Raw genomic sequence first — 144,179 nt, forward strand, 5'->3', positions numbered from 1 at the left:
CCCATTTCCACTCCTTTCTTTGGTTATAGAATATCTGCTACCCAGAAAACAATCAATTTACTGCAATATTTTTCATTGTACATCAAATGTTCTTCTCTGTATTTCATAGCGTGCCTGCACCATTATCTAGTGTAGCATAAAATATTAACACAAGCAGACACCTCCCAAGTGCCCTCTTTTGGCCAGCAGTCACTCTGCAGCATCCTGCCTCTGTTTTCCCCCTCATCAGGACCCTTTAATAACTCATTCTAGGCCCCCAAGCCCAGGTCAGTATCTCTCTCCCAATAGTCCAAAATAACACAAGGTCTTCCAAAAATAGAACACAAACTCACAGTCATCATCCCAGTTTCCACTGGGCACAGCCCCACCTCCCTGAGGGACCTTTTCCTTCCCAGCATCTTCTGCCTGGAGTTTGTTCTTCTCCACAGGTCTGTCCAGCAGGGCCTTCGCAGTCTCTCCCAGATCTCCCTGCCTGAAAATCTTTTCTCAGTCTCTCCTGCTTCTTGAGTCTTTCCCCTGATGACTTAGGGTCTTGCAGGAGCCTCCTTGCTCCTTTCAGCATCTACAGACATAGCTGCACTTTCCTGGGCTTCCCCCTTCACTGCAACATTTTGTTCCTTTTGTACTGGAGTCACCTGATTCCTCTCAGGTGGGACACATCCTGTAATCAGGGTTATCTTACCCCTGGTTCAGGGGCAAGCCACTCTGTTCCAAATGCATTATTACATATAGTAGTACAATATTCATATTTATGTACCATTATACCAGTTTGTTTGTTATTAAATATAAATCTAATATTCCAAGTAATGAAATTCTATCACTGGTTTGAAATCCAAATGCCCTACTTAAAATTATTCCAAGTCAATGGTACGTCTACTTAAACTAGCACAATGCAGTCATATTACTTATAACCTGTTTAATTGCTCAGAGACCCAAACAAAAAACAAACATTAGTTTCTCCACCAGGGAGAGGCATAACAGTGGACTCTGAGTTTGCTTCCAACAAACACTTTTAAAAATGGGCAGGGAACTATATGAATGGCTCCCGTGAGGTAAAGCTGAGACAAGGTTAGGATGGAATATTCAGATTTGGATGAATGTTGATGATTTGGATAAGCATCTTTGAATTTGAAAAAAATAAAATAAAACTCAGAATTTTCTCCCACAGGTGTATAACTTGGACTTGTGTCTATTAAAGACATACAGTTCGGAGATTCTCCCAAATTGGAGCAGGTGAAGTTCAGACAAGAGAAAAAATAGGCAAACTGTGGGTAGGTTTCTTTGTTTTCGTTATGTGATTTTCTTTTGTTTTTATTTTCTTTCAAACTCCATTTCTACCTTGCTCACTTCTAAGGTGACTGGCATTATGAGAAACTATGCATATTCCATACACTGAAATCTGTCCTGAATGATTAATTTCATTTTCCTGTTGGTACAGGTCAGAATCTGTATTAACCCTAAAATGGGAATTGTAGCTTGAGCTGGAGAAAAGAAGGTCAACAGATGATCCCTGCAGGAAGAGAGAACACCTGTGACCAGGGACAGGTAATTAAGGCTCAAAGTTATCAGGAGATTTCTCCATTAATCTTGGAAAATTCTATAGCATTCCTTTTCTAACTCTGGATCACTGTGTGCTATGGATCAATGCTGTCACACGTCTTTCCTTTTTCATGCTGTTTCAAAGCACATCATTCTGTATTAGAGTAGCATTCATTCAGTCATCCACAAGAGGCTGAAGCTAGAGAGTGGTCAAGTATGAATACTCCTTAGATTGAACATATAATAGTACTGGGTTGTTTTGTTTTTTAAATATATGTTGCTTCACATAACAGCCTCTTGAAATTAAGGAAGGTTCTGACATTTGCTACAAAAATTATGGCCTGATTCTCCTTGAGTTTCAGCCCTCTTTACACCACTCTGGATGAGAAAGAGAATGTAAAGTGTGTGTAAAGTCAGACACCGTTTATGCTGCCAGCATGGTGTAAAGAGGCTTTAAAAATCAGGCCCTTAAACAATATTTTTTAAACAAATATTTGTGATCAACAAAGATGGCAGCTATGGATTCTCTTCACTCTTACAGACAGTCCTTTATTGAAGAGAACACTCATACTCTATCTCCAGAATCCCCTTGAGACTCTGATGCAATTTTATATCTCGCACTAGAAAGAAAGCAGAGCATGAGCTACTCAGACATTTTATCTAAAAGGACAATCAGGAGTACACCTTAGTCTCTAAGGTGCCACAAGTCCTCCTGTTCTTCTTTTTGCGGATACAGACTAACACGGCTGCTACTCTGAAACAGGAGTACATAGAAATTCCAAACATGTATACCATCTAAATCAGACATGTATGTTCACAAAAGCAAAACAAAACCAAGAATCCCCATGGCACCAAATTCTACATCCTTTCATTTTAGGATTTAAGGGGAAAACAAAACAAAACAAACAAACAAACAAACAAACGAGTCCCTGAGAAGCAAATCTGAAAAAAGCCTTGAACTACCTTACTGTGTTCTTTTCTTTTCTTTTCTTTTTTTTTTTTGCGCACGGGACTTCTCTGACGACTCAGCCAGGCAGTGATATAATTGTTCATGCAACATAAGTCTAGCTAGTAGTTAGAAAAGGGGACAGGGAATATGACTGATGAGTTCTATGCGGGATATTGCCACCATTTCACTGTGTAGCCTGGGTCAAGTCACTTAACTCCTCTGTGCTTTAATTCCCTCTTTTATAAAATGGGCATAATACTACGTATTATAACTGCTTCCCACAGACATGTGAGGCTTAACTAATGTTCATATTAAGATCTCAAAGCTTTAGATCATTAGTATGACATGGGGTTTGAAATTACATTCCATGTTAGGACAATATTTATAGCATCAATATAGCTACACGAAAAATGGGGAAATTGCAAATATTATGTACAGCTTCTGCAGGGCTTTTTGTATGTTATAATCTATTACTTTAAAGAAGACAAGACAAATACGTATCAAAAACTGACTTCTCTCCAAGTGTTTTTAGAATTTAATTCTTTGTTATTAAAGATTAGGAACAAAAAAGTTGTATCAGAGTCAGAAGTGATATATTAACACAAATATATGATGCTTCATGTCTAACATTCAATTAGATCAGGGGTTCTCAAACTTGGTTCCTGGCTTGTTTAGAGTAAGCCCCTGGCAGGCCGGCCCGCAAGACGCTTTGTTTACCTGAGCATCCACAGGTACGGCCGCTCACAACTCCCAGTGACCGCAGTTCGCCGTTCCTGGCCAATGGGAGTTGCGGGAAGCGGTGGCCCAGCCCACGCTGCTTCCCGCAACTCCCATTGGCCGGGAATGGAGAACCGTGGCCACTGGGAGCTGCGAGCGGATGTACCTGAGGACGCTCAGGTAAACAAAGTGTCTCGCGGCCTGCCAGGGGTTTAACCTGAACAAGCCACAAACCAAGTTTGGGAACCTCTGAATTAGATGAATGCATGGTTATACACTATAGCATAATTGCAGATTATTATACTTTAAACATTTCTGCATAATTATAGAAATAATAGTTGGCAGTTAAACTGTGCACATGTCAAATAGGGAACAGTAGTCAAAGAGCCTTCTGCTTCTGCAGTTTGAGTTAAAGGAAGATATCTATTAGACTCAGTAATACTATGGCATGATGATGCCAACTGAGGATTAGCATTTGAGCAGGTCTGACATTTTATCCAGTATAAGGTAGCATTAGTCAGTCCATTACAGAGGCCCTCCTTATCCTGTGGTAGCATGGTGCAGAGAATGTGAAAATGAGGATCAAGCTCCAGACTTCATCACACTTCACATAAGTTTCTGAGCCAAATGCTACACAGGACAAAACCCTCATTGTCTTTAATGGGAGCCTTACCTGAGTAAGGGACTAAGAGCTGCAAGATTTGGCATTTTGCTAGCACGTAAAGTCTGATTAACATGGAACAGTATGTGATATATACTCAGTGCAGATATACACAACAGATTCTGTTGCCATTGGTCTTAATGAGGCTTTTGCCACCGACAGCAGTGGGCACAGAATCAGGCTTCTAATGCTTGAACAGCAAAAAGAGTGATGAGATTATATGTTCCCTGTCCTACAGCGTCACCTTACTCCCTATACCTCTTGATCTTAATTGGTGCCTGCAAAAAAGGTGTGGCTCTGACATAACGATATATACTAATTAAATTAAGGCTTGATCTTGCATCATTTCAGTCAACTCCAATGGGAAGTTGATCATGGCCTTAGAGCACAGTGTTCACTGTGAGAGAGCTATTTATCCACAGGAAGGATATAGGGAAGTCCTGGCCTCACATTGCCTGTTTCTATATATAATGTTGTATTGCACATGAAATTCACACTGTGTTTGTGAGGTCATGCAACATATGGTGGTATCAGAAGCTTCAGTGGTGAAGCATCTTTCTATTCTGTGCTTTTCCACATTAGTTTTCACTTTGCACCTTTTTATGGTGAATTCTGTGAAATGTCCTTTCTGACTAATTCACAAACAAACAACTCTCTTTCCCCCACAATCTTCTGCAAGGAAACAAAAAGACCCTTCCTTTGGTACCTGTTCAGCCTTAATAATGTATTTTTAAAGTGTTCCTCTCCCCACCCCCTGTTTACCAACTTTTTAAAATTTTGCTAGTAGGACTAACCTTATGAGAAAGACATCTCACTTTCATGAGGATCCTATATGATACCTTTTGATTAAAAAAAAAAACCTTAGTTATGAAAAATGTATTAAAACTGTTTAAGCATAGAGTGAGCATAGCGGGGAGAGATCACTTTTTAAGTGTCTTGGAATGCCCTTGAAAACTTGATTTATCAAATCTGTCATGCAGTTCTTTTTCATACTACCACACTCGAGTAGAGTTCTCTTAGTGATCTGATAATTCTGGTATGCTTTGCAAGAATGTTACGGTTCACTCAAGCAAGTCTGATTCAGTCCTGTATTTTGTTCTATTCCTTTTAGATGAAAGATAGCTTTGTTCAAACAAATATTTTCAGAAATATTTTTAGGAAGGAGAATAATTCACTAGTGGATTTTTAAGGAAGAGATTGCTAGGAAAGATTTAGAGAATTCATTTACTTGGAGTAGTTCTGCGAAGGAGAGAACAAAAAACACCACAACAAACAAGTTTCCCCTCCACAGATATAACCAAGAAGAATCAGAGGATGAACTTGTGTTGGATCTTCACATCAAATCAAAGGATGAAGGATAACTACAAAGTAATATTGTCTGGTTTTGTTAGCTATGAAAGACAAGGGTCAAAACACAGGAATACTTTACTGTAGTGAGAACACAAATCCTACAGCATTGGAAAGTCAATAGGAATTTTGCCATTCATGTAAATGGAAGTAGAATAATGCATTTTGTCCTTTCTCAAACAAAAATACCATCAACATTAAAAGCTTTGAAAAAAATTACTTGAATTTTGCTAGAGTATGGATTACAATCTTCCCCCATGTTACAGTGGTTTAGTCCAACATTAGGGGCAGTTTAATGATTGTGTAAAAGGGATACATTAGGAAACTCTAAAATGTTGCCCTATATTACATATACAAAGTATGTAATGCATATCCTGCTATGTTTTTGTTCTAATATTCATTTAGTAATGTTTACTTTTTATTGACTTAATATTTGTGAAATGGGCCTGAATTGAAAACTCAGTAAGCAATATCACTGTATTTTGGGAAAATTTGGATCTAGCTATGTACTTTTTGGTTAACCTCTAATCTCTACAATGGCTTGAGCCAAAACCCCAGAAGCAAAACAGCCCTGGACTTTAGGGAAATTTGGCCTGAAATATTGCAGGTTGGGTCCATTGCTTCTTAATACTTACTTTTTAATTTTATACCATAAACAAAGTTGGTTGTTTTAACAATGGGAAGAGAAATGGGGCCAAACTTTATATTAATTAACATTCTATGCAACCCTACCTAAGTGTATGGGTTGCAAGGAGAATATGTCAGTGCAGATCTTGTTCCATGATATTTCAGTTCCTTAGGAATGACAGAAAAAGTGAAATATTGAACAAAAGAGTAATGCTAAAATAATGTGTGTCTGTTTTACCACATTGTTTGTTTTGGGAAAAAATAAACTCTGGAGAAAAACAAAAACATATATTTTGTCTAGACAGTTTGAAATGAAACGGTTCGCTTTACTGATTCAAAATATCATTTACATTTTTTAAAACACTAATAATGCTCAAAATCAAAATGTTTCATTTTGGTGACCTGAAACATTTATTTTATTTTATTTTAAATTTCCAGCAAACTGAAAAATGTGTTATTCTCCCAGTTCTAATCAGATCACATTTTAGCCATACTCCCTAATTTCTGGCTTCATTCATTTTTGTTTTCCAGAGATTTCATAAAATAAATTCTGCATACACCAATAAAAAGAGTCATAGAAGTTATCAAATTTAGTTTTAGTTACTACAAATAACCCATCTATATTGGAAATTTGGATAATGACATGTTAATTCCAAATAAAGCTTCTACATTATGGCACAGAAACAGTCCATTTAATTGGAGTAATTGCTGTGTATGTGACAGTGGGGTAATATTACCTTTTGGGGGCTCGTAGAAGGCTATATGGCTGAAAATACACTCCAGATATGACTAGACCCCAGTTCCAGTCCCAAACAGTAAGTCACCAAACCTCCTTCCCAATGAGACCTCTTTTATTGGTTGGATAAAAAAATCATTCTGATTCAGGGCCTTCCCATTTGTCTCTGGGCTGATATTCAAATAAACTAGAGTACACAGAAAAAACATACAAAGCATCTGGGCTTGCCTACCCGAAACTATCTGATCAAATTCTACAAACCAACTCCTGGAGAAAAAAAGACAGCAGTACCCCTTGCAACTTCTTTCTTTCATAAGCATCTCTAGCTAAGGGTCTTAAATCTTTAGTTAATCTGTCTCCATAGAGATCCAATACATCTTCTCCTAGGGCCTGATCCAAACTCTGTTAAAGTGGAAAGATGCCCAGTCACTTCAGTGGACTTCGGAAAGGATCCCTGGGCAATAGCTTCTCCTGCAGCCCTCCGGACCCATTGTCTAAGCCGATACCACTTTCTTTTACTGGGAAACTGAGGAAAAGAGTATATCATGACAAAGATGATGGACTCCACCAAGATACAGTAAAACAGCTACATATTCTGCTTTCACAACACTTAAATACTAGACAGTAAGGTGTTATTTTGAGATTGTATTCCAATATTTTAATTTTCAGAAAACCTGAACAAACTCATGAAACTGTACATCAGATAGAAGGGGGAAAAATGATGCTATTACTCTGCCTACTACGATACATCGGAGGATAAAAAAGAAATAGACTCCAACAAGATAGGACTAGTAAAAACAAATTTAAGCATCATAATATCTTCAGATAGCATTCAATATTATCTTCAGAAAGAGTATAGTACGTTACATGTCTACACCATTGTGAAAAAAAATGCTGTAGGTAAGATAGCAGCAGATGTACTGGAAGTCTTTTACTTAAAGGAAATGGGAGGACTGTTCTAATCAGTTTTAGCAAAATGTTTTCTTAACTTGTCTATCCATCAGCTGTTTACTACAAGTGCACAGTGCATCATGACTACAAAATGTCTTCCTTTAGTACAGCTCTGGGCACGGAACTCAATAGAGCGTATCAGAACTTGTTTAAGGTTTTCGGGCTTCTAGCAACATGAGCTGTTAGTTTCTCACCAATCTGTGTCATTCTTCCACTATCCTGCAGCACAAGATTAGTTGTACTTAGAAAACTGTGCGCTTTCTTATTTGGTTATATTTTTGATGCAGTATTAGAAGGTATTTTGATTATACAATACCATATGTAATAATGATGTATAAACCTCAAAGTACTAGAAATATAGACCTTGCATACACACAAACATTTTGCCACTTTACCTATGTGGACATATTTAATGGAGCAACCACCATATCAGAAATACCTCTTTCACTAAATTCTGATATGGAGTAGTCCTTTATACAGGAAAAGAAAACAAATGGATTTCCCAAGCTCTTGTCATTCATTTGAATGAACAGTAGTCAGAACCATCAAATATTGGGGTACTTGCTCTAACAAGATGTTTCCTAGTTATGTGGTCTATACATAGTAGCAGTACATTTATATTCCACTAGTAAGTTCCCTTTCTGAGAAAGATGTTGAACTTTCCAAATGCATTTATTAATTTACAGACATGTCTGGTGAATTCCTCACAATAGGTGAAATATATGATAAGTCTGAGTTGACCATTTATATTTCACATATACTATCCAGAATGGCTCATCCCTATATTTAACAAGCAACCTAATGAAGCATCAGCTGAAATACACTTATCTTTTAGAGTTAATAATATTTTATAGTACAGTAACCCACTGGGTGTTTAGAGAACATGGCCCTTTTAAAACCTTGACCTCGGGCAGAGGAAGTGCTGATGGTTCCAGGAGGAGGAAGCACTGGTTGTTCTAGGAGAGTGGGGAGAGGGAGAGCAACAGGATGTGTGTGTGTCTGGGGTGCCAGACTAGAGGCCTACAGCAAGCAGGCCCTCACATATTGAAGCAGCAGAGAACCTGCCCGAAAACTGGGAGGAACAGAGCAGCCTAACGGGGAAGCCCCAGGACAGGAGCCAGGAGGAGCACTGTGCCAGGGAGGAATCACCTGAGAAGGATAAACCAGAGCTGCACACAGTATCGCTAATGCCCAGAGCTGTATGGGACTGTGTCAAAGTTAGAATCAGGACTCACAATTTTGTCAAGACCACTCTGTTTATTAGCACAGCGCTCTGCTAATACAATCAGATAGTGTGAGCCACCATGCAAGATTCAAACAGTCTTATTTATACAGATAAAAAGGTGCAAACTAAACAAAAGGACAGAGAGAGCAAAACTGTAAAATATGCATGGAGCACAATATGCATATCCTGCTTCCTTGTTAACTCTTATCAATCTAAGACTAATGCTTCACCAATTGCCCTTAAGTGGCAAGTTAAGCAGTTAATGTCTGCTTTCCTGCACACCTGGCTTGCAGCATTTCTAATTTCTACTTAAAGGTACATACAGCATTCTTTAATTCCTTCTATTTCTTTAGTATAATTCATTTCACTTTCACAATCCCTCCTTTTGGTCAAGCTTACGCAAAGACCAACAATTACTGGGTTCCACATATTAATAGTTCTTTATCTCTACGTTCATCAGTGATATTTAACATCATCATATTAGCACTCTGTTTTGGGGTAGTCACCTGAGTGGCATACCTTACACAATTCTGGATACAACAGGAGATTAACTGAAAACATACAAAAATCATTAGGATTCCACACAGGATAGTCAGGGCTCCCTGAAACAACCAGTTTCCTATGCCAGAGAAATTGAATAGGTTACTTAGCCACTTCCATAAAGAACTTGGCTCTTCATGGGGAAGAGATGCAATTTGTTCTAAGTGACTAGCGCGATCTATTACCTCATTGGTGTCGTCAGGTATAAACACACAACATTCTTTTCCAATGAGAGCACAGGTCCCTCCTTTGGCCGCCAGCACTATATCCAGTGCCTGACGGTTTTGGAGGGCCATCTGTCGGATCGCCCCTGTTTCTTTGGCCAGGGTTTTTAAACTCTCTCCGGTTTCATTTGCCATTATTTCAACTACTGCTTGTAACCTTAGGAGCCTTTTTGCATGGTGTATTACTCCCCCAAGTGGGATAAGGGAACTGCCAATGGCCTCTTCCCAGGTCAAGGGGCTTATGTTATTTACATACCATTGGGCATCTGATAAGTCCCTTCTTCTTCGCCTGAAATTACGCAGGCGTTCTCGTGGGAAGGACCCCAGCACTCGGAATTGTGGGAAGAGTCGAGCGGGATAACAGATACCTGACCAGTTAGCTGGTAACACAGTATAAGCTTTGGTCCCACAAACCCAATGATGGCCTATTAAGGCTGGGAAGGGTCGGTTGCACCCATTTGTCACATAGGTGCCTACAAAGGAGGAGTAATATCCTCCGAAGGGCACAGGGTAATTCTCCTTACGAGGAGTGGTGTTATTTGCATGGCATTGGAAGATTGTATTGTTTCCACTAAGATTACTGTAGGGGGAACATGAAATTGATTTTTCTGTTTGATCCCAGGTTGAGAAAAAATTCATATCCCCATACCCAGCCCGCCACTCTTTAGTTTTGTTCGAATAATCCCATACACCATTTGCCACAATATGCTGAAGGCAACGACTTTTTCCCAGATCCAGCCCTGTCCCATTACACACCCAACACCAATGACCTTTTCCCTCCACCACACTTATCCATTTAGATACGTTTATTCCCACTGCTTCCCAAGTGTCATTGCTGTTCCATATTTTGTTAAACGGACGAAGTCCCCCAGTGAGCTCTGGGGAATTGAGTGGGATTGCCAGGACAGGAACACCAGCTTGAGAGTGAGCTGGGATGTGGCTGCAGACCCAGCAATTAGAAATATTAAGAGTCTGAGCTATCCACACTTGCTGCTGGATAAAAGAATTGTCATTGTGGGCTCCCCAAGCCTTAAGACACCAGCAGCCAAGGAACAGGCGCCACCAGAGGTGCATTGTTGGAGGCAAGGCCCTTCTGGTTCTGACAACCTCAACTGAGGGAACCGTAGTTATGGTTTTACGTCCACCAGGCAGCAGGCGCTAGGCTCACTACTGCTCCTTCTCGGGCCTTGCTTTAGGTCGTCGTCTGCTTCTGGCAACCCTTACGAGAGCGTAGATTGTAAGGTATTGCAGGCTGTTCCTCTACGTCTTCTTCCGGAGTCAAAATTGACTCTGCGCAGTCCTGAGGTGATGATTGGTTCACCGGGGAGGGTGTCTTCTTACACTGCGAAGCATGTATCCACGCTGCAATGCCAGATAGTTTAACAGCTGTCTGGGTAGTAAGCAGTACCTGATGAGGACCCTTCCACCGGGGTTCCAAGGCGTGTTTTCGATGATGGTGCCGTACGTAGACCCAGTCACCTGGCTCGAGGTTGTGGCAAGTGTCAGAGGTGGGTTCTGTTGGCCAGGCGGCTCGAACCTGTGAATGGAAGTGACTTACAGCTTGCATTAATCCCTTGCAATATTGAAGGAGCGTACTGTGAGTCAAGTTCAAGTCTGGGACTGGAGTAATGGTAGCCATAGCTCGCATGGGCCGTCCCATAACAATTTCAAAGGGACTCAATTTATGCCTTTGGGATGGAGTGGATCGCATTTCCATAAGGGCTAGTGGTAAAGCTGCTGTCCAGCCTAACCCTGTGGAGTCACAAATCTTAGCAAGCTTATTCTTAAGTACACCATTTCGCCTTTCCACAGCACCTGCACTTTGTGGATGGTAGGGACAGTGCAGCAGGTGTGTGATATGTAATATACGATCCAGGTGTTGAACAATTTGTCCGGTAAAATGTGTTCCCCGGTCACTGGACAGAGTGGCAGGAATTCCCTTGGCAGGCATAATATGATTTAACAAACATTTAGCAACAGACAGTGAATCAGCCTTGCGACAAGGAAAGGCTTCAATCCAACCAGAAAATAAACATACCATAACCAAAATAAATTCATATCGTTGACACTTAGGCATTTGTACAAAATCAAGTTGCCAATGCAAGAATGGTGCCTGGGGCAGGCCCCGGAACCCCTGAGCCACTTTTACAGGTTTACCAATATTGTGGCTTTGGCAAGTGGTACAGGCAGCACAGTGGCGGGCTGCAAAGGAGCTGAAATGCGGGGCCCACCATCCTGCCTTAGTTACAGCAGAGACCATCCCCTCCTTTCCGACATGCGAAACACCGTGTAGCAGGTCGGCCAGCGACGGATAGAGTGAAAAGGGGGCCACAAAGGCACCAGTAGGCGAACGCCAAAGGGAATCAGGATATAGAGAGCAACCCTGGGCAATCCAGGAGTCTTTTTCAACTTCTGGGGCAGAGTCTTGGAGCAGGGTGAGGTTAGTGAGGGACGGCGGTGGTATAGAAACAGAAAGGGAACCTAGAAATGCATCTGGGGAAGGTTCTATGGCAGCAGCATGTTTAGCAGAGGCGTCAGCAAATGCGTTACCCTTAGCAACATCAGTATCTGCCATCGAGTGGCCAGGGCACTTAACAATAGCTAGGGCAGACGGAAGTAAAACTGCATACAAGAGGGCAGCGATGTAGGGGCCATTCTTAATAGGGGTACCGGCAGAAGTAAGGAAACCCCGAGCTTGCCAGAGGGTGCCAAAGTCATGTACAACCCCAAAAGCATAGCGGGAGTCAGTGTAAATAGTGGCGGAGCGTCCCTCTGCCAAAAAGCAGGCACGGGTGAGGGCAACCAATTCGGCAACTTGTGCTGAGGTTACAGAAGGTAAAGGCGCAGCTTCTAGGGTCTCAGCGAGTGACACTACAGCGTACCCTGCAAGGAGACGACCTTGGTTGTCTCGAAAACAGGAACCATCAGTAAACAAAACAAGGTCAGAGTTAGGGAGAGGGGCATCAGAGAGATCAGGGCGCGGGACGGTGACAGCAGAAACAGTTGCAAGGCAGTCGTGGGGATCACCGTCATCAGACAAAGGAAGGAGAGTGGCAGGGTTTAACTGAGAACAACGCTTCACAGTAATATACGAAGCTGACAGCAGTAAAAGTTCATACCTAGTAAGGCGAGCGGAGGAGAGGTGGCCTGTGTTACTTTGTAACAGCAGGGTTTCCACAGAGTGAGGGACCATGAGGGTAAGGGGAGAGCGAAGGACAAGGGATTCGGACATTTCAACTAGGCGCGCTGCAGCAGCCACAGCACGCAGACAGGGGGGTAAGCCTTGGGCCACAGGGTCCAAAGTGGCAGAGAAGTAAGCCACTGGGCGGTTCTTGCCTCCGTGCACCTGAGTGAGAACTCCAAGTGCACACCCAGATTGTTCATGGCAGAAAAGGGTAAAGGGCTTAGAGTAGTCAGGCAGCCCTAAAGCAGGGGCAGAAGCCAAACCCTGTTTGAGGGAAACAAAGGCAGAGTCTGCTTCAGGGGGCCATGGCATGGGGTCAGGCACAGAGAGTCGAGTGAGTTCCTGGAGAGGTTTTGCAAGGGAGGCATACTGGGGAATCCATTGCCTGCAAAATCCAGCCATGCCCAAAAACTTTCGGACCTGGCGTGGGGAGCGGGGTCGGGGAAAGCTAAGGATAGCCTGGACGCGGGCGGGAGAAAGTGTACGGGAACCCTGGGAGAGGAGAAAACCAAGGTATGTGACAGAGGCTTGACAGAGCTGTAGTTTTGAGCGAGAAGCCTTGTGACCTTTTTTTGCTAGGGCAGTAAGGAGCACTAAAGAATCAGTTTTTGAGGCAGATAATGAGGGGGAACAGAGGAGTAGATCATCTACATATTGGACTAGAGTGGACCCGGATGGGAAAACAAGGTCAGCTAGGTCTCGGGCTAGTGCCTGGGAAAAGTAAGATGGGCTTTCAGTATACCCCTGGGGAAGCGTAGTCCATGTATATTGCTGTCCCTTGTAAGAAAAGGCAAAGAGGTACTGGGAGTCAGGGTGAACCGGAACAGAAAAGAAAGCAGAACACAAATCAACAACAGTAAAATGAGTTGCCTCTGGTGGGATAGAAGCCAGAATCGTTGCTGGGTTAGGGACAACAGGAAAGGCAGGTATGACAATACGATTAATGGCTCGAAGGTCCTGAACAAATCGCCATGATTTGCCATCAGCTTTTCGAACCGGGAGGATAGGGGTGTTACAGGGACTGGAGCAGGGAACAATAATGCCTTGCTCCCGCAGGGCGGTCATGACCGGAGCAATGCCAGCCTCGGCTTCGGGGTTTAAAGGATATTGAGACAGGCGAGGCAGAGGTTTGGAGGAGTCAACAGTAATGCAGACGGGGTCAGTATTTAGGTGGCCCACCTCAGAGGGATGGGTTGGCCACAGAGAGGATGGGACCTGCGAAATTAGGTGTTCAAGGGACGGGACCAGTGTGCAACAAGGGACTGGGGTGGAAAGGGGGGTCTCAGACAGCAGGGTGGCCACAGAATCACTCAGAGAGGACTGGGGAATTTGCAAATAGACACCATCCGGGGAACAGTATATGGTGCAGCCAAGTTTACATAACAGATCCCGACCCAAAAGGTTTACTGGAGTGGAGTCAGAGAGAAGAAAGGCATGATCTGCAGATAGGGGACCAACCTGGACCGGTAGAGGTTTTGAAAGGGGATAAGGGGTTGGGATTCCCGAAATGCCCACAGCAGACACAGTTTTTCCGGAGCAGGGAACCGCAGGCAGGTCAGTAGTACGAACTGCAGAGAGCGAAGCTCCCGTATCAACAAGGAAAGGGAGAGACAAATCATTGATAGTTAACACACACTCACCCGTGGGAGTGAGAGGTAGTAAAGGAGCTAAAATTTCCTGAGGTTCCCTGGCATCCCGTCATTGCTGTGGGACAAAGTAAGGCTGGGGACTGACTGGCTGTGCCGGCAGGGGGTCTAGCTGGTTATTTACAGAGTTATTAGGCCTGCTCGGACATTCGTTCTTCCAATGTCCGGGCTGCTTACAGTAATTACAAACATCCCCATAACCCGAAAATCCAGTTCCTCGGCCCCTCCCTCGACCACGTCCCCGTCCCTGGTATTTTCCCCGTCCCCGGTACTGTTTGCCCTGTCCTGAATAATGCTGTATTTGCAGGGCCATTAACTGTTGAGCTGATTGTTCCTCCTTTCCTTTTAAAGTACGTTGGCAGTGCTCTGCCACTGTTTGCAATTTGTCCATGGTTTCGGTCTCCCACCCAACACTTATTCGTTTTAGCATATTACCAACAGCAGGTAGGAGGCCATTAACAAATGCATTAGCCAGGGCGCCCTGTCCATTTTTATCCGGTTGCTGTATACCAGAATGTTGCAGAAAAATGTCAGTTAACCGGGAGCGATAGTCACCCGGGTTTTCTCCCTGTCGTTGCTTACAGCCGTTTATGGCCGTCCAGTTAGTTTTAGGAGTCCATACCCGAGGGATGGCTTCAAATAGATTTTTAGCTCGCTCTTTACACCTTTTCCGGTATTCAGCATTAGGACCAGTGTCTGGTAAAGTAGAGTGGCGGTCAGCTGCGAGCCAATTTGCTGCTGTGAGCCATTTTTCATGCTCACTAGGGGTAAGTAGCTTGCACAGCTGCAGGAGGTCTGCCTCAGAGGGTTCATAGGTGTCACATACTAACAAAAATTCCTCTGCGAATTTGGTAGGATTTTCCCGGGGCTTTGGAAAGCCTTTTACAACTGAAAGGAGTTCTGTACGAGTCCAGGGTTTATAGCTCCAAGTGGGACCCCCGTCTTGGCCCCCAGTATGCAGGATTCGGAGGGGAGCCTGGATATTTTTAAGGCCCAAGCGTAAGCTTTTACGGGGCAGAGCGGGATCAGAGGAATGGGCCTGGGTGGTATCGGACGATCCAGATGGGTCTGAACTGGAGATCTCTGGAAATTGTTCCTGAGCTGGGGAATCTGGTGACAGTTGTTCCTGAGCTGGGGAATCTGGTGACAGTCTATTGATCCGACGCAAGGCTGCCAAGCCAATTAATGCGTCTTCCTCATCATCATCCCCAGAATCTAACAAGGAGTTTTCTTCATCTTTTTTCACAGAGAGACAGGAGTATGAAGGGGGATCTGCTCGGAGAACGGGAAAAAGGGGAGCGCTCGGTCTGGTGGTGGGAGAGGAGGTTTTCAATAAAGCTTTTAACTTATCATTTGAATCTTTGAGAGAGGCGAGTTTCGATTCTGTCCACCTACGATTTGCCTCTTCCCACCACTGCATGAAACAATCAACCTCTCCTCTGGCCAATTTAGTTTTAGATTGGCCGAGTTTGTCTTTTAAGACGTCTACTCGGTCCTTGTCCCAAGATCCTAACAGTGGCCACTGAGTTTTGGGATCTCCCTGAGTTAGCCTAGACCATTTTTCCAGAAATTTACAGGAGTCCGGACCCTTCCTAAAATACATAAAATGAGCCGGCGTTCCTTTAGGGAACTGTCCCGACTTAGACGTCTGGTTACCCATACAGGAGGACTTTACACACACACCAATCACACAAGAAGGAAATTCGGGTTCGTCAGAGCGATGCCCGGTGCAACACACAAAAGGAGCCCACAGGCTACTGCCTCAATCGCCCTTGCTTTCACACCAAGGGTTTTACCCAAGGTGCGGTGCGGCTGCGATTGTGCAGATTTCACTCACTCAGACCGTGGGGACAGGAACCCCTTGGTCGGCCGATCCCCGGATGGAGATGGCACCCAGACTCAAACACTCCACAGGAGGACAGATAGACACAGAGACAGGACAGTCCTCAGTCCGGACAAAACACAGAAATAATTACCTGACCAGATTCCTGATGCCAGATCCTGGGATCCCTACCAGAACAGAGTGGGAACCAACAGGTTCAATGGCGTAGACCTCACTGTGGTTGTGTGCCCTTCCGTTCAGGAGGAGGACCGCTCGGGCCAAATGCCCAGGTGCCGGCTACCACGGTCGTCCTACAAAAACGGTCAGAAATCACACAGCCCCAGTGAAGACGGTTGCCATCTCGGTGGAACCTCCAAATTGTCAAAGTTAGAATCAGGACTCACAATTTTGTCAAGACCACTCTGTTTATTAGCACAGCGCTCTGCTAATACAATCAGATAGTGTGAGCCACCATGCAAGATTCAAACAGTCTTATTTATACAGATAAAAAGGTGCAAACTAAACAAAAGGACAGAGAGAGCAAAACTGTAAAATATGCATGGAGCACAATATGCATATCCTGCTTCCTTGTTAACTCTTATCAATCTAAGACTAATGCTTCACCAATTGCCCTTAAGTGGCAAGTTAAGCAGTTAATGTCTGCTTTCCTGCACACCTGGCTTGCAGCATTTCTAATTTCTACTTAAAGGTACATACAGCATTCTTTAATTCCTTCTATTTCTTTAGTATAATTCATTTCACTTTCACAACTGAGAGTACTGGGGTCTTGTGACCTTGCATTGGGAATAAGGAGGGAGGCTGTAGCTAGCTAAGTGGGGAGGTTGTCACTCTGTGTGGGTTTGCAGAGAATGGCAGAAGAGGGCACCACAGAGGTTTGTTGGGGAAATTTCACTGGTGCAGAAGATGACCAGGAGCAGCGAAAACTCACTGGACAGGAAGTCTGCCCAGGATTCCTGAACTCCGATTATAGACGAATCGCTTGGTGTCTGCCCTTTCATATTGTGGTACCACTGGGCCTGTTGAACATCATGTTGACTGTAACTCTGTTTTACTGTCCCCCCTCTTGCCCCTTGACCAATATCAAGCAAAGACAATACATTAGGCCAAATATCAAGTGTGAAGACAAGGACTGAGGTAATATAAAAACTGAATCACCTCTCATTCCTAAAGCATGTCTGTATGTGTATTTGATAAAGAAATGAACGATCTTGCTCAGATGAAAATTGCCCTTCTTGTTAAATTTGTATACCGTAATTCACTGTTTAGATCTCTCTATCAACTCCAAATCTGAGAATCTTGTGAAAAAAATTCAAAAGAAGTTGGAATAAAAATGATATCAAGTCCATTTATTTTTCTTTCACAGCTTTTTCCTCTGAAGATATATTCATCATAAGTGTCTGCTACGGAGTTCAATGTTTGTTATCTAAAAATAAATCTATGTTAATATTTATTTCCCCATTACATAGCTTTGTATTAGTAACATTTTTATGCACTAATAAAACAAACAATTATTGTGTGAAGTGCAGTGTGTGGGTGTAATGGAGAGAGATTTCACAAGTGTTATCATTTTGGTCCAATTCCATTGGCTTGGTATTTCCTGTTTTTTGCAGGTAATATGGATCACTCTATTATAAAATCCTTAAATATATTTCTATTTATAATGAGGAACTGAGGAACAGGATTTATTCAATGAATTGCCTAAGGTTACACAGGAAGTCTGTAGCGTAACCATGTTCACTAGACCATCTCTTCTGCAGGCCCACTCATGAGCCCATTGAAGTAGATGTCAGAACGCCCATTGACTTCAGTAAGCCAAATTCTGTCCTCACTTACACTCATGGAAGTCTACAGGCTAAGCCAGAACAAGATTTGGCTCAATGGAACTAGCATAGGGCAAAAGTATAGCTGGTTTATTAAGACGGTTCAGTGTCTGAACAAGACACCATACATACAATGTAATGTTTGTGTGCCTATGACAAATACACACAGATATGTATTTGAGGTACAAATTGCTGTGCAATATAGTCTTAATTTTTACTTGAATGTGAAAATATCTAATCTATAAAACATTCAAAATCTTGATCAAATTACAGCTATGGAAACCAGTTATTTTCTTGTGCTCAAATATCTACATCATTTGGACTCTTGCAAGATATACACATTACTACAGTTTTATCTTTCATCTGTTGGATGAATAGACTGGCCAAACTGATAATATGTTCTCTACTTGGCAAAGGTAGTCACACTGGCGATTACTTAGCCCTGGTCTACACTACAAGTTTAGGTAAAATTTAGATCAATTTAACCCTGCACCCGTCCACACGACAAAGCCATTTTTTGTCGACTTAAAGGGCTCTTAAAATCAATTTCTGTACTCCTCCCCGAGAGGGGATTAGTGCTGAAATCGACCTGCTGGGTCGATTCGACAGTATTGGCCTCTGGGAGCTATCCCAGAGTGCTCCATTGTGACCGTTCTGGACAGCACTCTCAACTCAGATGCACTGGCCAGGTAGACAGGAAAAGCCCTGCGAACTTTTGAATTTCATTTCCTGTTTGGCCAGTGTAGTGAGCTGATCAGCACAGGTGACCATGCAGAGCTCATCAGCACAGGTGACCATGGAGTCCCAGAATCGCAAAAGAGCTCCAGCATGGACCGAACAGAGGTACTGCATCTGATCGCTGTATGGGGAGATGAATCCGTGCTATCCAAACTCTGTTCCAAAAGACGAAATGCCGGAATATTTGAAAAAATCTCCAAGGCATGAAGGACAGAGGTTATAACAGGGACCCACTGCAGTGCTGTGTGAAGCCTACCAAAGAACCAGAGAGGCAAACGGCCGCTCCGGGTCAGAGCCCCAGACATGCCGCTTCTATGATGAGCTGCATGTCATTCTAGGGGGTGCCAGGGCTGGATTAACTTTTTGTGGGCCCGGTGCCAAATATATTGGTGGGCTCCCATGTGGTTGTGATGAACCCCTTCCAGATATGGTCCTAGCGTGACAGCACCATTGATGCCATGGTAAATGTGTATTGCTGGGATGGGGATGCAAATATTTATTCAAAAACAAAATAAGATATTTGAAGCCAAACTGCGACCTCCACTCAGCCCACATAGAACAAACTGAGCTAACATCAATGTACTCAGAACACTGAATTTGGTTTGTATGGGAGGAGGGTTGTTAGTTTTGTCTTTTTTCTTTAAGCACTCAGGGCCTGCTTAGGGCCCTGAACACAAGTGCTTAATTAGCACACTTATGAGCCATATTAAGCCCAGCTGCAGCAGTCAGTGGTGTCGCACCTGCATCTCCCCACCACCACCTCTTCCACCCAAAGTTATGTTTCCTAAATACATTTTTTGAAAGCTGCATTTTCTACTTTGGTACAATAATGTTTACAAAACTTTGGGGCGCGGTGTGGGGAGGAAAATTGCTGGTGCCCATCTTTTGCAGGGAGAAAGGGCCACTGAAACATATACACTTTACCACAAAGGCTACCACAATCCAGCCTCAGGTTCCTACCCCAATCTTCACACCTGGGCTCTTCTCCCATCCCTCCTACTGTCCCCATCCCACACAACTAACCCCCTAACAAAGGCTCTCCTGCTACTGCCTACTCCCTACACACTTTCACCCCAGGGCTGTCACCTCCCTCTCTTCTACTACCCCCCTTCTACACACACACACACTGAGCCAACCCCACCTTAAACCCAGACTCTCCCCTCTCTCCCTCTGCCCCTGCCACACCAACCCCCACCTTAACACTCTGCTTCTCCTACACCCCCCACATGGAGTCACCGCCAGCTCCCCCATCGCACCCGGACTTGCCCCACAACTGCCCCTTTCCCCCAAAACTGGGCTGCACCCCCTCCCCGGAGTGCAGGGAGGTAGTTTCTGGACATTCCCACTGGCAGGGGCGTGGCAGCCAGTACTGACAAGTGCCACTGTCACTGCTCCCCCTGCTCCCAGGCACTACAGACAATCCGTGTGTGGGAGTGCTGAGGAGGTGTGAGGGGAGTGCAGGGTCAGGGCAGGGGCTCAGGGGGCTGGGGGGGGGGTGCAGGGGTTAGGGTGGGCAGGGGGCTGGGCTGGGGTTGGGGGGGTGCTCATGCAGGGGGCTGGAGGGGGTATGCCCCAATTCCAGCCCCATCCCCTAGGCCTCACCCTGGCTTGTCTTCTCCTCCTTCCCGGAGTGGCGTGCTGCGGCTCGTTCCTCCTTCCCCCCTCCTGCCTGCAAGCCTGATCCAACTGACCAGTGTGTGGGGGGAGGAACATGGCATGCTGAGGAAAGAAGCAGGGGAGAGGCCTCATCCCCGCCTCTTCTTCTCCTCCTCCTCCTCCCCGACTCAGAGCAGCGTGCTGCGGCTCCCTCCTCCCTCCGGCAAGACGTACGTAGCACACTGGGGAAAGTGGCGGGGCAGGAGCCAGGCTGCTGGCAGAGGCCGCCACGGAGCCGCAGCAGCCAGCAGCATCAAGCTCTGACCCCACAGGGCGGGGGGGGGGGGGGGAGGGGCGGAGGAGAGCACGCCGGGGCCCCTTTTGACTGTGGGCCCAGTGCCATGGAGCCACTGGTGCCATTATAAATCCACTATTAGGGGGTGCCCCTACAACTACTCCACCCCTGTGCTTCCCTCCTCCCCAACCCTCCTCACACCTACAGAATGGGAAGAGACTGTCTAGGAAGGAGTACGGCAGAAAGGGATCTAGGGGTTATAGTGGACCACAAGCTAAATATGAGTCAACAGTGTGATGCTGTTGCAAAAAAAGCAAACGTGATTCTGGGATGTATTAACAGGTGTGTTGTGAGCAAGACACGAGAAGTCACTTTTCCGCTCTACTCTGCTCTGGTTAGGCCTCAGCTGGAGTATTGTGTCCAGTTCTGGGCACCGCATTTAAAGAAAGATGTGGAGAAATTGGAGAGGATCCGGAGAAGAGCAACGAGAATGATTAAAGGTCTTGAGAACATGACCTATGAAGGAAGGCTGAAAGAATTGGGTTTGTTTAGTTTGGAAAAGAGAAGACTGAGAGGGGACATGATAGCAGTTTTCAGGTATCTAAAAGGGTAAAAGGAGGAGGGAGAAAACTTGTTCTATCCTTAGAGGCTAAGGTGAACAAGAAGCAATGGTCTTAACCTGCAGCAAGGGAGGTCTAGGTTGGACATTAGGAAAAAGTTCCTAACTGCCAGGGTGGTTAAACACTGGAATAAATTGCCTAGGGAGGTTGTGGAATCTCCATCTCTGGAGATATTTAAGAGTAGGTTAGATAAATGTCTATCAGGGATGGTCTAGACCAGGGGTGTCAAACTCAATTGCACAGGGGGCCAAAACTCAAAACTCGCGGGCCGAACAGTATAACCATTTATTTAACAGACTAAATATTTATGTTTTTTAACCATTAATATGAACCAAAATACAGGATATCATTCCAAAATAAATACATTTCAACTTAAAATATTTTGCTCTTCATAAAAAAATATCCTGTCAATACAATACATTCAAAATCTGTACATGCTGGAATATTAAAAAATCTGAAAATATAAATAAAAAATTGAATTTAAAGCAAAAGTATAATCATAACAAATCATAACATTCCATTTTCTTGTCCTATTTAGTCAGAGCCTGATACTTGGAGTCTTTTCTTTGCAACAAGTTCGTTTATGTTTGGGGTTAGGTTCTGTGTTGTGAAGATTCTCAGGATCGATTGCAGGTGTTCATCAGTGAGGCGACTCCTGTGTGACGTTTTGTTAATTTTCATCACAGAGAACAGCTGCTCGCACAGATATGTGCTGCCAAACATGGACAGGATTCGAGCCGCATGTTGGCGGAGCTGCGGCATCGCTTCAGGAATGAAGCGAGTGAACTGTGCTGGCCCCGCAGTGTCGTACTTCACCTTCAGTGTCCCGTTACATTGCAGTTCTATCAGCTCCATCTGCATTTCTACAGGTGCGGTTTCCACATCGACTGCAAATGGGTTGCGAAGCAGCTCGAAGTTACTTTTCTGTGCCTCAAAGTCACTGAAGCGCCGTGCGAACTCAGTGCGCAGCGCGCTGAGTTTTTCAGCAAAGGTGGCATTTGGGAAAACTGTGGCACTTTCTTGGTTCCGTATTACTTGGCAACAGGGAAAGTGAGACAAGTTGCATTGGTGCATTTGTGTCTCCCATAAGCGCAGCTTCACTTGAAATGCCTTCACTGCATCATGCATATCGGTTATTATGTGCTCCCGTCCCTGGAGTTGAAGGTTTAAAGCGCTAAGATGCGACGTTATGTCAGCCAGGAACGCCAACTCACATTTCCACTTTTCATCCCGCAGAACTGTGCAGTCTTTCCCCTTACTGTCCATGAACTGGCAGATTTCCTCTCGCAGCTCAAAGTGTCTTTTGAGAACTTTTCCCCGACTTAGCCACCGGACCTCCGTATGATATGGCATATCGCCAAACTCGCTATCTATTTCCCGCAGAAAAGACTGGAATTGGCGGTGATTTAAACCGTGGGCTCTGATAAAGTTGACGGTTTGTGTTACAGTGTTCATCACATGATCCATTTTTAGGACTTTAGCACTCAGCGATTCCTGGTGTATGATGCAGTGATACACTGTCAACTCACCGGCACAGTTCTCCTCCCGCATCTTTGAGCGCATCCTTCCCACCAGTCCATTTTTTTCACCACACATAGCAGGTGCGCCATCTGTTGTAAGTCCAACGAGTTTTTCCCACGGCAGTTTCATGTCGGTTACACTTTGAAATACATTTCCAAAGATGTCTTCTCCTTTCGTTGTCCCGTGCATCGATTTAATGTCCAGTATTTCCTCTGTTACGCACAAATTGGAATCCACACCACGGATAAATATCGCCAGCTGTGCAGTGTCAGTCGCGTCAGTAGTTTCATCCACGGCAAGGGAGTATGCAACAAAATCTTTTGCTCTTTCAATCAACTGTGTTTTCAAATCAGTCGCCATCTCACAAACCCGATTAGCAAGTGTTTCTGCTGAGGCTTACATTTGCAAACGCTCGCGTTTTATCTGGACAAAGGACGTCGCACACTTTCATCATACAATTCTTTACGAATTCCCCCTCGGTAAACGGCCGTCCTGATTTGGCGATCTCTTCGGCCACAATGAAACTTGCTTTCACAGCAGCTTCACTTTGTGATTTTGCTTTGGTGAAAAACGTCTGCTGGGATGTCAAATTCTTCTTCAACTCCTCTACCTTTTGTAGCTTCTGTCCTGCGCTCAGGTTTTTGAATTTGTTCTCATGTTTCGTCTCGTAGTGCCTGTGACAGTGTACCCCATAAGGCTTTATGGGGAGGGGGTGCTTATAAATGTATGTATGACATAACTGGAATATGTTTTGTGCTGCCTGTGCCATGTAACATATCTCCGTAAGGGTTGTGATCTACTATATCTACTCATCCTATTTGTACATATATATCATTTTCTACTCGAGCTTAAGAATATGGGCTGTATGCTTGCCTGATTTCTAAGTAAGCTTTGTGAGGCATTTGGTCAGCTTCTTTAGGAAGGAATTTGCCAGGTTAAGTACCTGATCAGGAGACACTTAGGGAACAATGCATCTTGGAATGCTCCAATCCACATAAGAAGTCTTCCTGGAGACATGCAAGATGCCATGTGGACAATGCAAAGACTGAGTCATGCAGGGGCATGTGACTTGCCCAGGTGACTTCAAAACTCCATCTTGGAGCTGGGCTTTGCAGAGGAGGGAGGTCTCCACCCACAAGAGAGAGTCTACTTAAACCTGTGGGAGACCCCTCCATTTTGTCTTCAGCTGGCTAAAGAAGGAGCCTCTCCACCCCCCCCAGGATACTTGAAGGAGACTGAAACAAAGGACAGTAACTGCAGGGGGTGTGAGTGATAGCTGGACCCAGGCTAAAAGGAGATTAGCCTGTAAAAGGGAGCACTCTGGAACTGGTGAGGAAATTATCTGTATTCAGTTTGATTAGGCATAGATCTGCGCATTTTATTTTATTTTGCTTGGTGACTTACTTTGTTCTGTCTGTTACTACTTTGAACCACTTAAATCCTACTGTCTGTATTTAATAAAATCACTTTCTATTTAGTAATTTACTCAGAGTATGTATTAATACCTGGGGGAGCAAACAACTGTGCATATCTCTCTATCAGTGTTATAGAGGGCGAACACTTTATGAGTTTGCCCTGCATAAGCTTTATGCAGAGCAAAACGGATTTATTTGGGTTTGGACCCCATTGGGAGTTGGGCATCTGAGTGCTAAAGACAAGCGCACTTCTGTACGCTGTTTTCAGGTAACTTGCAGCTTTGGGACAGGAGATTCAGACCCTGGATCTGTGTGTGGAGCCAAACAGGAGTGTCTGGCTCAGCAAGACAGGGTGCTGGGGTCCTGAGCTGGCAGGGAAAACAGGAGCAGGGGTAGTCTTTGCACATCGGGTGGCAGCTCCCAAAGGGGTTTCTGTGATCCAACCCGTCACAGTGCCGTCTTAGGTTATACTCCTTCATTACAGCGATATTACTCCCGCAAAGGAGACACACTGGTTTACCTGCAATTTCAGTAAACATATACTCATTCTCCCACCGGCTTTGAAAGCCTCGGTTTTCAGAATCAATTTTTCTCTTGGCCATTGTTGGGGTCTAGCTTTGATTTGAGATTAGCGTTGTATACATCAACAGACCGCGAACTTGAACCGCGGCTTGCCGTTGGCGGCAATTGCACTGCATCATGGGATTTGTAGTGTGTGTTATTGGGGCGTCATATCACAGGGCCATTAAAAACAGATATATAAAACGATTTCGCGGGCCGGATATAATTGTATGGCGGGCCGGATGTGGCCCGCGGGCCTTGAGTTTGACACATGTGGTCTAGACAGTATTTGGTCCTGCCATGCGGGCAGGGGACTGGACTCAATGACCTCTCGAGGTCCCTTCCAGTCCTAGAATCTATGAAAACCCCTTCCAGGCTACCTTGGCAGTTATCCCCCCATTTGTGTGATGAATTAATAAAGAATGCATGAATCGGAAACAACAATGACTTTATTGCCTCTGCAAGTGGAGATCAAACAGGGGAGGAGAGGGCAGCTGGCTTACAGGGAAGTAGAGTGAACCAAGGGGGCAGGTTTTCATCATGGAGAAACAAACAGAACTTTCACACTGTAGCCTGGTCAGTCATGAAACTGGTTTTCAAAGCTTCTCTGATGCACAGCGTACCCTGCTGTGCTCTTCTAACCGCCCTGGTGTCTGGCTGCCCATGATCAGTGGCCAGGCAATTTGCCTCAATCTCCCACCCCACCATGAACATCTCCCCCTTACTCTCACAGATATTGTGGAGCACACAGCAAGCAGTAATAATGATGGGAATATTGGTTTCACTGAGGTCTAACTAAGTCAGTAAACTGTGCCAGCGAGCTTTTAAACTTCCAAAGGCACATTCCGCCACCATTATGCACTTGCTCAGCCTATAGTTGAACTGCTCCTTACTACTGTCCAGGCTTCATGAGCCATAGGAGCCAGTCAGGGGTAGGCTGAGGTAGGTGCGACCGCGCAGTGCTGCCAAAGCAGAGCAGCACCATGGGAGAGCAGCCTGAGGCAGAAGCCTCCAGCTGGCATGATATTCCAGGCAGGACTGAATCTCCATTAGACAAAACTTAAAGAAGAGAATGACCTGGAGTCATTCCCATTTTTGTCCAGGTGCCCCCGACCAACCTCACCGAGGCTGGTCAGGAGCACCCATGTCTGCCCAGGCACCCCCGACCAACCTAACCACGGTCGGCCAGGAGCACCCACGGGACGACGACTAGCAGTCATATTGTACTGTCTGGCTTCCGCAAGTCAAGTCAAGGGGATGCTGCTGTGTGGCACTGCAGTACCATGTCTGCCAGCAGCACCCAGAAGACATACGGTGACAGTGAGCTGAGCAGGCTCCATGCTTGCTGTGGTATGTTGTCTGCACGGATAACCCAGGAAAAAAGGCGAGAAACGATTTTTTGCTGTTGCTTTCACGGAGGGAGGGAAGAAGGGAGAGGGACCTGACAACATGTACCCAGAACCACCCGCGATGATTTTTGCCCCATCAGGCATTGGGAGCTCAACCCAGAATTCCAATGGGTGGCGGAGACTGTGGGAACTGTGGGATAGCTACCACAGTGCAACGCTCCAAAAGTCGATGCTAGCTTCGGTACTGTGGACTCACACCGCCGACTTAATGTGCTTAGTGGGGGGACACACAATCTACTGTATCAAATCGATTTCTAAAAAGTCGACTTCTATTAAATTGACCTAATTTCATAGTGTAGACATACCCTAGAGAAAAGGAAGAACTGGGAGTTAATACTGAAGGTCTGAAATTGCAAGAGGGCAGAAGACCAGCCAGGAAGGCTAAAGGACTCCTGGAGATGCCTGGAGAAATAGTAGGAAACTATTTTGTTATATTTAACTCTTCATTAAACCAGGCAGGTTATCTGACCCCAGACACAGAGACCTCACTGAAACAGCCCTTTAAGTTGAAAAGATATGGCTAAAAACACTTTGAAGAACATCTCATTAAAAAGTAAAAAGAAACAATGGGCCAGATCTTCAGTGGATGTATGTACTTGTGTAGCTCCATTGATGCCGATGGATTTGTATTTACTTTGTCTACATTTGAATATTCCTGTTATAACATCTTATAGGTGTTAGTATTTTTGTCTTTAAAGCTCTCTCTATTTGTCTCTCTTTTTCCTTTCGCTTCATTCTACTACAAAATTTAAAAGTAACACCAGAAAAGATACCCTGCTGGGATTCAATCTGCTCATTTATTATCTGAGATCTCTTTGAGTTGAGATATCTTAGACACTGAGCTTAAACTCTGACTTCAGATTGTTGAAAGTTAATATCATGGGTTTTGAGTGATGAGTTCAGCTGATGACAGTGATATCTGTCTGTACGTTATGGATTTATTGCACACCGCTTTTTTATATTCAAATACTGTGGCACCCAAAAGCAGCCTTCAAAGAGGCTGTTACACTCTCCGTGTAACTTGCCAGGCTCATCTAATAGAAACAAACTTTTCCTATCATTTTAGTATTTAAAAATGACTTACATTGGAAATCAATATCACTTTGAGTATTGAATTTTCTTTTGCCTGGCATAACGTTGGCGACTGCATGTCAAATATTTCATTGCCAAGTTTGTCAGTCCTTGCCATATTATTTGGTTCTTCTGTTAATAAAGCAGAGAATCAGCTGTGGATATTTAAATTCAGGTATCAAGTATCAGGGGGTAGCCGTGTTAGTCTGTATCTACAAAAACAACAAGGAGTCTGGTGGCACCTTATCTGTTAGTCTTTAAGGTGCCACCAGACTCCTTGTTGTTTAAATTCAGGTAGGCACATTACGTCACATCCTCCGATGCTGTGAATTGGCTTCATAGAGTTTATGTTGATTTATTCCAGCTACAAAACTGATCCACTCTTCCTTAAGTGGAAAGAAAATATCTGATGAAGAAGAACCATCAAAACTATTTGTATTTTCCATACCATCACCACTACTCATTCCCCAAACAGTGAAATAATCCATCTGTAGATCCAGTTCTGTTTCTCTATTAGGATTAGTCCCAAATTGTCATTTAATCTAATGTGACTTGTTTTTAGAAAGAATAGAGTAGCAAGTCTAATGTTTTTTTCTGAAAAAAATTGTCAAAATGTCGACAAAATAATACGAGCACTACATCTAAACACTATTCTCAACTGGATAGCTTTTTGGTTTGTTTGTTAAATCTACAGAATGAGACTACTGGTATGAACAGATCAGATTTTCAGATTAAAAGGACCTAAATCCAAACCAGGCTCATCTGTTTTGCTGCACTACTTCGGAGCTGTGACAGGAAACACATTTTTCACTGTTAGCAAGTGTTTCACTGATTTTAATGTACAGGAGAGGTCAAATGAAATATGAAGAGGAATGGTAATGGGGTAAATAACTTGTTTTGTGTGTAGAAAACATTTTAATACAATGAGGCTTGTCTATAAGGAAACAGCCAGGAAAGTAATTATGAATTAAGGAAAGGTGTGAGGTCAAAATGGATTAGTTAACCTACATTAAATCCCCATGTGGACACTTATTCAGCATTTAAGTGGCCTTAATTAATTTTATTTTAATCCACTTTAACAGAATATCTTTAGGTAATACAGATTAACTTTCCTGAGTATCCTCATGTAGTGTGACAAAGTTCCTCCTCTATCTTGGTGGGTCCTGCGCTTACTGGCAGATGTTCTTGCCTCAGAGATTCACCATGTGGGTTGGGGAACAGCCCAGAGACCTTCCCCTCTGGAAGAACCCACAGTCCAGGTCAATTGGGAGGTTTGGGGGGAACCCAGGCCCACCCTCTTCTCCGGGTTCCAGCCCAGGGCCCTGTGGACTGCAGCTGTCTATAGTGCCTCCTGTATCAGCTACATGACAGCTACAACTCCCTGGGCTACTTCCCCATGGCCTCCTCCAAACACCTTCCTTATTCTCACCACAGGACCTTCCTCCTGGTGTCTGATAACGCTTGTGCTCCTCAGTCCTCCAGCAGCATACCCTCTCAGCTCCTTGCGCCTCTTGCTCCCAGCTCCTCACACTCGCACCACAAACTGAAGTGAGCTCCTTTTAAAACCCAGGTGCCTTGATTAGCCTGCCTTAATTGATTCTAGCAGCTTCTTCTTAATTGGCTCCAGGTGTCCTAATTAGCCTGACTGCCTTAACTGGTTCTAGCAGGTTCCTGATTACTCTAGTGCTGTCCCTGCTCTGGTCACTCGGGGACCAGAAAACTACTCATCCAGTGACCAGTATATTTGCCTTCTACCAGACTCCTGTACTCCACTGGTCTGGATCTGTCACAGTAGACAAGCCATTAGAATTATCCAGTATCAATGTGTACAAAGAATGATTGTTAAAATTTAATATCCTCATGTAAAATGTGTCAGTTTCATTTTAAGAAAGACAGAGTAATAGAAATACTTTATGCCATCAAAAACATTTAAAGTAAATGCATTTAATATGGATTATGGAAATAAAATATATAATCTTAATACCTGATCATAGTACCTGATCACCCAACATTAAATGTTTACATATTGTTTTCTTTTATTACTATTTCTTTGTTATGCCTTCTATTATTTATTATTTTTTCAGATTAAATCAACATCTTTCACCCTGCACCCTGTAGAAGAAATAAAGAACATTCAGTAATTAGATGAATGTCATCAAAGAAGCCACACCACCACGTCATCCTAAAAAGGCCAGATCGTCAGCTAGGTGAACCACCGTAGCACCATTGACTTCACAGAGTTAGGTCAATATATATCAATCAAAAACCATTATTAACCCCGACCCTTCAGTTCCTACACAGGCAAATCTCGCATTGAGGACAATAGAAATTAGAGGCTTAAGTATCCAGCTTTTAGATGCTAAAAATATAAACAATAATAAAGTCTAAGGGTTAGAGACAGACAGCCTAGCTCAGTCTTCTTTTTCTTACTCCTGTCCATGTAGGGCAGTGGGTCTCAGACTTTTTTTTACCAGCGACCCCTTTCACATTTCAAGCCTCTGAGTGCAACCCCCCTAATAAATTAAACACACTTTTAAATATATTTAACACCATTATAAATGCTGGAGGCAAGTGGGGTTTGGGGTGGAGGTTGACAGCTCGCGACCCACCATGTAATGACCTCATGACTTCCTGAGGGGTCCCAACCCCCAGTTTGAGAACCCCTGATGTAGGGTGACCAAATAGCAAGTTTGAAAAATTGGGACAGAGAGTGGGGAGATAATAGGCGCCTATATAAGACAAAGTCACGAATATCGGGACCATCCCTATAAAATTGGGACATCTGATCACCCTATGTCCATGCTCCCCCAGCATAGGAGGTGTGGCCAAAGTCTATTTTGCTCCACTCATCTTAGGCTACTAGAATGGCCTCCAGGAGGCTATTTAAGATACAAAAGTCTTGAAGATGCTCTGATTTACACCAGGAAGATCACTGATACCTGGATCAGGGCAATTTTGATTCATCCCTGGTTCAACCCAATGATCTAATCCATGGACATGATCGATTTTTTCTGAAAAATGAATTTGCCACTAGTCCAGATATGTTGGTGCCTCAGTGCTGTATTTTAAAGTCATTTATTACTCATGCACTCCTATTTCTTTTATTAATTTTAAACCTACACAATAATTTGTTGTTATTTATTTATCCCAGGAAGCTTGGCTGAAGAGAATTGTCTAGTTTGCAGTTAGGACCAGTTGAAGGGACTCACTTGCTCAAATTACAGCAGTAATAATGTTAATGGACACACTCATTGTGAGAGACTGAATTACACAGCAACCACTTGAAGATAAATGCCTGACAGCTGCACCTTACTGCTTATGACTGATAAATGCCTCAGTAACTATTGTTCAGCATTCACACATTATCCCCACATAACATATAATTCCAAACATTACTGTTCAATTATTTCCTATTTGGAAGGGATGCACATTTTAAATTGTAGCAAACTGTGTTCTCTCTAGTGGTGCACTGGGGATGGGAAAGCAGACACAAAGCAAAACTCAAGGTCAAAATGTCTGACAATTGACTAAATAGCATTACCACAAGAGATGAGAACTGCTTCTTTTTCTTTTCGCTTGCTGAAAGTTATCAGCAACGAGACACACATTGCCAGAATGACTTGCCTTCTAGAGACTTTCTCTATGCTGAATTTACTGATTGACAAGCTGTGACTGTGTCGCTTTGGGGCATGAGACAAAGCACTGCATGGACTCCAGTAGAGGGCACACAAACAGAGGTTTATTGAGGAAGGTCATCCCCTTTGACAGATGAGGAGGATGTCAATTGCAGTAGCCCCATTCATACCATAAGTAGGTCCAGAGCAGAATAATAAACACAATACCCTAGGTTGAAAAAGGAACATCATAGCCCCAGACAACAAAGTAAATAATATTCTTTTGCCAAGCCTATCTTCCCTCAGGGTGGGTCCAGCATCTAGTAGTCTCTAATTGTGTTTTAGCCCCTGTCCATGCATTACTTCAGAGAGCTAACACAAGAGGTCTGTTCTCCCTCCCAGCCTTCCCTCAGTTGAGCTGACTTTCTCCTTTTAACCACACCCTCCAAGCCTGACAGCTTTTGCAGGTGAGGCAGGATGGGACTGACTGAGCCCACAGCATTTCATTAACCCTTCTGTGGCCATTGTGCAACCCATCACACAAGCAAATTGGCCTTAAATATCATTCCCAACTGTCTTCTTGCATCTCTGTGTGTGATGCAAGTTATCTGTTTATTCTACGATAGCCATGCAAAATGTGAGGTTATTTTAATTTGTTTGTTTATTTTTTGGTCCCATCAAGTGACATATTATGCTTCCTATGAGGCTTACAGAGTACCTCATATGCTATATCCAAAGAGGAAATTTTATAGTTTTGTACTAGAAAACATGGTTTTCAGCTTGTAAGTGCTCTAGGGCTTTGACTGTTTGAAGAATGAAAAATAAATTGTGTGATCTGTACTGAAGGTGAAAGAAGCAGATTAGTACTTTGGTGCCCCTCCAGGGAATAAAGCACTTGAAAGGTAAGTACATGCTCACAAAAAAGCCCAGAGTAAGCTCAAGCTGTTTGTGATTTTCATGGCAAACAATAGCCAGTGACACATGCTGTTTTTATGATGCTTTTGTTCTATACTACTTGGACATTAAGTGGGATGTGTACATTCTGAAGATAGCTGGCAGATACATGGTCTCTTTGTGCATCTATAGGGGAGTGGTGCCCAACAATAAAGCTGCTCTTGAATTGTGCCCAGTAATACATGTAGTATAGAGATCTCTACTTCTGGCATCAAATTCTTTGTGCTGTGAAAGAGATATATGCTGTGCTACCACATGGACTCATTCAGATACAGTATCTGTGGGGAAATGAACAAAACAATCCAGTGTTGTATTAGACTGACATTTATCTTTCCTATTACTGCTGTAGATGCTAGGTCGCCTATTACACTGGCAGAGGCTGAATTAATGCAGTGGGGGGAAAGTTATTCATGTTAAGCATGAATTACCAATGTCATGACTTGCCCTCCCCCCCCCAAAAAAAACCAAAACCAAAACAAAACAAAACAAATCATGCTTTGTTGTGGATTGGCTGGCTGTTTTGTTGTGGAAAGCTTGGGGACAATCAATGGAATTTGATTTAAAGGAAAGGAAAAGTTCATTGATAAAAAGTATATTAACACTATTTTGATTAGCACCATAGTGCTGCTGGGCCTAAGATGTTCTTCTGAAGCCTATTTAAACAAACAAGTGCATCTTGGTGATCTACAACCTTTTTCAATTTTTTTAAATTTAAAATAAAATGATGGAGACTCATCAGTGTGACTTTGTAGACAAGGCCGGCTCCAGGCACCAGCTAAGTAAGCTGGTGCTTGGGGCAGCAGATTGTTCGAGGCGGCATTCTGCCCAATCCTAGGGCGGCACGGCCGCCTTTTTAAATTTTTGTTTGTTCTGCTCTGGCCCCCCTGTAGGGGGCGGCGGCGCGGAGAACCAGAGTGCCCTGCAGGGCAGTCCTCTTCCTTCCCTCCCTGCCGACCGGAGTGGAGCCCTCGCCGCAGAAGGCGGCGCAGCGGGAGGGGCCGCGTGGCAGCGCCCCTGCTGTAGCCCTGGCCGCCCCTTTCTCTCTCTCTCCCGCCCGCTCCTTTCCCCTCCCCTCCCCCCAGTCGGTCCCCCTGCACCCGCGCTCCGTCCGCGCCGCAGGTTTTGTTTTGTTTTTTGCTTTGCCATTCTGGCCGCCCTGTTTTTTTTTTTTTTTGCTTGGGGCGGCCAAAAAGCCAGAGCCGGCCCTGTTTGTAGATTTAGGCTTTCACCAAAGGCTTCAAGTCTGATTTTAATGAAATCTACATGAACAAGTCCTGCTTCCTCCTTTGCTTTTCATCTGAGGATAAATTGACCCCAATTTTGGAAAGCATTTGTTTAAGTCTCTTCAGTGGGAATTAAGCATGTGCTTAAGTGCTTTCCTCAGTAGGATTTCCTCCCACCCCTTCATCAAGCACTCAATGACCTGAACAAACATTAATTAAGTCTCTCAAAGTCCTTGTGGAGTTAAGTTTAGTACCTGTGGGCAACTGAAGTCAAAAAGGTTAAATAACTTATCTAAAAGTCAGGTCAGCAACTGAGCTGGGAATAGGATTTAGGAGTTAATCTTGCCTCTGTTTCTTATATTAGTTATACCTCACTCTGGCCTCACTCCAGCAGAGTACCTATGTATATATTTAAGTTAAAGCATGTGAATAGCCCCTCTGACTTCAATGAACTACTCACCACTGAAAATGTAAGCATACGATTAAGTATTTGCAGGATCAGAGCCATTTTAGTAGATTTTAAATAAGAAGTTTGGTTTTGATTAGCTGGTCCTGCTGCAGAGGTTGTTTAATGCTTGAAAAGCTATGCCATGCTTTGATGGATGGGACTGCACTTTGATAGCATTGCACTGAACACTTGTTCAACGTAATTGACGTTTCACTTAAATAAACTAGCTAATTGGGTTGTACTAAATAAGTAGACTCAAGGTGGCTACAGCGTAATGTGATTTATTGAAGAGATAACACCACAATTCCCCCAAAAATGCAATTCAGCAGTAACTATAATAAAGTGTTGTTTCTCTCTCCTTTCTAATACACACAATTTTTCAACTTTACCCTAACCAACCACACATCAATTCTATATATATATATATATAAGTGAACATAAAGTTAAGATTCTAACTTAAAGCCACAGAAAGGAGGCTGCATGTATGCGTGCACACTTTCCTTTTTTTTTTTTTTAATTAATTCACCTCAGCTATGCTCATGCCTCTTGTTTTTGCTTTAATGTTCATGGAAAGCTGTGCTAAGTTTTACTGACACGTACATTTGTGGAAATTAAATATCAAATTAGCACAAGTAAACATTTGAGGGAAACAAATACTAAGTTCTCACACACAAGTATTCATATCTAAAGATCTTGTGCATAACATCAAGAATATGAGCAGTCCCACTGAAGCTAACTGAACATATTGGGCCAGATAGCAACACTTATACTCACATAAAATTGTATCTTGCACTGTAAGTGCTATCACTGAAATGAATTCAGTGGGCTCTGGATTGGACCCTCTTGGCCTATGGAGCGCTATGAACTAAAGGACAATCTCCATTAGCTGTCACCACATTAAGGTTTAATTCCATCTCATAGGCCTGTCACTGGGGATCAATATATTCACCAGTCCTTGAGACAAGTCTCACTATCCCACCATACATAGTCAAGTGTACACATACACACTAGCATGTGCACTTTATAGGACTTAGGGTGTGCCTACACTACAGCTGCTACAGTGGCACAGCTCCAGTGCTACAGCTGTGCTGCTTTAGTTTAGATACTCCCTGCATTGACAGAAGGGTTTTTAACATTGATATAAGTAATCTACATCTAACAGAGGCAGTAGCAAGATCGATGGAAGAGTTCTAGAGCATGGAAGAGTTCCATTGACCTAGCCACATATACACTGGGGATTAAGTCAACCTAACTACGGCAGCTAGGGGGGTGAATTTTTTCACAGCCCTGAGTGACCAGGCCTCAAAAGAAACAGAGGCCAAGTTTAAAATTGGATAAAGGGATAAAATTTTCAAAATCACCCCACTGACTTAGAAGCCTAAGGGCCTCTTCAAAAATAGATTTAGACTGTAATGTGACCTGAAAGTCAATGGCACTTAAGCACCTCAGTCACTTGGGCACTTGAAAATTGTACCTAAGGTTTTTGTAAAAATAACATTTTATGCAGTGTTGGCAGAGTACATGTAACTTTGTACAGAATACAAAATGATGCTCCAGTGACAGCAGCCTTGTGCTAATCATGAGTGAACCTAGAGTAAAACATGAGGGTATATGCATGATGTAAGAAAAATAACAGACCAACAGAAGGATTTCAATTTTAAGTTCCCACCTGCCTGCTTCCTAACCATTTCTCTACAATTCCTAACAAATAAAAATTGCATTGTTTCCTTTTCACCTTATCTTTGTGGTGGTCAATCTCCTTTTTTAGGCATCTTTCTGTTATGTCAGAGACTTGAGCAATGGAATTCTTGCTACATGTAATACATTCTCCTAGAGCAGTGGTTCTCAACCAACGGTTTGTGGGCTGCTTGCAGCCCAATCAGCACACAGCTATGGCCCATGTGACATTCTCAGGGCCATACAGGTAGTATATATATTGTGTAGATGCAGCCCACATAACGCACAGAGAACTGCATATGCGGCCCACAATGGTAAATAGGTTGAGAACCACTGCACTAGAGCAGGGGTAGGCAACCTATGGTACGCGTGCCGAAGGCAGCACACGAGCTGATTTTCAGTGGCACTCACACTGCCCGGTCCTGGCCACTGGTCCGGGGGGGCTCTGCATTTTAATTTAATTTTAAATGAAGCTTCTTAAACATTTTAAAAAGCTTATTTACTTTATATACAACAATAGTGTAGTTATATATTATAGACTTATAGAAAGAGACCTTCTAAAAACGTTAAAATGTATTACTGGCACGCAAAACCTTAAATCAGAGTGAATAAAGGAAGACTCAGCACATCACTTCTGAAAGGTTGCTGACCCCTGCACTAGAGAGTCATATAAAGTTAATTTCTGTCCTCACTTGAGAGCCATGGACTTCTGTTTACCTAGTTTCCAGAGCTAGAAGTTAGTGGAAGTATCAGACCCACACAGTTTCAGCTGTGAGTACACTCATTTTTCTGAATTTTTACTTGGTAAGCTCTCCTGTGCAACCATTTGGCATCTCTGATGGCTCAGAAGACTTAAATTGAGTATATATTAAAATTAGAATTGACAGGAACAAATATTAGAGCTGTTAAAATGCATTCTTGAGACAGAATCTCCCATAAACAAACCTAATGAGAATGAAACCATATTTTGAAGTAGGGAATATCACATTAATAATAAAAAATAGCCTATAGCAAGGGCAGGATGTCTGAAACAAATCAATAACAAAATTCATGCGATGTTTAATGGACCCTGTGTTATTGTGATATAAAGGAAAAAATACACAGATGTGCTAAATGGAGCTTTGCCACTGGGCTGCAGTTTTCTCCAAGCCTCATTTGTTGATTTTCTTTAAGAAAAAAGTTTCAATATTGAATGCAAGAGTTAAACCAAAACCAACTGCTAAACTTCTGTCATCTTGGTCTGCTAGTAAGTGATAATTGAAATGTTTGTTTCCTTTGCTCACAAAAATGAAGCATTTTGAAAACTAAATGAATCAGTCAGTTTCTGAAAAATACTAAGGGGAATATGTTCATACACATACATCCCTATCAAGTGTCACTCATCTGGAGTGACAGTCACACATTTATTCCTGCTGTCACAAGCCTGAGAGCTGGAATGTCAATTTCTGAACAGTGCTGTAGCTCGTGAACTAGATCCCCCTGAAGCTCCTCATCCTGGCTGTTAGAGGCTACTACTTCCTCCTCCTGCTCCCCATCTCACTGCTTTTCCTGCTGGCTCCCTCGTGCTCACTGTGTCCCTACGTGCAGCACAGGGGCCAGGAGTGTTGCTTCCTAGCCCTGAACAGCAGCACATTCCCTCCCCTAGGAGGTGGCAAAGGTGTGAAAGATAAAGAACCAGAGGTGTGACTAAGAGAAAAAAAAATCAAGGAGCAAAGTGGGAAGTGGAAGATTATGGGTTGATGGCTAATAATATTATATTCAGCCCATTTTTTCTTAGCCTAATTTCATCCCAATATTCCTGCTGCACCACCCTGAATAATTCAGCTTGCATTTACACCTTTCAATAATTTGGAGATGGTTATTATATCACCACACAGTCATCATTATTAATGCATTACACCCACTGTTCATTAATATTTTACTATGTAATTTCTGTGGCTAGTAAGCACTGGAAAGAAGAAAATCCAAAGGAAACCATACAGAGACAATACAAGATGCAGCATGTACATTTCCCCAAACTAGTCATGGTATTTAAATAAATTAATTGAGATGTCCTATCTCCTAGATCTGGAAGGGACCTTGAAAGGTCATTGAGTCTAGCCCCCTGCCTTCACTAGCAGGACCATTTATAGATTTTGCCCCAGATGGCCCCCTCAGGGATTGAACTCACAACCCCAGGTTTAGCAGGCTAATGCTCAAACCACTGAGCTATGCCTCCTCCCCATCCAACTATATCATGGTAGCACAGCCTGGGGTTTCAAGAAGTGTGTGTTCCTTGTACATGACTATTCTATCTTCAGCCTTTCTGCCCAGACTACTAACAAAAATATCATTTGAGCAACTGTTTACCACAGATGAAGATCTGCTATTTCCTAAATTCATTACCATTTGTATTTTTTTTCTTTATAGACATTGGACCAAATCCTGTGGTGTAAATGGGGACAGCACCAATGCCTTCAGAGTTACTTCAACTCACCCAATTTGAGGATCTGGCCCACTGTTGCAATTTCTTCTAGATTTACATCATATTACAGTATCTGAGTGGCACTATAAGATATTTGGAAACAGAGCATAGAATATAAGTTATAGTTCATTTTGTAATATACATTCTGCAGCCTAGAGGATAGAGATTGGCTTGAACCAAGATCCGAATACCTTCAACCTTCTAGGGAGTTTAGAATCTGAAGCTAGATCTGGATCTTACCACTGGCCCCCATCCTTATAATAGACCAAATTGAACCAATGGTTCTTAAACTCATTTGTTGAAATGCAGGTATTAAAAATTGGAATGCACATGTTGTGGCCATCATAATGCATGTAATAGCAAGTCAGATTTTTTTATACACATTTAATGTAAGTGATGGGATAGGACAGCACAATATTAGAATTGAGGCCATCTGGCCCTCTGAGTCAAGCAACAATCTTATTTAAAGAACTGGAGATTTTGCGTGAATAAGGTCAGTAGGATTTGGGACCATTAAGTGCATCAACGTGTCAAGCAACTTTTAAAGGACATTACACAGACGCATTTGTGCAAGGACTTATGAAATGTGTATGACAAATACACAAGTAAATATGTGAACTGCTCCTGGGGCAGCCACTCTAGAGGTCACAGCTTTCTCCTATCTGGTCTCCCTCAATTCATCTTAAATTAGCGCACTCTATCAACTTAACCAAAAAAGAGACAATCATCGCTTAAAGAAAGACAGCAAGCCCTGGAGTTTATCTCCCTGTCGGTTTCTCAGAGGCAGTCTGGCATGGGACTATTGCCCCTCCACTATCCCAAACATTTCTGACTCCCCAACTATCTCTGTTCGTCTTCCTTTATTGCTGGGCTTGTTTTCCTTATGGGTCCCAGCAGTGGGTGCATGCCTCCATGACTGGCAGTTCAGGCAGCTGTGCTGGGTTATGGTCAGCTGGTTGCTGGTAAGCTGGAAAGACTCTCCTTTCCTTCTGCCTATGCTCTGCATGGAATTTGTAGACCCAATACAAAACACCATTAAGGACACTCTAAGCAGCAACATAGCCTTCAACTGATATAATGGAGCCAGCAAGATATCAACAAAAGAAAGACTATTCTGCAGCCCATCTCCCTGCCTAGTAAGGGGTTTACAACAATTCAATCATTTTTTCAAATGTTTTGCCCTTTCTCGTTTTAATGTAAAGTTCTACTGAAAAGTGATTCTGTAAAATGGCATAATGAAGCTGTATGCTCACTATTTCTCAATGACTTTTCAGGTCAAATATGCTCAAATAAAAGATTAATATTAAATATATTATGGGGGCACCCAAGCCCACTGAGATCAGGGACTCATTTTGCTAGGCATTGCACAAATGCTTAGAAAGACACAGCTCTGCTCCAAAGAGCTTGTGGTCTAAATAGACAAAACAGACACAGAGAGGGAGAAAGTAAATATTACCACCCATGCATCTACATACACACACTTTTATAGAATGGGTACAGTGGCACAGTCAGGTTAATGTCAATTTTTTTCCTAGTGACTTTGGGTGCCTCAGTTTGTAGGGCACATTAAAGAGGCATGAATTTTACAAAGTGCTGAGCCCTGACTCTCTGAAAAATCAGACCACCTTAAAACCTCGCAAATTGAACACCCACACATTGAGGTGACCAGAATAGTTCTTTTTTACAATCTTGGCCTAAGTGACTTATCCAAGATTTATGTAGGCAGTCTGTGGTACAGGGAAAAAGAGAATCTGTCTCACCTAATCTCAGCCCAAGCCCCTAAACACATGATCATCCTTCCTGCCCTGTGGAAGCTTTCGCTTTCACTATCACTGCCCCAGTTTTCTCAGCTCTGAGGCTTCTATTACTAGTGAGCTGCTAGTTTTGCACCTTTTATAGCCCCAAAGGCCCAGATCCTAATTTAATGCAAATAGACATACCTGCATTGGAGCTATGCCACATTACATCAGATGAGGACCTGGCACCAAAATCTATAGAAATTAAATATAGCCAGTTGTATTTTTAAAACTTATTCATATAGAAGAGGAACAGAAAAGTGAGAAAAAATAAACACAAAGCTTTTGTTTTTCCATTTACGCATTACCAAAAGACTGTCAGATGTGAACACAGAGATTCTACAGACAAGATTCACAGAACTGTACATGCTAAACCATTTGACATAAGTAGCTTATCAGTGAATTCAAGTATCTTGTTGGTGTCAACAGAACCCTGAAAACTGATATCAAGTTCTCTATACAATGTGGCATTACAACATTATAAACTAATTCTGATTCAGTCTGTTCCATGGCAAACATCTGAGATTCCTAGGAACTTTCCCTCAGGGTTTTGAAATGCCATTTCTAAATCACGATGTGAATGTGGTGTCTGCATGAAGGTAGAGTTCCAAACAGACAATATACATAGTGCCTATGGACCAAATTTACCCACTTTCTGGAGTCTGCCCTTCCTGTTAACATCAAGAAAAAGAAAACAAATATCTCCCAAAGATTTCTCATGAGTTTACACTGGAGATCTGGCACCCAGATCATTGGATTACAGGCGTGTTCTACTCCTCTATCCTTTTCTTGCTTCATTCTGGTGACTCTCCAGGAGATGAGTCAAATGATCAAGCGTCCTGCTCTTGTATTACATATTCTTGCTCAAGCTATCAATACACTGGCTATCTATGAAGCTAGATACACTGGGGTAGCATATGTCAACCTATTTTTTGCTGAGAGTGGAACTGTAAAGAAACTGAAAATTAAAAATATAATGATCTCATATTTATATGGAACTGTAGGGGATCAGCCACACAAATTACCAACCCTCCCTGCCCCCATCCCAGGTATATGATATAACAGAGGCTGCAAATTAGTGCTAGGTTTATGCTAATTCCGCTACCCTTATTCACAGTGTGTAATCCTTGTTCATACTAGTACTTCCCTTCGGATGAGAAGAGTGACAGAACCTGGATCTATGAGTCTGGACTGACAGATGTTACAATAGCCTTTGATTTTCATAAAAAAGCCTGGAACTATGTTTTGTTATAGGTTCTTCCTTAGGAGGTAGGGGAGAGACAAGTGGGGGACTGTTTCATTCTGGCATGGGAACTAGAGCACTGCTCATTACCTGAGCCTTCACTTAGTAAAGCACCCTTCAACCAGACAGCTTCCTAAAGACTTATTTTACCAACAATAACCTCATTCCTGCAAACTGCTCTGTGTCAGCCAATCATTACAGCTACACATAATCACACTGAAGCAAATTGAATTCCTAACATATTCCTAATAGTAGCCCCATTTGCTTAATTGGGATTGTGTGTGGGGATTACATGCACAGATGCCTGCCTGTGCAGAACACTTTGCAGTATTGGGGCCTGTATGCAAGAATATTTCATCCATTGCTGAAATAGAGCAACTGTTTAATAGGGCACAGTAGCACTGCACGGCAGGTATGGACAGGCAGTGAAGAATAACTTACCCCATTGCAACTAAAAGAGGAATTTTAAGTAGGCAGAAAGGTAGCTACCCACACTGAAATCTGGCCAGGACAGTGAAGGTAAAGTCTTACTCTTGTTTAAAATGTCATCGCATTTCTGATTAACACAATGGTCAAGACCTTGATTTTAGATATCTAACCAAAAGAACAGCACCTTCAACACCACAGCACACTCAAGCCATATGACTTTTCTCACATCTGATTCAGAGGGGAAAGTGCTGACGGCTGAAGCATTGCTACCACATCCTGCAGCACGTAGGTGTCCTTGGAGTGCTCTGCTTAGCTTGTATGATGTAACACTGTAAGAGCACATGAGGATATAAATGACAGAACTTTTCATTATTGTAATCTAGATGGAACCATTAAGCTGAGATCCAGTCTATTCCTGTATATGTGCTGATCTTTTTGGATGTGATTTTCAAAGTTGCTCAGCACTGGTCTAACACTGTGCCCCTTGAAGTCAACAGGGAGTTTAATGGTTGACTTCAATGGAAATAGTTAGGTCAGTGCTGTGCAAATTTGAAATCCCACCATTCTCCTTTGATCTATTATTCTCTGTGTTTAATTATGAAGAATAAATTAAAGTCTTGCTATTTTATATAATACTGTACCTGTGTGAGAGAATAGGAGTAGCTTACAAATGGCTTAGTACTCTGTGCACTTTGTAAATTCCACCTCATTGGCCAAATTGGGAGATAATCTATTAGGACTGGGTGATTAACCAGTTAATGTGGGGATTCAGCTCACTGGCTTGGTTTCTGTTAAATGGGAGACTTAAAGAAAGGGTAAAGAATCCTAGGATCTGAGCGAGGTGAGACTTCTCTCCCCACGTACCTGCCTTCTCTACCAAGTCTTATTCTACTTCTGCTCCTTTTTCATTCTGTTCTAACTTGGTGTCTTCCCCGGCAGCTATTGGGTTTTTGACTCGTCTGTTGTAGAGTCAGTCTTCTTTCTTCCTTCTCTAGCACCCTTTTGGCTTCTGGACACCTTGTCTGCTGTGGTCCTTCACTTTCTAGACATTTGGTTCTCTGGGCATTCCTCCTCTTCTTTAAAGGAAGGGGGTTCTGATCTCTTGCAATTAACACAGGTTGGGGCAAAATCCTGACTACCCCAATCTTCTTTCACCAAATTGTTCCCTGAATCTCTAGAGGCACTGTGGTCACTGTTGGCTTCAATATTTTCCCCTGGCTTCATGAGTAGGGTTTCACCCCATCTTTCCTAGCCAACAAGCACCCTATGGCAGAATCTACCATACCCAACACTTGTTGCTTACCAACACTCATGGAGACTGTGGGTGTTTGTTTTGACTACCTGTCAAGGGTTTCCATCCAGCTACAGAACTTAGCAACATTACAGTCTATATGCAGCAGTCTCTTTTCAGATGCCCTGGGACCCAACAGTGGTAGCAAATAATTTGATGGTTGATGGGTGGGGTCGCTTTCCTCTCCCATCTCTTCTTTTCCTATGGCTTTATTGTCAGTAGTTCCTGGCCTTTCCTCCACAAGTTGTGTCCTCTACGTGTATGGGTTGTTTTACTAGGGCGACTAGCTTCCACAAACTCCTCTATGGGTTTAATGATGACTTCTAAAGTGGATGGTTGTTGGTGCCATACCCAAACACTAGTGACCTCAGGGAGACTCTACAACAATTGTTCCAAAAGTATAGTCCAACTCCTCTGTTATCTGGTCTAAGCCACATACTGCTCAAATCTACATTTTGGGCAAATGCCCTAGGTCCTGTCCCCTCTGACCACCTTGACACTGAAAACTTCTGCATATACCATTCTGCAGACAGATCCATCTGATCTAAAATGGCTGCCTTCATGGTATCTTAGTAAACTGCTTGTTCATCACTCAGTACCATATAAACAGCTTGAGCTTCTCTCAAGAGGTAGGGAGCTAGTCAGAGGGCCCATCAGGGCTGCCCAGGAGGGGAGGGCAAATGGGGCGATTTGCCCTGGGTCCCACAGGGGCCCCACGAGCCCTGGCCGAGAAGCCCTTTCCTCACCCGGTGGCGGTCCGGGTTTTTGGCGGCATTTCGGTGGCGGGGGGCCCTTCAGTCACTCCAGGTCTTCGGTGGCATTTTGGCGGCGGGGGGCCCTTCAGTGATGCTGAAGACGCAGAGTGACTGAAGGGCCCCCCGCCACCGAAATGCCGCCGCTGCCGCAGATTCGGAGCGCTGCCCAGTGAGTACAAGCTCCTCCGCTTTGCCCCAAGCCCCCTGAATCCTTTGGGCGGCCCTGGGGCCCATACCCTCTTCTCGCAGCCTGCTTCTGCAGCCACTCTCTTGAATGTTCACAAAAAGGATTGGGGTCCATCCGTTAGGCCCATTTTGCACATCCCTGTGCCCACCGCCCAGTTATCACGCTCTGCCAGGGGACTCGCCGTCTTTTCCAAGAGCTGTTGCTACACCAGTGATTGACGTGCAATAAACTGCTGTAGGCTTTGTTGTTGTTCTGCTTGATAACAGGAACTGTCCCTTCTGTCACTGAGTCTGATGAAACTCTGGGAGAGTTTTGTGTAGCTCCTTTTGCTATTCCACTTCCCAGCATAGGAGTTCCTCCATACTGTACAGTTCGCTGTGTTTTCTCATCAGTTCCCCTCTCCAGACTTTCTCCCACATCAGAATGGTAAGATCTTGGACGAGCCCCCACATCTTTATGGGTGAGCTTTCTGACGCTGGATTTCTCTTTACGAGAAGTCCTCGCACATTTATCTTGGAAATAAAGTACACTGTGGTGAACCTGTGTGTTATGCACTTTCATGTCCCAACACCATAAGGCTTTACCCAAGCTTCAACATACCCCCTTGGCATGGTGAGGAGGGAGGTCTCACCTTTCTGAACAGTCTCCAGTTTATGAGCTGAATCAGCTCATCAGCTGGATAATCACCCCCTTCTAATCAATTATCTCCCAATTTGCCAGAAATGGTAAGCCAGTCCTCAGCAACTCCCACTCTGTCACAACCTCATTCAATTTTCTATGGGCTGATGAAGACAGAGATTTCTTCAAAGTATCCCCCTTGAAGTTTCTGAGTGGAAGCCTGGCATCATTGAAGTTAATAGCAAAACTCTCATTGACTTCAGTGGGATCAGGATTTCATCCTCTGTTTCTAGTTACTGTAATCAACTGACTCATGTACAACTTTCTTAGACTTTGTTTTTTTCACTCTCACTGTGGGATTAATGTGAATATTCCTTTCACATTTTCCAGAGGAAAAAAGTTTCTTTTTTCCTCTTTCAGCAATTAATTGTCCTGACTCCGATCGTTCCATTTGATGGCAAGGCATAGGGGAAGCTCTCATCTACAGGTTCAATAGTTTCAAGCTTTCCACTTTTGTTGTTCCACACTTTAGTTAGTTAATGGCAATTAAAACAAACCTTGTTGGATTATTCTTTGACGTTTTACAGCATGGGCCTTTAAAGTCATCACCTCGTGCTACCTGAAAGTCAAAAAGTTCCCTTTTCCAAAAAGCATCAGGAGAGAGGTCTTCTAGAAAGTGATAATGAAAAGATTTCACCCATAGCTGGAAAAATCTTTCAGGCAAGAAGAAAAATATAACATGGTATGTGAAAGCTTGCCAGTGACATAAAAAGACAAAAATGTAACTGCGATAATGAGCAGATTAAATAAATAAATAAAAGAGTTTCAGGGCCAATCCAGCTCAATTAAAATCCATTGGGATTTTTCTGCTTACATCATTAGGAGTTGAATTAGGGTCTTAATGAATAATGACATTCCCCAACAATTTAGATATTACAGGATTAAAAAAATAGCATCGTGCAGTTCCCTGCATATGTGTCACAATACATTTTTCAATGAAGAATCAAGACATACCCGTTACTCTCCCTTTCATATCAAACTGTGTTAAATTTTCAGCAAAGTATTCAGAACAGTATCCATAGGTTCCCAAACCCTCAAAACATTCCAGATCATTAAAATCTAACATACTATAGATTAAAAAGAAACAGGCATCAAAGAACAGTTATAAATTACCAGGGCTGCATTCTTTTCACGTGAAAAAAAAGCTCCTACTGATGTGAAAGAACAAAGCAAGACTGGATCCTGAGTGGTTTAAAGGGAGACCAAGAAAAAATAAAAGATATCTGTCTCATGTCTCACATACTCTTCATCAGGTTGTACTGTCAAGAGTGAGAGTAAAGTATCAAGTTGGTGGGTCTCGTCCAAAGCCCATTAAAGTCATGGAAATTTTTCAAAATGATTTCAGTAGAGTCAGTATAAGGACCTACTTTCTGAGTGAAATGGCTTTTGTAATTACATAGCCTACTCTGTATTCATCTCACTATTCATAATGCATCCATCACTGTTGTACATGGGTGCCAACAAAATTACTTAAAGCACAATTTACTACATTCTAAATTCTGCATTTTTCCTCTTAATGTGTGTGTGGTTGTTGTTGTAAATATCATAATGCCACTATATGAATCCATAGTATGGCTACACCTCAAATACTGTGTGTAGTTATGATCACCTCATCTCAAAAAAGAAGTATTAGAAATGGAAAAGGTACAGAGAAGGGCAACAAAAATGACTAAGGGTATGGAAAAGCTTTCATATGAGAATAGATTTTAAAGACTTGGACTGTTCATCTTGGAAAAGAAACAGGTAACGGAGAATATGATAGAGATTTATAAAATAATAAATGATGTGGAGAAAGTGAATAAGGAAGTATTATTTAATCATTCATATAGCAAAAAAAACCATGGGTCGCCTAATGAAATAGGCAGCAGATTTAAAAGAAACAAAAGGAAATACTTCTTCACACGACACATACTCCCCCTGGCAATGGGTTCCACAGGTTACGTTGTGAAGGCCAAAAGTATAACGGGGTTCAAAAAATAATAATATCAGTTCATAGAGGATAGGTCCATTGAAGGCTATTAGTCAAGATGGTCAGGGATGCAACCCCATGTTCAGGGTGTCCCTAAGCCTCTGACTGCCAGATGATGGGATTGGACAACAGGGGATGTATCACTTGATTGCCCTGTTCTGTTCATTCCCTTTGAAGCATCCAGCATTGGCCACTGTCTGAAGACAGGATACTGGACTAGGTGGATCATTGGTCTGACACGGGATGGCCATTCTTATATTGTCATGTCCTTCCCTACACCCCTCCACACCCTTGGAAATTTCTGTTGCTTGTGTCATGGAAGTGTTGCTGTTCTATTATTCAAACATTGCTATAGTAGAGAAGATTTTCCAAAGAGAAAGTTCTTATATTTCTTTCCAAAGATAATATGATGCAAGTTCATCTTGATTTATGGTAGAAGGGAATCTCATAGCCAAGTGTCTACCACCGAGTACGTTCTGTGCTTTATCAGCTGTGTGATGATTATAACAATATGCTGGGTCTTAAAGAGAGAAAAGTTAGCCAGGTTTAGGTCATTAGAGACTTTGAAGGTTGGATCAGGTTCTGGATGCAGATCCTGTGTAATATACCCAGCTTTGGAGTGATATGCTCTCATCTGTCTGCCTTACCCAAGAATTGTGCTGCTGTGAGCTAAGCTCTTTGAAGTTCACAGTGACCTTCGCTACTATCAACCAAAGATAATTAATAGCAATACAAGACTGGAAGTGACAAACACATGTATCATTGCAGCTTGGTCTGCCTCCAACAGGCTGACCAAAGGTGGGGAAAAAAAGCATTTTAGCTACAGTTACTAATAAGATATCCAGGAGGAGCAAAGAGTTCAATAGGACCCTGGCCTGTGCACTGAACTGACAATGTGAAGGCAATTTCCTTCAATGAAGGGAGAGGGCATTGATTCAGCTAGTTCTTCTAAACTCTGCTGTCCAATATTACTTCTGTATTGCCAGTGGTATTATAGCCAGCTGCTCTTCACCTGGAGCTTCTCTCTCATGGAACCGAGATGTAGGCATTGTCTGATTGATGAGAAGATGTAGTGATGGATGAAGTAATTGCATTGCTGTCGTAGGGCTCTAAAATACATATTGAATGGAAGGAGATATAGGTTTAATCCTGTGCATGCCCATATGCCCACACCCACCACATGTACACATGCAGAGTTTGTTTCCCAGCAGACTAAACTGATTTATTTAAAGTTCATAGAGTACCAGGTACACAATACTTGACACTGACTCTTAATCAGACAATTCTTCTAACATCTAATCACATTCTTGACATAACTCAGCCATCTGAAAACTCTATAGTTAGCAGTAATCTCACTTTACACATATTAAGGAGAAAGAATTTAATAACTGATACATAAAGAGAGTTGCTGTTCTAAATGGAGGACATGATGCACCTTCAAAAGAACTGCTTTAAAATGCCAAGAATGAGATCATCCCCTTTTGCAGAAAACATTATTAGAAAGGAGACAAGAGGTCCAACACCTTCCATATCATGTTTCTTGTATTGTTTCCAAACAGATATCCACTCAGGTGAGAAGACTTTGGGTAACCATGAAGCCTACCATCCCTAGGTATGAGGATCCACTGAGCAAAGTAGTTCTTGTGGAACAGCAGCATCTGCTTGGAAGTCAAGTCATTCTGGACTTCTCGGATGGCCTCTTCTCCTTGTCAGGCAATGTCAGTGACCTCCCCAACAGGAGCTGTGGAGCAGCAGCCACTGAGAGGACCAGTGAGAGTCAATGCCGTTTGAAACAACATTAACTCCAGCTGCTTGGAAATCTGTGGATTCTGCAAATGGCATGAGTAGCTGACCTCCTTCCAAACTTCCTCTTGCTCCCTGCTTCACCCCAAACTCCTATGAAGGAGCTTGCACAAGGTTACAGGAGCGGGGGATGATGCAGCAGAGTGTGCCTCCTACTCCTCTCCTTTCTATGTCCACAAAGGTCCCTGAAATCAAATAAGTTATTTTTAAATGTTCCCATTCACTTTGATAGGGGTTCTGGTGTACAAGGAATAGATTCCCAGGTCCTGATCCACGTCTCACTGAAATCAATAAGGAATCTTTCCTTTGACTTCAATGGGTTTTGAATCTGGCCCTTACTTCTTTTCCACTTTACCGTGCTGAAAATTCCCCTAATTCACAAGCAATAGAATATGTACGGGAAACAGCACATGCAGATATAGATCATCATCATGGATAAAAGTTTATATGAATGCACCATAAAAGTGGAAATGCACCATAAAAGGGGATGGGTCTCTTGATGATTACCTGTTCTGTTTATTCCCTCAGGGGCACCTGGCACTGGAAGACAGGATACTGGGGTAGATGGATCTTTGGTCTGACCCAGTATAGCCTTTCCTATGTTCTTATGTGCCAGGATTTAAGTGCTCAGGTGAGTTTGTGGGAGGTTTTAAAAATGGGGATGGGGAGGGGAGTAGTACAGGCTTAAATCAGAAAATTGAGCACATTTATCTTTTAATATGATGCTAGGGGTTATTTTTAGTGCTTCTTAATTATTTAAAAAATAATTGACTGCAAAAAATTGCAACTCTGATAGAGATTTCTTTCTTTCTGTATTTACTTTCCCCATCAAGTTTGGATAGCAGCTGTAAAACAATAAAGCAAATTAAACTTGCACAATGAATGTATTAAACTGCCTGCTACTGTTAGTCCTTCACTAGAAGCACACAACTTACACATGTCAGCAAAGCAGCACCAAAGGGAGCAATGGAAATTAAATTCTTAATCTCTACCAATTTTGCAGGAATAATCGGAGGTTTGAAGAGAAGCTGCCGTTGTTTGCAAATTCCTTGTGTTTTTCCCCTCCAGCAAGAGAAATTATAGTAGAAGCATCTCTGCTTTTTCACTTTGATTGCCTTTGCTATATGGTAGCCCCAAATTACATTTTGTAAAATCCAGCGGATGACAATGATTAAAACTGTACTATGCCAGAGAAAATGTTGTCTGAACATTAAAAAAAAAATCCTGAAAATGTGATTAACAAAGAAAACCCCAAAACCAACATTGATTTAATATTAGTGCCTGAACGTCAGGAGGCTGATTTTCCTTGTGCAATGCCCATTTGCCAACCACAGAACCACCAAAAACATAGATTTAAGGTCTGGGTGGTTTAGATAACATATTGGGTTTGCCTGCAAGACAGATTAAGTCATATCTGATATTTGAAATAAAATGAAATGTGGAGTCTGTGAAGTAGAGCATAGAAATATATTTATTTTTCAAGGCCACACACAATATCCAGGACATTTAAGGAAAACTGGATTTTCCAAGTACAGGAAAACCAAGGTCCAAGCTATGATTTGTTTTAATCCTAGCTGGAAAGATATTTGCTCCCCTCTGAGTCAGTGTAAAAGATATTTACAAACTTTGAGACTGTTCCTCTTACTGGTATAAACTGACACAGCCTCGCTGACATTGGTGAAGCTATGCTGGTTTACATCAGCTTAGAGCCTGCCCTTCGGTATTGAAATGCTAAAGTAGTACCATTTCGTTCCAATACTGACAATTATATGCTCTCCCCAAAACTCTAGACTAAAACAAAAGAGAAGAAAAACAGACTACTAGCATGTTTTGATACTTTCTAGATAGGATTGGGCCGAGCCCCAGAGGGTGTAAATTGACACAGATCAGTTGAAGTAAATGGCACCATACAGATTTACACCAGCTGAGGATCTGGCCCATAATTTATAGTTAGCACTAGTTTTATATGCACTACTTCATATGTTCCACCACTATTTACATGATATATTTTAACTGCTATTTTTTTAGAAATCTCTTAAAATGGTCTTTTCTTTTTAATGTGCTATTCAGGCAATCACTTTGTATACATAAAATATAGTTGAATTTCTAAAATAAAACTATTAAAGTACTGGGATGGATATCAGACTGTGCAACTATGTATAGTTAAGCATTGTTTGCTTTCATTCTATAAACATACCTAAATCCTAACACAATTTCATTAAGAAAACACATTACAGGAAACTATTCTGGAATAAAATAGAATGAAACAAAATACATGTAACTGTTTTAATGCCATTATGCTTTGTTGCTCAGTTACTGATGTTTCATCCATTTTTTCATCTCACTGTCACAAACAATAGGGTTGCACTTCCACCCCAGAGAAGTTTCCCATCAATCACTGATGTATGCAATATATTTACTTTCTAATATTAGTTTCACACAGAAATATCATAACAGGTGGTACACTGGTGATACAGCAATAGTAAACAACAGTTTAAGCCTTGAGTTGGCAGTGGAAAGAGATTGCACTTTTGTGCTCTATACATGCTGTCTAATAAATGGAGATCCAATATGTAACTGTTGAGCTGGAAGTTTGAGACTCTTAACTCTTCACACTTACAAGCATTCCCCTGATGACAGGTTTCAGAGTAGCAGCCGTGTTAGTCTGTATCCGCAAAAAGAACAGGAGTACTTGTGGCACCTTAGAGACTAACAAATTTATTAGAGCATAAGCTTTCGTGGACTACAGCCCACTTCTTCGGATGCATATATGTCAAGGCTGTATCCCCACTTTGAACTTTAGGGTACAAATGTAGGGGCCTGCATGAAAACTTCTAAGCTTAACTACCAGCTTAGCTCTGGTCCGCTGCCCCCATCCCAAGGCTAGTTCCCTTCCCTGGGAAGCCTTGAGAGACCTTCACCAATTCCCTGGTGAATACAGATCCAAACCCCTTGGATCTAAAACAAGGAGAAATCAATCAGGTTCTTAAAAAGAAGGCATGATGTCAATGCCAAATGCCAGTTGCAGAGTACGGTACACCTGTGCGGACAAGAAGCTGTCATACCCTACTTGTGGATCGGCAGCTAAATCAGACCATACAAATCATCATGGGAACTTTAAAATAAATACCTCTACTGTGGCTTTCTGTATAAGCAAAGATTGAACTTCCAGCTGTCTGTCAAGATATAGCACAAGAACTTAAATGCACCGAAGACTACTCAGAACTTCCTATCTGCCAGATTATGGATAATGTACCCCAACAATGGCTGAAATAACAAAAAAAAGTATAGACCAGCTATGACTACCTCAGGCTCTGGATCCAGCCAGGATGTCTGGATCTCATCTACCTTTCCAAACAAGTACCTTATTACTCACCCAACAAGCCATCCTCCCGGTTTCAGCCTGCCACGCAGACTTTGGGCAACACTGAACTGCATCCGAAAAAAACATGGAAGATGTGGCCACTTGATGCACAAGTAGAAAATCAAAGACTCTGCTTTGTGCGACTGTGGTGAGAACATCCAAACCAACTATCAGCACATCATAGCTCTGTATCCCAAATATAGATTCAAAGGTGAATTGGAAAATATCCACAATGTTACAGAGGCAGCCTTGCTATGGCTCATGGACCTAGAACTGCATCTATAGAATGTTGCTTTGCAGATGCCATGCATGAGAGAGAGAGAATCGCATAATGAACAGTAAGCTTCATGTCTGATGCAGCTTGAGGCTCTACTCATCTCAATTCTCCTATCTTCCATGTGGAAGAGGAGAGGCTGGCATCTAAGAAATGACCCTCAACTGGCTGTAAGAGGGTCAGATTGTGAGAGACAGCACTAAATTTTCACAATATATCCAGATACATTACAGCATTCATTTCAGTCATTCATTCTATGATTTTATAAAAAAAAAAAAAAAAAAAAACCGCAATAACAACAACCACCCCCATGTGTCTGGCAACGACTAGTCTCTATAAACTCATTTTGCTTGTTGCTCTTGTTTCTGTTAGCTTCCAGGTATTTGATTTTGCAGACTTTGTCCCATATCAGTGGAAGTTTTACAGAATTAGGCTGTAGGTGTTTAAGTGATTTTTCTCAAAATATTTGTTCCACTATCATACTAGGGATAGAGGTTAGACTCATATAATAGGAATTTTGAAGAATCCCTCACTTGACAATGAGTATTACTTTTTCTTGTCTGCTGCTACATGCCAGTTCTCCTGTCCAAAGTAGAGAATATTCATTAGCTAACTCCCTGAGCACCCTAGGATGTTTATAATCTGGAATGGCTGATTTGTATGCTATATTCCAAGTATTTTCTTATCTTGCCTTAAACAATGGTTATTATAACAAAGTCTTCCTAGCTTATTAATCATCCAATTTAAGTCATGGGTGTGACGTTGCAGTCTATATGATTTTATAAAAATATGCTAATGAGTGAATATAATGTAACTGGAATATGCTTCATGCAAAAGGTCTCTTGTAAGGTATCATTACAAGCTTATAATCTACTGAGTGTGATCATCCTATTTGTATAAATGTACCACTCTTGTATCTGAAACTAGAAATATGAAATATAACTGAGGGCCTATCGTAATTATGCAAAGTGTGGGCCATTAATGGTGGCTTGGAATCTTGATGACTCCCATTAACCAGGACAATTGACTGCAGTAAGTCTTCCTTTACACCTGTGTGCTGTCAAGTGGGTAATGAAGTCTTGCAGTGACATGTGATCATGTCACCTGAACTGGAATCCATCTTTAACCTGGTGTCTTTCCATTGAGAAGGAGGCGGGGAGAAACCAGAGAGGGACAAAGAATTCCCGCCTTATGCAAAAGATATATAAATGGGTGGAACAGAACAAAGGGAGAGAGAAGCCATCATGAAGAATCCCCTAGCTACCACCTGAGCTGGAAAAAGAGCTGTACCCGGGGAAAGAATTGTGCCCAGGCCTGGAAGATGTCCACTCTGAGGAAAAAACGTACTGAAGCATCTCTAAGGGTGAGATTATCTGTATTCAGTTTGATTAGACATACATTTGTGTGTTTTATTTTATTTTGCTTGGTGACTTACTTTGTTCTGTCTGTTACTACTTGGAACTACTTAAATCCTCACTTTTTACTTATTAATTAACCCAGAGTATATATTAATACTTAGGAGGGCAAACAGCTGTGCATATTTCTCTATCAGTGTTATAGAGGGTGAACAATTTATGAGTTTACCCTGTATAAGCTTCATACAGGGTAAAACGGATTTATTTGGGTTTAGACCCCATTGGGAGTTGGGCATCTGAGTGTTAGAGACAAGCACACTTCTGTAAACTGTTTTCAGTTAAGTCTGAAGCTTTTGGGCACTTGGTTCAGACTCTGGGTCTGTGTTGGAGCAGACGGGTGTATCTGGCTCAGCAAGACAGGGTGCTGGATTCCCAGGCTGGCAGAGGGAAAGCAGGGACAGAAGTAGTCTTGGCACAACAGGTGGCAGCTCCCAAGGTGGTTTCTGTGATGCAACCCATCACAATCGGAAAAAACAATCCTTGTGTTTAGTGCCTATATCAGTTTATCAAAAGACTTTGGGATACAAGGTACTATATACAATTTAATATAATGATTACTAATCTCAAGACATTTCAATTCCTATGGGTGGTTTTTTTTTTTTTTTTTTTTTTTTTTTAATAAATAATTAAACCTCAAATGTCATTGGGGAAAATCTTTCTTCCCAGCAGACATGATTATTAGTGAAATGTCTCCATCTTCAGGCTACTGGAACTACCATTCTAAGGGATCTCTCCTCAACACTTTATTTCAATAGCTTTGGAGCTTGTACCATGCTTCATTAGCTGTAGGAGATGACTCTGGCTCATCCTAAAGTTATTGTACATCCTTAGATTTCTGAACATTTTAAACCCTTCTCACCTGCAACAAGATTCTTCTTCTCCCCTCACCCCACAAAATACCTATCTTGGTCTCTACCATATTCCTATTTACAGAAATAAGCCAGTATGATTTCGGAAAAGATTAATTAATGTTCTCAGGAAAAAAACAAAAAACAAAAAACAAACAAAAAAACTCCAAGGATATCCCATCCACAGGAGATGGATCTCAGAGTCTCACTAGCAAAAGCACTGCCACATAACCTAGACCTCACTGATGCCATACTTACAACTACAATTTTATAACTGGTTAGAGGCACACTTGCCTTAACTGGTTATGAGAAACATGATTCAGGTTGTTTCCCCACAGTAGCTTTTCTCCAATCACAACCATGTTTGTACATCCACACCAAATGTGTTTGTATCACTTCATCTGGGAAAATCTGGGCAGCTATCCCATATTGCCCTAGCAGCAGATGGGGAATATGCTCTGTGATGCTACCACTCAAGAGGTGGGAGGAAAGACTAGTTACAAAGGTGTCTTCAGAGGGTCCTGTTTGCGCTACAAAAAGACAGTGTGCTGAACCAGTTAAAGGAAACAATCAAGTGGCAGCTTAGGCCACTGGCAGGGGAGAAACTTTGCTAGGGACCCTATTACTGACCAAATTCAAATGAAGACACAAACCATTCCTACTGCTAATTGGTTAAAAAAATGCAGTATGGTCTGGACCTGAAAGAAAAGCACATATTTCAGGCCAGAACGCCATCAAAATGTTGATCAATGATATTGAAAATATTTTTAAATAATAATGTTGGTAGCAAAGGTATAATGCCTAGAGTATATTCTTTCCTAATTAATGCCTTTAATCACCTTTGAAAATTTTACCCTATATCCCTAGGCTAAACACCCACACAGAAATATGTGGAAGAGAAATTCATATTACATGAGTAATTCATATTATAGTATAGGAAGCAGTATTACTTATATTATATTGTTTCATATAATGCATATGTATCAATAACTGTATGAATGAATCAATAATTGATCTACTACTTTTAGCCATATCAGCAAGATTTCTGTCTGTCTCTCCTATTTCATAACCCAGTACCAGGTACTATATAGGTCTTATATTACTCCCCACACATTAACAGAAGAGTGTGATATGTTGTCAGACCACCGTTGGAGAGGTTGTGAAGAAGTAGGAAATTTGTATGGGGAGTGTGTGCCAAAATTAAATCACCCTGGAGCTTGCTACCAAAACCTGTTCTGCAATACTAGGGTAACAAGTGGTTCTTTCTCCCTTGTATGTGCTACCAGTATTAAGAGTCAATGAAAGCAATAAACCAAAGTCAAACTGTTACAGTAGTTTACTGTGAGCAGCCATATTTGCAATTGGGGCTGATTGAAAGGTGGATTTTAAAGACTGTGGAGTTCTTGTAGTACAAAAGATTATTAGGTATACAAGATATTTATATGCAAATTACTAAAGTACTTGGTTGCCTTGCATCACTTATTCAGATGAGGAACCCAACCAATAAAGCATGCCTTTTTTCCCATCATACACAGCATATTTTCACTGTACTAATTGACAAAATATTAATTTCTTCTGGGCTCTGTATTGTATTTCACATAGGGCCAGGTTTTGCCACCCTTATGCATGTTAACTAATAATACCTTACTCAGGGTCATATGCTGGTCCCCACACTTATGTCAAATTGTAATTTACTCTATGAATTGTCTCACTGAAGTCAGTGGAATAACATGTAAATTCAAGTGTTAGTAAACATGAGGAAAGGTATAAGAATTTGGCCAAGTGCTGTTGTTCATTTTCTTGGTTCTATTCCAGGAGTATAGTACAATACTACTCAATGGGAATGTGGGTGGAAGAATCAAGAACAAGGTTAGTGAGTTACTACTAACAACCATAACAATTCTTTTACAATATATTATTATGTGTATATTATTTTCTAGTGTAGATGCATCAAAGGCTTTTTATACAACTTTTATTTGCAGATATAAAATAGGAGCAACAATAAAGTGATTTTAAAACACAATTTTATCTAAGGTATCCAACTTTCTTCTAATAAAAATGACCTCAAAGGAATGCACCTCTAGATTTCAAAGTAGTCCAGGAAAAGGTGTTTCCGTATAATGGTCATTTTATTACAGAGGGGTTGGCTAGCTCACCATTTAAATCTCTGTTTTCATTATTTAGAAATAAGGACACATCATGGTTCATGTGGTTCCTGCCCCACTTCTTTGTATCTTCATTCCAGCTTGAAAACCAATCAATGAATCTAGAGAGCTTCTATACCGAAAAGTGAAGTATACAAAGCACCTTTACATTTGCCAGGGGGAGCTGGTGGCTTGTCATTCAGGAGTGAATCAGTTTTATGTTATGTTGGCAAATGTAATGAGACACTTAAATGATATAATGCCAAATGCCTAGAGAAATTCAAAGTGATGTACCTATTTTTCACCTGGTAATGTACATCTGTTTTCTGCAGCTCGTCTAGCTGGTTTCCCTGCTGAAATAAAGATACAAAGCAATACAAATTGAATATTAGCGGCAGGCAGATTTCTTCCCACTGTTCTTGGATAAGATACTGACAATGAACAGTAGGAGGTCAAACCATCTCAATATCAGTTGTAAATAACACTTAAATAATCTGTTGCATGATACTGTGAGAAGCAAGGCTGCTGTACTAAAGAAAAGAGATTTACTCCTGAAAGAAGAAGAGTTGCTTTTCCCTGGATATTTGTTTGTTCTTAAGTAAAAGTGTGGGTGAAAATATACACTGGACTATAATTAACACAGGTTCCCATTTATTTTCCTTGTTCTAACCCAAAGGTCCCACAAATCACAGTATATAGACAGACACTTTCCATTCCCACTTTTAGAATTAAATGTTACTGAGACAAATATGGTAAACAGTAGAAAAGTACAGGGGAAGAAAGTGTAAGTATATAATTTATGAAACCAATATATGAAAACTGCCATTGAAAAAGAGGGATTAAGTGGGGCTGGTTGAAAAATTTCCCTTTAAACTTTTTTTAATGGAAAAATGGGTTTTTGACAATGTATGTGTGTATGTGCATAGAAAGCATCTGCTTTCTGTGGAAAATTTTGACTGTGATAAACTTTTTAAAAAAGAACATTTTTTGGACCAACTAGTTTTAAGGAAAGATTTGAAGGAGTGTCCCATAGAATAGTAGAGCCAGATTCTCTGGTCCTGCTGACCTGTTCTCAATGCTGGGCCTGGGGCTTATCTCTTGCTAATATTATACGTAATGTTGTTCAGAAGAGCAAATTGGGATATAACATTAGCAAGAGATAAGCATCAGACCCAGCGCTGAGAACAGTTCAGCAGGAGAATCTAGGCCTTCGTTTAGTGTATTTCCTATTCTATTTGTAGCCATGTGTCCTGCAAATTTGTCCACGTTCAGTTATACATCATCATTTCTCAGTTTTCTCAAAACAAACAAACAAAAAACTCTCTCTCTTTGAAAGACTTTTGTTTACTTTAAAACAAACCTACCAGAGAAAAAGAATCATCAACAATAAAAGTAGAACTACAACAAACACTGTACCATTTTCCTTTCTATCTTTCTGCTAACAGAGGGAACAAAAGATAAGACATGTTTTGTCAATAAGTAATCATGATTCATTTCAACTTTGCTATTGAAAAAGGGAGATGTTAAAGAGGCTGTTTATGTGTCACCCTACACTGTACTTCATTTGCAAACATTTTACTAAGACTTCCTTTTTTTAATGTCTTCTTTGTACCATTGTGTACCAAACATCAATAGACAAGGATTAAAATAATGTGTGACTAATGCATGGGTAAAAAAGTTTGATGGTTTTGTGAAAAGTTTTTCTTCAACTTGTTTTATCTTTTTTAACCTTTTTTCAGTGAAAATGAAAAGCAGTTTTCATAGGGAAGGGGAAGAAATGTTTTTCCTCAGACAAAGCCTAGATGGAGCCAGAGAGATTTAGTTCCTGTATACCCAAGACGTTAAGGCCTCAACTAGGGCACATGCATAAATGTTCTGATGAATAGGGACAGGTTTAAATGCACGCTTAACTACTTTGTAGTATCAGCAACACAGTGAAGTAATGTGGAGTAACATTGTAGCCAAGAGAGCAACTCCAATATTTCAGCATGCACCACATGCGTGCTACTACTTTCCCCAGAAATTTTTCACATGATATGCACAACTGAACCACTCTCTCTTTAACTTAGTATGGTCTAACTCAGCCTTGGCCCCACAGATATCAGTGAGTGGTGCACGACTCAATTTGTTGGGTCACACCACCACTACTCAGTTCGGGGAACCTTTCAAACGAGGGCCTGAGGGTAAAATGCCCCTCCCCCTGGGAGGCTGCAGCCCTGCCCCAATCAATGATATGCAGCATGCATAATGTGTACACAGCTGGGGGTCCCACTGAATATACAACTTTGTGGATGTGGTTTACTAACCCCTATCTGAGCCAGTACTTGGAAGTGGGGAGGGGAACTGAGGCATGGTTCCACCCCTTCCCGACATGCTTTTGGGCACTAAGGAGATTTCCAAACCTGAGCCGGCTTTTGTAGGTGACAAAAATCTGAGGAATTGTCACAGATTGAGGTGTCACTAGAGGAAGTTTTGGAATTAATTGATGAACTTAACGTAACAAGTCATTGGGACCAGATGGCATTCACCCAAGAGTTCTGAAAGAACTCAAATGTGAAACTACTAACTATGGTTTGTAACCCGTCCTTTAAAATCGGCTTCTGTACCCAACGACTGGAAGATAGCTAATGTAACACCAATATTTTAAAAGGGCTCTAGAAGTGATCCCGGTAATTACAGACCGGTAAGTCTAATGTCAGTACAGGGAAAATTAGTTGAAACAATCGTAAAGAATAAAATTGTCAGACGCATAGAAGAACATACATTGTTGGGCAAAAGTCAACATGGTTTCTGTAAAGGGAAATCATGTCTTACTAATCTATTAGAGTTCTTTGAAGGGGTCAACAAACATGTGGACAAGAGGGATCCAGTGGACATAGTGTACTTAGATTTCCAGAAAGCTTTTGACAAGGTCCCTCACCAAAGGCTCTTAGGTAAATTAAGTTGTCATGGGTTAAGAGGAAAGATCCTTTCATGGATTGAGAACTGGTTAAAAGACAGGGAAAAAAGAGTAGGAATAAATGGTAAATTTTCAGAATGGAGAGTGGTGTTCCCCAAGGGTCAGTCCTAGGACCAATCCTATTCAACTTATTCATAAATGATCTGGAGAAAAGAGTAAAAAGTGAGATGGCAAAGTTTGCAGATGATACTAAACTGCTCAAGATAGTTAAGACCAAAGCAGACTGTGAAGAACTTCAAAAAGATCCCACAAAACTAAGTGATTGGGCAACAAAATGGCAAATGAAATTTAATGCGGATAAATGTAAAGTAATGCACATTGGGAAAAATAACCCCAACTATACATACAATATGATGGCGGCTGATTTTGCTACAACTAATCAGGAAAAAGATCTTGGAGTCATTGTGCATAGTTCTCTGAAGACATCCACGCAGTGTGCAGTGGCAGTCAAAATAGCAAACAGGATGTTAGGAATCATTAAAAAGGGGATAGAAAATAAGACGGAGAGTATCTTATTGCAACTAAAACGATTTAGAGTTTGGAATGGGTCCCATATGAGGAGAGATTAAAGAGGCTAGGACTTTTCAGCTTGGAAAAGAGGACACTAAGGGGCGATATGATAGAGGTAAATAAAATCATGAGTGATGTGGAGAAAGTGAATAAGGAAAAGTTATTTACTTGTTCCCATAATATTTGAACTAGGGGCCACCAAATGAAATTAATGGGCAGCAGGTTTAAAACAAATAAAAGGAAGTTCTTCACACAGCGCACAGTCAACTTGTGGAACTCCTTGCCTGAGGAGGTTGTGAAGGCTAGGACTATAACAGGGTTTAAAAAAGAGAACTTAATAAATTCATGGAGGTTAAGTCCATTAATGGTTATTAGCCAGGATGGGTAAGGAATGGTGTCCCTTGCCTCTGTTTGTCAGAGGGTGGAGATGATCAAGTGATCCCTCTCCTGCTGTCCATTACCTGTTAGGTTCACTCCTTCTGGGGCACCTGGCATTAGCCACTATCAGTAGACAGGATACTGGGCTGGAAGGACCTTTGGTCTGACCCAGTACAGCCATTCTTATGTTCTTAAGGAGAGGGTAAATCTCAATCTAACGTACATAATATAGCTCCATCACCACATTATCTGAGCACCTCACAGTCAGTAACGTATTTATACACATAATGCACAGAAGTATTATTACCTGCTGCCCCTTAAAATAAAAAAAAAAATAAAAAAAACAAACAAACATGAACTGAGGCACAATAGATTAGGAATACAATTTTCAGACGTGTCAAAGGAGACATCAAAGAAAAATAATCCCAATGAACTAAAGGTGTGAAATCCTTGTGTGGAGTCTGCTAACTCAAAATTAAAGTGGCCTTAATTTGTTTTAGTTTAATTCACTCTGGAAGTGAATTAAGTTAAACCAATTTAAGGCCACTTTAATTCTCAATGAGGATTTATTTTGGTTTAACTAATCCACTTCAAATTCATACCTTTAGTTAGCTAGGATTAATTTTTCTGGCTGTCCCCATATAGACAACCCCTAAGTGATTTAGGAAACTAAGCTCCATTTTCAAAAGTGATTTAAGAGTTTAAATCTCATCAACAAACATTGGGATTTCAGCTCTTAGGTGCTTAAGTCACTTTTGAAAGTATAACTCAAGGTCTTAAATTGATTAGATATTTTTGAAACACTTTACCATAAGCTACTTGCCCAAAGTCATTCAACTAAAGTGGGTGGTGGTGAGTGCAAGAAATTGAACCCAGCTCTGCTGACTCCTGGTATAATGTACCAATCACTGGATCACCCTCCTGTTCCTGCTAGATCTTCTTTCCTCCTCCATCCCCATCTCCAAAGGCAGGGGCTGTAATATGCCCTAACCCTTACACAGAGCACACAGGAAGAGGGAATGCTCCTGAACACCTGACAAATCCCAGGCAGTACCTGTCCAACAAATTGGAAGGGTTTCCTACAGAAGAGCAGCAAGAAAAGTATCTTATAACTGGCTTGCACATTTTAAGGTGTCTTCTCTGGATTCCTTTAGTACATTTTTTCTCCAATTAAATGAACTATCGTTCTAACGAAACTGCAGTTGAAGCAGCTTTATTGAAGTTTTATAGATGTCAGGAATAGGCTAAAATCCAGAGTATTTCTTTTTCTCCCAAAAATTCAGCTGCACTTCAGTGGCTAATGTCACAATACACTCCAAATTGACGAGAAATCTTCTCAGATAACATTTAATATACTATGGAGCTGAGGAAGGCATTTCAGCCACAGCATTGCCAGCTTTCTTGTAATCTTCCAAAATTAAAATAAATTCTGTGCCTAATGAAACATGAGACCATCATCTCTTACTGTTTTGCTCACAGTATGACATTGCTGATTGAGTACAGCTGAGTTCCCAAAACAGCAGTGGTGTTTGGCATTTCAAACTGACCTCGTTATTTCCCTTAGCTTTTTACTATAGTATCCATCACCCAGGGTCTGGGTCCTGGGTACATTAGGTTTGCATGACAAGGCCATAGCAGACTTCAGGAGCTAAATTCTCTGGTGATATAGGAGATCACAGTTGCGCGGAAATGAATACACCTTTTACACCTTCCATTTACACCTTCAGAGAATTTGGCCAGAGAAATGTTTCTCTCTTCTGCTATCCCTGGAAGACGCCAATCTCACTGAAACTCGTCAACAATATATCAAAAAATTGCAATGACTCATGTTAGTTTTTCAGAAAGCCAAAGAATAGCTTGGCATACTAGGCAATATTTGATGTTATGTTTCTGATCTAGATCAAAGTGTTTTGGTTCTAGCAGGATTTATATTAATATTTCCAAATAAAATAGAGGGGGGGAGAAGAGAGAAACTAGATATAAGCCCACTTATGACATCTCCGTAGGTCATATTTATCTGCATGTAAAGGCATGAAATTCAGATTTACATATACTTCTACTAACCCATAACTGAGAAAATAAGATTAGCAAGTATTCCCATTACCTCACCAAGGCATATAATAAGATTACTTGTACACTTGTTACCTGCTAAGGAAGTTTGTCTGCCTTTTTTTGCATATGTTCCCTAAGCTCTTATCCGAAAGACAAGTAGAAGGTAAAATCTAGATATCTCTTGTCTAAATCAATGGTCTCCCCTGGAAAACAAACAAAAACAAGTGGATCTGTTTACATTTTTAATGTCAAATATTATTTAATCAATTCAATATTGCCCTGAAAAATTTGAATTGTGTGCAAGTTGGCAACGAAAATGAGCCTGTGAATTTATATTCAAATAGTTATTCAGTCAGGGGATAGTTCTTTAGAAATCTTTTAGAGCTGGTCTTTAAAAAAAGGGAAAAACAGCAAATATGTTAGGTGGGGTAAATGTAAAGGGACAGGGAAGGGGAGGAAAACATTGGATGAAACAGTTAACATAGTGGCCATTTTGGTGAGTGGAGGAGTTGAACCAGGATAAGAGGAGGTAGAAGGCTATGGGGGTGGACATATCCATAGATAAGGAACCCACTGGTGGCTACTTAATTTTGGATGTGTGACTGGAGGGGTTAACTTTCTGATTCATAGCACAGGCTTCCCTCCAACTACCTTTTTTTTTTATAAATATGGGTTTAAACTATGTGTGGGGAAAAAGAGTATTCTAAACCTTTGTGAACCCCCAAAACAGTTGTTGAACTTTCCCAAGCCTGCTACACATATGGGGCCAGACCCTCAGCTAGTGTAAATCAGTAGCTCCATTTACTTCAAATTATGACCCACTTTTGTTCCTCATCCCTTTCAAGTTTTTAACTCATTTAAGTAATCTACATTTGTAGGAAAACTTCATATTTTTTTCCACTATGCACATTGCACTTTTCATCATGAAGCACTCCAAAGCACTTTACAAATGACATCTCTACCTTGATATAACGCTGTCCTCGGGAGCCAAAAAATCTCACCGTGTTATAGGTGAAACTGCATTATATTGAACTTGCTTTGATCCACCGGAGTGCGCAGCCCCGCCCCTCCAGAGCACTGCTTTACCGCATTATATCCAAATTTGTGTTACATCGGGTCGCATTATATCAGGGTAAAGGTGTATATACATAAAGCACACCTGAAATGCAGACATGTGAAATTCACCATAACAAAGCATGGTAATTACGTGGCTCTGTCTGTCTAACACACCAACCTGGAATTGACACCCCCAGCCCTGACCTAAACCAGATTCCCACTCACCCATATTGTGCGGAGCACAACTCTGGAGCACAGGCCTAGCATTCAGAGCAGATCACAGTTGAAGGGAGTTAAACATATGGACATGATCCACCCCCACACATAGTTGGGATTTTTCAGTGTAAAGTCTTGCCCATAGTCCCTAATTCTAAGCCCTTAGCTATCAAACTGATAGCCACATTGGTGTCTATGAGATATGCTTTTTAGGTTAATGGCTGTAGTTACCCCTAAGCTTAACTGCAAGAGAAAAAGTAGCATGTGGTCACAACTGATGGGTAATGGGCAAAGCAAGGAGCATGAGTGGGAAGTATAGGCAGCATGACTGAGGACCAGTGGGCATCCCAAGCAAAGTGTGTTGTGGTACAGTATGGTACAGTGTGTGGCACAGCACAAACAACAAAGATAACACGGATGGACAGAAATCATGAATAGGTACACTGACAGGTGTTGTGCTGTATGTCTGTTTGCAACCAAAGACCCATATAATTCCAACAACAGTCAGAGAAGTGACCCACAGAGACTTCTGTCACCATCAGGCCCTGTAGCATAAACAGCACACACACACACTGCTACCAGGGCTTTAGTGCTTCTGGTGAGACAATATGATTGTATCACATGTGCCTTTTGTTTACCAATCAAAAATGATGACACATTGAAACAAATGTTCAGGGACTCAGCTCACTTATAACTGCTGCTCCGTACATCGTATGGTTGGAATCTCGGCAGGATTTGTGCACAGCCCAGGCATGTACTTCCTTTGAACGGGAGCATCGCTTAGTGGAAGTAAGGTCAAGAGTGGCCATTTTGGTGAGTGGAGGAGTTGAACCAGGATAAGAGGAGGTAGAAGGCTATGGGGGTGGACATAACATCAATGATTAAACTGATGGGTGAGGTTGGGGGATAGCAGAAAGAGGAAGCCAGGTACCAAAATCAAAAGAGAAAAGTGAAGAGAGGAGGAGGAATTGGGATGGTAGCAATATAGAGGGGGAGAGGAGAATAGAGCTTAGTAAGTTTTGCTCAAAAGGAGGAGAAAGTGGGTGGAAGGTCTGGAAGCAATAGAAAGGGAGCCTGGCATCCCTCCCAGCATATTTTGAGAATGAGTCATGTCAGGATGTGTGTCAGGAGCAGGGGTTTCCACATGAAAGCAATAGCTTAAGCAAAGAGATCCAGGTTTCAATGAATGCTAGAGCATGGATGGAGTGGGAAATAAAAGATCATGGGTGGTTATGATAGATTTTTAGGAAATGGGTAGGGCCAGCGCAACCCATTAAGGCACTACAATTTGGGGGGCAGCGACTGCGGCTGTATTTCGGTGGCGGGACCTTCCACCACCTCTGTGGGGGGGTGGCCTTTCGGGGTGGGACCTTCCGCCGCCTAGGGCAGCAGAAAAGCTGGCAGCACTCCTGGAAATAGGTATTCCAGCGGAATCGGGGGAAGGTTGGAGTAGGGATGAGGCTGCAGAGTATGGGGTCAAAGTGATGAGATAAGTGATAGAGAAGGGTAAAACTGGGTCTGAGGATAGAAATAAAGGGTGGGGCCAGTATTAGGGGAAATGTCTCAAGAGGTGAGAGGGAGACAGAGGAATGCCATTGTCATCTAGGTTATTTTGGCATCTTCAGGAGTACTGTCCTAAAACTGGGTAATTTTTGCCCATATTGTATTTATTTGGCTGAATAGAAGATTTTAGTGCTGTCAATCAGGTACCATTCCTAAGAATGATGTTTAAGTTATTTAAAAAACCCAGCGAACATCACAAAATAATACCACTACTCTTTCCTATATTCATGAGCTACAAAACCATATAGATAATAAAGGTATCCTCAGGAAAGTTTCCTTTCCTTTCATTATGTTTAACTGCAGGCATGTATTTTAGTGAGGCCAGTTGCATACACGAAAAAATAATTCTGTTGTATTGTGATATTTTTTAAAGGAAGTGAGGAGCTATAAAAATATTTTACCCTGTCAGCATTAAACCTTATAAATCTACTATTGTAGTTTTCTAAATCCATATGCATTATGGAATGAGGAAAGAATAATTTAAATACCAACAAGATGATCAAAAGTTCACTGCTGAGCGAGGTCCAAACTTTTCTTAGGGCTTTATTCCAAACAAGGCAGCTAATTTGTATGCGGGTGCCAGGAATAAGAAACTTTAGTGTAGTTCCCATTATATTTGTGATTATGATGATGATGATAACCCCCTATTACTGTGATCATTACCCTCGTCATAACTCTTTCAAAACCTACACAATCTATTCTGTGTTGTCTTGAATTCCTAAGTCCAACACTCTGAATTAAGGCCAACCTAGGGCATTTAAATTACTGTCAGAGTTAGGACAAGGAAAGTCAATTTCTCACAGTGCAGGACAATTATGGGTCCAGAGCTGACTGATCCATTGACTTATCTTGCTGATGGAGATTAAGAAATGCTCTACGGACAGTATCATTCTCAACCTTTTCCTCATCTCACTATTGAATAGCTAGCTCATTTTGCTGAAGGAGAAATGACAATTGTGTAAAGGTAAAAGTTCTCTGGGAGAGAGAGTCTGTAGTTTTGTAACAAAATGTTATGAATGTTTTTGATTTGCACAGATTGAAAGAAGACATTTTTCCACAGGGTTTCTACAGTTCAATGGTGTAATCATTGGCTTTTATTTCAGGAACACATTAAATATGGTTTTGGTAGGAATAACTGAATCATGATTCTGTACTGATTGATTTTACAAAAACTGTTTTCATGCTCTGATGTAGGTGGCCATTTCATTCTGAAAGAAAAGTAGAACACATTATAAAACTACCTCGACATGCACCATTGGGGAAATAAAACACGCCTTCACATCTCAGCAGTACATTTCTTGCTCATGATGAGCTATGTGTGAAATGGACTGAGAAGTCCACAGAAAACTCTTCTATTCATCTGCACTGCAGACAGTCTACAAAAACAGGGAAAAACTTCATCCACATGTACTCTACTCTTCATCATCACTGCTCTTAGAGTTTGTGAGAAAAAAATCTCCATTTGTTTTTGGTCATTTTGTATTTTGTTTTGAATCTCTTACACTATTCCAGAGCAAAGGGTCTGAGCAAAAGGGAAAGGCTAGAGACATGGAAACAAAGAGGAATTTGTTTTTTAAAAGGGAGAAACTGGTTGGCTGTTGGGACCTGATCCAAACCCTGTTAAGTCAGAAATTTTCCATTGACTGCTGGATTTGGCCCTTAAAGCATTCAGTCATATAAAGTTATTATATAGCCAGAGTTGATGCTTTAAAAAGATATAGAGCTTCTTGCCATGCTTGAAACTCTCCATTGTCTGATTGTTTCTTAAGTCCATTCCTCTCTCCAGTTCTCACTTTCAGGCTTGGTCTATATTTAACCTAGGTTGCCCAGCACTATAAGACATTGTGTGCCCTGTGAGTCGTAGTTAGGTTGACTTAATCCTGGTGTAGACACAGCTAGGTCAACAGAAACATTCTTCCACCAACCTACTGATACGTAGATAGATGGATTAACTGCATAAACAGAAAAGTCCCTTCCACCAATGTAGGAAATATCTACACTAAGGCGCTGCAGCATGTAGTGTAGACATGCCCACAGATTAAATACAAGAAGGTGAAGTATAGGTCTTAAAATTCAAATCACTAGGAGATGAGTCAAATGGGTTGATTGTAGTAAAATGGCCCTTTTTTCTTTGTTTTTTGTTTTGTTTTTAAGGGGTTTGAAGGTCTCCTTTCCATCACTCAAACATTTAATCATAGATAAATCTTCCAGGAAGTGCCAAACAGTCTGTCTTTTGAATTTTCAAAGAAATGTCACTGCTAAATGTCGTTAAATGCAAAATTAAAACCTGTGGGTAATTCTCAGAGGAAACAATTTGTCTGAAAAAGTCCTGTCTGGGATAGTAGTGAAAACTTCCATACATTTGCCTGAAGGACTGGTGAATCATTAAAGTAGAAGAAAAATGTGGAGCTATAAATACAAAAGCAATTAATTTGTTCTTCAGTGTTTTATGGAAATTCACTCAGGTGGAAGAAATAACTTTTTCAGTAAATGCATATGCAAATCACATACCATAATACAATCTGCATATTTCATTATATAGGAAATAGGGTGAGACTGAAATAATCCTTTGAGATTACACACAGACAAGAGCAGAATCCCTTCAATGCAAATAAGTACTTATTCCTTTGTAACTCTATCTGACTTTCAGATTTATTTTAGAAGTAGGGGACTGGAAGTCAGATCTTGAGTTACACAGAGGATGACCTTATATAATCACACCAATTCACTGAATCAGTCTCAACTTATTTGCTTTGTAATTAATCTTCTTTGTTTCCCTACCTGAATAAATATATCTTCAGCTGCTGTAATCAACATTAATCCATTATCTTCAATATAGTCATATGAATTTACACCAGCTAAGAATCTGGTATATTTCTGTTCAAATAACAGAAGAATTTTCCATCTTCCAATCCATGTTCTTGCCTACTTGACCCTGTAATGAAGTCATCATTCTGTAGGCATGGAATCATTATGATTTCACAAATGAAGCATTATGACTGAAACAATATTAAGAAAGAGTAAAAATGGGCTGTGAGGGATAAAGTCTTCATCTAAGACAAATAGTTTTTCAAATTAGCAAAAGTGGCAAGGGAAATTATAAGAAACAATAAATGAGTTTATGTTTAAAACTGATATATTACAAACGTTCCCATTTTGTTGAGAGGTAAGTCCCTTTTAAAATCTATTAATGACATTAAACAATCTAAATCAGGTTTTGGTTGTTTTCAGTTCCTTTTTTCTGGGGGGAGAGTTGAGGAGAGGATAGATGTATTTCTATTTCAGAAACAAAGAAGAGTAACATTTAAAAAATTGAAATAAATGCCATTGACATGCTGTAGAGCACAAATTGATTTTGGATACTCACTATGACAGATATGACTATTTCCTGCATATTCTCGAGTGACTATTGAATTAAGTTTAAGTATCTTTTGGGTTGTTGTATTAATGTCAAAGTTTTAGTATTATTGCGGGCTGGGATTATAAGTAACCTCCATAGAGGGGGAGACGTGATGTGAGGCCTGGGACTTCGAAGGATTATATTGAAAATGTGCCAGAAAAGAATGGACTTTTGGGACAATAAGCATGAAGTGAACTTCCTGGGTGATACCTACAGACAGTTTAGAGCAAATGCCCCACCTCCAGATATGCAAAAACTCAGTCTTTTGAAGCTACATTCTGAGGACTGGATCATCATCTGCTGATTACTTGCTCCAGGAGACTCAAGATCAAGTACTCCAGTGGTATAAGAAAAAGCTGAACTGTCCAGCCTGTGTTCTGGTTCTGAATCTGAGACAGTTATGAAGTTGTAACCATGGAGCAAACTTAGTTATGTGTTTTGAAGAACTGACACCTTGCAAGGCCTGAGGTTGGAGTTGAAGGTGACCTTTGGTAAGCTTTTTAACATGGGTGTAAGTTCCTTTATTGTTTTAATAAGTTTTCTGGGTAATGCTTTCACCTTAAAAATAAATGTGCTTTCTTAGAAAGTGCTGTGTGGTAACTTCTAACTGTGGACAATACACTGGTCACAGCCTTTGGAGAGAACATAAAGTACAGAAGCTGACCATTTTGGCGGTCTGGCTTGCTGAAGGTATCACAGCGTAGACAAGGAAACATTCGGCTGGAATCAGGAAGGAGTGAGATGCAGGTCTCCAACCAAAAAAGGGGACATCTGAGAGCTGGAAATCTAAAGTTGGTGCCTTTGGTGGACCATAAAGGGGGAACACACGTGCAATTACCATTAAACTAGGACAATGGTCAAATACCATGTAAGTTACTAGAAGCTGTATTTTTGGTGTGTCTGTTATTCCCCATTGGTGAAAGTCCTGTCTTCCCAAACAAAGAAGAAGTAAATGGCCTTTGTGGGAGAAACCATGCAGGGGTGGGGGAGAGAATCCACTCCTCCTACCCTCCAGCAGGTCATGGGAAGAAAATATAGCCCCTATTACTCCTTATATATTGGGTTCCTGGCTCCTAGGTCCAGAGGTCTCTCCCTGCATCACAACATCTCTGTTCTACACCAGACTTTTAGCATATGGTGCAGAGCCCATGATCTTGGTGTCTTAGGGTTTGGTAAAACCTTCTACCACTCTGTATGTCTGCTCTTCTGACTGTCCTATAACTTTACCATGATATCACATAGCTTTCTACTGAAAAAAATGGTTTGAGTTAAATTAAATATTTGGTGGCAGGCATTTTAAACCTTTTAAAAATAAAAATCAAAGGGATAGATCCACAGAGGAGCTGTCCAACTTTATGAATGAACAGTGCAGGGGGTTTGGTGGGGTTGGGTCGACTTCATCCAAGATGCACTCATAGGCCCCATCCTACAGTCTTGTCCTTGGATCTGTCCTACAACATTGAAATCAAGGGGAGTTTTGCTAGTCACTTCAGCGGGTGTGCAATTGTGGCCCATGTCCATTATAGAGGTACATCCAGTCAAACCAGATTGCAGGATACAGGCCATAAGCTGCATGATGATTACATATATAGAAATAATATAATTACTTTTCAGTTTTAAGGCTTAATGATTATGTTTAACCATAATTGGTGCAGTATTTTCCTCAAGCATAAATCATAACATATACCATTATATCTCTGAAGTGCAAGCTGTGCTTTTGTATTAATGCATGCACAACATATTCATTTATGTATTAGCAATCCACAAATGTGTCTGTATATGAAGCAATTGTGATGCTATGGTTATGACTAAAGAGGTAATTTCATCGTAACCTACTATGTTCTATCATTCATAGCTTTTATTTTTAAAAGCTCTTTGCTTTTATGATATTCTTTACACCTAAATGTTTCAAAAATGACAATATGATTTTTCCAAATTTTCTTTCCTCCCAAGCAACTCATGGGAAATTTTGAAAAATTGTGTGGTCATTTTTGAGACTTCTTAGGGGCAAGTTTTCACCACATAGCACTGTTGTCTGGTGGTCTCATAATCCAAATATGGCTTTACAATTTTTTTCCCCCCAAAGTTGTGGAATTATTCCTCAACGAGAACATGCATCTTTGATTTACTTGAAGAAATTTGGTTTAGAAACAATGAAGTTATAAGTATTCAAAAGGAAAAATTGCTGTGCATGCTCAGTACATGAATTTACACTACTTTCTGGTCAGGGAACTGAAGTGGTTTGCACTTTGGAACTTGAGATATAGCACTTTATTATTTATATATTTGTTTTTATTAATGACCACTATGGACCTACCATCCATCCTGGACAACCAGTGTATTTATTTCAAAGAGTAAGACATGTATATCCAACATCCAATAAGCCTGGAATTTGCTGTTTTAAACGTATGCAATAAACTAACATATTGGCTGATCCAATCTTCCCCATTCACTAAGAAGAAGAGGAGGCATCTGAAAAAATAATTCCACCATTCTGGCAGCTAAATAACTCTGAAGTTCAGAAAGCAGCTACAATTATTTTAGAAAGAAGGGACAAAAGTCATAACTGGAGCAACTATTTGAACTCCTTCATTCTCATACATATATACGTATGCATATGCCTTTCCCCCCCACTTTCCTGGTCTCTCTCTCACCTTCATTCATCCATCTCTCTGGAACCAAATAGACCTCTAGGTTTTTATTTTGGATTGACAATTTGAAAGAGTCTATTGTTGGGAACAAACAACTCACAAGAGCAGTTTGCAAAATTTTGATCCCATCAAATCAAACCCTAGCCAGGACTCAGAGCCTAACCACAATCATACATTAAACTTTATTCAGACAAGGTTCCAAATACCATTCCTTCAATACATGTCCAACTCACAAAGGTGGAGCGTAGTTTCAAAAAACTCATGCTCAGTAAATGTAAATTCTTTTTTACTAATTCCCAACACCAGCCCATTTAACTTAATTACATGCTAGTTCTCATTTTTTAGGACCCTCACACCCTGCTAAAACACTAACATTAGTAACTCTTCCTCTTTCTATTAATGCAACATTCACATCTGTACAAAGGTTGCTATGTAACCCACACACCTGCTCATTATGGTGTTCTGTCCCATCTAGTAGCACAGAGACCACTTAAAGAGAGAGAGAAAATGAATTTGCTCTACACCATTATCTAACAGTGAGTTGGCTTTTAGCTCATGCAGTAGAGGCTCATGCACTAAGCTCCTGAAGTCCCTGGTTCGATCCCACCAGCTGATGACCAGGGTCTGTCGGCGTTACACATGCATCATCACAGAAGCCATGGCTGTGGAGGTGAGATTAATGGGTTAGTCTTGGCATGGGCCTTTTTATCTGTTCTTTAATTATTTGTTTTAAAAGAGGTAATTACTATTAGAACTGGATTAGAAACTGATTTTTTGATTCGCTGGTAGTTCTGAAAAATTGGTTTGAGTTAAATTAAATATTTAGTTTACAGGCATTTTAAACCTCTTTAAAATAAAAAGTAAAGGGCTAGATCCACAGAGGAGCTGTCCAACTTTATAAATGACTAGTCATTGGAGAAAGGACTTCAATTTACAGTTCCACATTGCAAGTGAGTGCCCAAAACCACCAAGCCATGAAATTATTTTCTCTTTGGCCCAGAGTCTATTCAAGTATTTTTTACAAAGTGGAACAGTTTCATCAGGAGAAATTGAGAGAAACCCACTCCTGAATAGCCACCAATCCAATGGTTAGAGCATCTTCCTAGGAGGGAAAATGTGGGGTCAAATCTGTACTCCAAAGCTGGGATCTGAATGTGGGTCTTCCCTGTCCCATGTGAGTCCCATAACTACTGGCCTTTAGGATGTGAAGGGGTTTTCCATTCCATCTCTCCCCCCGCCCCTCCCAAATATCAAAAACTCTTTGGTGAATGATGTCAAATTTTAGTTGACGGTAAACTGCTTTTTTTGACAAATAAACTACTCATCCCAAACATTTCACCAATCTCTAATTAGAATAATAGAAAAAAAAGTACCTTGGCTGATTTTTCATCAGAGTTTGAATGTCTGCTAAGAATGTAACCAGCATTATTTTTTCCTTTCACTGACAGATACACAACCGTCCTCCCAAACCAAAGTGTTTGCATTTTGACGAGGAGCATGGCTTTGCTTATCATAAAAATTTGAATCAAGACTGACTCAGGATGGCAAATGTGAACTTTCTGACCTTCTCCCACTGTAGCTCATTACTTACACTGTAAGCAAATAATCTTGGGCATTTTGTGATTTTATTTCTCTATGTTCCCAGATCCCCCATGCAAAGAAAGAATCAGGTTCCCCTCCTACTCTGCCCCAAATCATTTTCACTCTACGTGCAATTGTCAAAAAAAAAAAAATCAAATATTCATACAGGCAAATCTCCTGCTACATATTAACAATTAAGATAAGTCTATACTTATCCTAAGTGACATAGTATCCATTCAGCCCTGGTGGAGACTCCAGTCATCCTATTTTGACAAGCCTGGCTTTAGAATGACAAAAAGTTAACTAATATGAAGCTACAAACAAGCAAGACCCCAGAAATCAAAATCTGAGCTAGAAAGAGGGGCATTGCAAAACATTAATTGGATTTCATATAATAAAACTGCAATTAGCCAAGGCCATTTTATTTTCCATTTGCACACAATTGAAATAGGCCTGAAGTAAAAGCCAAATTATAAGCCCTCCTAAATTAGGGAGCATTTGAAATCTGGATTCACATTTTGTGGTTTGAACCCAACTCTAATACAAAACTATGTTTCATACACAAGACAAAGAAGATAGTGTGCTACAAATGAGACAATGGGCCAGACACTGCTGTCAGATATTCAGGCATGACTCCCACTGGTGTCAACGTCAATTGTGTGTTCATGTGAAAGACAGCAAAATAAGGTATGGGATATCTCAGAAATTCTATTGAATTCAATGGGTATGTTATGAGGTCTTAAATAAAATTATAACCATTCCCATCAAGTAGTATTACAGCAACAAATAAAACGATAATAAAAAAACCAATTACACTAATAACCAGAACTAAACTAGGCAACATTCAACAAGTACTACCATATTCCATCTGGTAATGGTATTGGGGATATTTTACAGCTAAGGACATTTGAAATAGAGCTGGTCAGAAAACAGAGTTTCCATTCTGTCAGAAATTCGGCAGCTCAGAATTTTTGTTCTGAATGGTGACAAAATGTAAACATTTCAAGAGTTCCGATGGAATGAAAATTTCAAGGAATTATTATTTGGAACCATCAGAACATTTTGTGTCAACAATTCTGAATTGCTTCATTTTGACAATATTGAAACATTTTGTTTAGATAAGGTAAAAATTTTCATTTTAATGTCAACAAATCAAATATGTCATATTATATGTAATATATCTAAACCAAACAGATCAAAATAAGAGTCAATACTTTATCAAAACTAAACAAAAAGCTTTAAACACTTTGGTTAGAGATTTTACCATTAAAATTTTTGTCAAATATCAATATGTTCCTATGAAATGTTTCAATTTAGACAACATTCTATTTTCTGTCAGAAAACTGTTACATTATTACTATTTTTATTATCTCTAGTTGCCAGTAATGGTGTTAAAGGTTATTCCATTGGCAAGATACTCAGAATAGGTCATGTTGATCCCTGTATATACCATTAAATCACTATTTCCATGTCAAAAATTCAGTCTTTGCCAGCACTGTAAAGCATGAACTTGACTACTTGGAGCTTCATCTGCCTTTTGGATACATGAAGGATTTATTATTCCATCACTGTGAATCCACTTAGATTTAAAACCAAATAATTGAGAGAAACTCACATTTTAACAAATACAAGTGGTTTTAGTGGTCCTTGTAAGTTTGAAAAGGAGATATATTTACATATACATCTACTGTTAAGTTGTATAACACACACACAAACTTACTCACCAGCTTAAAAACCTCTGACATGTGAGGGAGAAAATAAACTGTTCTAACATTAATTTGAGTGTAAACAGCTCTTTGAATTGCTTTTATTGATTTCTCTAAAAATCCATGCAACAAGCTTAGAGATATGTATCTGTCCAAGTTCTTATGTTGGTGACCATCACTACAATATCTGCATGCTTTAGAATGTTCATATGTCAAATACAAAAAAAATAGAGTGTTTGCTTAACTACAAGATGCACCAGATGTAAATAAACAGGGAGTAAGTTAGATTGACCTTTCTTTTTATTCCCCTCCACAAATTCTGTGTCTTGGTTTCTTAGTGTTATATAAATTTTGAATCCCCAAATTCTGAAGAGTCCCAGATGAAATTGTCTGACTGTTTTATAATCAGAAAAAACTCAAGGGCTGACTGTGACAGCCGAGCCTCATTCTTCATAGCACAGTTCATAAACAAAAAGGCAATGTTATGATAACATAAAGGTCTGACAAACCTACTAAATCCTTGGTATTTGAATTGAGCCTCGCAATAGCCATAACTGTGCTTAAGCAATATAGAGCAGATGGTACAAAACATCACACATCATTCTCCTGCAACTCTTGCAATATCATTTTTAAAGAGAAAACATTGCGAGAGATTTTCAAAGAGACAAATAGCAGTCAGGCACAGAGCTGTGCAAATTACTGACTTTCCATTTGACCTGCAACATTTCATTTGGTTTTATTAAAAACAAAACAAAAACAAAAGGAATTTGGAAATGAAGAGTTCTATTCACAAAACCAAGGAGGAGAAGGCACCTGATACCCCTGTGGTTATGGCACTCACCTGGGATGTAGGGGATCTGGGTGTTAATCCCTGCTCTGGTTTAGGGACATGAGTGCAGGTCTCCTACCTCCTAGGTCATTACCCTAACCGCTAAAATATTAGCTATTCTAGGGTGGGTTGGTCTCAATCTCTCCTGTTGAAGCTTTTCCACTTTGTTACAATGTATATTGAATTATTTAAAGAGGGAATGGAACCTAACCTTCCCCCTGCCCCCCCCCCCCCCCAAATGTCCTATCTGTGTCCAAAGCACCAGGTGATAGGGTAACAGACTTGCTTTTTCCGGCCCAATGAATATTTATTTATACAAAGCGGAACACTTTCAACAGAAGACATTGAGTGAAACCCACCTCAGAATATCCAATAGTCGGATGGTTAGGACAGAATATCCAATAGCCTGGGAAGGTGGGACCAGTCAGGTTCCATTCTGTACTTTGGAGCAGGTCTTCAAAACTGGGTCTCCTACTTCCAACATGGGTGCCCAAAACACTGAACTATAACAGGGGGCCACAATCTCCTACTACTTTGTGAATGGTGTCTATATCCCCTTGTGAATCTAGCACTCACCCTCTTCCCCACTATGAAACATTTTGGTTAGTAAATAGTTCATGTCAATGTTTCCAATTTTTCCCCAACTGAAACAATTTGCCAAAATTGCACATTCACAAAGTTTTTTGATGGACTCAAATCTACATTTTTTTAAGGGAAAAAAGTTTTGGACGAAGAATTTTGCCCAGCTTGGTTAGGCACCTAACTCTCAATAAAAAAAATTAAATTAAATTAAACAAAACACAATGGGAGCTAGTGCCTAACTAATATTTATGCCTTTGAAAGTCTCCCCCTGTAACGGGGCAAGACTCACCCCTGCAGCAACCTCCTGCTGGTCGTCCAGGGAATTAGCGTTTCCAGCCTCTGCAGGCTGGTGTCCCGCTTGCCGCTGGGCCCAAGTCCCTCCTGGACCCCGGTGCCCCTTTCAGGCCGGGTGCTGCCCTCCCCAGGGAACCCCCACCCTCTATCCCCACCTCGCCTCAGACTATGGCTACTGCCAGTCTCAATCTAGCCCCCATTCACTGGGGCAGACTGCAGTGTAAATGCCACTCATCATTGGCAAGGGGGGTAGGACCTGCTGCCTTTGGCTATCTCTGGGCTGCCTCCCTGAAGCCCCAATACCTTTTTGTAGGCCCTGTTCAAGGCCTGCAGCCTGGGGGTTTTCTAGGTTAGAGCTCCCCAGCTCCCTCTGCCCTTCTCGAGCGCTGCTCCAACTCATGTACCCTTCTCAGCTCCCCAGGCTGCTAGGTCCTTCTCTCTGAAAGGCTAGAGAGAGTGTGTCTGTGCTCCTGGCCCACTGCCCTCTTATAAGGCCAGCTGGGCCTTGATTCAGCCAGCCTCGGCCTGATTGGGGCGTGGCCCCCCAGCTGAGGCTGCTTTCCCCAATCAGCCCCGCTTTTCCTTCCCTGCCACAGCCCTCTCCCTGGACTGTTTTAAGCCTTTTAAGGCAGGAGCGGGTGACCACCCCAATACACCCCCATTAGCAATAACTCTTTGCTTTGGAGGGTCAAACATCCTCCCTTCCCTCCTCGCAACACCCTTCATCCTTCTTTTAAAAATGATACATCTTTTAGAGTAGCTATCCAATTTTTCACACTTAGGAGTTTAATTTTAATCCAAGAGCTGATTTCTGAGCCTCTCTCTCCTCCTAGGATTTATTCGCAACAGTACTTTTCACTCACCTGCTGCTCTGTAGATACAGAACAACATGTAAGTTGTTTTGGAAAATAATACATATGCAATGGTTGGGGACCAAGTACTCTAAACTCTTGCCTAAAAAAGATGAATTATAGAAATGTAGGACAGGAAGGGATTTCAGGGGGTCATGTAGTCTGGTCCCCTGCAGTGAGTCAGTACTGAATATTCTCTAGACCAGGCCTGCACAACTCATAAAGCGGCGAGGGCCATATTACTCCAAAGAAAACAGCTGAGGGCTGAAACCCCCTGGCCCCGCTGAACCCCCCCCGCCAGCACCGCCCAGCCCCCCCGAAAGACAACACCACCACCCCAGCGCTGCCTGCCCCATGGAACCCCCCCACAACCCCTCCCCCCAGCGCCACATGCCCCACGGAAACAAACCCTCCTTCCCCAGTGCTGCCCCACCGAAAGAGAGGTATTGTACCTTGGTAATATGTTATAGCAGGCCCCTAAGGTAGTATAATTAAGGTAAAAGAAAAATGTCTTTTTGCTAGAAGTAGAATAAGATCTTCCCCCCACTTTGTAATCAATTGCTCTGTTGAATGAATGAGGTGTGAATGAGGAAGGCATGGAAGGCAGGCACCTTCAGACAGCTGCAACCTTTGGAGAGGGGATGGGAGCCAGATCAGATCAGTAGAACAGGTCAGCCACCGACTCGCCGCTCACCTCCTCAGCCCCCCTCCCACAGCTCGCCTACTCACCCCTCACCACTGCCCGCCCGCTTGCCTTCTCAGTCCCCCACCCCCCCGCTCGCCTACTCAGTCCCCCTCCCTTGCCGCTGGCTCACCTGCCCGCCCGCCCACCTCCTCAGCCCCCCACACCTCCGACTCGCCTACTCACTGCCTGCCTGCTCGCCTCCTCAGCCCCCCTCCCTCACCCTTCACTTGCCTACTCACCCCCCGCGGGCCGCACATTGAGCCCACCTACTCACCCCCCGTGGGCCGCACAGTGAGCCCATGCGGGCCGCATGCGGCCCCCGGGCCGCACGTTGTGCAGGCCTGCTCTAGACCATTCCTGACAGGTGTTTGTCTAACCTGTTCTTGAAAACCTCCAATGACAGATTATACAACCAACCTAGGTAATTTGTTCCAGTGTTTAACTACTCTTACAGTTTGGAAGTTTTTCCTAATGTCTGACCGAAATCTCCCTTGCTGCATTTTAATCCCATTAGTCTTGTCCTGTCCTCAATGTTATGCTGTTGTCCATGGTGGTTAGCTGCAGGTTGCTCTGGGTTCTTCATCATCTGGTGTTGAAAATGATTTAGTGTAAAGGTGACAACTATTTATTTTTCTAGATTAGTATTTAAAACATTTTCACACTTGCATTTTAAAACTCTAGTGTAGGCAATGCACGCTACCTTTGACACCTTCTAAGTTAGTTGCATAAAAGCCTAGAGGACAGCCTAATTAAAATATATACTGCCTTATCTATATAAGCCTTTTAAAAATTAATTAGCATGTATTACCTAATACAATCTAACATCACTCCTGTAAATCCTAGTCTACAAAAAAAAGAAAAGAAAAGAGACCTTGTGAAATGTTGTCTATTATGGTTTCTCTAGAGGTGTTGACACATATTTAACCTGTGTACAACAACAGCCAAATTGCTATCTTCAACATTTGTTTAAAGGGGTTGGGAGAAAACATTTTCATTATTATTTAGATGGGCCATAAAAGACCTAATTGGAATGTAAAAGGATGGTTACATTCAACCTAAGTCACATCATTAGCAATAAAGGTGAACCTATATTGTTTAGGTAACAGTGATATCATCAGTGGTTGCAGTGGAAACAGAACTGTGAAATTGGGTCTGTCCACTACAAAAAGTCATCAGGTGGTGCTATTAGAGAGGGTTTATTAGCTCCGTTTATCTGAATGTATATAGTTAGACGGGTGAAAATGCTTATTATCAGGTTTGATGAACCTCTTTTTAGATGGTGAATATAGCTGTTCAGGAATTTTCTGCCAGAAAATACAGTTTCTGCAAAACTGAAATTATCTGCAAGAAAATTTATAATTTTTTATTATGGTAGTTGTAGAAAAGACTGGGGCCCAGACTCCGATTCCCATAAGATAATGAGGCACTATGGGAAAATGCAGTTCACTATTAACTGATTTGAAACAAAACAGTTCAAATCAGTAAGCTGAAATTAAACATTTCTATTTCAGGAATATCAACATGTTTTATTTTATTTTAACATTTTCATTTTTTTTTCAGAATTTCCATTCTGCAGAAAATTTAAATTCTTCATCCCACTTTGGGATGGAAATTCCAAATTTTGTTCTGTTCTAGTGCCAAGTATAACACCAGTAAAGTTGATTTGTCCACTGAATCTTTCTGACTAAAAAATCTTGCCCTTATATCTGGCTACTGTTTATAGATTATACCCACACAAGAAAATAGAATAGTACAAGACCTCGACAGTGAAGTTTATTGTTATCACTCTGGATGTTCTCATCATCAATAGAAATATTTAATCCCTTTTTTTCTCCTCACAGAAAATGTTGGTTCCTTGAAACAAAAAAAAATGTTCACAGTAAAGGGTCAAGTTCATATTAATTTTTTTAAAGAAAGTCAAAATGTCTGATATTTTCTAAAGAAAAAGTTCATTTTTTTTCCAATATGAAATGACTTTTCCTTCTGAAATTCAAGTTAATGTATAGTAAAAGAAAAAAGGTTGAAATTGAAACAAAATGTTTTAAAATGATTGATCCAAAGTGTTCATTTGAATCAAGTGTTGATTTTTGGTTCATGAAAATTTGAGATTTCAACTTTTCATCATAGTTTGGGATGGGGAAAAAATTAAGTCTCAAAAATACTATTGGGATGGGAAAACTGTTTCCCAGCCAGCTCCACCCTTGGCTTCAATTATATATTGTGGGAATGAGTTCCACGGGTTAGTTGTGTTGTGCAAATAAAACAATATATATTTTTAGCAATTTAAATGTGATGCCTTTCCATTTCAAGGAATGCCCCTGGGGATGTATTTTTGAGCTGACTTGCCCTGCTTGAGAACAACACCATTTCACTATTATTAGGAAGCCATACCATGAAAACTCTCATGGTAGCTGACTCCTGTGAGGGAGCATTGCTGATTTCCTGTGCTTACAAGTCCCCTTTAGCATTTTTTCAGCAGCCAGACTTACAGGGACATGCTTACATTCACATTGTCTCGCACAGTGCTGTTTGGAGTGATACCTATTGGTGAATGAGAGAAGGCAACATATGCCAATGCATATTAGCTAGATATATTTTATATAGGTCATATGAATCAATATGAAAGTTACCCTTTTCATGTGTTAGTTCAGACACATAACACACACAGAAAATCTAAACAACTATCACAGATATGAAACACAAAGAAAATGTTCATAGAAGTGCTGCGAAAAATAGCAAGATGGTTGAAATATCCATTGCAAATTAATTTCCGTGAACTTTTTAAATACACAGTTATAGCAAAAGTTAATTTATAGTGACTATATCCAGTGCTACAGGATTATGTTTTACAATAAGCTATTTTTTAATGTTGAAGTCTAGCCATATGTTCTGTTAATGATTTACCATTTTAAGCAGTTTTTAATATTTCCTTTTAAAGCATTTCAAATCATTTTTATATCTAGGTTTTCTCCACTTGAATTTCCTTGGGGCTTTCGTTATTTGCTGGTGCTGCTAATAGAAATATAAAAGAGGGGGTGGGAATGTGTCATAGAAGTGTGGTTGACAAGACAGATCATAAAAGCTCCTAAGGATAGAATAAATATATGTATACTAGTTATAGCAATCATTTTTTTCTATGCATAAAGCCATTTTATTTATTTTTTCTTTGCAGCTGTAATAATTTATCACACAGTGTTCTTGTGGGTCTATTGTCCCATTAATATATGAAGGAGCTGTACATGTAAATCCTATTATCCCCTACATCAATGATATAATAGATCCTTTGGTTTGCAAATGATTAAATGGAAATATAGACATGGCTCCAAAGGACCCATTCTAGAATAAGATTATTATTTTGTATTATTTACCAGAACAGCACTGTACAAACACGTAAAAGACAAAGGTCACTACCTTGAAAAAATTTACTACATAACATACCATATGGATAATAGCTTACAGGCGAACATTCCACATAGATAGTAGATAGATTGCATCTACATTGAGGAATTTCTGAAATTCCACCTCTCCTACCCTACCATGGCTTCATCAGTACTAGACAAATGAGAATTCTAGTGGAGACAAGCCATCAGGGCTTAACGATCTGGCCACCAGTGTCACAATGGGAGCTGCTGGGTACTGAGCTCTTTTGCAAAATCTGGGCCATGCCTGGATTTCAGTATACTTGAAAATCTGGTTATGCGCTCCTTTGAATATCTGGACCTATGTGTGCAAAATATCAAAGAATAGACAAGGCCCTCCTTTGTAGGGAAGAATAAAAAGCCAAATCAGTGTTTATTTTAAAATTGGTATACTAAAAGCTTTCAGAAGACTGAGACCTTGCATGCTGACTTTCAGCCCAAACGGGACCGTTCTTCTTTTGATGCCTGTTTTTCATTCTCATTACTCTTTTATGTGCATACTTCAAAAGGAGTATAAAAATGCTGAGAAAGTTTTGAGCTTATTGGTGCTCCTACCAAAGAAGAATAGCTAGAGGGCATTTCTGGAATCTTGGGATCCCTACCAGTCCTGTCAATAGTAAGAACAATTATACAAAGAGAGGAGATTTTTTGTGGTTGTTGTTTCTGGTGAGGTTGGTTTTTTGTTGTTGTTGTTGCAAGGTTGAGATCAATATCTTGTTGAGCTTCACCTATTTTCCCTAAACCTGGAAACAGGGAATTAATCTGGAGACCTTTCAAGCCTTTCATAGAGTTATCCATCAAACTGCATTTTACTGAACTGTCAGATTCAACATGCATGAGTAAACTTTCCAAAAAAAGGAAGTTAAAGTTTCTTGACAAGGAAATATTTTTTTATTGCAAAATTATGAGAGATGCCTTCAGGGCTGTTAGTGAGACATACATAACTTTCATCAAAAATGTGACTATTTTTCCATTTGATAAAGAAGGAGGTGTGTATGCTACTGGCCTTTCTATTCAGTGTTCCATTAATTGGTATATTTATCCATGATTGAACTCATCCCAGTAACAAGATCAAATGGTTAGACGTTCACATTAGAAAAACAAATCAATTTTTTTTAAAACAACAAAAGTAATTAAACAATGGAACAGTTTATCTAGAGAAGTAGTATATTCATCATCACTTGGAATCTTTAAGATGAGATTGGATGTCTTTTTAAAAACTATGCTTTAGTTCAGTCACAATTTGTTGTCCTCAATAGTGTTCGCTTATATAGAAGTGGAGTATAATTCCCTCCACTGCAGAAATCAATGGTGAAATGTTATGGTGGGAGGACAGACTAGATCAGGGGTGTCAAACTCAATTGCACAGGGGGCCAAAACTCAAAACTCGCGGGCCGAACAGTATAACCATTTATTTAACAGACTAAATATTTATGTTTTTTAACCATTAATATGAACCAAAATACAGGATATCATTCCAAAATAAACACATTTCAACTTAAAATATTTTGCTCTTCATAAAAAAATATCCTGTCAATACAATACATTCAAAATCTGTACATGCTGGAATATTAAAAAATCTGAAAATATAAATAAAAAATTGAATTTAAAGCAAAAGTATAATCATAACAAATCATAACATTCCATTTTCTTGTCCTATTTAGTCAGAGCCTGATACTTGGAGTCTTTTCTTTGCAACAAGTTCGTTTATGTTTGGGGTTAGGTTCTGTGTTGTGAAGATTCTCAGGATCGATTGCAGGTGTTCATCAGTGAGGCGACTCCTGTGTGACGTTTTGTTAATTTTCATCACAGAGAACAGCTGCTCGCACAGATATGTGCTGCCAAACATGGACAGGATTCGAGCCGCATGTTGGCGGAGCTGCGGCATCGCTTCAGGAATGAAGCGAGTGAACTGTGCTGGCCCCGCAGTGTCGTACTTCGCCTTCAGTGTCCCGTTACATTGCAGTTCTATCAGCTCCATCTGCATTTCTACAGGTGCGGTTTCCACATCGACTGCAAATGGGTTGCGAAGCAGCTCGAAGTTACTTTTCTGTGCCTCAAAGTCACTGAAGCGCCGTGCGAACTCAGTGCGCAGTGCGCTGAGTTTTTCAGCAAAGGTGGCATTTGGGAAAACTGTGGCACTTTCTTGGTTCCGTATTACTTGGCAACAGGGAAAGTGAGACAAGTTGCATTGGTGCATTTGTGTCTCCCATAAGCGCAGCTTCACTTGAAATGCCTTCACTGCATCATGCATATCGGTTATTATGTGCTCCCGTCCCTGGAGTTGAAGGTTTAAAGCGCTAAGATGCGACGTTATGTCAGCCAGGAACGCCAACTCACATTTCCACTTTTCATCCCGCAGAACTGTGCAGTCTTTCCCCTTACTGTCCATGAACTGGCAGATTTCCTCTCGCAGCTCAAAGTGTCTTTTGAGAACTTTTCCCCGACTTAGCCACCGGACCTCCGTATGATATGGCATATCGCCAAACTCGCTATCTATTTCCCGCAGAAAAGACTGGAATTGGCGGTGATTTAAACCGTGGGCTCTGATAAAGTTGACGGTTTGTGTTACAATGTTCATCACATGATCCATTTTTAGGACTTTAGCACTCAGCGATTCCTGGTGTATGATGCAGTGATACACTGTCAACTCACCGGCACAGTTCTCCTCCCGCATCTTTGAGCGCATCCTTCCCACCAGTCCATTTTTTTCACCACACATAGCAGGTGCGCCATCTGTTGTAAGTCCAACGAGTTTTTCCCACGGCAGTTTCATGTCGGTTACACTTTGAAATACATTTCCAAAGATGTCTTCTCCTTTCGTTGTCCCGTGCATCGATTTAATGTCCAGTATTTCCTCTGTTACGCACAAATTGGAATCCACACCACGGATAAATATCGCCAGCTGTGCAGTGTCAGTCGCGTCAGTAGTTTCATCCACGGCAAGGGAGTATGCAACAAAATCTTTTGCTCTTTCAGTCAACTGTGTTTTCAAATCAGTCGCCATCTCACAAACCCGATTAGCAACAGTGTTTCTGCTGAGGCTTACATTTGCAAACGCTCGCGTTTTATCTGGACAAAGGACGTCGCACACTTTCATCATACAATTCTTTACGAATTCCCCCTCGGTAAACGGCCGTCCTGATTTGGCGATCTCTTCGGCCACAATGAAACTTGCTTTCACAGCAGCTTCACTTTGTGATTTTGCTTTGGTGAAAAACGTCTGCTGGGATGTCAAATTCTTCTTCAACTCCTCTACCTTTTGTAGCTTCTGTCCTGCGCTCAGGTTTTTGAATTTGTTCTCATGTTTCGTCTCGTAGTGCCGTCTTAGGTTATACTCCTTCATTACAGCGATATTACTTCCGCAAAGGAGACACACTGGTTTACCTGCAATTTCAGTAAACATATACTCATTCTCCCACCGGCTTTGAAAGCCTCGGTTTTCAGAATCAATTTTTCTCTTGGCCATTGTTGGGGTCTAGCTTTGATTTGATATTAGCGTTGTATACATCAACAGACCGCGAACTTGAACCGCGGCTTGCCGTTGGCGGCAATTGCACTGCATCATGGGATTTGTAGTGTGTGTTATTGGGGCGTCATATCACAGGGCCATTAAAAACAGATATATAAAACGATTTCGCGGGCCGGATATAATTGTATGGCGGGCCGGATGTGGCCCGCGGGCCTTGAGTTTGACACATGTGGACTAGATTATCATAGTTCTCCCTTCTGATTTTAGTCTATACTCTGTACTTGTGAGATGAGACATTTTTCTGGTTAAAAAAAAAAACCTCTTTTAAAGACAACGTTCTGTTTAGAGCGGAGGACTAGGAGTGAATTCTCTGTCTCCTGTCTCTGACATTGACTTAACTGCGTAATTGGGTGAAATTTAATTGCTTGTGATATACAGGAGGTCACACTAGATAATTGAATGGCTCCCTCTCACCTTAAAATCTATGAATCTATGACTAACTGAGCACAGAAATGTTAATTTGCCCAAAGCCACAGTTTCCTCAGCTGTAAAATGGGGATAGTTGAACAATGACCAAACAGATATTGATTAATCTAATACTGCTGTGATTGGTAGTTGGAAGTGCTGGGTCCAAGAAAATGGAGTATAGAACAGATTGTTTGGCCAGATTAGCCAAAGTTAGGCTAACTGTAGTTGCTGGGCCATTCCTGTCTCTCTGTGAAACATGAAGACATGCTTGCTTAGGCTTCAAAGAATAAGATAAGAGGGGGGCTGCATTCTTGTACCAGATGTACCAGGAACCTTTCGCTTGGGCAAATGGAGCCTTGCTGTCTCCACTCCCTGTTCTGGTCTTCGTCTGTTCCTAAGTCCCTCCTGTCCTTTAGTTACTGATGCATGATAACAAAGCTGATAAAAAGTTGCTGGGGCATCACAAATTGTTTGTAGTGTCAAAGAAGATAAATATGCATGAATATTAGAAGCTTTCTAACTAATAAAGGGGGGGTTGGGTTGCTTAACTATGACGCGACGGAACTGTCTATATAACCTTACTAGTTATTGTAATCGGGGCTGGTTCTCTCTGGAGACGGGCCACCCTCTATTGTTGTGTGCACTCCTCAATAAAGAGCTTGTGTTTGGACCTTGCTGGTGTTGCCTGTCTCTCTGCGGTCAGACAATGAACTGTGCCGTCTGGGTTCGAGTCCAGTAGGAGTGAAAGTAAAGGCCAAATTCTGTTCCTAAACCATAATACACATCTACAGAGTCTTCTGACAAACAGAAAATGTTAATTTTGAAAGAAACATGGTTTAACATGGTTAAAAAAGGGGGTGACATCCTGGCCCCACTGAAGTCACTGGAAAAAACTCACCGACTTCAGTAGGGTCAGGATTTCAATGAATATGTTCAAGCTGAACAACCAGCTTTTTATATTAACCAGAAGGCTACATACAGATATTTTAAGTTATGATGAGTCATTAATATTTCTGTGAAATTTTATAATCTGTTTAAAGGGTTTTCAGTCTTGGGTTCCCAACCGCCCACTATCATTCCTAAATTGTCAAATGGGATGGTGGGGAGAGAGTGTCAGAGTATAGAAAATGTTGAGAACCACTGATCCATTTTCTTTACTTCTTTGAGCAAAAGACTAGGACTTTAAGGCCTCATGAGAGACTATGTAAAGGAAGGGAGATGGAGCAGAACAGAGACATGGCCAGCAGGGTTACCGGGGGCTGCATAGAAGTAGTCATGGAGATGAGAGAGAGAGAGAGAGAGAGAAGATCCAAAAGGGTTGGGTAGTTGAGTGGCGTGGCAAGAGCTAAGGTTCCCCCCCACCTCCCCAGATACTAGGAGAAGGTAGGGATCCATCCCTTGCTATGGAAATTTTGACACTTGAGAAGGCATTTCTTTAATAATATTGTTTAGGTTTTTAAATTGTAAACATTGTCTATAAGACAAGATGAGTAGGGAACCATATAATAGCTGTTGGTTATCAGGAGATTGCTGCTAGGGCAATGTGACTCACCCATTCTGGACTGTTTATCTGATCACCCTCTCAGATAGGAAAACCCATGAGAGGGGGATAAAGGGGAAGCTATCTCCATTAGACTTCCTTTCTAGAGATTTCTCCCCACTTACAGATCCTAGAGGGTCATCGAAAGGGCAGGAGAAAGCCCATCATATCGGCTTCTTGACCCCCATGCAATGTTTCCATGGAGCCCAGCTGCTACTGCTTTTTCAGCCAGCAGCTGCTTCTGTGACCCACTTAAAATTGTGACTGCCCAGATGGTGCCATGGAAGTTTAATATCACCTCAGGCTGCATTCTGTTTCTGTGCTAAGTGCTGATGGGAGCAGAGAAGCAGAAACCCCACCCCAGACAAAAGCCCCCTGTCGAATCCATAAGAAAAAAAAATGTAAATAAATAATTTAAACAGAAAATAAGAAAAAAAAACCAACACCAACCCCACTAGTTCATCCTAGTCGTTTATGAGCCCATTCTTCTTTTTCAATTACAGAATATAAACTCGTCTGTGCTGATATACAATCAGTCCCACGGTTTGTAATATTTAAGAAATACCTCTCACAACTTAAATACCAGTTCCCATCTTCTCAGTAACATATTGTCTCGGGTTAAATAAGGCTATTTTATTTAAGTGTCATCTTCCTTCTTTACTCATGAGGACAGCTCTGGTCAAATCAGGAAAGGCAAAAGCTCCTCATTAGAAAAGGCAACTCGGTGTAACTAAAATCACACGATGAAAAAAATCTCCCAGCAAAGCACATTTGCATTATGTGCTTGAGCACTCATTTTTCACTGGATAGATGGAGCTTTCTTTTAGGATTCACATATGGTCAATTCTCTTCTTTTAATATTGTTTCTTTCTCAATTGCACCTAAAAGTCATTTTAATACAGATAATTGAATTTCAGTTAATTTTCCATCTGGTGTTCCAGATTGGTTATTCACTACTGCTGATGCAAGTCTGGTATTACTCACTTATACTACCAGTGCATTTTATTTACTGCCACATATGTAACAGAACGCAACATTTTAAAAATGCCTCATATGAGCACAATATATGTAATACTCACAAGGAGAGAGACCTTGCTGAGGCACTTGACTTGCTTAACTCTTTACATAGACTTGATTTCACTTTCAGATTTAAAACTTTGCATTCTTTAATTTTATTATGATGTTGAACATCCTGTAATAACAAAAAATATGAAGGTGTTTGAATGTGTCCTGTCACACTCAGGGGTATACCCTAACTTAAACACATATCTATATGGTAATTCCCAAATAATGAGATTGGACTACATCCTGATCCATCAGTATGCATAGGCCCCCAGTAACTGCTATGCTAAACGTGCATCAGGCAAACTGATCCAAAGGACTGTTGATCCTAGTATGTAAGGGCCTTGGTGGGCTGCTCTGAAGACAAGACGTGTGCAATGCTCAGAGGGTAGAATACAAAGGACGCTCATGAAACTATGCATAAGGCCATACAGTACAGCACATGGAGCTTCTGAGTAAGGGGGTGGGGAAAGAGGAAAGGAGAGGAACATGAGTTAGTCAATTTTACACTACATTAGAATGGGAATAAAAAAAAAATGTGTGGCTTTAGTGAGGGAAGTACTTGGGGCTGCAACTCATATCCCCGCATCATCATTGGGGAAAGGGGTCAAGAGAACCTCACACTAGATGGGCCCTGCTCCCCTGGCTGTTGGGTTTATTTCAGCCCACCTGGACCATTCAGTTCCCTCAGCTGCCAGGAGGAGCTCACCTATCTCACCAGCTGAGATACCAAAATGGGCTAGAATTTGGTACAGTGTGAATTGTCCACGCACATCAAGGAGAGAGAAGATGCATTATGGCACAAAAATTGCAACCACAATTATTTACAGATTCAAACATGGGTCTGCCAAAAAGTGTGGCTGGCACTGAGAATCTGTCCCTTAATATGTTTGGAAAGAATCTGTGGCAGAGGCCTGCAGCAGTAGGCTGGCTGAAAAATTCAACCGTAAGCTGTTTGGTAGAGTTCTGAAAGTGAAGTACTATACTTCTGAGCTATTGGGTGCATATTTTTCAGCTATCTAATATCTCCATTCAAGTGTGTGCACATATTAGATATATTTACAAGAAACCCACGTTAAAAACACTATTGAAGTTTGCAAAGTCAAGCACTAGCAGCTTGTAAGAGATGGTTTAACTTGAACATTCCTCCTACATATAAAGCAGCTAGGGAACTGTGCCCCCCAAACTCTTCTCTGGGGTGCAATACTTCTGTGCTTATTCCTATTAAGTCAGACAAGATGTTTTGAGGTATTAAAGCCCTTTAAAACTATATTTATATAATCCAGGACTTTCATTCCACTGCAGAATTTAACAATATCCAGGCTCACTATAAGCAAGTTTCAAAGTATCAATGGGTAATATTTCCCTAACTTCCTAAGGACTTAGGCTCCAAATTGACTTAGGCCCTTTAGAAAATAGGACTCTGTAAATTTTGCAAAAATGCCAAAATCCCATTTTCAAAAGTCCCATTAAAAGTCAATGGGATTGAGATGCTTTAGAAAAATGTTACCTAATATATTTAAATACATTAATACAGTGATACTCAGACAGACTCAAGAGTCAGAAGTGTCTCTTTAATGTGTCTCCTGTGGCTCTTTGCAGCATGTGATATTAAAACACTGTGTGATTTAATTATTAATAAATCTAAGTTATTAACCAATCAGGATGATTTTTCTATGTTATTGACCAATTGTAGTTGATAACATAATAATACTTGGTCAGTCATTTTGTTGTGAGAAATTATATACATATATTATATACCGTATATACTCATTCATAAGTCAAATTTTTTTAGTAAAAAAGGGAAGCACCAGAGAAGGGGGTCGGCTTATGAACGGGTATAGGGAGGGAGAGGTGGGACACAGCCCCTCCCCCCAACAGAGGGAGCAAGGAGAGGCAGCACAGCCAGAAGGGAAGAGGCGGGGCCAGAGTCTCTCCGCTTCTGGCCACGCTGCTCTCCCCCCAGCCTCCGAAGTAGCTGCAGCGCCGGGGCTGGCAGGCTGCAGCCATGTCACTCGGCCCCTCCTCCCGAGAGCAGGCTGTGGCTGCGCTGCCCGGGCGCCGGAGCACGCTGCAGCCGTGCTGCCTGGCCCAGCCCGCTGGAACATGCTGCGGCCGCGCCGCCCGGTCTGGCCTGCCAGAGCAGGCTGCGGCCACGCTGCCCAGCCTGCCGGAGCAGCTCCAGCCAGGTCAGAGACATCCTCCCCTGTCCCTCCCCAGATAAGGTGGGATGGGGAGAGTGTGGAGGTCCCGGACTAGGGATGGGGTCATGTGGGAGGTGTTCACAGGTGTTAGTCCCCTGACTCCCAGCTTCTCTCCCCTCAAAATTTCCCCACCAGTTGCTGTCCCAGCCCGTCAGGGTAAGCAGCTGGAGTGCTGGGACACTTTGTTTACTTAGGTTTACCTCCGTGCCTGTGGACACTCGAGGTAAACAAACCATCTCAGCCCACCAATGGCTTATCCTGATGGCCCGGGAGCCAAAGTTTGCTGACTCCTGAATTATAGAGTCCGCTTATGAACGGGTTATAAAAAAAATCCATTTTTACTTCTCCATCTTGGGGGGGTCGGCTTATAAACGAACCGGCTTGTGATCGAGTATATATGGGTATATCATTTATATATTATATAAATAAGGACAAATGCAAAGTACTCCACTTTGGAAGGACCAATCAGTTGCACACTTACAAAACAGGAAATGACTGCCTAGGAAAGAGTATTGCGGAAAGTGATCTGGGTGTCATAGTGAATCACGAGCTAAATTTGAGACAACAGTGGAACACTTGCAAAAAAAAAAAAAAAGCAAACATCCTTCTGGGCTGTATTAGCAGGAGTGCTGTAAGCAAGACACAAGAACACGAGAAGTAATTCTTCTGCTCTACTCCATGCTGATTAGGCCTCAACTGAGGTATTGTGTCCAGTTGACACCACATTTCAGGAAAGATGTGTACAAATTGGATAAAGTCCAAAGAAAAGCAACAAAAATGATTAAAGTTCTAGATAACATGACCTATGAGGGAAGACTGAAAAAATTGAGCTTGTTTAGTCTGGAGAAGGTAAGACTGAGAGGGGACATACTAACAGTTTTGAAGTACATAAAAGGTTGTTACGAGAAGAAAGGAGAAAAAATGTTCTCCTTAACCTCTTAGGATAGGGCAAGAAGCAATGGGCTTAAATTGCATCAAGGGTGGTTTAGGTTGGACATTAAGAAAACCTTCCTGACAGTCGGTGGATAAGCACTGGAATAAATTGCCTAGGGAGGTGATGGAATCTCCATCATTGGAGACAAACACCTGTCAGGGATGGTCTAGATAATACTTAGTCCTGCCATGAGTGAAGGGGAGTGGAATAGATGACCTCTCGAGGTCCCTTCCAGTCCCTAGATAGATAGATATAGATAGATAGATAGAAAATATTTCCCCTGCCATACTGTTTAAATACCAAATATATAGTACTAAAGTAAATGAAACAATGAATTCACACTACTGTGGCTCTTTTGGGTAATGCTGATCACTAATTTGGCTCCTGAAGCACTGAGGTCTGAGTATCACTGCATCAATATAACCACCACCTACAATAGTTAGGAAGAAATTAGTTCCATCCCAAGCCCTCTAGAAAATATATATCTACAAAATGAGTCACTTCAGTAAATAATGAAAAGTGTTTTAGCATGGAAGCAGATCTTCCTGTTATTTCTTGAAGATTAACGTCTTTTCTACACAGTGGGGAAATGAGCACTATGGGGATGTGATTTCTAAAGTTCACTAATATGTTGCACATTAATGTAGATCCTGCTGGTGCCTATTAAAAGTTTCCAAATGTGCTTTAACATAGTATAGCACTATGTTAACGTGCACCAAGGATCTTTTAGTGCACATCAGTAGGTCTATATGGACAAATGAATGTGCAACACGATAGTGCACTTTAGAAATCACACCCCGGTGCTCCGCAATGTAGATAAGCTCTAAGTCTACATCCAACTTGACTAAATGACATTCAGATAACTTATGCTATAGTGTCCACAGCTTGTTCACAGCATACTAAGAAAGAGAAAGAGGCTGAATGCCCTTGATCACACACAAACTGATCTAAAGCCCATTGAATCCAATGGCAAGGCTCCTACTGACTTCTGTCAGCTTTGAATCGGGCCCATACTGTATATAGGTGTTTTATATCATATTTACTGTATAGAAAAAAATCCAATATTTTAATTACATAAACCAGATGCACAAGCTAATTTTTGCATGTTTACAAGAATTATACAAAATGAAAATTCTAACATGCCAGCAGGAGTTCTTTTAAGTACACATTCTGCAAGGCATGCATGGTTAATTTAGTCAGAAACATTAAACCTCCTTATGGAAACAGAATTAGTAATTAGTAGGAAATAGCAAAGACTGTGAGATTCTGTGTGTCTTGCCATTCCAAATCCATTAACAGATTTAGCTTATTTTCAAAATTTAAAGTAATGAAAATAGTTGAATAAGCAATGAAGTTTGAATCCATTAAAGTGGAGTCACATCTGAAGTTTATCTCGCGGTTTCCTGAAAATCTTAATGAACAGACCTGAGTGGAAAAAATCTTCCCGCATTAGGTCTTTCCTAATTAATGTAAATATACAAGATGACTTCTTGCCTAAGTGCAAGTATAAAGGCACAGGATAAAGAACACATCTTGAAAGGCCAAATACTGCTCCCCATTGACCTCAGTGAGTGTAGGATTCAGCTCTAAGTGTAGTTATAATCTCTAAACAGACTGTAAAACTAGCTTCAAAGGGTTCCATATTGATTGCCTTTCAATAATTTCCATATGAAATGTGCTCGGTTTACAAGTAAGATTTCCCCCCCCCACTACCAGTCTTCCACATTCAACTTGACTACCAGAGTCAGCTTAAGTTCTTTCCTTCTCATGCACCAACATCATTAATATAAATTCTGCAGGCCAAATTAGACTCTCAGTCACACCTGTGCAATGCCAGTCTCTTCTTCAGATTTCCCCAGCTGTATTTGATTGAAATTTAGTAAACAACTATGTTGAGGATATACAAGGGGGAGAAGAATGCAGCTCCCTCACCATTAGCTATGATGCCTCTGCAGTGCTTTTGGACAAAAACTTATTTTTTATCAATCAAAAAATTGTGGATATAGGGGGAACACATCTGTTGAGTTTGAAAGGTGTCATAGTTTTCATAGCCATTTTGAGTAAAGCCATCCTTTCAGTTCACTGTATCAGCAGTCCCATTACAAAACACCCCTGATTTCATGGGTTCTGAAGAAGGATTGGCAAGGCCAGTCCAAGAAAAGAAAACCTTTTCTGAGTTTCCTTCCTCACTGTGTCAGATAAGCACAATAGCTCCTTAGCCTGCAGTGGGAGTTACTATCCCCATTTGAGAGGAGAAAAGGGGCAATGCAGTATATGCTTCCCTCTGCAGCAGGTTATCTCCACTGGTCAGTGTGGAGGGGGACAGGGAGGTAAAATACAGCCTGGCCTCCTCCCTGCAACACTGGGGTAGGGATAGCCCAGGTAGTGGTTTTACTCGTGAGTAGTCCTTGTACTGCAGAGCATTAAAAGATTAAGGGATAGACTCTGTGCAGTGCCTTTTAGGAGCGACAGTGCAGAAGACATACCTCCTAGATGAATGATCAAAAGGTGGCTGCTTGCCAAATCTACCTGCTTCAGGGATAGTACAGCCTTGGATGAAAATTAGTGCAGCACCAAGGTTTTCTTTTGACTGTCCATGGGGCTGCTCTATAGCACAGGATAGCTGTCACATTTTGCTCTATAGACACTATGTGTCCTGCCTTTGGCATGCCCCTAAACCAGGGCTGTTGAGATTTTGCAGCATAGGGTGGAATACACCTGCTTTACATTGTTCCTTCACTGCATGAATTTTCCTCTAGGCTTTTGAGGCTCCTTTACAGACCCAATATGTTGCCACAGTGGTGTAGAGGGGCTGGAGGGGCCCCAGAATCTGTCCCTACTTCTGAGTGGTGGTACCAAGGAAAGAATTCCTTATGCCTTCCCCACACTTCTTGTGCAAGCACCCACAGACAAATACAACCAGCATAATCCTTCAGATCATTTCAGTTAGTAACATTCCCATTGACTTTCACAGGGACTAAGGTTCTTTTGAAAATTATGCCCATGGCCACTAGAAAGGAGATAGTGACCACAGAGCATATGGAGATTAAATAAAAGAGAGGACTCAGACCACCTGTCTTTTACCATGTATTTCAAGTAATTCTGGCTTTATTCTCTAAAATGTTCACTAATGAATTTTATGCACATTAATCCACAGATTGAAAAGTGCATCATACCCCCAAAAGAATATTTTCCAGATTAGCTATCTGCATCTCCACATGATGGATTTTGTTAGTTAATCTTTCAAATTTACCATCAGTTGTGAGCAGCAAATCTCACAAGAGATTTGATGACATCTGAGAAGATCAAATATTCTAGTCATGGCTGATTTAATATTCTACAAACCAGATCCCAACTAGAGTGGAGAAAAGCAGCTAAGAGCACCATGAAAGCATAATCTTTACTTCCCAAAGTTTGTGATTTGGAAAATAGATTCTTTAGAAGCCTAGCTTGGCTTGCCCTTAGACATCATAAAGCATAATCCTTATAGTCCTGACAAAGAAAATTACTAATGGTAAATAAAGTGAAACATTATTGATGGAAAGACAGTAGGAGATATAAATCAAAGGGGGAAAACTGAAAAACAATCCAGCAACCATGTTCTCTTCCTCACCATTCAAACCTTTTAATGAAATCCTTATTGCTTTCTTTTAGAAATATTTTTTAATCAGACATCACTCATTCGACTAGAACACAAGGAGAAAGAAAAATTGGTATTTTGTAGCATTATTAAAATAAATATAAGAAATAATCCTGTCTGCAACAGATGTACAAACCTTTTTTAAAGATTACATTTATCCTGGTTTTAAAATGTCCTAGTAAAAATGCAATCATTTTGTGAAGTAAACAAAAGAGTATTTGAAGTTGCCAGGGAAACCACTCTTATCTTGAGGCCAGATTCTCATGCACGCTGAGCAGGCGCTAATTCTATGAGGAATCACAATTAAATCAGTGAGACTACTGATGGAGTAAGGTATAACAGAGAATGAAAAATGGTAACAATTTGGCCTTTAAGGATCAGGATTAGAATAGACAATAGATTTCTTTTTCTGTAATTGAATTGGTATGTAAAAGGACTGAAATAGCTGTCATAGCTAGATTTTAGTAAAATATTTGATACAATGATAAAATCTTTTCTTATCCTGTGAGGCAGATGCATGTGTCTACAATTTACAGACGAGAAAAATGAGATATAGAAAGGTTATGGAGATCGCTCAAATTAACAAAGGAAAGCAGTAGCTGAGACACGAATAGAACCCAGAAATCCAGACTTCAATGGGTAAAATTTTTTCAGCCTACATTTTTATTTTGGTTGGGGAAGGGCACAAATGCAGATTTGGGTCATTCAAAACATTTCACAAATTTGTGTGGAAATTGCCAAATTGTTTTAATAAAAAAAATCCTATAAAAATTTGAAAAAAATAAAGAAATGTTCCATTTTTGAAACAAAACATTTGTTTTGGGGTTTTTTAATTCAAAATGACTGTTTAGAAATGTACTTCAATTTTTATTTTTCACAGATTTTATAAAGCTCAAAAATGAATTAAACATTTAATTTTGGGTCAAACAAAATGTTTTGTTCAACCTGCAATTAAATATTTGATTTTTCAGTGTGCTGATTTTTTTCTCTCTCCAAAACAGCCAGTGATTCAAAAAGTCAGTTATTTATACAGCGCTACGCCATGCTCTACTACTGTTACAATCTTTAGATGACATAGGAACTACAGGGTTGCTCTTTTCCAATTACATTTTTATTTAGGGCTTCGGTTTTCTGATGACATGGAAATTGAGAGTGCTAGCAATTCTCAATTTTAATCACTAACATTTTTGTTGTTACTTTGATTGGGGTCAGATTTGACATTAAATATCTCTTAGAATATTCACTTGTAGGAAATGCATGTAGGGAATGTATGTGTGCTCCTATATCCTTACTGGCATCTGGAAATAGGCCCCTTCAGGTTTTGGATTAGATATAGAATCAAATCTGCAGACATGAGTTTGAATTCAGGGATTTTAATCTGAAATTTTGAAGTTCAAAGGAGTTTGGATTTTCCATTTTGATTTTGGTTCAAATCTAATAACTTCTTATGGTCAACTAAGCCAAACTGTATAGTTTGAGCGTGAACAAGTGTTTCAAGCAAAAAATTCTACTGATTAATCTATGTTAGAAAGGTATTTGGTTTACAATAGTATAATTGGTATCAAAATTGGTTTAGAAAAGTATAATATGCCATCTGGACATATTATTTGTATATTTTCTGTTCGTTTTTTTTCAAACAGAAAGACAGAGTAGTTCAGTAATTCTACCATTTCTGAGTCATCATAGATTTAGCTTCCTTTCAGATGTTTTTAAATGGGCCTCTGTCCTCTCTAGCATTTCTTCTCCCCCCCCCCCCCCCCCCCCCAAAAAAACCCATACTGTGTGTGTGCAAGCATTTCTTATTCCCCTTAGCCCTTTTGGCTAGTATTAACTCATTTTGAATGCAACCAATATTCAATCCTTTCACAGGAATGTGAGACAGGTGACAGCTAATCAATAATTGACTTTGTCCTTAACTTGTTATGCTGTCAAGGATACAGCATGTCAATCAGTGAGAAATGATGCCCAATAAGTTGCAATTACCAACTAGTAGGGAAGCCATAAGTCCTAAATCCATATATTATGTATGTTTAGCCCCTTTGAATGCTCAATTCACATATTCTGGGTTATACTAAGACCTTTTTCCCATCAGACCAGAAGAAGTGTTTAGACTGTAGCAACTGGGAGATTGTACATTTACAAACACACAGCCTGATTTTGATCTGTTTTCGCTAGTTTAAATTAGCAGTGACTCCAGTGAAGTCAGTGGAATGACACAGATGCTAAAGCAGAGCAAGTAAGATCAATATCTCCAGCCAGCTGATAGATTGTGGCCAGACTTTGACTTGGAGTTTTCAGTTTTAAAGTGTCATCAAAAGTTGTTTACACTCTGAGGAACCACAGACTGCAGGGCTGTGTCAATTTCTTTAATTCAAAAATCTACATTTTGAAAGCCTGCAATATAGTTTTCTGATCACTTCCAAACTTCAAGCCCATATTATTTGAGAGCTTCCTTTACTTCCACTCAGCTTTGAGCCAAGCTGTGATTAATTATTGTTATGGTTATTTAAAAAAAATACATAAACAACCTTTTTGTTAGGGATTAAGCTGTTTTACAGTTTGCGGATATTTTTATTGTGTGTACCTACAAACCAGTCATGTAAACATTAATTCAGCAAGGTACTTCAGCATGCACATACTAGAGCTGGTCAGAATTTGTTAGAATAATTTCTGACAGCAAATGCCCTTCTCACGAAACTGAGACACTCTGTGGGAAAATTTCAGTTTTGCTAAAAAGTTTTGAGTTTTTGATGGGAAAAATCAAAGTTATAGTTCTTCAGCTGCATGCCTGGAAGACTCTTGTCAACTAGGGTGACCAGACAGCAAGTGTGAAAAATCGGGACGGGGGTGGGGGGTAATAGGAGCCTATATAAGAAAAAGACCCAAAAATCGGGACTGTCCCTATAAAATCGGGACATCTGGTCACCCTACTTGTCAACTGATAAAAGACTAGTACCTGGAGGGGTGAGCAGGGTAAATACCCTGATTCGCTGCCTCCTTGGCTCTCTGCCTTCCCCACCAGTTCCAAGGCTGGAGAGGCAGAGAAACCTGCCACTCAAGCTTCCCTGACTTCCCTCAAGATCCAGGAGAAGAGGCAGAGAGACACTGTGCTCAGCCTCTCAGGCACTGGAGTTGGGGGGGAGAAGCTGAGGTGCCTGTCTCTATGCCTCTCTGGTACCTGGGTTGGAAGGCTCTTGTCAATTTCACTTTCTGCCAGTGAAATTGACAGGAGCCTTCTGGGTAGGCAGCTAGGAAGCCAAAAAATTCTGTTTTGATTCAGCCAAAACAGAACTTTTTTTTTCAAATTCCTTCCTGTAAAAAGGTGTCTGTGTGGGTGCAAATTTGCATCTGTATCTAGGGTGGCCAAGTGTCCAGTTTTCAACTGGAACACCCTGTCAAAAAAGGATCCTGGCGGCTCCACCGCTGACCAGGCCACTGACTGTCCATCATCCTGCACCCCAAGCCCCTCATCCCCAGCCCCACCCCAGAGCCCGCACCCCCAGCCATAGCCCTCACTCCCCCTCGTGCCCCAGCCCTGATCCCCCTCCCGCCTTCCAAACCCCTCAGTTCCAGCCCAGAGCATCCTCCTACACCCCAAACCCCTCATCCCCAGCCCTACCCCGGAGTCTGCACCCCAAGAGCCCTCACACACCCCCACATGCAACTCCCTCCCCCAGCCCAGAGCCACCTCCTGCACTCTGAACCCCTCAGCCCCAGCCTGGAGCCCCTCCTGTACCCCAAATCCCTCATTCCCAGCCCCACATCAGAGTTTGCACCCCCAGCTGGAGATGGGGCGGGGCAGGACAAGGGTTTTCGGATTTACTTGAGTAAAAAGTTGGCAACCCCATCTGTATCCTGGTTTGAGATGACTCCCCCTCCCCCACAAAATGCATTTTCCCCCCCAGGGAAGGGATTTTTATTTTTTAGCCAGCTCCATTATCTAACTTTAAGCATATGAATATTCTAATTGAAGTCACATCGAGTACTCACATGCTTAAAGTTCGGCCCATGCTTTACAGCACTATATTACACTGCTAGCATTCACAGTTTTAGGTGGGAAATCATGATCACATGTACTACACATACATCAATACCACTGTTATATAATGAATTCATACAAGAGTAATTTAGTGAGCTAAATGTATCTTTGAATTTCTGTGGCTTTTCTTTTATGGAAAGTCCAATAAAAAGTTAATTAAAGTAATAATTTTGTGAGATATGATTGTATCATTACATTTAAAGATCCATCTGCAGGTGTCATATTTCCAGGGTTTTATAATTCAAATATTTTAAAGTTTAAATATTGCATCTGGGCTACCAACACAGAGAGTATAGCAAGTTTCCATGAGAAATTTTGTAAAGAGTAGAAATACGTTGAAGTTAACTTTTTTAAAGCAAACAATTAAAAATCTGTTGGCTGAGATTCTGCGATGCTTTTAGAGGCACAAAACAGAACTTGCAGCCAAGTGGGAGAGGAAACTATGGTGGCTTTAAGCACTTCTGATGTTAGGTTTCTCCAGAGGCTGGAGAAGTACAGAGTATAACTAAGACAGCCCAGGGGCCTTTCTAAGTTACAACAATTTCCCCTGGCAGTCCCAGAGGTCACAGTGATGCCCGGAATTTCCACAAAGCTGTGAGCTGCAGTCCTGTTCCTGACACACATTCCCTGCCTCCCCATTATGCTAGGACTTACCAGAAAGTCCCTGAAGGAGAGTGGTGACTGCAGCAAGAGAATCCTGCTTCAGGCAGAACTGAAGTTGTTAAGGCCCCTTTACATCACTCCCCTCCTTCTACCTTGTGCAAAGTGGCCAGAGCAGGGGTGAAGATCTCATTCATTGGTTTGAATAAGAGAACTTTTGCACACTTACTATTAATTAGCATTTAATGTTGATCCTTGTTCAGGAATAGGGCCCCCTTTAGGGGAGGCATTTTACAAATACAAAAGGAGACATGATTCCGGCCCCAAAGAAGACAGTTCAAGTCTTTAACTGGGCTGCTACATTTGGATATTTTGAAAAAAGAGTGACATACTAAGTGACTTGTCCTTGAAAAATAGGTTCTGAAGATGCACATCAGCTATTATTAGTAAAGTCTATGCTAGGCAATGTTACAGATTTAGCCCTGATCTGGCAAAGTACTCTGCACAGGCACCGGCATTCACCACAATAGAGTTCCTTGCAGCATCAAGGCCTTATACCATACTTTGCTATCTCACGTTACTTTGCATTATAAACTAGTTTTTCAGGAGGCAGTGCCTGAGGGATTGCATATTGGGGACAAATCCGAAACAACTGCTAGTAAAGCTCCTAATCCCTTACAATTAATATTACCTATACAGCTGTATTATATTCCCAGAAAAGCAAAAAAAGTAGCATTTTTTCCAAGCCAAGACTATAGAGCTCAGGCCTGATTCTGAGCTAATTTACATCAGTTTAAATTACTCTACTGAAACTAGTTGAGTCACACCAGTGACATTGGAACCAGGTTCTAGTTTCTGAAATTCTTTGCTATGCTAGTAGTCAACATATGCCATCAACCTCACTTTGAAATTAATGAGATGTGCATACCTTTGTATTCAATGGGTCTGTGTAGAAACAACAATAAATACTGCATGGAAAAATGCAGCATAGTAGGAGTGAACTGGTTACTGTTGGGTTGCATTTCAAGAAGATTGTGGCATGGGTAGAGGTTTCACTAAATAACATTTTTTAGTTTATTGAAGTAACATGCTGCCATATCAGTGTGGCTCGCAAACTAAAAGCTCTGTTAACTGAAAGGTTAAGGCAGGTCAAGTTTATTTCCTATCAACACAATTACGCAAGTTCAAGGAAATAACCAATTAAGGCAACACTAAGATTCAAACCAACCTCAGTGCACATTCCTTACCACCCAAACCCCATAAACCAACTGCATTTGCAGATTCCTCACTTCCACCACAAACTCCCTTTCACTTTCATCATATAACTGCCCCTCCACATCCTCAAAATCACATCTGATTTTGAGGAAATAAGTAAACAGGAAATGCACCAGAGAAACCTTCCCTGTAAGTTTATTGCTGTTAATAGCAATAGTGTTACAACAGTGCTCAGAAAGCCCAGCCAAGGTCAGGCTCCATTGCACTAGGTGCTGTACAAACACACGAGACAGTCCCTGGTCTGGAAAGCTTATAGCGTAGACAAAGGAGACAAAGTATGGGAGGGGAAACAGATGGAGAAATAAAGTGATTTGCCTAAGGTCAGTGGCAAGATGGGAGTAGAATCTCGGCCTCCTGAGTAGCAGCCCGATTTCCTATCCACTAGACCAGAGATGGGCAAACTATAGCCTGCTGGCCACATCCGGCCCATGGGACCATCCTGCCTGGCCCCCAAGCTCCTGGCCCAGGAGGCTCACTCGGGGCTCCTCCCTTGCTGTCCCCCCATCCTCTGCAGCCTCAGCTTGCTCACTCCGCCGCCGGCACAATGCTGTGGGCGGCGAGGATGTGAGCTCCTGGGGCAGCGCAACTGCAGAGCCTGGCCTGACCCGGTGCTCTGTGCTGCATGGTGGCAGTGGCGGTGGCGGCAGCGTGGCCTGGCTCCAGTGCTGCCAGCCACCGGTGCTCCAGGCAGCGCAGTAAGGGGAAGGGAGCAGGGGATTTGGATAGAGGGCAGGGGAGTTCAGGGTGATGGTCAGGGGGCGGGGGTGTGGATGGTGGTCAGGGGGGAAACAGGGGGTTGAATGGGAGCAGGGGGGTCAGTCAGGGTCAGGGGTTCTGGCAGGGGCAATCAGGAAAGAGGGGGGGTTGGATGGGGTGGAGGGGGGCAGTCAGAGGCAGGGGTTCCGGGCATAGTCAGGGGACAGGGAGAAGGGGTAGTTGGATGGGGCAGGAGTCCTGGGGGGGATGTCAGGAATGAGAGGAGGAGTTGGATGGGACAGCGGGTGTTCGGGGACAGTCAGGAGACAGGGAGCGGGTGTGTGTGGATGGAGCAGGGGTCCCAGAGGGGCCATCAGGGAACAGCGGCAGGAGTCCCGGGGGGGGGGGGGGGGAGGCAGATAGGAGGTGGGGGCCAGGCCATGACCCCTCCCCTAACCGGCCCTCCATACAATTTACGAAACCCGATGCGGCCCTTACGTGAAAAAGTTTGTCCGCCCCACACTAGACCATGTTGTCTCCCCTAGCTAATAAAGCTTTTAGAATAAGAATTTCCCTGTTTTTTTTTTTTAATTTAAATTAGCAACAAAAAAAATTAAGTGGGATTGTTATGTAAAGGCACACTGGAGAGCAGCCTGCTCTGACAGATGCCATTAGGACAACCAGAATGAGTCCCCCTCACGCAAAGCTGTTCATGTGTATAGGAGACGCGTGCTGAAGGTAATCATAGCTGTGTGGGATGTGGGGAGTCAGGTAGTGGGGGTAAAGAGAAAGTAGATTGAAAGTGTATAAAAATTAAGTATTTCAAGTAAGAAGCAGGTCTCTCCTTTTTGCCTCCCTCTACAAATTATTCTGACACTAGCAGCTTCAAACAGTTTCCAGATTTTTAAACAACCTTCTAGTGAAATTCCTCCTTCTGCCCCAAATGTGATCTGTTTCTCCAAAATTCTGGAGAAATGAGGGGCAATATTCAGTCCCAGACTTGCCACAGAGTTTTGATCTGAGAAGTTATTTTGAGAGCTCAGAATGGATGCTATATCCCGTTGGGGAAATGATTCCCAAATTGCAGATGGCATAGACCACCTCAGAGAGACTCGGGGGTTGACTTCCCTGAATCTGGGCCCATTACACTGGCAAAGACTGGCTGGAACATGCTGCACTTGCACCCCACTTCAAATCCCTGCCACACCTCCTCCCACCTTTGGTGCATCCCATATACCATGGGGGAGAAGGCTCTCTGTCATCTGTGGATTCCTCTATGCTTGGGGAGTCCTCAGCTGTCCTTCTAGGGCAGCTTTCCACCTGTATATTGCAAAACAGCTGGAAATGGGTCAAAAGACCGTAGGGGTGAAATCCCAGTCCCAATGAATTCAATTGGAGTTTTGTCATTGTCTTGAGGAGTGGGGGCAAGATTTCACTGCAGGGGTTTCCAGTGACAATTCCTTGTCCACACACAAACAACTATGGACTGTCAGCTCAAGTGTATGAGGTTTTCAACTGCTAGGGAAAAGTAAAAGCAATGACATTTCATGCTGTGCATGAAAGAGACTACACATACACAGTGCAGTTTTGTGTGCATATAATATATTGTGTGAGTGGGAGAGAGAAAGAAAGAGATGCACACAACATTGTATAAATCCCAGAGTTACTATAGACTTTTTCAACTGTCTGTAAGCTTCAGTTCTTTTCAGTTCCTATAGCAACAGGGAATATGAATATAGCACTGAGATATGAATAGTCCTGCCTTGGTATGATTTTGATCAGCTCTTTGTGTTGAAATTAATATTAAATTGGAAGTCAATTATAAATGAAAATACCTTTTTAAAGAGACTGCGGATGTTAACAGGATGTGTAACAGCAGGAAGGATTAAACAATTTAGTAGTGAGCAAGTTCTATCCAAGAACAATACAATAAAGGAGGAAATCAGCTATTTTTCATAAACACTAGAAAAAAATAACTTCCTGAAGCAATTTCTAATGCAGAATGAGTCACCTAAACAGCATGCAGAATTATATGTAGTAGTTAGTCTCCCTTTCTCCATATTTAGGCCATTGTTCATAGCATTTAATTAGATGATGTTTAATGCTTAATTTGTCGAAGGACCCACTGACTAGAAGTGACATTTTGAGATTAAAAAATTTCTTTCAGCTTCATGTCATGACGAGAAGGCTATGCTTACAAGTTAGTTGGGGGAGGGGTGGGACAGGGAAGAGAAGGGAAAGTTCAATTACTATGGAAATAAGGGAGGAATTATACAACAAATATCATACTGCATTTGCCCTGTTTGAGAAAATCCTCTGGGTTTGTTTAATTAGTGCTACAAGAAAACTGCAAAAATAATTAAACTAAAAGGAAAAGACACTTCAGATGTAAGGTTTCCAAAAGTGCCTAAGTGACTTAGGAACCTAGATCCTAGTTTCAAAGGAGATTAAGGGCCTTATTTTTAAAGGTATTTAGTCACTTAAAGATAGATAGGTGCTTTTGAAAACTCCATTAAGCATTTACGCGTCTAGCACCCATTAAACACATAAGACATTGCAGGATCAAGGCCCCCAAGTCATCACTTTATTACTTACCAGTTCTTTGTTAGCTTATGGTACTTGAGATAGTCTATTCCTTGAACTTCTTCTCAGTGCAGCTTTCATTGTTACAAGGCAGACATTTTTCTCAGTCATCTCACAGTAAATGAAGCTTGTGGCTGGGCTTTATTAGGTTTTTCACTATGCCTTGCCAAGAAATGTGAAACTCAAGTAACTACGTAAATTCATTAATCTCATAAGGCAATTAGTGTAAAATCCAATGACTGTTAAATGATTGTAAATGAATTAGTTACTACATAACATTTAATTTTCATAAGTACATTAATTTATTTACATAACATGGCAATCTTTACAAGGAAAAGGCAAACATTTAGACCCCAATCCTACAGCTCTTGCACAATTAAAATTCAATTTGCTTCTAATGTATCCTTACTGTTATGTAGAAAACTTGGTTTTTAAGGGGTAGATTTTCAGGTGCCGAGCACCCACAATTAAGACCAGGTTTTCAAAAAAACTCAGCTTCCATTTAGATTCCTACATAAGGGCCGGATTTTCAAAGGAGCTCAGCAACTAGACTGATGGGCACATTTTCAAAAGAACCCAGCACCCAAAGCCCTAAGCTCTTTTGCAAATCTGGCTCAAAACCAATTCCCAATCAGCACACTCTGCACTAGTTAAACAACTATGATTTTCTTTTTGTGTTGTTCATACTAAGGTTAAAGTTTAGAGTTTCATTTCAGAACAACAACATATTGTATGGTTAATAGCTAATTATTCCCAACTGAAGCTAAACCTTTTGCAGTTGAAAAAGTATAATTGGTAGCATCTGGTAAATTGTTTTCTAGGGCCTCAATCTACAATTCTTGCACAAGCTTCGATGCTGAAGTCAATGGGAATTGCTTTATCCCTGTTCACTGATTTCACTTATGCTGACATTAGGAAATTAGAAACAACTCAACCATGGTCAATGGAGTTAAAGCATTGAAAGTGAGAGTGTAATCAAACCCAAGGAAAGTTGTTGAAGCAAGCCTAAAAATAAAGGAATTTTGAGTCAAGACCAAACATTTCAAGGATTTCTCATGCCCTATGTCTCATTATAGCAAGAGAGCTAGAGAATCTCCTTCCGTTGGTTTTTGATCAACATAGCTCCACAGACGTCTGCACAGCCATGCCAATTTTACACCAACTGAGGATTTGACCGAGCATGTTTAAGCTTCCAGGAGAGAGAAGAAACTGGAGGTTTTCTCAGGATTTGTGATTGATAGGTCTGGTCCTACTTCTGAAGCTGTAAGGAAGAGGAAAGTAAATTGGAATGACAAAGCTAAAAGCAATCAAGAATTATAAAGCCTACAAAGAGTACTATAACATCCTATAATGTTTAGTATTTTCAATCCAGTGATACTGTCAAGACCACAAATGCCACCTGTCCTGCAACAACAAAGGAGAATCAGTGAAGGAGTATGCAACTATCATCATGCATAGTTCCTTAACCAGGTCTAAACAGTAGAGGGGTGGGAGAGTATAGGAGTTGATCAATAGCATGCTCTTTCCATTAAATACAATCATATCAGGCTGATAAATCAAGAAGTGGTTCACTGTAAAAATTAGTATAATAAGCAAAAGTAAAAAGACCAAAACTTTGAGAAGTTTTCTGCAGTGCATTTAAATAGGTCTGGCATCCAAAGTCTTCTACAGAAGCACATGTTTAATTCATTACTTTCTATCATTAAACTTCAGCGTAACATGATTGGATTACACATTTTTTTTATTCCAATTTGTTTGTACTAAGTTTAACTGATCTTAAAATACTTCACTGCCAGCTATCCAAACAACTATTTTCCCCCCACTCTTTTAGTGCCAAACTTCCAGCCCGATTACAATTACATTGTTTCTAGAAATGTGCCAAGTCTCATTTATTGAGCAGAATAAAGCAGTTTTCAAAACTATGAACAAAGCCAAACTTGGTTTGTTTGTTTTTAGCAAAATTGGATTGTAACAGAGGTCTGTATGGAAACATTTAAAACTAGCACCGTTGCCGTTTCCTTATTTTAAATTACCTGTGCCCTAGAAACAATCATTCATAGAGTCAAATCTCAATAGGAAAATTTTGAATCCAAATGACCAACTGCCAAATGAAAAGTATTGAAATAAAGTGTCCTGAACCTTCTTCCAAACCTCTGACAACATAACTGTGTACTACAAAGATGAAGATTGTGGAGGGAATGGAGCACTCTAAATGTCTGGTCCAAGACCATGAAGTTCATTTCCAGAAGAACTGTCTCAAACCTCAGCACTTTCCAGTCCAAGTGCAACAACTTTAACTTTGTGTTCACTAATAAAAGCTCCTAGTCTATTAAAGAAGCAAAAAGCACATACAGTTTTCCTTCGGGGGTGAGGACTGGTGCAGGAATCAAGTGTGACGTGCTAGTCACAATGTTCAATACATCATTGGAAGGCATTAAGATACATGGGTTTGGTGTGGCATAAGATCTTAAATTGAATAGAATAGAACACAAATGCCTCAGGTTTGAAAAAGAATCAGTTAGCTTTTTAAAAAAAACATTATGAGTGTACTTCTGAAACATACCAACATACCAGTAGAAGGCTATTCCCAGAGATTTTAGTAAAGGTGACATTAGAATGCACTGCAAGAAGAGCTGATGCTGTAAGTGTTCCAACACAATTTGAGAGTTGAAATATGGATATGCAATCCAAACTTCAGGGTGCCTATTCAATTTAAACTAACCAAAATTGAGGTTTGTCTATCATTAGTTCACAAATCATATCAATTCATTGGGTGGATTTAGTTGCTCTCGATTAGCAGTACTCAATGCTGGAGATCTGCTTTGTCGTCAAAATCCATTATAGACCATAGCATGAAGCACTGACATTGCATTGCAATGTTTACAACATTATTACTGCACACTGTCACAACTAAAACTTCATGTTGATGAAACATCGCTATATTATATCATAATTGTTTTGTGTTTCTCTACAACACAGTTAACAAAATAGTTTCTCCTCTGTTCCCTCACCAACCAACTCTAGGCAAACAGGGCATTTTTGAGACGGCTGTTTGCCTCCCCACCCCTTTTCTTCTATCCCCACCACTTTTTCCTGGCAGTGTGAGGGAAAAAAGGAAGGGCAGCTCATTAACATGCTCTCAGCTCTCTTTAGCCTACCTTGTGTGTGAATGCATTAGGCGGAGTCCTGGGATGAAGGGGTTTCTTTCAGAGAAGAGGCATTTTGAGAGGAGGTTTGATCAAACCTGTGCATTACAGCAAGTGTACTTGATACACCGAAGAACTGGATGTGAATATAGCCAGGAGCTGAGTAGTGAGACTCCAACTTTTGCTCCCGCCAAGAACCACTTTGAAAGAAAAATTATCACCCCATGGACCTAGCCTTCTCTCTATATCCCACAATATTTGAGTATTTTATTTTGTGGACGTTTGGTGTGACTGACAGACAATAGTTTGAAAAATTATACCCCACGGGAAGATAGTGCCACTAGAGATCAGTGCATATTTTTTTTTATTTCATGGCCCAATTGAAAAAAAAAAGTTTTGAACTGAAAAGGATTTGTTTTTGTTTTTTCCTCACAGTAATGGAAAAAATTGTTGGGGTTGAATGAAATGTTTCAGACATTGTTTCAAATCAACATTTTCAAAACAAAATGTCAAAGTGGATCATTTCAACATATTTCAGTAACACATACATAGCCATGTGTACATACATACATAACACTTGCCTACCTTACATACGGTGAGGCTAAATTCATAAAACATTTTGAGAGCCACAGATGTGAGGTATTGTAAAAGTGGAAGGTATTATTACAAAGTTTACTATATAATATAATTGCCAAATAAATATCCTCACTGTCCCAGAGCAGCCCATTATGACATTTCCCTCTTACATAGTGTGGTACGTTGGCCCCATAGCCAGGACCTTCTGAAGACCTGCGTCTTAGAACATAATAAGAACCTAAGAATGGCCATACTGGATCAGACCACAGGTCCATCTAGCCCAGTATCCTGTCTGCCAACAGTGGCCAATGCCAGGTGTCCCAGAGGGAGTGAGCCTAACAGGTAATGATCAAGTGATCTCTCTCCTGCCATCCATCTCCACCCTCTGACAAACAAAGGCTAGGAACACCATTTATACTCATCCTGGCTAATAGCCATTAATGGACTTAACCTCCATGAATGTATCCAGTTCTCTTTTAAATGCTGTTATAGTCCTAGCCTTCGCAACCTCCTCAGGCAAGGAGTTCCACAAGTTGACTGTGCACTGTGTGAAGAAGAACTTCCTTTTATTTGTTTCATACCTGCTGCCCATTAATTTCATTTGGTGGCCCCTAGTTCTTGTATTATGGGAATAAGTAAATAACTTTTCCTTATCTACTTTCTCCAAATCACTCATGATCTTACATACCTCTATTATATCTCCCCTTAGTGTCCTCTTTTCCAAGCTGAAAAGTCCTAGCCTCTTTAATCTCTCCTCATATGGGACACGTTCCAAACCCCTAATCATTTAGTTGCCCTTCTCTGAACCTTTTCTAGTGCCAGTATATCTTTTTTGAGATGAGGAGACCACATCTGTACACAGTATTCAAGATGTGGGCATACCATTGATTTATGTAAGGGCAATAATATATTCTCCATCTTATTTTCTATCCCCTTTTTAATGCTTCCTAACATCCCGTTTGCTTTTTTTGACTGCCTCTGCACACTGCGTGGACGTCTTCAGAGAACTATCCACAATGACTCCAAGATCTTTTTCCTGATTCGTTGTAGCTAAATTAGCCCCCATCATATTGTATGTATAGTTGGGTTATTTTTCCCAATGTGCATTACTTTACATTTATCCACATTAAATTTCATTTGCCATTTTGTTGCCCAATCACTTAGTTTTGTGAGATCTTTTTGAAGTTCTTCACAATCTGCTTTGGTCTTAACGATCTTGAGCAGTTTAGTATCATCTGCAAACTTTGCCACCTCACTTTTTACCCATTTCTCCAGATCATTTACAAATAAGTTGAATAGGATTGGTCCTAGGACTGACCCTTGGGGAACACCACTAGTTACCCCACTCCATTCTGAAAATTTATCATTTATTCCGACCCTTTGTTCCCTTCTTTTAATCAGTTCTCAATCCATGAAAGGACCTTCCCTTTTATCCCATGACAACTTAATTTACGTAAGAACCTTTGGTGAGGGACCTTGTCAAAGGCTTTCTGGAAATCTAAGTACACTATGTTCACTGGATCCCTCTTGTCCACATGTTTGTTTAACCCTTCAAAGAACTGTAATAGATTAGTAAGACACGATTTCCCTTTACAGAAACCATGTTGACTTTTGCCCAACAATGTATGTTCTTCTATGTGTCTGACAATTTTATTCTTTACTATTGTTTCAACCAATTTGCCCGGTACTGACGTTAGACTTATTGGTCTGTAATTGCTGGGATCATCTCTAGAGCCCTTTTTAAATATTGGCATTATATTAGCTATCTTCCAGGCATTGGGTACAGAAGCTGATTTAAAGGACAGGTTACAAACCATAGTTAATAGTTCCGCAACTTCACATTTGAGTTCTTTCAGAACTCTTGGGTAATGCCATCTGGTCCCGGTGACTTGTTAATGTTAAGTGTATCAATTAATTCCAAAACCTCCTCTAGTGACACTTCAATCTGTGACAGTTCCTCAGATTTGTCACCTACAAAAGCCAGCTCAGGTTTGGGAATCTCCCTAACATCCTCAGCCGTGAAGACTGAAGCAAAGAATCCATTTAGTTTCTTCACAATGACTTTATCGTCTTTAAGTGCTCCTTTTGTACCTCAATCATCCAGGGGCCCCACTGGTTGTTTAGCAGGCTTCCTGCTTCTGATATACTTAAAAACATTTTGTTATTACCTTTTGAGTTTTTGGCTAGCCGTTCTTCAAACTCCTCTTTGGCTTTTCTTATTACATTTTTACACTTAATTTGCCAGTGTTTATGCTCCTTTCTATTTATCTCACTAGGATTTGACTTCTACTTTTTAAAAGATGCCTTTTTATCTCTCACTGCTTCTTTTACATGGTTGTTAAGCCACGGTGGCTCTTTTTTAGTTCTTTTACTGTGTTTCTTAATTTGGGCTATACATTTAAGTTGGGCCTCTATTATGGTGTCTTTAAAAAGCATCCATGCAGCTTGCAGGGATTTCACTTTAGTCACTGTACCTTTTAATTTCTGTTTAACTAACCCCCTCATTTTTGCATAGTTCCCCTTTTTGAAATTAAATGCCACAGTGTTGGGCTGTTGAGATGTTCTTCCCACCTCAGGGAATGTTATTATGTTAATATGGTCACTATTTCCAAGCGGTCCTGTTATAGTTATCTCTTGGACCAGCTCCTGTGCTCCACTCAGGACTAAAATGAGAGTTGCCTCTCCCCTTGTTGGTTCCCATACCAGCTGCTCCAAGAAGCAGTCATTTAAAGTATCAAGAAATTTTGTCTCTGCATTTCGTCCTGAGGTGACATGTTCCCAGTCAATATGGAGATAATTGAAATCCCCCACTATTATTGAGTTCTTAATTTTGATAGCCTCTCTAATTTGCCTTAGCATTTCATCATCTCTATCACTGTCCTGGTCAGGTGTTCGATAATAGATCCCTAATGTTATATTCTTATTAGAGCATGAAATTTCTATCCATGGAGATTCTATGGAACATGTGGATTTACTTAAGATTTTTACTTCATTTGATTCTACATTTTCTTTCACATATAGTGCCACTTCACCCCCCCCCTGCATTACCTGTTCTGTCTTTCCGATATATTTTGTACCCCGGAATGATTGTGTCCCATTGATTGTCCTCAGTCCACCAGGTTTCTGTGTTACCTATTATATCAATATCCTCCTTTATCACAAGGTACTCTAGTTCATCCATCTTATTATTTAGACTTCTAGCATTTGTGTACAAGCACTTTAAAAACTTGTCACTGTTTATTTGTCTGCCCTTTTCTGATGTGTCTGATTCTTTACGGTCCTTCAAACAACCAAACAAACACAAGCTCAGCACACAGCAAGTAACCCCCAAACACAAACACACACTGCAGACAGCCACTTACCCCAAGAGTGCTGTATTTGCTCCTCCTTCACCTGGAGAACTCCCTTGTGAAACTCCCTGTTAGCAGCCCCTGTTCCCAAAGTATCAGTGTCCTAAATAGTGTCCTTCACCAGTACTAAAACATGGGTAGCAAAACAAGTCTTTTTCCCGACCTGAGATCTTACAGCATTTCCAACCTCTTCACCAAGTGACTGGAAACATACCACCACCACCAACTCACTCAGACCCCTACCAGTTTGAAATTTCAGTCTGTCTTCCAGTTCCCCTGTCTCTTCTGTTCTATTTCAGGACACCAATCCAAAGGGATATTTGTCTTGAATGCTTCCCCACAGTAGCCCACCACTGAAGCTAAATCCTGGTCTCTGAGGCTTATTCCCGCCCCTCCCCCAATATCTGTGGCCTTCTTCGGCCTCTCCACCAAGGAAAGGATTGCCATCTTGCCTCTTCCTTGGGCCTTCTTAGAAGACAACATAGGACCTCCTCACCCTGGGTTTTCTCTCAGTTCTGCTTTATGGCAACCACTCAGCTGGGTCTAATACTGAAGTGAGCATGGCATGCCCTCCAGGTGAAATAAGGTGGGTTAATTGGGCTCTTGGGCTTCTGTTAACCCTTTGTAGGCCTACTTGGGATTATACCTCCCATCACAGACTGCAAGGAATGACTATTTAAGATAGTTAGAGGTAAATTAGAAATAAAGATACAGTAAAGTAATCCAATTTGTAGCTATACATTATTTCAAACTAGGAAGAATAATGTAACATTCTTATGATTCAGCAGTAATTAAAGTGTCCTAGTAATAAACAACAATTACATAAATGAATGAAGATTTGACTTGGCAAAAGTTGGAACCTTACTGATCATTTATGGTTCATATTAACAATGTTTTGCTAAATTAATTAATGTATATATCCAATGGTATAATCAGCCATAATTTGTTTTCTAAAATTGTCTTGACTAATGACGCACAGAAAATCACTGTTCCATTTTAATGTCAGCATCTCTTTTGGATTGCATTAGAACAAAAAGTGCACAATTATTATTTGAAAATGTTATCTCTTCAATGGTACAATCAAAACACTAAGAAAACCATTTGTGAATTATTTGAATACATTCATTAGATTTGTGTGGGCAGGTTAGAATTCATTGCAATGGATTGTCACAATGAAAGGAAAGGATGCCGTTAGTACTCAAAGAAAAACCCAACAGAAAGGAGAGTCAGTGTCTGATCCTCTTACTATCTTGAGAAAATCTATAAAAGCAATTCAATGATGGCAGAAAATCACATATGTGCACCAAAGTTATATTAGAGATACTGCTGCTCTTTCTAGACACACTTCCCATTGGCACAGTGCTTAAAACAACTGACAGAATATTGCATGAAATATGCCATTATTTCAGCCAGGAGTTTCAATCAGTGGTTCCTGTCATACAGATAGTCAGTGACCAGTGATCGAGAGGAACAATACAACATGGGTCATATATAATTGACAAGGAAAGAGAACTGTGCTCTGACAAAGCTTGTTAACACAAAGATTGGTCCCTGGCACTAGCTAGCTGAAAGACAGCAATACTGTTGATATTTCTTCATCTCTATACTAATCAGAGATACTGCATCGTTTGGCCAGCTCAGGGAAACAGGCCAGAAAGTAAATGAATAACAAAATTAAAATAAAGTTTCATCAGAACTGCCGCCCAAGAACTTCTTAATGCCAATTGGTGAGGGGGTTCAGAGGCGTTACAGGGATCACACAGATCTTAAATGTACATTCAAGATCACCAGAAAAGATCTCTAATATAAGCTGGGAATCACACTGGTCATCAATATCATTGTGAAATGCATGTATGGATGTCATGTATGGAGTTAGGCATATACACTGAAAATTATGTCCTTAAACTCTGCATCACTAGCCCTATCACCAGCAAGGTGAAAAACAGATTCACAATATCAGAGTTTGTAAGGGGGTTTTGTGAAGGCAGTCGTATGGTTGCCAAACCAATGGAATCATCCCTGGATGGATCTGGGGCTTTTAGAGCTTCTTTACCTTACCCCAGTCCTTTTATTCAACCCAAAGGGGCCAGAGAGAGGTGAGAATCTCACCTGTGGCTCCAAAGGATTTTCTAATTTGGCCACAGAGGTATTAGTGGAGTTGGTTGGGAGTAGGCCCTGATAAAAAAGCAGAAGGTGGGGATTCTCATGAATCCTGCCCAGCTGCACAAGAGATTCCTGACTTACCCATCCTTGGCCATGGTGGCCTGTTGGGACTAATAAACATGGTTCCATTGGCTATAGGCCTTTGGCTATGTTTGATTATTCCACAAAGGGGAATATGCAGCAGGACTTATGTTCTATAGTTCATTCATACAGATGTTTTGCAGAGAAAAGGAAAGGTTGGAGAGACTTGTTGGAAGAAGCACACCCTTTGGCTTTTTCCATGGACTTGTTCTTCTTTGCATGGTGCGGTGAGCGAGCATATGGACCCATTCAGGCGCAAGTAGAAATCTGCTAATGGCTAAAGGAAGGAAAAGGGGAAATAAAACATAGATAGAGAATAAAAGTGAATGCATGATATTGGTGTGTGGCATATTTTCATTGTGGACTAAATCTGCAAAAGAAATAGTGACATTTTCAAAAGTGGCCACTGATTCTGTGTGTCCAAATTAGGCATACACAATTGGGCCCAATCTATCTCATGCTGGATACTCAAAAGAGGCACACACAATTGCTGGCCATTTTTGAAATGCATAACTATAATGTTTGGAAGGTTGTCTCTAATTTGTATTGCTTTTTGTAAGCAGAGCAGTTTCTACAGGCCTGAAAGGCTTGCTACAATTTTGCTGAAGTGAGAACGGCAACTATAAGATAACAAGGTGTGTTTTTTTGGACACAACTGGGAAATGATTTTGTCCAAGGTGAAGTTTTGTCATGTTCAGAGGGACAAACTTTATCTTCCAGATGACATAGTCACCAATTTACCAAATGCTGTAAAGACTCACTAAAATAAAAATCATCATTTATCTATGTAGCTTATATTTTTCTACAGTGCATCATGCAGTATGTGATCACCAATAGCCCATAAACAGAATTTGCTAGTTTGTCAAATATTTGTAGGAGGCCAGTCCCATCATCATCATGTCAAAATGGTATTTACACAATTCACATAACAAAACATTGAATTCTAGCAAAAACTTCCAAAGGTATTTGTTTTCACACATGAATATTTGCTAAGACAAAATGGATAGCATGAACAGCTCTCGTCCCTCCCAGTGCTAACAGCAGAGAAATAGAAATACCAATATGTAGATTTTTGCAGTAGTTTTGGCTTGGAAATGCTTGCAGAATATTCTTCACAAAGCGCATGCTAGATTTGCATAAATTGTCAGCCCTACTTCCTATCTTTGGTTTATTACTAATATATTATTTTTTATTTGTATCACAGTAGCATCTAACAGCTCTAGTCATGGATCCGCTCTCCACTGTGCTAAGTGCTATACAAACAAAACAGAAAGATGGTCCCTACCCCAAAAGGCTTCTAGTCTAAGTATTTCTATGAGGGAAAGAGAAGATTCTTTCCCTTGACCTCTTGCATTGAATTTTGATGGAACAGTTATTTGGCGGGCATAGTTTCACAGTGAAGTGAAATTCAAACAATGATGTTTTGTTCTGTTTGAGGAGCACATTGTACAGCTCATTGTTAGATACAGTTTGTTAAACTAGATGATTTGTTAGTCAATAAACTCTATGTATTAGAAACTAGAGACTGAAAGCTCAAAAAGTGGTAAAGATATGAAATCAATACAGTTATTGAAATGAATGCTTGAGATGAACCTACCACTAGGAGGGTTAAAGATGAAAATTATTTCAAGAGACCCTCTCATTTACTGATGTCTCACACTGTAAAGTCACTCAACAATAAATAAATGACTGATTAAGTGTATCTAGCAGCTAACACAGTGCTCTTTTGTTAAAATGCAATGGGATAGGGTGGGGAGGGGGAAATGTAGCGTTCTTGGAATCAGCCAGGGGATGATAATCCCAATCAGAGCTGTCCCTAGGGTATGGCAAAACGTGGCGACTGCCCCAGGAGCCACACTTCGTGAGTAGGTGGGTGGGGAAGTGAGGCGGGGGAACGGTGGGGGGGTGAGGAGCCCCCCTACCAACCTCCCCCTCCCCCCAGCACTTCCTGCCTGCTGGCAGGCTCCACCAATCAGTGCCTCTCCCTCCCCCAGATCAGCTGTTACACTGTGTCTGGAGGCGCTGGGGGAGGGGAGAGGAGTGAGGGCTCAGCATGTTCGACAGTGGAGAAGAACTTGGCGGGAAAGAGGCAGGGCGGGAAGAGGCAGAGCGGGGTCTTGGGGGAAGGGTGGAGTGTGGGTGGAGCTGGGGGGGGGGGCACCCCCCAGCAGATAGAAACTCGGTGCCTATGTCCCAGGCCACAACTCTCCCCTAGGGACGGCCCTGATCCCAATACAGAGAGATCCTTTGGAGGCATACAGCTGGATACAGGCCTCTTCATCATTCTTCTCCCTGCAGCCTGAATGACTGGAAATAATAATTAAAACATCCATTGGAATAATTTTGTTCTGGCCTCCTCCAGTCCCAGTCTCATTCTCTTTGCCTTCCCTGAGCCTTGCCAGCCATCCCTCACTTCTCTCCCCATTTTGGCCCTGATCTGGCAAAGTATGTAAGCAAGTGTCCAGTCTTTAGGATATGGGTAGTCCCATTGAACTCAATGTGGCTCTTTCCTTGCTTGAAGTTAGGCATAAGTTTAAGTGCCTTGCTGAATCTAGGGCCTTAATGTTCCTCCGCACTGCTCTTTGTCCATCCCATTCTCTTGCACCATTTATTAACCTAGAAGCACTTAGGCATTTTAGAAGTTTCCCTACAGTATATAGAACCAGATTCTCAACTAGCATAAACAGGAATAGCTCCAATGAAGTCAAAGGAGCTACTATCTGCATTAGCTAGTGATCTGACCTATCTTCTTTGTTGATGTGTTTTGGTGTTTGATAAAAGGCTTCTCTCATTTAGCACCTGCATTTCAATGCTTTTCTTGGGCTATATTATATTTACCTAATGCAATGATAATTCATGTCATTCACCAAAGACATTAGATCCATCTAATTGTAGAATAGTAATAAAACATTTTAAAATAACTTTAGTAAAACAATGAATAATTATGCATTTGTCATTTCTCCATCTCCCCCTTTCCTCTGCAATTGCAGCACAGCTGATAACTATCATCTTTTTTACTAGCCAGCTGTCTTCATAGCCATCCCATATAATGCTTTTTTGGCTAGTAAGAAATTAGAAAGCACAGCAAATACAACTCAAGGACACAGTATAGTTTATTTGAGAAATACACTGTATGGAACACTGAAAGAGATTTTTAATTCAAAGAATCAAATACAATTTGAAATTCACAAACTTCTTCAGTAACATTATTTAGTTTCAGTAACACTATTTAGTTTCTGAGGCGGAACTAAATTTCACTGAACATAAAAGTTGAGGAGAAAACCAAGGGAAAAAACACTCAAAAATGTAAACATGGAAATAAATGTCATTACTGAAATTATAGCATAAAATATTTATTTTCCCTTGCTCCTTTAAAAAGATTATTTTTTCATTTAGAAAAATCAAACGTTTGCCTCAAATACACATATTCTCTTATGAATAAACTAGATGCCAATTAAATTTTCCCTTAAAGTAGAATTCAAATGCATTGTGAGTTTTGTTACTTTATATTCTTTTTTCAAAAAACTCATTTATTGTCCTGGCAGTTACTGAATTCAATTCAAGAAAATATATTATGTACCAATCACACTTCAAAATCCAAATATATTATTTATATTTACTTGTAATCCTGCTTAGGCAACAAAGAATTGTCTAGACACCTAAAATGAAAGGATCTGTACGATTCTGATTTATTGTTTTTAAATGATTTCTGGCACCATATAAAAGGACATTTCACATTAACTAGCTAAATTGGTAGCTTTCCCACAAAAAAGAAAGCAGACATAAATGTGTTACCTGGTTTCATAACCACACTTTAAACATTATGGCTTGTATAATCTTCCACCAAATGACACAACAGCCTCCTTTCCCTTGTAGAGATTGTAATAAGCAAATCTAGGTTGTAAAACAATGGGTTGCTACACAGATTTTCACTATCAATATCTGCTTATTCTTTGCAGTTTGAGTCAGTAAAAGCATGGAGAAGCAATGCCTGAGTAATTAAATCAATAAATGTTCACCTATAGGATGCACAAGTTTAAAATGTGTCATTGAATAAAATAACCAAATCTAAGTCCAGAATGTCACATGGATTGGAATAGATTCTGTGCTCCAAGATAGGATGAGGATAAAAAGCATGGAGATGGATATTTACTGTAGAATATTTATAACCATACTTTCAGGGGAATGAAAAAGGAAATAGTCTGTTCTTGGAGTTGATGGAAACAGAGTATCAGCAATCAAGCAACAGCTTAAATTTTCGTGGGCCTATTCGATCATAATCAATATTTAAAAAAAAAAGTTTACAGTTTGAGGACCACAGATTTTATTTCTTCACAAATAGGCAGCCAACAATTTTGAACTAAATTCTGCTTCCTTGAGTAAATGTAGCTCCCATACATGTCAATGCATGTGTGCATTTGATGGTGAAATTTAGCTTGTTCTCATTTTTGTGTCTCCGTTTGAAATTATATTTTTTTAGGAGGAGACTTTTTGAATTCCTTAGGAAAGATCCTGTATATATTGTATTCATGAATTGGGATAGGAAGAAAGATGTTGCAGCTACAGAAAGGTCTGGGCCTGTCAGAACAAGTTGGGAAGTTAATCCAGGTTATTTTTACCTGATGGAAGAGTTGAATATTTCTCACTGTGAGGACTTTTCACATTTTGTGGACCAGATTGCTTAGATAAGGACTCATTTGTCAGCCTTTGTAGTAGTAAAATCAATTTTGGGAGAAGGGACAAACACAGTGTTTCAGATAGTGACAATGACCAAGGTTCACCTGGGGCATGTATGTACTACAACTTGTGAATTCAATCCATACTGCTCCTACCTAGTGAAAACCAGTGAGGAATCTTTGAGTCATTATTAGGGTTGATTGTCACACATTTCTGAGAGGACAAACTGTCAGCTCAGCTTCTCTTTGGCATTGTCCACATTAGAGAGATCAGTTGATTGTAACATCCCTCAAACAAATTTGTTTCACATCCACAGGAAAAAGTGATTCATATAATCACAGTGAGGCCATAATGCATTGAAGTTCCCTTGATATCTTGCATGGGTAAAGTCACCATTGATAGAGGTTTAAATAGCTATGTGCTTTCATGGATACAGGGCACAGTAGAGATCTACACAGTCAGTCCAATTGTTTTGAGGTAACTTGAAAGTTGTTTTTAATTGCATCAACAGGATCAGGTTAAGCTAACAGCTCTCTGGTTCAAATTGAAGGATTGCTGATAGAAGGGCAATCATAGTGAGTGCCCTTTGTCTTCAGAATTTATTTTTCCCTTTGTTATGTGGCATCCCTTTGTTATGTTGGTCTTCAAAGACAAGGTCAGCTCCCAGACTGCTGCACTGGGCAACACAGTATGGGGAGGAGGTTAGCTGCCCTTAGTGCTGAAACATAAGAACGGCCATACTGGGTTAGACCAAAGGTCGATCAAGCCCAGTATCCTGTTCTCTGACAGTGGCCATTGGCAGGTGACCCAAAGGGAATGAACAGACAGGTTATCATCAAGTGATCCATGCCCTGTCACCCAATCCCAGCTTCTGGCAAACAGAGGCTAGGGACACTATTCCTGCCCATCCAGGCTAATAGCCATTGATGGACCTATCTTCCATGAATCTTTTGAACCCTGTTACAGTATTGGCTTCACAACACCCTCTGGCAAGGAGTTCCAGAGGTTGACAGTGCGTTGCGTGAAAAAATACTTTCTTGTGTTTGTTTTAAACCTGCTACCTATTAATTTCAGTTGGTGGCCCCTTGTTCTTGTATTATGAGAAGGAGTAAATAACACTTACTTATTTACTTTCGCTATACCACTCATGATTTTATAGACCTCTATCATATCTCCCCTTAGCCATCTCTTTTCCAAGATGAAAAGTCCCAGTTTTATTAATCTCTCCTCATACACAAGCTGTTCTATACCCCTAATCATTTTTTATTGCCCTTTTCTGAAATTTTTCCAATTCCAATATATCTTTTTTGAGATGGGGCGACCACATCTGCACACACTATTCAAGGTGTGGACGTACCATAGATTTATATAGAGGCTATATGATATTTTCTGTCTTATTATCTATCCCTTTCTTGATGATTCCCAACATTCTGTTTGCTTTTTTGACTGCTGCTTCACATTGAGTGGATGATTTCAGAGAACTATCCACAATGACTCCAAGATCTCTTTCTTGAGTGGTAACAGCTAATTTAGACCCCATCATTGTATATGTATAGTTAGGATTATGTTTTCCAATGTGCATTACTTTGCATTTATCAACATTAAATTTTATCTGCCATTTTGTTGCCCAATCACGCAGTTTTGCGAGATCCTTATGTAGCTCTTCACAGCCTGCCTGGGACTTAACTATCTTGAGTAGTTTTATATCATCTGCAAATTTTGCCACCTCACTTTTTACCCCATTTTCCAGATCGTTTATGAGTATGCTAAATAGGACTGGGCCCAGTACAGATCCCTGGGGGACACCACTATTTACCTCTCTCCATTCTGAAAATGGAGCATTTATTCCTACCCTTTGTTTCCTATCTTTTAACCAGTGACCAATCCATGACAGAATTTCCCTCTTATGCCATGACTGTTTATTTTGCTTAAAAGCCTTTGGTGAGGGACATTGTCAGAGGCTTTCTGAAAATCTGTATCTCCTTTGTCCGCATGCTTGTTGACCCCCTCAAAAAATTCTTGTAGATTGATGAGGCATGATTTCCCTTTACAAAAACCATGTTGATTATTTCCCAACAAAATTATGTTCATTTATGTGTCTGACAATTTTGTTCTTTATGATAGTTTCAACCAATTTGCCCGGTACTGCAGTAAGGCTTACTGGCCTATAGTTGCCAGGGTCACCAGAACAGATTAAGGACTATTTAGAAAAGTTGGACATGCACAAGTCCATGGGTCCAGCTCTAATGCATCCAAGGGTGCTGAGGGAGTTGGCTGATGTGATTGCAGAGCCATTGGCCAGTATCTTTAAAAAATTGTGGTGATCGGGGGAGGTCCCGGATGATTGGAAAAAGGCAAATATAGTGCCCATCTTTAAAAAAGGGAAGAAAGAGAACCCAGGGAACTACAGACTCACTTCAGTCCCAGGAAAAATCATGGAGCAGGTCCTCAAAGAATCCATTTTGAAACACGTGGAGGAGAGGAAGGTGATCAGGAACAGTCAACATGGATTCACCAAGGACAAGTCATGCCTGACCAACCTGATTGCCTTCTATGATGAGATAACTGACTCTATGGCTATGGGGAAAGTGGTGGATGTGATATATCTTGACTTTAGCAAAGCTTTTGATATAGTCTCCCACAGTATTCTTGCCAGCAAATTAAAGAAGTATGGATTGTATGAATGGACTATAAGGTGGATAGAAAACTGTCTAGATTATTGGGCTCAATGGGTAGCGATCAACGGCTCGATGTCTAGTTGGCAGCCGGTATCAAGCAGAGTGCCCCAGGGGTCAGTCCTGGAGTCAGTTTTGTTCAACATCTTTATTAATGATCTGGATGATGAGATGAATTGCACCCTCAGCAAGTTCACAGATGACACTAAGCTGTGTGTGGGGGGGAGAGGTAAATACGTTGGAGGGTAGGGATAGGGTCCAGAGTTACCTAGATAAATTGGAGGATTGGGCCAAAAGAAATCTGATGAGGTTCAACAAGGACAAATGCAGAGTTCTGCATTTAGGAAGGAAGAATCTCATGCACCGCTACAGGCTGGGAATGGACTGGCTAAGCAGCAGTTCTGCAGAAAAGGACCTGGGGATTACAGTGGATGAGAAGCTGGATATGAGTCAACAGTGTGCCCTTGTTGCCAAGAAGGCCAACAGCATATTGGGCTGTACTAGTAGGAGCATTGCCTATTCTATTCGGCATTGGCGAGGCCACACCTGGAGTACTGTGTTTTGGTCCTCCCACTACAGAAGGGATATGAACAAATTGGAGAGAGTCCAACAGGGGGCAATGAAAATGATTAGCAGGCTCAGACACATGACTTATGAGGAGAGGCTGAGATTATTTAGTCTTCAGAAGAGAAGAGTGAGGGGGGATTTGATAGCAGCCTTCAACTACCTGAAGTGGGGTTCCAAAGAGAATGGAACTAAGCTGTTCTCAGTGGTGGCAGATGACAGAACAAGAAGCAATGGTCTCAAGTTGCAGTGGTGGAGGTCTAGGTTGGATATTTCACTAGGAGGGTGGTGAAGCACTGGAATGGGAGGTGGTGGAATCTCCATCCTTAGAGGTTTTTAAGGCCCAGCTTGAGAAAGCCCTTACTGGGATGATTTAGTTGGTGTTGGTCCTGCTTTGAGTAGGGGATTGGACTAGATGACCTCCTGAGGTCTCTTCCAACCGTAATATTCTATGATACTATGATCCCAGATATGGTGATCTTTAGGCAAAACTCATCTGATTTCTCATGGTTGGAGGCATGAGATGGAGATTGGCTTAGGTCTGAGAAGGTCTTTTTATGGAGATACTTTTGCTATCCCTTTTGTCACATTAGGCTATTGGTTTTGTTTTGTAACTGATTAGCTATAGGTGCCCTGTGTAAACCCAGAAGATAAATTGGTGCATAATTTCCTTTGTGGGTAAAACAGGATGCTGAATCAGAAAAAGAAAAATGAAGCAGTATTCCTATTTTCTTCCTTTTCTTATTTTCAGTCAGTTGATCCCATCCCTGTCATTTGTTTCACTCTTCAAAATGTGTGCTTAGTTGTTTTCCTCAATCTAATTTGGCTTCCCCTGCAATATAGACCTAAGAGAGCATTGCTGATCACAAAACCTTTTTCTTTTTGATATGTATAATGTGCATTTCTATATAGGCAAAAATAAATAAATAAATAAAATGATCCCTACACCCCAGAGATACAGTTGCTTACAATGAGCCATCTTAAATGACCATCCAATGGATCAGAGAAAACAAGTCGCACACTATAGGTGATCTTTCATTAAAAATGAACTAAACCTATACTAGAAACTTGAACTTTTAAAGTGATCACTATGACAGGCAGTAGTCACCTCAAGGTAGTCTTTAGCGCAGTTTTACTGTTTCTTTTCTTTGGAGTTTAGATACAGGGACCTTTTTAAAAATTGAATTTCTGTTTTGCTGAGATGGATCTCAAATCTACCCCGTGTTGGGAGATAAAATTAATGACTCTGAGATGAACAGCTGCAGAGCTGACTTGAGATGACCTTTTCAGAATATAGATGTAGTAGGTGAATTTAAGGAGCAGGGACACCAGAAGAAAATGTTTTTTCTTTCCCTCTCTCAAAAGAAATGCACCAGAGAGAGAACATGAAAAACACTTTTGTTGACATAAAATCACATTAAAAACTATTAAAAAGTGTTATAAAATGTCAATATATGCACAAAAAGATATTAATAAAATAAAGTAAAACGTGTCTTAAGAGAACATTAAACGTGGATCACTAAAGCTTCACCGCCACCAACTTCACTCAAAATATTGTGAACACACCAAATGAAACAACAAGTGTCCAGTTTACAAGTAAATTCATGAAAAGCATAATCAATGCACAACTCAGCCACAATCAGGGCACGGAATGCCCTAGCACACCACACTTCTCTATTCCGGCCATTCTGTTCTGGTGATATTTCAAAGTGACTAGTTTTCCCTGACCCAGCAAAAAGTTAGCCAGGCAGGAAACCAGCCAAATGTGAGCACTGTATCTCACTCCAAGAACAAGCAGGAGCATGGAGAAAACCAGTCCCAAACTTCCAAAAAGCTGCTTCGGGGGAAGAAAAAAAAAAGGAATCAACCTGGAGCAATGTAGATGAGATGAACCAGGAAGGTATCTGGCACACCTGTACAGAAAGGCCAGTCAGACAGCTTTTGAGGATCTGCAGAAATGGCTCCAAATTATAGTATACAGAATCCCACACAAAGGACAATGCCTCTGCAAACTAGGAAATAATGGCTAAAATCCCCGTTAATCTTTAGTCCACTGAAAACGCTACAATAAAGAAACAATGGTACAATAAAGAAACATATGAGGACAACACTGGCCCATCCCAAAAGCTTCAAATGTTTTTTTAAAAGATATCTATGGTTAATGCTATCAAAGGCCTTCTCCTGGTCCACAGATCACAAAAAGTTTGATAACAGTAAAAACATCATGAATTAAAAACAAATTATCAAAAATATATCTGTTAGCAATACAATGTGTTTGATCAGGGTATATCAAAGAGGATAAACAGTCCTTCAGCTGGTTGGTTAAGGCCCTGGATACAACTGTATAATCAGAGCAGAGAAGGGAAATAGGTTTCCAATTCCATAAGGCACAGAGATCCCCTCTTTTTGTGCAGAAGGGTGACCACTGACTACGGCAATTGAGGGGCATCTCTGCTTCCTGGATACATTCCAGCACCACTAGAAAAGAAAATCAGGACCAATAGAATATCAGAAACAGTGATAAAATTCAGATAGCAGCCCATCAAAATACCTGGCACCTAGCCTATAGAGAGCTGCTGTATTGCCACACAAAGCTCTTGCAGTGACAGTGGGGTGTTCCTCAGCAGTCAGACAGGATACTTCCTGGTGAAGCTCCTCCATTCCCAGCACATCACAGGTGTCAGGCGAATACAGAGTACTGCAAAAGGAAACAGCTGCTTTCCAGATTTCAGCAGGGTCAGCTGTCAGAAGACCATCCAGCAGCCATAGGCTCCCCCCCCAACTGTCGACTGTCCAGAGACTTTTTCTCCAACCCCAAAAAAAGAACCTTGTAGAAGCATCAGTTTCATGCAGCTGAGTAAAGTGGGACCTAACTGGGGCTCCTTGCATCTTATCTTCTAACAAGCATCTCAGGAGCAGGTACTTATCAGTTAAGGTTGGCTGAGTCTACGCTGGGTTTCCCACATCAAGGTTGACATGAATTCCAGAGCTCTCATAGCCTGAAGCAAGGACTGTATAGCAGCCTGGGTATCCTACTAGCAGAGTAGTTGGATCTGGACCTTTCTGACATCCCACCGCTGTCTCAGGGACTCATACAAGGAATTGTGCTGCTGCCAATGCTCCCAAAGCACAGCAAACATCTGTGTTAAATTCATGTCCTGTAATACCTTGGTATTAAAGCACCAGTGGGAAGCATGGCCAGGAAGAAGGAGAGAGACACTTACAGAGACATAATGATGATCAGACAAGTGAGTGGGAGGCATAGAAGACCAAACAAACATATTCACAAGGGCCTTCATGATTAAAAAAAAAAAAGTAAGCCAATCTAACCAGAGACCTGGCTGGGAGTAGCCTTCAGCCAAGAATACAGTGTAACAGTGGGGTGAGAGACCCTCCAAACATCTACCAGCCCAAAAGTCTTCAGGATGACTGAGGGTGTGGTTCCGTATGGTTCCTGTCTAAAACAATGTACGGTGTAATTAAAATGCCCTCCCCAGGACAATAGTATTAGGGTCACAGCTATGCATGGTAAGGGCAAGTGTCTGCAGATAGGAGGCACAATCTCACCCCAGAGTAGGGGCATATTCAGGAAAAAGCTTAAAAACAACAGTGCTCATACACTCACCATGCCAGGGGAAGACAGTACCCCACTAGGAGTTCCAGGCATGATGCTACCACCCAAAGAAACACTATCCTCCTTCTCAGAGCACACAGATGCATCCTCAGCCACTGCCAGCAGGTCAGGGGCCTGCAGAGTCTTAGCCCTTTTAGAAATTGTCCTGCATAAATCCATCTCTAGATCTAGGTCTGTTCTTCATCCCCATCTCTAGAACCTCTCTCTGCTTCCTCCACAGGGTAGATTCTCCACAACCTCTGGGACTCGCTTGTGTCCAGGCACAGGTGATGGGGTCACAAAAGAGGGTTCCTCGGGGGATGGAGGGAGGTCCGCTCCCTGGACAATGGCAGACCACTTAGGAAGAGGAGAGGAAGATCGAATCTGACAATACAAATGAAGTCTCTGTCTCCTGATGGTCCCTTGAATGTCCCAGCCTGTCCTACCCATTATCCTGGAGTCCCACATTCTTACCAGAGACCCCCGAGCCAGCAGTGCATGGACGGGAACCCCTCAGATGACCAGGATCACCACACAGGAAGCATTTGATATCTTCAAAAGGTAGCAAACACGGTATAATCCACCCCATCAATGAGATGCTTTAAAATCAGGTTCAAGCGCTGTTCAGGGTTATTTAGAACCATGTAAACCTGGTGCCAGAATGACATAACATGCTCTCATTTGGGTTGTGGGAGCCCAATGGAATCATCTGATCAGCAGAAACTACCTTCCCATAATGGGAGAGATCAGATGCTAACATCTCATTGTGAAGGAAGGGGTGAGGGGGACACTGGAAAAAACTTTCACAGCAGAAATAAACAAGGGGAAAACTTGAACAAAACATTCCTTGACCCAGAGTCTCTCCTATAACAAACGATTCACAGACTGCTTCTGGGCATCACTATAGATTTACTCATTGAAGATGCAGATTTTATATTAGCACAGTCAATAACATTACCTATACTCAGCAATACATCCTTCACAGTGCAGGAGACAGCAAGCATGCATCAAAGCCTATGCTTGTGGGTCAAACCACTAAATCCAGCTGAAGTGTACCCCATGGAATAACCCCCACCCTCCCAATGGAAAAAAAACAACACCCCTACAACAAAGAAACAGCAGATAACAAAACAAAAACAGAATCAGAGCTAGTTCACACAGCACACATCAAAATCCTCAGAGAGAGAGAGAGAGATGAAAAGAAACTAATAGCCATCAGATGGGATGGAAATTCAGTGTTGTTGCTTTCTCAGACTTTAACTGACGTCTCTTTGGAGACAAGGCTTAAATAAATAACAATAAAGAGGAAGGATAATCTTTTGTATGAAGAACGGAGCTGAGATTTAAGAGATATGGGTTCAGCTCCTAGATCTACCACAGACTTGCTGTGTGAGGCTGGTCAAGTCATTTTGCCTTTCTTAACTGAAATAAGTTGTAAGACTTCCATTCTGCCCTGTCTATTTAAAATGTAATCTTTCTCTGTTACTGTGTGTGGCCAACACCTAGCATAATAGGACTCAGTTGAGCACTACTTTAATACATGTAATTAAAAGAAAACACACACACACCCACCAACAACCAACAACCAAAACCCCTACTACTTGGGAGTGTAGTCTTTGTCAAAAATGAGTGACCAATAGTCATCTCATGGCAAATTCTGTCCTTTTGTGTGCAGCCTTACAATTAAGCTGCCCTACTTTGCCTATTTCAATGGGCAGTGCAGGAGCAACCCAGACAGAATTTAGACTACTAGATATGAAGATTTCACGGTTCCAAAAACGAAGAATGTTTAATGTGCCTGAACTCTGTTTGGCTGAAATTGTTCTCAGGTCTAATTAAAAGAGATAAGAATGTGCTTTCTTATAGTAGATATGGTGGAAGGTAGGGATAGGATCCAGAGTGACCTAGACCTAAAATTGGAAGATTGGGCCAAAAGAAATCTGATGAGGTTCAACAAGGACAAGTGCAGAGTTCTGCACTTAGGAAGGAAGAATCCCATGCACTGATACAGGCTAGGGACCAACTGGCTAAGCAGCAGTTCTGCAGCAAAGGACCTGGGGATTACAGTGGATGAGAAGCTGGATATGAGTCAACAGTGTGCCCTTGTTGCCAAGAAGGCCAACAGCATATTGGGCTGTCTTAGTAGGAGTATTGCCAGCAGATCAAGGGCACTGGTGAGGCCACACCTGAAGTATTGTGTCCAGTTTTGGTCCCTCCACTACAGAAGGGATGTGGACAAATTGGAGTGAGTCCAGCAGAGGGCAACAAAAATGATTAGGGGGCTGGGGCACATGACTTACGAGGAGAGGCTGAGGGGACTAGGGTTATTTAGTCTGCAGAAGAGAAGAGTGAGGAGGGATTTGATTGCAGCCTTCAATTACCTGAAGGGGGTTTCCAAAGAGGATGGAGCTAGGCTGTTCTCAGTGGTGGCAGATGACAGAACAAGAAGCAGTGGTCTCAAGTTGCAGTGGTGGAGGTCTAGGTTGGATATTAGGAAACACTATTTCACTAGGCGGGTGGTGAAGCACTTGAATGGGTTACCTACGGAGGTGGTGGAATCTCCACCCTTAGAGGTTTTTAAGGCCCGGTTTAACAAAGCCCTGGCTGGAATGATTCAGTTCAGTGATCGGCAACCTTTGGCACACGGCCCTTCAGGAAAAGCCACTGGTGGGCTGAGATGGTTTGTTTACCTGCAGAATCCGCAGGTTCTGCAAATCACAGCTCCCACTGGCTGCGGTTCGCCCATTCCAGGTGAATGGGGGCTGCGGGAAATGGCGTGGGCCAAGGGATGTGCTGGCTGCCGCTTCCCACAGCCCCCATTGGCCTGGAACGGAGAACCGCGGCCAGTGGGAGCTGTGATTGGCCGAATCTGTGGATGCTGCAGGCAAACAAACCGTCCTGGCCCACCAGTGGCTTTCCCTGATGGGCCACATGCGAAAGGTTGCCAATCCCTCATTTAATTGGTGTCGGTCCTGCTTTGAGCAGGAGATTGGACTAAATGACCTCCTGAGGTCTCTTCCAACCCTAATATTCTATGATTCTATGATTAGATTCCAGGGGAGGTTACCTTTATCTTTCAGTGCTAAATACAGCATTCAGGAGACCTGTTTTCCAGTTTGGGTGGGCCATTTCTAGGTATAAAATAGATTGGGCATGGTACAATAACTTCTATGAATATGTGACTATATTGGTTCATTTGGACATACTCAAGTTGTCAGGTTCACTTAATACTCCAGAGTTTTCTATTAAATGATCTGCAGGCATTGATCTGGAGCAAAATCACCTTCCAGGTTTCTGAAATGAATCCAAATAGCATAAAGCTTAATTTTCCACAAAGCAAACACTGTAGCTTACAGAACTTGTATTTGCCTATTGGTATAGTTCCTTTTTTTTTCTACTGCGAGAGATGAACGTAAAGTCAATGCCCCGAAAGCAGGGCATTGACTTTAGTGTCTCTCACAATTATAAATATTGCATTTGCTTCCTGATGGTTGGGTTTTAGATGAATCATAAAATTTCTTAAGGTTTCATTTCATGGGCATCTGCATTTCTGGCATTAAGTGGTACAGAGTGTCTGTGGTCATCCCCTTCCTTTAGGTGTCATGAACTTCAGACATTTATTGCTTTATAAAATGTACCCTAATGTCTTTCAGGGCACAGTGGCAATATAATAATCCATAAAAATGAAATGCTGTATTAATTCCAAGCAGCAAAAGGAAAGGGACAAACAAACAATCCTCTCACACACCCAAACACCTTCTCAATTAAATAATTGAAAAAATTGTGTGCTCTCTTATTACTGGACCATAGGGAAGCACGTTCCAGCTTCAAAGGCCCTTCACTGAGATAACACTGAAACTATCTAAATCTAAGGCTTGCTAGTTTAAGAGCTCCAGCAATAGCAACTGGTGGAAGGAAAGAGGCAAACAGTAGTACCAGTTGATCAAGCCATTATGAAAGGATTTACATATCACAGTCAAGGTCAACCACTTAAATTGGATCCAGGAGTGATTAACATGACAGCACTATTTTGGGAAGGCTAATATATTCTGTTCCTTGTGGCTATTATTGCCCAAAAGATGAGTAACCAAATTTCTACCAGCTCAGCTATAGTCTTTAAGCAGAGCATATTACAGTAAGCCAGTCTGGATTCTTCAAAGGTATGGACTACTGTGGTGAAATCACAAATGCTTAGTCACATACAGAAGCAAGAAGACCATTGGTCAGCATGGGAGGGAATTTAAAAGCACACCTGGTTGGCCTGCTTACCCCAGCTATTTTTAACTCTGCTCCATCTCAGACCTCTTATGCAAGGTTCACATATTCAGACAAATCAGTTTTTAAATTTCCAAAACAGTGTTTCACAAAGGAAATATATTGGAGACTTAAAAAAAACCCCAACCTTTTAAATACCCTTTTCTGAAGCTATGGATATACTGTGTACAGTTGCTTATAACTAAAACAACTTTTATAACCATTTTAAATATACTATTGCATATTAAAAGGACACTGTTGGGCAAAAAATGCTTACTATTAAGAATGGGCAAACCTAGTGGAGTGAAGAGATTTATTATAACTTGTAATAAGAGTCACAAGTAGTTAGATTAATGGGCAGCGTGCAGATGAGATGGTCACAAATACATGATAAATTTATTTGTCATATATCCTTTTACTTTAGCATATAGCCATCACCTCCACATATGGGATGTGTCTATATTAACAGAAAAAACACCCTCTTCATTGCTGTCAATTAAGAGTGTCATAAAAGGACTGGGTAGAAAAACTACACATCAAACATGCACCATAATCTCTCTGCATGCTGCCTGGCCATGTTTTTATTAAGAAAATCGCTGCACACATGTAGTCAAGCCTATCAACCATATTTTTTGGGGAAAAAATATTGATTTTCACATTAAGTTCTATTACATCTCATTAAGGTTATTAGAGTTTCTCCTTTTATAGGATTCACAGCAATAAACAGTTGCTATCTGGGAACAAAATGAGTTTTCATTTCCAGCAAAGATGGACTCATAGTGGAAGGGCCCAAGAGAAAACAATGAGGATGGATGTCAATGGGAAATCTTCACAGCTACATATCACAGGGTCAGGCAACAGTGGAAAATATCCACCTCATTTACATGCAGTAATAGCTTAATTCTTGTTTGTAGACACAGCTGTTATTCCATGGGAAAGGTTGCCCCCAAGCATGGAAATAAAATGCTTTTCTAACTTGCCAAACTCACTCATGTGGAACTGCATATAACTTATAAATGCCAGCAAGTATGTATTCTGTCCACATACATTAGAAGTCGTTAGTATTGTAGAAAATGATATTGTTCTGACCAGATGTGTAACCAAAAGGGAAAATGGTAAACATCTAATCTTTATAAGAAGTCGATCTTAAAAAGTTAATGATTCCTCCTACCCCCTCCCTGTCTGCTTAGAGGATAAAAGAAAGGACAGCAGTAGTGCATAAAGATTAAATGGGATAAAACCAGTCTTATGGGTCCAATTAATTAAAAATCAGCTACACTCCCACTGCAATAACAAAATGAAAGAAAACAGCCATGTCAGACACATTTCAGCTACCCCCAGAAGTCACCACTTTTCTCCACTAAAATAGAATCCTCATGTTAAAAGCAAAAGATAAATACATTTAAAAAGTCACAGTATCCATTAGACATCAAAAGAGAAGGAAAGAATAAATAAATAAAGGAACATATTTCTTGTCTATATAATCTAGAACATTTTCTTTCATAATAAGCATTTTAAATGAAAAACATTATCTGGCATGTGCTTGTTGACCAATTTCAGCTTGAGAAACCTAAACATGGGAGAAGTTGCTTTACACTTTTATATGTGATTTTTTAATAGGACTGCAGTATTGCACATTTGAATCGCTCAGCATAAATATGATAGTTGCGAGACTGAAGGCAAGCGTTCTTTTAATGGGTATGTTCTCAACGTTTTCCAAATGATGGGCATCCTAGCATAAAGATCAAACTGCAGTAGATGCACCACTCCTGTCAAGGATAACTTTGTCCCAATCTCTTTAACACTGTAATTAATGCAACATTGATTGAAGGCAGGTCTACACTATTGTTTAAGTCGATCTAACTTAGGTCTCTCTGGGGTGTGAACTCCCCCCTCCCCGAACAATGCAAGTTTTGTGCGGTCCACACCAGCACTATGTCAGCTCTCCCACCAACACCAGCTTTTCACCATAGTGAAGTAATTATGCCAATGGGAGAGCACTCTCCCGTTGGCATAGCAAGTCTTCACCGGACGTGCAGCTGCGTCGATATAGTGCTGTAGTGTAGACTTACCCAAGCGACTTAAATAGTAGAAACCACTTGCTGCTCAAAAGAATGGAACACTAGCCCCTTGTCTACACAGCAGATGTAACTGATGGAGTAATAAGATTGCTGGAGAGCATGAGGAATGATATCCAGACCCAAATGAAGCAAGGGTAGGGCAGACAAGGAAGCACTCTCCTGCAGAAAAGGACTTATGGCAAGTAGGTCATGCTTATGTGGGGGAGGGTCCTGAGGCAGCAGGGGGCTAGTACAGGCTAAAGCAAGTTAGGGTTGTGTGGAAGAAGCCCTATAGAGAGGGCTTAGGAAGTCTTCTGGAGCCCTGTTGGAAATGGGGAGAAGATTGGTAAGTCTTATGAAATTCAACCTGGAACGGTAGGCTTAGAGAGCTGGACTTTGTTAGTTTAGTGCTCAGAGTATGCTTTATGAAGACCGCAGGGAAGAGAAGTCAAACTTGCCCAGGAGGAGAGACTGGGAAAGGACAGTGTTAGTCCCTGGGAAAGTAGGAAAAGGAACTGTGTTTTTATTTAGGAGTTAATACAACCAGCTTTGAAGAAGGAGGTTCTTCCATGGTACTGACCTCAGGTCTATGCTTCAAAATCTCTCTTGGAGAATGGGCACCATGGGTAGGTGACTCTAGAGACACCTACTGACCAGTAGGGGGTGCTCCTGCACAGGTCCAGCCCCCAATAAGCACCTCACACAATGGAGTCCTGGTCCATGGCTAGGGTTCCTAGGCACAGCAGCCATACAAATAAATAAATAATGAGTGTTTAAATCTTGTAAGTTTAAGACTCAGTCATGTGCTTTTCTATGTGTCCATGCAGGGGAGTAAGGTGGTACAGGATCCACCTTACGTTCTTGTGGGTGGCCAGCACAAAGGAGTAAATGGACTTCCTACATTTCCCCTAGTGCCATATGCAGGTCCATCTGCATCATCAGAGCCTTCAGCAGCTACTGCTGGGCTGCTACTCCCCTGCCAACATAGCTGGGGAGGGTTCCGGTGGACAAGGGCAGGAGATCGGCAGATGCTTAGCTCTATCTCCTCACATGCCAGCCTATACACTCGTTCCAGCCATGGTGCAGAAGGAGAATTTGCACTAGCAGAAGGACTGGCAAGGATTACTTTTCTGTAGAGCAAGCATTAGTTCACCTGTCAGTCACAATCTGATTCCTGACCTACTCCAGGGAGAGCACAGGTACTCCCTACCCATACTCAGGTTGGATTGCTAGGTTACAATATGGCCCTCAGAAACTAATATGTTAAAATAGATGAAATTTAACTTTCTGCATTCCAGATCATGCAGAAAAAAAATGGGACTTTTGCTATGAAAGAAGTGTTAAAAGTATCAGTATTACTGAGTTTTTACAATACTTGAACATGTTAAATCACAGTTTCAATATGAAATAAGAAAGTAAAATACATATATACCTGAAATGTACTTTAAATTACAATGTAAAAATAAATCAAGAGGAAAGAAGAATAAAAGCCATTGCTATTAGAGCCTGTTCCAAAGTCCACTGAAATTGGTGTAAAGACTTCCATTGAGTATTTGAGAGTAAGTAGGTCACAGTATGAATATGGTCAAGGGGCTAACTTAACCAATCTACAGTATGAAACTGCTGAAAAGGTATAAGCCTGTTAATGGATTCCAAATCCTAGGAAACAGTGCAATAGTTCTTTCCTCCAGCAGTCAGTCTGTCATATTTGTCTATTTTACTAATGACATTTAGCAATAACTCATGCCAAAAGGAATGGGTGTGATTAATTTGAATGCCAATCTTTCTGGGCAACTATTAGGAAAACCGTAAAAGAAAGTTGCTTCCCTGCCTTAGCTGTTTTTATGGGCAGCATAGATGACTTTATTTATCAAAGGATCTTTGATCCTTTGATGTAAGCTAGAAGGTATTGGGTAAAAACCCATATCTGGGTCCAGAAGTGAGAAAACAATTTGAACTTGATAAAGCAAATGCATAGTGGACCCTAAATATACTAAACATTAGGCAGACAGGCCCACATGGATTAATCTAACAGAGGTTCTAGTTATATAGTAAAATTATACATTAATCAGTGCCAAAGCACTGACACGAAACTGAGCGCAGTCAGATTTTCCCCCCACGGGTTTCATTGGAATGGACTAATCAGCCTCCCAAACATGCTCCAAGCCCTCATCAACTTCAGGGTCATCCAGTCTTTAATGCGTTAGGACTCCTAGGATATTTTTGTAGTTCTGAGATTGATTTTTCTGTGTGACATTGGTCAAGTCAGTTAGCCTCTCAGTGCTCTGGTTTGCTCATCTGTAAAGTAGGCACAAAATTAATCTACCTCACAGGGCTGTTGTGTTGCTTAATTAACTAATGCTTTTGAAGTGCTTTGAGATCTTTGCAAGTGAAAAGTACTAGTATGAATTTTGTCCTCACAGGAAGCTTCAGATCCTTGAATATATTGATTTCTGGTTATGCTAAGTACAAATTTTGCTATACTACTTCCCTACATAATGTTCCCTGCTGCATGCCACCTCTCAGCTGTCAGTTCCCACGTTCTCACCTGGGAAAAAGAACCTCACTACTCTTTTCAGGTACCAGTCTCCATACAAATCATGGACACCTTCCCCATCTGACCCAACCAAGGCCCTCAGAATGTTAAGATATCAGGTATTATTAGTTGTTAATTCCTCTTCATTTTTTTTTCATTTTTAATTATCCAGATCTAAAGTGGATAAAGCTAAAGGGACACTACCTTAATATGAATATAAACAAATAAACACAAGTATGTAGAGACAAAATTAGAAAGGCCAAGGCACAAAATGAGATTAAACTAGCTAGAGACACGAAGGGTAACAAGAACACATTCTACAAATAAATTAGAAGCAAGAGGAAGGACAGGGTAAGCCCATTACTCAATGAGGGAGAAGGAAGAAACAACAGAAAATGTGGAAATGGCAGAAGTGCTAAGTGATTTTTTTTGTTTCGGTTTTCACTATAAAGTTAGTAGCGATTGGACGTGTAACATAGTGAATGCCAGTGAAAATGAGGTAGGATCAGAGGTTAAATAGGGAAAGAACAAGTTACAAACTACTTAGACAAAGTTAGATGTGTTCAAGTCAACAAGGCCTGATAAAATACATCCTAGAATACTCAAAAGATCTGACTGAGGAGATATCTGAATCATTACCAATTATCTTTGAAAAGTCATGGAAGAAGGGAGAGATTCCAGAGGACTGGAAAAGGACAAGTATAGTGCTCATCTATTAAAAAGGGAAATAAGGACAACCCACGGAATTACAGACCAGTCAGCTTAACTTCAGTATCCATAAACATAATGGCACAAATAATTAAGCAATCAATTTGCAAACACCTAGAAGATAAGAACAGTCAGCATAGATTTGTCAAGAACAAACCAATCTAATAGCTTTCTTTGACAAGGTAACAAGCATGGATGGGGGAAAGATGTGGTATATCTTGATTTTAGTAAGTCTTTTTATACTGTCTCACATTACCTTCTCATAAACAAATTAGGGAAATACAATCTAGATGGAGCCACTAAAAGGTAGGTGCAGAACTGGTTGGAAAACCGGTCCCAGAGAGAGGTTCACAATGAAGGATCCATTCTGTTCAATATCTTCATCAATGATTTAGATAATTGCATAGAGAGCACACTTATAAAGTCTGCTGATCATACCAACCTGGAGGGGTTGCAAGTTCTTTGGAGGATAGGATTAAAATTCAAAATGATCTGAACAAACTACAGAAATGGTCTGACATAAATAAGATGAAATTCAAGAAGGACAAATGCAAAATAGTCCACTAAGGTAGGAACAATCAATTGCACACATACAAAATGGGAAATGACTGCCTAGGAACACTGTTGCAAAAACAAACAAACAAACAAAAAACCCAGTCATCATTCTGGGATGTATTAGCAGGAGTGTTGTAAGCAAGACATGAGAAGGAATTTTTCCACTCTACTCTGTGCTGATTAGGCCACAATTTGAGTATTGTACCCAGTTCTGGGCACCACATTTCAGGAAAGATATTGACAATTGGAGAAAGTCCAGAGAAGAGCAACAAAAATGATTAAGGGTCTAGAAAACATGACCTATGAGGGAAGATTGAAAAAATTGGGCTTGTTTAGGCTGCAGAAGAGAGACTGAGAGGGGAAATGATAACAGTTTTCAAGTACATAAAAGATTGTTACAAGGAGGAGAGAAAAACATTGTTCTTGTTAACCTCTGGGGCTAGGACAAGAAGCAATGGGCTTAAATTGCAGCAAGGGCAGTTTAGGTTGGCTGTTAGGAAAAAACTTGCTACCTGTTAGGGTGGTTAGGCACTGGAATAAATTGCCCAGGGAGGTTGTGGAATCCATCACTGAAGATTTTTAAGAGCAGGTTAGACAATCACCTGACAGAAATGGTCAAGATCAAGGGTTCTCAAACTGGGGGTCAGGACCCCTCAGGGGGTCACAAAGTTATTACATGGGGGGTCGCGAGCTGTCAGCCTCCACCCCAAACCCCGCTTTGTAGCCAGCATTTATAATGGTGTTAAATATATTTAAAAGTGTTTTTAATTTATAAGGGGGGGGGGGGTTGCACTCAGAGGCTTGCTATGTGAAAGGGGTCACCAGTACAAAAGTTTGAGAACCACTAGTCAAGATAAAGCTTAGCCCTGCCATGAGTGCAGGGGACTGCAAAAGATTACCTCTCGAGCTCCCTTCCAGTCCTACGATTCTACTTCAGTGATTATCTTAATGATTGTCATTCAGTATCTTGGCATAAGAGCAAAGGATTTATTTTACATATCCAAACACCTTAAGAATAGCTCCTCTTAAAATCTTAACTTTACCTCTCTCATTGTTTTTGTAAATCTAGAATAGCTCTGGAGTGTTTGGTAGGAACACAGTTTTACATTGAAACTGTGAGAGAATGAATTGTTTTCATTTATGCATAGTGCACTTGCCAATGTAGGTTTGACATTCAGGTGAGGAGTTGTGCTGAGATGGTTCACCACCACACAAGAAAATTTATTTAGGAATCACAAAATAATGCAGTGCATTTCAGCAGCAGGACAGGAAATCTCATGTTCCAAAGGGCAGCACAACTGTAAAAGTTATAAAAGTTATTCAGAGTTTTACAAACTTCTAGAAAGTTTCTGTTACGGTTTTCTTTTCTTTTCTTTTCTTTAATTGGGCCTGACTTGTGGGCCTCGATCCAACCTCCTTTTTGCGTGGAACATCAGATGTTTAAGTAGTGGACAAGAGGCTGCAATCTGATACTTAACAACTAGGGTGGGGACTTCAAACGTATAAATGAGTTAGGTGCTCAACTCCAATAGACTTTCATTGCTAATTGATAGGACATGTCAATGCAATTAATTGAAGGCACTACATTGGACTGATTAAAAAGAGACTTTTTCCAAAATCAGGTTCACTATTTCCTCTTTACATGCCACACCAAGTGCTCACAACAGCATTTCAAATGATGTATAGCAATTGCTCTCCACCCTTACTTCCTTTTTCGACAAAACTTGTGAAGACCATGTGTTAGTCTTGAGTGGAGCGCAGGAGCTGGTCCAAGAGGTAACTATAGCAGGACCACTTGGAAATAGTGACCATAATATAATAACATAATAACATTCCCTGTGGTGGGAAGAACATCTCAACAGCCCAACACTGTGGCATTTAATTTCAAAAGGGGGAACTCTGCAAAAATGAGGGGGTTAGTTAAAAAGAAGTTAAAAGGTACTAAAGTGAAATCCCTGCAAGCCGCATGGGCGCTTTTTAAAGACACCATAATAGAGGCCCAACTTCAACGTATACCCCAAATTAAGAAACACAGTAAAAGAACTAAAAAAGAGCCACCGTGGCTTAACAACCATGTAAAAGAAGCAGTGAGAGATAAAAAGACTTCCTTTAAAAAGTGGAAGTCAAATCCTAGTGAGGCAAATAGAAAGGAGCATAAACGCTGCCAAATTAAGTGCAAGAATGTAATAAAAAAAGCCAAAGAGGAGTTTGAAGAACGGCTAGCCAAAAACTCAAAAGGTAATAACAAAATGTTGTTTAAGTACATCAGAAGCAGGAAGCCTGCTAAAAAAACAGTGGGGCCCCTAGATGATTGAGGTACAAAAGGAGCGCTTAAAGACGATAAAGTCATTGCGGAGAAACTAAATGGATTCTTTGCTTCAGTCTTCACGGCTGAGGATGTTAGGGAGATTCCCAAACCTGAACTGGCTTTTGTAAGTGACAAATATGAGGAACTGTCATGAATTGAAGTGTCACGAGAAGAGGTTTTGGAATTAATTGATAAACTTAACATTAACAAGTCACCAGGACCAGATGGCATTCACCCAAGAGTTCTGAAAGAACTCAAATGTGAAGTTGCGGAACTATTAACTATGGTTTGTAACCTGTCCTTTAAATCGGCTTCTGTACCCAATGACTGGAAGATAGCTAATGTAATGCCAACATTTAAAAAGGGCTCTAGAGGTGATCCCAGCAATTACAGACCAGTAAGTCTAATGTCAGTACCGGGCAAATTAGCTGAAACAATAGTAAAGAATAAAATTGTCAGACACATAGAAGAACATACATTGTTGGGCAAAAGTCAACATGGTTTCTGTAAAGGGAAATCGTGTCTTACTAATCTATTACAGTTCTTTGAAGGGTTAAACAAACATGTGGACAAGGGGGATTCAGTGGACATAGTGTACTTAGATTTCCAGAAAGCCTTTGACAAGGTCCATCACCAAAGGCTATTATGTAAATTAAGCTGCCATGGGATAAAAGGGAAGGTCCTTTCATGGATTGAGAACTGGTTAAGAGACAGGGAACAAAGGGTAGGAATAAATGGTAAATTCTCAGAATGGAGAGGGGTAACTAGTGGTGTTCCCCAAGGGTCAGTCCTCGGACCAATCTTATTCAACTTATTCATAAATGATCTGGAGAAAGGGGTAAACAGTGAGGTGGCGAAGTTTGCAGATGATACTAAACTGCTAAAGATAGTTAAGTCCAAAGCAGACTGTGAAGAACTTCAAAAAGATCTCACAAAACTAAGTGATTGGGCAACAAAACGGCAAATGAAATTTAATGTGGATAAATTTAAAGTAATGCACATTGGAAAAAATAACCCCAACTTTACATACAATATGATGGGGGCTAATTTAGCTACAACAAGTCAGGAAAAAAATCTTGGAGTCATCGTGGATAGTTGTCTGAAAATATCCACGCAGTGAGCAGAGACAGTCAAAAAAGCAAACAGGATGTTAGGAATCATTAAAAAGGGGATAGAGAATAAGACTGAGAATATATTATTGCCTTTATATAAATTGATGGTATGCCCTCATCTTGAATACTGCGTACAGATGTGGTCTCCTCATCTCAAAAAAGATTTACTGGCACTAGAAAAGGTTCAGAAAAGGACAACTAAAATGATTAAGGGTTTGGAACGGGTCCCATATGAGGAGAGATTAAAGAGGCTAGGACTCTTCACCTTGGAAAAGAGGAGACTAAGGGGAGATATGATAGAGGTATATAAAATCATGAGTGATGTGGAGAAAGTGGATAAGGAAAAGTTATTTACTTATTCCCATAATACAAGAACTAGGGGTCATCAAATGAAATTAATAGGCAGCAGGTTTAAAACAAATAAAAGGAAGTTCTTCTTCACGCAGCGCACAGTCAACTTGTGGAACTCCTTACCTGAGGAGGTTGTGAAGGCTAGGACTATAACAGAGTTTAAAAGAGAACTGGATAAATTCATGGTGGTTAAGTCCATTAATGGCTATTAGCCAGGACGGGTAAGGATTGGTGTCCCTAGCCTCTGTCTGTCAGAGGGTGGAGATGGATGGCAGGAGAGAGATCACTTGATCATTGCCTGTTAGGTTCACTCCCTCTGGGGCACCTGGCATTGGCCACTGTCGGTATACAGGATACTGGGCTAGATGGACCTTTGGACTGACCCGGTACGGCCTTTCTTATGTTCTTATGTTCCATGATAAACTCTAGTTAAAAGGACTGTGCCTATTTCTGAATGTTCTGTAGTACAGCTGCATGTTGTACAGTAATTCCTCACTTAAAGTCGTCCCACTTACCGTTGTTTTGTTGTTACGTTGCTGATCAATTAGAGAACATGCTCGTTTAAAGTTGCACAATGCTCCCTTATAATATTGTTTCGCAGCTGCCTGCTTTGTCCACTTCTTGCAAAAAGAGCAGCCCGTTGGAGCTAGCTGGTGGGGGCTTGGAACCAGGGTGGACCGGCAGTCCCCCCATCAGCCCTCCACCCACCTAAGTTCCCTGTGCAGCAGCCGCCCAGCAAGCTATCAATTGCTGGCAGTTCAGCTGTCCGTCCCCCCCCCCCTGACTTCCATGTGCTGCTCCGGCCCTCTGCCTTGGAGCTGCTCCTGGGAGCCTCCTGCTTGCTGTACAAGGGGGTGGGGAGAGGGAGGCTAATAGCAGGGTGTCCCCCTGCCCCTGCTCCGGCCCTCCGCTTACCCCATCTCCAGAGAGCGGGGGTAGGGGGGGACTCGACAGGGCTCAGGACAGGGAGAGTGTGCTGGCAGCAGCTGCTGTCTCAACTTCCTGGTCTACTTAAAAAGGAAATCTACTTAGAGTGGTTCAGCGTACTTAAAGGGGCAATGCGCATCTCTCTCTCTCTCACACACACACACTGGATGTATGTCTCTGTCTCTGCCATGCTGTCTCCCCTCCCTCCATTTCTGCTGCCTTGTAGAGTATGAGGCTACATTAACAACAATGTGTTAACCCTTGAGGGCTCAGCTGAGTTCTAGTTCATCATTTAGCAGTAAGGCATTCCCTGGGAAATATCCCACCCTCTGACTCCACCACCTCAACCAAGCTTCACAATCATCATTGCTGTGTACAGTATTATATTGTTTGTTTAAAACTTATACTGAGTATACATATATAGAATATGGTCTTTTCTCTGGTGAAAAAAATTTCCCTGGAACCTAACCCTGCCTATTTACATTAATTCTTATGGGGAAATTGGATTTGTTTAACATCGTTTCGCTTAAAGTCACATTTTTCAGGAACATAACTACAACGTTAAGCAAGAAGTTACTGTATACACTTGTTTTAAAATTATCCTTTTCAAAGAGACTCTTACTTGTTCAACAATTGCATAAATCAAGGCAGATAGAATCACAGAACTGTAGGGCTGGAAGGGACCTCAAGCGATCATCAAATCCAGCCCCTGGCTGCACTGAGGCAGGGCCAAGTAAACCTAAACCATCTCTCACAGGTGTCTGTCCAACCTATTCTTAAATACCTTCAACTATAGGGATTCCACAACCTTCCTTGGAAGCGTATTCCAGTAATTAACAATCCTTATAGTTAGGAAGTATTTTTCCTATTATCTGACCTAAATCTCCTTTGATGCATATTGAACCCACTATTTCTTATCGTACCTTCAGTGGATATGGAGAACAATTGATCATCCTCCTCTTTATGACAACCATTAACATATTTTTAAGATTTATCAAGTGTTCCCCTTTTCTCAAGGCTAAACACACTGGCAGAAGTGATGCATGGGGGGGGACACACGACATGCAGGGTCATGTACCCTCCACATTTCGGCCTTCCATTTAGGAAAGATGTTTTCAAACCCCTAGGGGACGCACCTAACAGTTTGATGACTGTCACCTCCTGCTAGGAGCCACCAGACCCACTCAGTGCTTTGAGAGCCAGGGCACTGGCTGGCTGTCCAGCCACTGTCCCTGCCCTGCTCCCCAAGCTGGGCCACCTGCAGGGGTGCTGGAATTAGAGATGCTAGGGGCACGGCAGCAGCTCTTGGCTTGAAGTAGTAACAACAACCAAATACACAATTTCCACTTTCAGCATCCCACTATAAAAGTTGTTCCATCACCTTTGGCCTCCTCTGCATGGCTCCACAGGCAGGGCAGGCAGCACAGCTCTGAGCTGCATCCCTGATACACTCTTGCCTTTCCCCTGAAGGTGGCCAGCACTGGCCAGTGACACCCAGTGGAGCCCATCTGCTGTGAGAGGCTCCCCGAGGCGCTCGCTCACCTCTGCCCTGCACTTCTGGCTCTGCTGCTGCTTCTCAGCCCAGAAGAGATGTGTGGGTGGTCACATGCCCACCACCCCAAACCTTTAGATTGTGCCCACCCACTATCAAGAGTTACTCATCTTCTCTGGGACACAGTACTCCAGCTGAGGACTGACCAGTGCCTAGTAGCGTGAGACAATTACCCCAGTGTCTTACATACAAGACTCCAGTTAAGACACCCCAGAATATTAGCCTTTTTTCCCAATTGCATTATATTGTTGACTTGTATTCAATTTGTGAGTCACTATAACCTACAGATCCTTTTCAGAAGTACTACCACCTAGCCAGTTATTTGGCATTTTGATTGTTCCTTCTTTGTACTTTGTATTTGTCTTTATTGAATTTCATCTTATTTCAGACCAAGTCTCTAATTTGTCAATCTTTAAGTAAGGACTTTCAACCAATTGTGCACCCACCTTACAATAATTTGATGGAGATGACATATCCTTAGGTTGCTTATGAGCATTTCCTGTGGGACACTGTCAAAAGCCAAATTAAAATCAAGATATATCACATCTACTGCATTCCCTACCCACTAGACCAGTAACCCTGCCAAAGACAGAAATTATGTTGGGTTGGCATCATTTGACAAATCCAAGCTGGCTCTTCCCTATATATAGAACTTTGTAGCACTTCCCTATATATAGCACTAGTCTCCCGGCTCCTTGCCCATCATGAAAGCTTTGATTCTATCATCACAGGACCAAGGGAGATGCCTGGGGTACTAGGCACATGCCTATTATGCATATGCTTTAATCCAGCCCCACTTCAGGGGTGTCTATTTTGGAGGAAGGAAGCAGGAGAGGGCGTGTGTTGGGAAGGGAGACTTTCCCAAAATATTCACATAAATATGTGGGGTGAAATTCTGGCCTCATTAAAGTCAATGGCAAAACTCCAACTCATTTCAGTGGAGCTGGGATGTCACCCCATTATTTTTGGATGCCTGTGTGAACCAGATCTCAATTTTGTTTTGTCCTCAATTGCTGCTTCTGAATATCTAAGGGGAAAAGTACAGAAAGACTAAAGAATGGAAATTGCAATGAGTCTCATTGTTCCACTACTTCTATAACTGCTTTGGGATTACTGGATTCATAGATACTGCTACAGAAGTTTTGGAATCCCTGTGGCTTTATACATAGCACTGCTGCCTAGAGTGATTGAAGAGATAAAGGGGAAAAGATGTGCATGCAGAAAACAAGGCAAATTTTTCAAGTGAAGTTGAAAAGCAATTATGAATAAAACTCCATGTGCAATCCCCTTTTCTTGCCATCCCACTATTTGGAGTTCCCATACTCTAGTCTGCTTAAGGGGAATCTTCATTTCTTTAAAACACATGCTGATTTATGTTAAAATTTGTATTAATTTGGTAATCTTTATGCAAGGTTTTCAAAATGCAAACAGAACTGTCCTCTGGGAAATACAACTTACACTTGATTTGCTCCAAGCTAAAACAGGCTGCTTTATAATGTCAAAAGGTGGCACAGGGGTGAATTTCTTTCTGTTCTGAGGTGCAGTGCATAATGGTACCTACAGCAGCAATTTTAATGATAATTTATTGTTACCGAGAAGGGGAAAAAGAGGTCAAATCTGTATATTGGTTCAGCAGGCACTTGCTGCTAGTCTTTCACTCCCTTGCTCAGTTTTTTCAGAGATGATGGAGAAGAAAAATGAAGCATAGTACATTCTCAAGGTTACTAGGAGCAACTAATGCTTCCAGATTGGTATTTGTGTTTTATTACATCTTAAATTTCAACACCTTAAAAACAATAAAGGAAATTGCATTTTCACAAAGGATCTTTCTTCAGGGAATGTACTTCAATTTTAGTGTCTTTTTCCTGAAGCGGTTGTCCATGTAGTATGAACTCTTTGCACCAGACAGAATATATATATATCTTGGTCTCAGCAACTCAATGAGAGAAACCAGATTTTGTAAGAGGTAAAGGATCTGCAATTATATATATATACATACACGTGTTCATATATGCATGTATATACACATATGCTCACACAATACATATATAGGCTTGATTCAATGCCCACTGAAGTCCATAGAAAGGCTTCTATTGGCTCCATATAAGACCTGATGCAATGGTCTTTGAGCACCCACCATGTGAAAATCAGGCTTATTTAAGGAATTTCAAGTTGAGTACCATTATGTCCTGGGTTGTGTGTGCAATGAGAATTTAGAGAGTCCAACCCCAATACACAATGAAAGACTTCCATAGGGCTTGTTCAGGATGCCATGAATCCCTTTGTTTTCTCAAAAATCCCACTTCATATTTCGTCACTTTCTGGACAGGTGAAAATGGTAAATATCTAACAATGTAGTCGGCACAACTCTTGAAACTTTTTACCACCTAGTCTGCTTTTACTTTAAAAATGTCTTTCCAGTCACCATAACTGTCTTGCACATTTTTGGGATAGTTCTTTTGTTACTAGATTACTAGGCATTACCTATTAGACCCACAGCCAGCAACAATGCAACAAGATGGTAGATTTTGCCTATACTCAGCATTAAACAGCTGTGGAAGTAGTAACTAAATAGATTTTAAAATTAAAAATGTGTCCTATAACAATCATATGCCCAATAAGAAGAGATATCAGGTAAAAATAATATAGGATAAGCTGTTAAATTCTAAATCATTCATACAGGCACATTTAACCGTCACATTGGTGTGAGGAGCATTGGATTGAATACAAAAGGAATTTAAATGAATGGCAGTGGAAACAAATAGCAATGATGTAAATTTGTTCTGGTATGTGCAGATATTTATGGGAAATCCACTTGAGTAGAGATTGCTAAATTGGGTTTTGATTGTATTAGGTAGACAAATGTTCAGCAAGGTCCTGAATGATACTATCACTTTTTCCACTGAACTCTACCGATTTGGGGTCTTAAGATGCAAAACGATAGTACATTAATAGGCTATAGGACATGTTCTTTTCTCAGTTACATTGGTGTAAACTCAGAGTAACTCCATTGACTTCTGAGTTACTTCCTCTGTGGTGACTCTTACCATCTCCTCTTCTGGGGAAAAAACGCCTTAATCGACCAAACCACTTGAACTGCTGACCTTGTGAATTATTCCAATTACATTTCTACTAGGTTTTCTGTTTGTGAAATCAGAAGCTTATGTCTGATGTGTGGATTCACATGAAAAGAAATGGCCTTTGTTCCCTAGCTGAGGGTCTTTCATACCTGCTCGAAGAAGTAAATGTTCTAAGATCTATATTTACTTTCAGATTGCGTAAAAAGTTTCTGGTTTCTTCACTGCACTTCAGTAAATTAGTGAAAAGTCAAGATAAACTGGAAGTAACTTTCTTTAGGAATTTAGGAATACTGGGGATTAATTTAGTCCTATATATTCTCACTCAAAACTTCACTATTAGAATGTCAGTATATTCTAAAATACTGGCCAAACACAATTCAATAGATGACTGGCCTTGAATTAAATCTGCTTATATCTTTGCCAATTCCATTGGTTTTGGCTAAACCTCACGACACCTGCGAGTTTATTCAAATATTTATGAAACACAAACCTACCAATGAAGTGATGGCTGTAAACTTTCTATTGAATGGATTTCAGACTTCTTGTAACTTTCAATTCAGAAGAATGTATGCTGAGAAAATGGGTTTATTAGACACCTTTAACATGTGGGACCTTGTTATTTACTTTTTTTAATATGGCCTGAAGTAGTTTGTGCATCTTACCCGAACCTCTTCTCATTAACATTGTTCTGTGGATATATATATATATATATATATATTTATGTTTGATTCATTTATAACACTCTGGCATGTTAATCTTCCTTTCCCAATGCTTCTAATGACTCCTCACTACATTTCTGCATTGCTTCCCTTCCTCTCCTGAATCAAATTCTAGC

The sequence above is a fragment of the Chrysemys picta genome, chromosome 8, assembly GCF_011386835.1.
Source record: "Chrysemys picta bellii isolate R12L10 chromosome 8, ASM1138683v2, whole genome shotgun sequence".
NCBI classification, from domain to species: Eukaryota; Metazoa; Chordata; order Testudines; family Emydidae; genus Chrysemys; species Chrysemys picta.